The following is a 131423-nucleotide window of genomic DNA, read 5'->3' as shown; positions in this document are numbered from 1 at the left end:
AGCATTTTACTGTATTGGAGGAAAGAGAATATGGATCATCATAAAAAATTCATAGAGAAATACAGAAAAGGGGAAATAGTATTTGCTTCTGTTTTTGTTCAAAAACTGTATTCTGAGCTAAGCTAAATGCCATGGCTGTAGTTTCGTAGGTTCACGTTTGGCATACAGAGGTGAGTGATATCAATCTTTTTTTTTATCTAACTTTTGATCTAAGAAAGTAAATAAGAATCTCCCAAAATATAAATCCTTTCAGAAAAAAAACATACATCATGCTTTCCACTCCAAAAGACATACTAGAACCTTCTTAAAGGATGAGTTCATCCAAAAATGTAAATTCGGTGACTCTCTACTCACCCCCACACTGATGGAAAGTCTTGTGAAGATTAATAGTCCATAAAACATTTCTGGAGCTTTGTTTCAAAAGTTGCATCATTCTCCTAAATAACTGAACTGGCTGGGGACTTGTTTTAAACCATAAAATAATAAACTTGGTTTAATCCTCGTCTCTGGAACAAATTGAATTTGTAAATACATGATTTACACCAGGCATTGATGGGATCCCTCCCAAATTCTATGTTATTTTCTGGGAGCAGTTGGGCCCATTTCTTCTGGATATGATTGTTTTTTCAATTGAAAAAGGCAGATTCTCAAGGGATGTTAAAACGGCCCTCATCTCGATGCTGTTGAAAAAAGATAAGGATCCTACTGACTGCTCTATACCGTCCTCTCAGCCTCCTAAATTCTGACTTAAATTTTTTTGCAAAGCTCCTTGCTCACTGCCTTGAGCAGCACATGCCATCATTAGTCAATCCTGATCAGACAGGTTTCATAAAGTCACGGCTTGCAGCAGATAATGTTAGACGCCTGCTTCACATTGTTGACGCTGCAACAGATAATAAAACACCCATGTCTGTATTTTCACTTGATGCTATGAAAGCCTTTGACCGATTAGAATGGTCGTATTTATGGTCTGTTCTAGAAGCAATGAGTTTCGGTAACACTTTTATCAGTATGATTAAGACACTATACTCAAGCTCCTCTGCACAGGTACTTACTGGTCAAACGTACTCCTCCCTTTTCTCAGTCTCCAGGTCCTCAAGCCAGGGCTGTGCGCTAAGCCCTGCACTATTTGTGCTTTCCTTGGAGCCACTTGCTCAAGCAATTCATCAGTCCGATTTGATCTCCCCCATTTCTGTTTATAACACCTAACACCAGCTGTCGCTATATGCAGACGATGTTTTAGTTTTCTTGGATAATCCAGCTCAGTCCATACCACACCTTTTGACCATCTGTGAGGTGTTTGGTAATATGTCAGGTTTTAAAATTAACTGGACCAAATCTGCTCTCTTACATCTAAATGCAAAACACACTACAAAAACATCTGTCCTACTGGCCAATATTCCCATAGTACAACACTTTAAGTATTTAGGAATTGAAATATTTTCTTCTTTAAATCAGATCATTAAGCATAACTATTCATCCGTCCTGAATAAGATCTTGAGGGATATGGACCGGTGGATTGACCTCCCTATGTCTATTCGAGCCCGTGTCTCTATTGTAAAAATGAATGCCCCGGATCAATTTCGTAAGCTCTATGGTTCCTCTTCCCCTCCATCTTCTTTACCTACCCACCCACTCCAACATTTATTCATTAAACAAAACAGAACTAAGGGTATGGTATCCAAACTGTACCAATTTTTGCAGGTAACAGACCTTGTTTCACTCCCTGTGGAGAGGGTCTGGAGGAGAGATTGCCCAGACCTAGCTCAGGATTTTGATTGGGGCACGATGTGGTCCAGCATTCATGAAGCATCTCATAATCCAGATCATCAGCAAATTCACTCACCCCTGTTAAACTCCATCACATGAAAATTATTTATGAGCCATGCTGTAATCTGTGCTCAGTGAAAGCCCAGGGCACATTTATTCACATGTTCTGGGACTGTCTTCCTGTTGGACAATTTTAGGGCAATGTTACATCCAAATTATCTGATTTGATAGATGATACAGTACCTGTAACTATATGTGTGTTGATTCTAAATAATCTTTCAATCCTCAATATTTCTAAACTCAAAAAGAGAGTCATCTTTGCTGGACTGAGAGCAGCCAAAAAAAAAAATGATTGCAACTCGCTGGAAGCCACCTCATTCTCTGTCTACTCAATCTTGGATTCTCTCTCTTTTGGACGTCATATACATGGAGCTTTCAACAGCTCGGATTATTGGTGCTAATGAGAGCACCCTTAACACCTGGTGTAGCACTGCTGACTCTTTGAAAAACATCATCAATACTTTCACTGTGTTCTTTCCCATGACACATTCTTATGTCTTGGGCTAACTTTCTTCGAGAATCCATCCTAATAATATTGTATCCCCTGAAAAATTTCTGTTGGATTTAATGAAAATGAAAGTGAAAATAAAAATGTGATCACAAAAAAAGTAAATACATGATTTAAACCCCTTATGAGCCCAAATCTTTACAGTTGCCATTGTGCTAAAAGCAAGCAACTTGTCTCAAGTGGGTGCACAAGCTCAACTGCACATCGAGGATGTAAATAAAGTCTTTTCAAACCAATTTCTGATCACAGGGCTTCTGGAGACTTGAATTAAAGTCCCCATCTACTTAAGTTGTTTAGGAGAATGTTGTAATGTTGTTTTGCTGTGAAGTTCCAGTAAAATGTTTGGTAAACTACAAAACCTCCCCAGACTTTCTGTCAACATAGTGTTGAATAGATAATGACTGAATTTTCATTTGTGGTGTCAACTTTTACTCAAACTTGTGATGAGCATTGCATGGTAGTAAATCTATAACTAATTTGCCAAAACAACCACTGAAGTCATGACATGTGACGTTGGTTCAGATCTGTGCCAAAGGTTACAGAAAACTCATAAAGACAATCAATTTTCCTTTTTCTCTGTGCTCCCCTCCCTTTTCCCCTCATCCATCCCCCTGCCACCTCTACTTTCTTTCCTTTGTGGACAACCAGCTGCTGCTCCACACCTCCGTATGAGCGAGGGATGATCCCCAGAGAGGAAAAGAGGGGATGGAGGGAGACAAGAGGTGGATGAAAAAGGGCTGGCAGGATGATGGAAGGAGGGAGGGAGGGAGCGGATGGGTGCGACTAGACGCTCTGGGTCATAGGTCAGGCCTGCATGTGCCAAGATCTTTTGTGTCCAACCCCCCTCCACCTCCACTACCTCTGTTGTTATAGTACACGCTTATCACTTGGTTTGAGCTCTGGTGTCCCACACACACATTTCTGATGGCCTCTGGAGGTCTCTGTCACACATAAACACTCCCCTAACTGCCTTTGGGGGTCCCAGTCCAACAAACCCCCACCCGCACATTTATTAAAGGGTTTAACTAGGGGTGTAGGATATAGGGCTTGGGTTTAACAGCAGAGTCAGGGTCAAAGCTCAGGGGATAGAGCACCTCCTAACCCCGACCAGCCTCCACCAGACACACAAACACTCACATACACACACACATGCAAAGTCAATAGGAAGAAATAAGCCATTATCACTCCATTCTGTCATCCTCTCTTTCTCCAACCACCCTCCACCTGAAATGCTCCGTTGCTCTTAAAGTTTCATGTTTCTGTTTTTTAATATCCAGAAAAGTGCTGCCTCAAACATATTTTCATCCAATTAAAGAAAAAGCAGGTCACACAGCCTCGCTTTGTTTCTATTCGAGCAGCTGCCGTCAGCAAGCAGCAATAATGGAAAAATCTTAAAACACTCGCTCAGAAAATTCCCATAACATCGCACTCTGATGCTGTTTGAGGCATCAAAAAAAAATGGTAAACTTGTACTTTTGGAAGAAGCATAGAAGAGCAAAACAGCAGTTTGGAGCAAAAGTGAAAGTGTGGTGCGGTGAATGCACATAAAGCTCATGATTACACTGAGGAGATCGCAGGAGTTTGATGTCATGCTTGAAGGAACATGAGGACAAATGGCTGTTTCAGGACACATTACAGATATCGAAGCAGTGATATTTGTCAGTCATACTTCTGCTAAGATTGCACTGCCTTTAGTCTAAAAAAACACTGATTAGCTTTCTCACCAAGAGGTCATATTAGGATACAGTCAGCAGATGCTTAGCTTAGCTTAGCAAAATGTCTGGCAATGTAGAAACAGCTCGCCTCGCTCATCCAAGGGTAACAAAATCAGCCTAGCAGAACTTCTTGGCCTCACTAATTAACATAACTCATTTAGTCAGTCTGTTGAAAAAATCAAAAGTGCAAAACACCGACATGGTTTGGCTGCAGACAGACTTCTAGCAGCCACTGACGAGGAGGATATTATGGAAATGCACAGGATTACTAAGAAAGGTGTAGTTCAGCACATTTGATATTAAGCTCACATTTTTCCATTGAAGTGACAGTTGACAGGGGCACGTCACAGCACTTTGTATTTAGCTGTAAATGAAGTTGGTGTTGTCATACTGTGCATGTGTAGATGTTTAAGCTGTATGAAAAAACATTTTAAACCTTATTTCGGCACAAGGTGACCAGACTTTGGAAGCATTTGTTTGTCATCAGATTTGACTGATGATTCTATACATGCAGTTTGTATGTCCACGTGACCATTAAATTCAGTTATGGCTCTCTCCCCAGTCATTTAGAGAGAGGCCCGGTCTTGTTGACATAAGATAAACTGCCCTTGGAAACCATATTGGACCTATATGCTGAAAAAGCCTCCCTGAAATTCTTCCTGCTTCTTTGCCTATAGAGTATGCTCACTACAGTCCTTCCTAAGATTTTCACTGGCCAAGTGAACTGACTTCCACAAAGGAATGGAATAAAATAATCTGCAGCTTTGATAGACGTTTACTGTTACTGGATCAGAAAAATGTTTGTTTGTTTTTTTCTGCTAATTGTTCAGTATTCGTGTGGGGAAAAATTATTTTTTTGTCTTTTTATTTAAGAAAGCGTTCATCACATGATGAAAGTGAAAATTGTAAAACTCCATGCATGTAACCACTATGCTAAAATCGCTTCACAGCCCAGCTCCATTCTTGGGGTCTTGAGCCGGACTTAATGACTTCCTGGAGTCTTCGCCAGTTGCCCAACAACTATACAGTGACCTGAAGATTCCAGAAAGAAAGTGAATGAGGTTATTTCTGAAAATGTCAAACTATTCCTTTAATTTTGTTTTCAGCCTCTTTTCCACCAGACTCTTCCTCCTCCAGGATTTCCTGTCTCTGTACGTATTCCACGGCTCTGCAGATTCACCCCCTTCCAACACTTAATCAGCACACTCATTGCCTGCTCCTCGCCCCCAGCCCCATCCTCCGCCTGCTTCCTCCATGTTTCCTCCGCTCCTCATCCCTGATAATCTGGGACACATGATGCAGAGTGTGTGGCACAAGCCGGTCTGCAGCAGCGTGGAACCCCCCACAGACTCTCAGCTGTGCGCATATGGAGGCACTTCACCAAAACATGAATTATGGATAATATGAAAATGAATAATGAAAGGAAGATAATATACAGAGCTGATGTTGGAAGCTGTGCGATGAGGAATAAGCAGTGGAAGGTTAATCATTCCAGAGAGGTGATGATTAGATTCAACACAATGTTCTTGTGATGTCCAGATGTTTGCCAATGAACACACTGATCAGGTTCAGTAGACTGTATAATAATTTGAATCTCTGTGGTTTTATAATATTCATAATGTTTATGTTTTCTATTGAGCCTGCTACTGATCACAATCTCTGTAACCCTCAGTATAAATTTAAAAAGACTTCTGCTTTGCAGACAGCCAAAACTGAAAGTGTTGCTTCAGCACAGAGAGGACTGCAGCAATTTCACATGAATTTATTTCAGTTCTTCAGAACAATGGTTCTCGATTGGTCTGGCTCCCGGACCCACCATCACCTCTTAATGACAAGTCATGACCCAAACTAAGGAAAATGTTTAACTTTTCAAATGTAATTAACGTTCATAACACTTAAGGAATTGTTTTCAAAGGCGCAGTATTGGAGAAATGAAGCAGTGCGAATGGATAAGCCAGTGGTGCATAGTGAGGACGTGTCGATCTGACAGTCTGATTACTGCACAGGTCCCTCATTCAACAAAATAAAGAGAAATGTCCCACAAAGCAATGTTACATGACCAAACAAAAGTAACGTAGTAACTGTAACTGTCATTGGCAACTTATGTGAGGAATAAAATCAGCAGATATAGGTGGAGAAGTGTCTGTCATCCTGTCTGTCCTAACAACTCCTCATCACATTTCTGTGCAAAAAACAGCATCTGTCACCAGCAAAAAACTTTAACTCAGAGTGTTTGTGTTGAAAAAGTACCACTGCGACAGTAAGCCCTCCAGACCGAGACTTCATTGAACTGTCCCCCAGAAAACAAACTCTCTCCGCGAGTGAGAGAGTCAGAGAGCGCCCTGTCTACTGATGGCGATTATGGAATTAGGGAATTTAGAGTGGAAAAACGTAACTTTGACACTTTCCAGGATGTATGGTGGGTCAGGATCTCAATATATACCATATTATAACAGCATCCAGGTAATCATAAACAGTCAGCGGATACATGTTTAGATTAAGAGGAGGACACCTGGGGAAACACACAGCCCTTCTGATTCTGGTCTGATTGATTAGATCTGAAAAGTGTCTTGGGGGCATTCACACTTGTTATTAGAGCTGTCCATACGATCACTCAGGAGGAAGAAGTTAACATTAGGTCTGGACAGGGCAGTGAGTGAGGGAAGTGGAATCTAGCTGCTCAAACAACCCCAGGCAGGTCCGTCCTTCACTTGCTTCCCCCATGTCACCTGATTGGAAAGGATATGAAGGCATTCATTTAGAGAATTTCTGGTTCTCTTCCCAGGGTGGGTGGATGCCAACACGTGTCTGGCTGTGTTGAAAACTGTGGCTCAGAAGCTTTTTCTAACTCAGTGTTGCTGCATGTACAGCTGTTTTAACATGACATGGCAGTACAATGTAAACATGTGAAACAACACATGCAAGTCTATGTAAGAACTGTTGTGGTGTGTGATTGGGCAGGTTGACTGAACATTTATGGAATATTTAACGTTCTGTATGTCAACAAAACACACAAACATGCCCTGTGGAAGTGTAGTGTCCTCTCAGCCTCCACAGGGTTGTGTTCTGAATGGCTTAACCATTTTTTCCTCTGAACTGGGAAATGTTGCTTGATACTGACCAATTAGGACAGAGGTTTTCCTTAACATTTCAGAATTTGTTTAATTTGTGGTTAACATGTTTCCATGCCTATTTTGCTTATTCCAACAACTCTTTGTTGCTGATTCCACATTACTGCTCAGGGTTTGTACAGATTGAAAATGAACACTGTGACTCTCAAGAGTCTTTAAAATGGCAGCGCAATTTGAACTGATTTAACTATGTACCAAAAAGTGTGAATTTTCATGGAAATCTTGATGTCCTCACAATTGTGAGATTTCATATCTGTTGCTTTGATAATTATTCATCATTTTTAATGACATGTCCTCTTTTTAAAGACCAGACAAAACAACCTTTATCAAGACACACAGGTTATAATGATGTTGACACATAATCCAGTCTGACCTGCTCTTTTATTATTCACAATTTCCTCTCTGTCAGAACTCATTTTCTCACTCTGGTGTTAATGGGTTGTACTTTAGTTTTTCTCAAGGGGTTCGCACCAAACACTTTGGCTGTCATAGCTGCAGAGTCTCTGGTCTCTTAGATAGAGCACACAGGCTGAATGACAGGACCGTTTTAGACAGAGCCAGCTGGTCTACTCTACCTAAGGAGTCCAGAGGCAGTCCCATAGCAAAGAGCTGCTCAGGAGGACGAGTGACACAGAGAGGAGCAGCAGAAGACCAGGACAGAGGCCGAAGGGGTCGCTGTGTTTGCTGGTGCAGCTGTGTAGGCCACCTTATCAGACCACAGAAAAAGCAGACATATGTATTACAGACTGAGCATGGCATAGTCTATGAACTCCAGTCCCAGTCCCTTGCTGTCACATGCAATTGTGCAACCAAACTACACGCCTGATAAAAAAAATGTTGTTCGTGTGTGTTCTGCCCCTGGTCTAGGGGAACCAGAGACATGACATGATGCACTTCTCCCCATTCTTCCCATTCCCAAGAAAGTCAGTGTCACAGGGTATTCATATTTGAGGTAGCATTTCTTTTTTCTTCAGAGGGAGACAAAGCCAACTAAAAAGAATATATTTCCCTATCTTCATTCCATAAATCAAAAATATTAACAAAAAGACAAAATCTTACCTAACTCCTAAATAAGGAAAACAGGAGAAAAAGCATTAAAGAGAAGGCTTCTCTCTGGTTCTGTTGACTGACACATCTGGGATATACTGTCATATACTGTATGTATTAACATGTTCAAAATGTTTCCACTGACACACAACTTTCTAACAGCGCTGGCACACTGTCTTCGTCCGATTCACCACTCTATCTCTCTCCACTGCTGACAGGTTCACTGGGAACCCAAAATCTTCCCACACAGCTGATGAGAAAGAAGCAAGTCTGCTTTCGTTTTCTGTTCAGAGCCAGAAGGTCCTCATATGCCAACAGATAACTGAACTGAGCCTATTTTAAGTTAATTGTTCACAACAAACTATTATACGAGTTGAATGAAATTTTATTATTGTGCTGCTTCTCTAAAGGCACTTCTGTAACCTCATGATCTGATGACTACCCAACATCCCCCCGTTGGTCTGTTGTCTGAAGAGGAAAAATCATCAGAGCCAATTACGTAGAAGGAGTTCTTGTCACGTTTGCCTGAGGCCCTGGGCGATTTCGGCCCCTGAAAAAAACAGACAGAGGTGACATAGGAGAGCACAGTCTTGTAGATTAATTGGTATTAAGTTGATTAGAGCATAGCTGGGAACCCCACTGGGTCGGTAACCTGGTATTGTTTTCACAAGTGATCCATCATGGGAACTGAACCCTTGCTGACACAGAGAGGAAGGCCCACAGCTTTCATGGCATAGACAGAACCAACCCTTTGCTGCCACGGTAACCAACGAACACAACAGAGCTTAAAACTACACCACACGAATACTAACCAGTCTAACCAATCTAACTGAACTCAAGTTTGTGAGGTATCACAGTTATTTAATTTCATCAAGTCACATGATGTCTGAGGACTGAATGTGCAATATGAATTAACCTTTTGAGACCGTAGGGAAGTTATTTATACATTAAGGGGCCAGATTTATACTGTAAACTTGCCATTCTATACCTGAGTACCTGATATAAATACCTAAGTAAAGTAAAGATTGTCTGGTAGTACCAACATTTTCCTGATGTTCCTCATCATTAAATGAGAAACCTGGTTTCCTTAACCAGGATAAAGGTTTAAATGAGACTCTCCAAGACAAATAAACGGACGTTATCGCACCTCCCAAAACCTCTTCTTTAGAAATGTGCTATCAGAAGTGGAACTGAGAGGAGGGAGTGAAAGAAAACAAAAACGAGAACTCTCACTGCTATCCTCACATCAGAGCACAGTGAAGCTCTTTGGGTGAGTGTACATGTGAAAAATGACTTGATAAATATGAGCGTTACTGAGCAGCCCACTGATGAACATGCTATCTAATCTGCAGTTCCAATCTGGAAAGCTGTGCATTAAAACAAAGTTTTATCCTAAAGGAAATTCCTGAGAATGTTTTTCACAGCAAAACCTCAAACAATCCTCTGATGAATGCATTACAGGAAGTAGCCACTTTCTGATATAAAGCATTCCCCGAGGGAACTTACGCCAGGGTGCTTAAAAGAAGACTTGTGCTCACTGAGGGGAGGGTGGGTTATCGCCTTCGTTTCTCTCAGTTGAACTTTCAAAAGACCCCAAAACAATAACAAACCTGAACTGTTGAATGTCTGGCTGCTTAAAGTAGAGATAGTGACTTTATTGAGCAGCAATGCTAATCATTTAGTAGTGGCGGCGTGGCATTGGTGAAACAGTGGGGGTACTGCAGAAATAGTAGGGAGTGCCATGGCTGTTACTATGATCTGTTGCGTCTCTGTACAGCTGGACCGAGAGGTGTGCATTCCTGGCCTTGTCATTGATTCTGTTTTTGATTTTCATGTACAAGATCTCCCAGCAAATCAGAGGCATGGAGAGTGACCAGTATGTTGGACTCAAGGGCTGAAGTGGCAGGGTTGAGTTCGAGTCACTGGTACTCAGAAAGTGAGTTAAGCTTGAGTCACTGCCCCACATGTGGGAATTCAAATGCTACATTTTGAGGTCTTGCACACAAGTGAGCATATAGTGGAGTGTAAATGCCATGATAAAGATGGAGTTGACCTGTAAGGCAAAGCTGCCTGTTCACCAGTCAATGCATCTTTAGACAAAAGGTTAAAGTAATGACTAAAAGAATGCAAAGTATAAGCTGCAAAATGAGTTTCCCTTGTAGGATGGCAGTCCTCACTCTTAATCTGTGTTTAGGCAGAATGTTTCTCAGCAAATAAGTGGCTCAACTGCATACAAAGTACATGAAAAGATGAGATGAGATACAAATTCTCCCAAGGCGGCAGGAATCGACATTTGCATGGACCCTGTGGACTTATATATCTGGATCATAAACAAACAGGGACAAGAAAAAAAGGAAGAGAAACTCGAGGGGGATTAACAGAAGAGTTCAAGTTCCTGCTGAGTTCTGGGTAAAGTCAGAGGCGGAGCTAAGCATGTACAAATGCATATTACCAAATGCACAATCAGTGCAACTTTTGTCAGCTGGTGTACAAGAAACCTCTGTACAGTTGGCATGTTGGCTGTTTGAGGTGATTAAACAAAAATGGTTCACCAGTAGAATGCTCGCAGAGATAGAGAGGCAGATATGAGAGATAGGATTTCAGAAGATAGCCCCTAGTAGAACCTCTGCTCCATTGAGTGAAAGGGAGTCAAGTCGGAATCTGATTAGGATGCCATCTAGATGCACAGCAGGCAGGTCTGGGGTTTAAATCCTGCTGGGGCAAGGCCTTTCTGTGTGAACTTTGCATGTTGTCTCCTTGCATTCCCCACCATCACAACATGCACACTAGGTTAAAACTCCAGTCACTGCCCTTGACCAAGGCATTAGCTCACATCTGGAGTTGGTCCCTGGGCACGACAGTTACCTGCTGCTCCATAGGGATGGGTTAAATGCAGAGCACCAGCTCTAACTATGTTGCATGATAGGTGAACTAAATAAAGATTCTTCTTCTTCTTCTTCTTCTTCTTCTTCTTCTTCTTCTTCTTCTTCTTCTTCTTCTTCTTCTTCTATGGAGGTATTCTGAGCATGTCCAACACCTGGAAATATGTTCAAGGGATTACATAGGAAGGAACCACCTCTGGATCTAGAGTAAGAGTGCATGATGTGGCGAGGAAGATGGATGAATGTGCTACTTTGCAATACTGCTACAACAGCAACCCCAACCTAATTAAACAGCAGAAATTGGTGGATGCTAAATGGAATGAATCATGCTGAAATGATGAGCATTCTGCACGCAAATAAGGAAAATGTAGGCTGTATGTTACTTGGATACTATTATGGATTATGCATGCAGAGCGAGAACCCAATGACGGCCATATCCCAATTCTTTTCATCCTTCGTCATGCATCAGTGTTCTCTTTGAAGGGATGCCAATAAGGGGGCGATGTAGAGGGCCCACCAATACAATGCAGAGCAGTACATGGCACGAACGACTGGGAATAGGAATGATGAGGAAAAGGAGGAGGAGCAACATTGTTAGCATGGAGTATGACCCAGTTACACACAATGCTCCAAGGGGTGAAAGCAGAGGGGACCGACAGTCGTGCAAACTCACGTGCCAACAAACACACACGGTCATATTCCATCAAGGTCCAGACAAGTTCTACAGGAAAGGGTAAGGCCTAATATAATAAGCCTGGACATACTGGGGTTAGGCCGTGTCAGATAGAGCCAGGCACACGTCTGAGGCTTTCACACATACACACACACACACACACCCAGAGCACGAAGCCAAGCAGTGACAGAAAGATCTGAGGCCGCACACCATCACACTGGGTTTTTGCTTTCTGTGACCTACATTCACCATGTTAGAGGAATTAAGGGTTTGTTGCAGACGCATTCTCGTGACTGACAAGCAGACACTCGGTCTTGTCTCCTTCTGTTTCCCTGGCCTGCGGTTTCCCCTCAGCTGAGTAAGCTGTAACACTGTTATGTATGCCCTATATGAAGGGATGAAAGAGAAACTTGATAGAAAAAACTTGCTAAGCAAAGTAATATCACAAGAAACGAGTTAAACTCAGAATCACTTTCCTGCAGGGCAAACTAAAGTGAATTCATTAAAACAATGTGATGAAGCATTCATCTCGACAAACTGAGATGATGAGGATGACAAAGCACTCTCCCGACTCGCTCTCTCCCCTCGATACCAAGAGACATCCTTGTCACAGTCAGCAAGCGGTGGGCTGAATCTGTCTTTTGTCAGGATGTCAGATGGGAAACGTGTTCGGCTAGGCTGCTGTAAGATCTGCCGTAAGGACTGTTTAAAAGAGGCGTATCTGTGTGTGCGTGCAACTTGTTTAAAGTGCCAGATTGACTCCTAACTGACAATCGGAAGGCCAATTCTCTTCCCTCAATCCTCATTTCTGCTGCTTTATTGTTATAAAAAGGGACAAAGGAAGAGTTCAGAACAAATGGGAGAAGAGATGACTGATGACAAACATTTCCTCTGGAGAGATGGACGTCTCCAATTCTAATGGGACAGGAGAGGGCAGCCGGGTCAAAGTGGGGTGACCCCTGCAGGGCATAAAGGACAAAGTGTGCACACAGCAGGGGGGGGAGAAGGTGGTAGATTTGGGGTTATTTGCACACATCACACATCGCACTTCACCTAATTTCCATAAATGAATCAGGGACGCGTGCCCTGCTGTGTTTGTGTTGTACTGGCAGCTGCTGTCTTGTTTCACAAATGTAATATCTTCATGACGCATCAACAAGGGAGTTGCTCCAACACATTTATTTCTGTCTGGGGCAATTAATACATTTTATCAAGCTTGCTTTCAAACATTGAATCATCTGTGAAGTTGCTTTGGATGTATTTCTGGAAAATCTGCTGCACCCTGATCATGTTTGTGCCTCTTTTCTTTGGATGCTTTTCCAGAAATGAAAAGGGAAACTGGTCCGGCAGAATGTGGCTCGTTAATGATATTAACAGACAGCAGCTCGCACAAGAAGCTAGAGTGCATCTGTGTAAACCATTAAAGTTGTGGTTGGTAAGACTGTAGAAACTGGAAAGAGGAAGCTACATTTTTAAAGTATCCCACCCCCTCCATCCAGAGGCAATCTATCAAACCCATGATTACACACTCACTAATACACTCACTGTCCGGTAGCTCTTGCCGGCTAGCTTGGTAATTTGTGTTAAAACTGCCAAGCACATTACCAGGATGGAGCTGTCATCCATGGGGGACCTCTACACGCAGCAACACAGGAAGAGGGCCAATAGGATCATAAGAGGCCACAATCACCTGTGCGGCAGACGGTGCCACAAGATCTACTCCCACACCACCAGGCTTAGGGAGAGCTTCATCCCAGAGGGTACAAGACTTTGGAACTTTTGTGCCCAAAATCTCACTATTTTGTTACTTTAATCATACTTTATTGATACATGGATGTTACTTAACACTTCTACTTTATGCTACTGTTATACACTCACAAAAAACCTAACAGTACCTTTTTATGGAATGTGAATTGTCTATGTAATCTATTAAAGTGCAGAGACACATATCAGTTCTGCTCCTGTATGATTGATGCAGGTTAATATTTGCTTCTTTAAGGATGTATCTCCCCCTATCAGCCCACCTGTTATTGAGCAGAATACACATACAAAAGCAGCAGCACTCCTCCTCAAATAATTATCATTGGATTTTTTCATATGCAGTCGAACAGAGTTGTGGATGCATCAGATGATTGTGAAACAGCAGGGCAGAGGGTCCAGCAGCCGAGGATCACATCCCTTTCCCTCATTGAAGACGAATGATGCTGTTTAATATGGGCTGGTCCTGGTGCACCTGGCTCTTAAAGGGTGTGGGAGACACTCAGATTAGTTTGATTTATATTCGGCCCAAAACACACTCATGACTAAATCAGAGTCTAAATTCTATCTCTTTGAGCTGTGTGCTACACTTTGTGCCCAGATTACTTGGACAAGCCCTACAAGCATTAGTGCTTTAGATCAAGTGCTGTAGACATCTAAATAATAATTAATAATAAAGTTCCCCAAAACATATATGTAATAATTTAAGGAACACATTAGGTTAACATATAAAATGCTTTATTTCATCAAGTCACATTGTCACATTGACTCAACATGATAGAAAACTTTACATTAAATGTGACACATTGAATTTGTGTAATAAAATTAGATACAAAAAGTTTATCTTATTAAGAAACTTAAAGTCAGAGTTTCAGGCATAATCATTTTTACTTTTACTTTGCACTTATACTGGATTGACTTGTACTGAAAAAAAAAAATACAAGTGTTCCTTCCCAGTGAAATATGACCAGGACAAGTTCATCAAGATAAACGGTTGGCTTTTTGTCAACTGTAACTGATAAACGTTTCACTGTGTTGTTTAAATGCTTTCGTTTTTGAATGAGTTGCATCCGAGGAGATTCCATGGCCGCGACTGCCTCTAATGTTTGTGTGGTGCTGCCATCTAGTGGATATATATGCAAAATAAAGTGTCCATTCTAAAGGGTCAGTCCATAGTTTCTCATCAACTTCATCTCGTGTCTGAACACAACCGAGGTAAATCAGTCTTGTGGCATTGAAACAGCACATCTAAAAGTGAACTTAAAAGTTTCTGTCACTCTGGTTAATTCAGAGAACAATATATCAACATAGTATTGATAATGATACCACATTGTAAAATATTCTATGACAAGTCAGTGTACTGCATTCAAAAATGCTGCTATAGTTAATCTTTTAAGAGCAGCTCAAATGGCTATGTGAAATGCAAAAAGGGGTGGTGAAGGCTTCTGTTGTAGAATCCTTGAAGGATTTTAGCCTCTTTCAGCTCATTATTATGGTGTTATGGTCTGCAACATTAATGCTTTGGTTCAATCTAACCACTCGTGTCATTGTTTCCAGCCGAAGCAGGCAGCTTCTAGTTAGCAACTAAAGGTAAAAATATTGAAGCTAAAGTGCCAAATATTTCCTAAAGGACTGGGCAGGTGGAACTCCAAAAACAGGCAACTGTTAGCAACTGTTTGCCAACACACTTGGCATATGAACTTTGAAAGGGGATAACAAGTCAATGTTGTGTTTTCAGTTGTTTCAGCCCCCTGTTGGCACAACAAATCTATTCAGATTTAAGATAAATAACATGAGTAAAAGAGAAAATTACTAAATCATATTAAGTAAAAATACTTTATGAATGACATTGTTGTATGACATTACATCAGCTAGTTGATTGTTCTTGTGCATAGCTTGTCTTGTGCATAGCTTCTCCAGGGCTTAGAAATTAGTGGTTCAGATATATCTTTTTAAACCTTTCAATGGAGCCGTCGTCTGTTGACACTATATCTGTAAAATCTCTATTGCCTAATTCTTCAGCGAAACAAATCCAGTCTCTCCCACACAGTTAGCTGTCTTACTGAAAGCTGTCAGTTGAACATGGAGGGATAGCTAGGGGAGAGGTGGGTCGAGTAGCTAAAACCTGTACTCAAGTATAAGTACCATTTCTTTGCAAAAACATGCAGACCTACTCAAGTAGAAGTAAAAGTCGTAGTCAAAATAACTATTTGAAGTTGAGTAAGAGAGTACAACAAATGACTCAGATCCTATTTTTTTGTGTTGATTGTGTTTTGATTAAAAAAAGAATATGTTCCAGGAACAGAGAGGATGCATTTATGTTTGGGAATGGCTGACCAACAAAACACTGAGAAATATACTATACAGAAACACATAACATCTAATACAAAAAAGATTCATTATAATGTAATACACATTAATCAGTAAAAGGTTATCACATAAACCATCCAACAACTAAACTATGATCGCATAAGCTATGATATGCAAGAAAAACAATATAGGAACAAATATTCTAACTTATTATCATTTAATTATATATTATTTGTCCAAAAATAATATAAACTAGCAATGGGTCTAAAGCAGGTGTTTTTTGGATGTGTAAACTCTGTTTATTTATGACAATAAACCTGAACATTAAATTAATGAAGCATTGTTTTGTCGCAAGGTTGTTACATTACAGTGCATTGAATTGAACTAAGTGTACCTGTCAATGTGTGTGCCCAATGAGCTGGCGACAGAGTTTATGTTCTGTTTGTAAAATCTGATTATGTAAAGTAACTCACAGCTACCTGTTTGATAAATATAGTGGAGAGAAAAGTACATGTGCCTAGTGTACGGTGGACTTGTTTAATTAATGTGTTCATTGTTACTTTCCACAACTTTTTGGACTGTGATACAAGCTGTATCTGCTTCAATGAAAATGACAAAGTATAAAGAGGATAATCAATCATAAGCATGTGCCCGTTGCTGCCACATGACACTGTTACTGTTAGTGTACTTTGGCCTGTGTTGGTGGTGGCATGGCAGGTGAATATGCAGACCTTGGACTCAGACAGTGTTAGTGAGCTATAGCATGCATTCTTAAGAGCTATATAACACATATATAACAGTAAAGTTTAACACTGACACAAAGCTGCCTGACTGACTTCCAACTTCCCCTCTACATATCAAATAATACAAGCTTAAAGGAATAGTTCACCCCAAATGAAAATTCAGTCATTGTCTACTCACCACCCTGCTGATTAAAAATCAGGTGAAGCTTCCATAGTCCCCAAACATTTTTGTTTCTTGCTTCACAGTTAAACAGCATGACAACTTTATCCTAAACAACTGACGTGGCTGGAGACAATTGAATAAAAACATAAAATAGCTCCATTCAGCTCGTCTGGGGTAATCCAAGTATCTAGAAGCTCTGAAATGCCAAACTGATTTGATATGACATCATTGGCACCCTTTTTAAAAGGGCAGACTTAGCTGTAGCTGCCAACCTAAAAGTGTTAGCATGCACCCTGTCTGAAGTGGCTGCATGAGCTCAAACATATATGCACATATTTCCAAATCAAACAATCAAAAATGTCTTTCCATCAGCATGGGGGTGAGTAGATAATGAATCAGTTTTCATTTTTGGTTGAACTGGTCCTTCAATATCACAAACATATTAGTGGAATCAGTTCGCTATTCAGTATCTTTTTAAACTCACAAAAACAATATAATTGAAATAAGACCATAAGCTTGAGCCTTTTTTGAGTTTCCTAAGTTTAGCTAGAGTTGCTGAACTAAGTTACATCAGAGACTTAAGTTCTGTTACAGGTGTTTTTCTCCATAACAAGGTCTGTCTTTCCCTCTACTTCCACCTAAGTTGTGCTGTGGGGAGCTCACACAGCAGCATTGCAGGTCATGAACAAATCTGTCCTCATCCGACCTCCGGGACTCTCCTCCCCTTCACCTCCCGTCTTTGCTGGCGACCGTCGGCTGTGATGTGCTCTGTATACAGGAACCTGGGCTCACCGCCAGAAAACTCTGAGGAAACAGTGGCTTTGTGCCCACCTGCACTTGTGGAGCTAGGGTAAAATCCTGCTACTTATCTCTCAGGGTCCGTCCTACTGGCTCTTATTTCCATAAATTTCCGTCCCACTTTCTCACACACATGCGCACCCTGCCATTTCCTGCCCACTGTAAAATATAGCCCCTCCTGTGTCCTGAGGTAACCCCATGTAATACGACTGTTTACTCTCTGCTCTGTCTGGACAGCAGAGGGAGAACGATGTATGGGAGGGAAATAACCAGAGAGAGAAAGTATTTCTGTGCGGTCCTTGTGATCTGCAGCTAGCCTTTCTGTTTTTCTGACTAGCTCCCCCTTTATCACAAGCTTTACTGGATTGTTTACTCGGACGGGTTTGGTCTCTTTCCTTTCAGAGCTCCCTCCCTCTGCGTCTCTCTCTCTCTCTCTCTCTCTCTCTCTCTCTCTCTCTCTCTCTCTCTCTCTCTCTCTTTCTCATCCAGCCTCTGTCACCCGCCCACCAGTCGGTTCCTGCTTAGTGTTATGTGGCAATAAGAACGCCAACGAAACTAAAGGAAGAAGGCCCTAAACAGCCCAATTCTCTCAAGATTTGCATCTTCTAGTCCTGCAGTTTACCCCCTTCAACTAACGTGAGTATCTGTCTCTGCCGAATCAAATGAACAGACTATAATTGTGTTTGGCAAGGAGCAGAGAGGGGATGACAGAGGGACAGACTCACCCCTCCTCTAACCCTACACGGTTAGGGAGAGTGGCGGACGTGCAGAAAAGACGGTAAACTATGTCACTGATGGAGCTGAAAGATTTCTCGAGCTGCAGCTGTGCTAGTGTAGGAAACTGAAAATGCTCTGGAGACAGACTATAAGTAAGTCAGACCGAATGGTGCTATATTTGTACCAGAATAAAACCATGATATAATGCTTGAAAAAGGATTGCGGCATGCAATTGCATGTGATTTTGATCCTGCAGAGAGAAAAATATTTGGCTTTTCGTCAAAATGCTTAAAAACATACGCAACAGGAAGGCTGACTGATACTCCTTGTTGAGGGCAATCATTGTTCCTTCTAGCACCTTCTCTAGCATGAAAAACACAATTCAGGGCAGTAACTGTATGGCTTTGTGTGATTCACTACATTTACTTTAAAAAGGTGTTAGAAAAAAAGTGAAATATTTCTGTTTACTCCGGTCCCTCTCAGAAGGTCAGCTCGGACTTCTGAATTGACTATCTGCCAGTTTCGCTGCCATTTTAATTCGCCGTGTGTCTGTGTGTGGGAGAGTGCGAAAGTGAGAGAGAGAGAGAGAGAGAGAGAGAGAGAGTATGTGTGTGTGTGGAATAAGCCACAGAACAACAGGTGAAAAGACAAACACAAAAGGAAAACATAATTCTCATAATCCTCAGTTTCATTTGGTACTTTTCACCAAGGACACAATTTTGTTTTAATATCTAGAGGTGCTAAAAGGAATATTTCCCCCCAATAAAATTCAGTCATATGGAAAGTCAGGTGATGTTTTGTAGTCCACAAAAAATCATTTATACCCTCGGCGCACTGTCAAGGTCATTAACCTGCTTTTAGCTTAGCAGCTACAGTGAGCTTCTAGCTTCCAAAAGGGTGTACATAACATAATTTCATATCAATTGGGGTCTCAGGAATTTTCAAAGTCTTGGATTATATTGGACAGGCTGTATGGAGCCATTTCATGTGTTTTTTAATTGTTTTTTTTTTTTTTACGTTGTAAAACAAGTCTCTTGTTGTCTTGTCTCTTGTCAGAGAATCCTGCAAAACCGTCTGACCCCAGAAATGTTTCCTGGACTACGAAAATGAATACTAATTTTTTTACCTTTTGAACTTATCTTTTAATTTTAAAGATCACTGGTACCCAACTGTGATGTGAAGTGTTTTCATTTGAGCATCCATAATGGTGCTGTATCGACTTGTGTTGAATATTTTTTGGGAAGAACTGAAAGATCATATCTTAACTGTCAACAGTCACAATCTTGAATTGTCTTTCAGTGGCTTCAGTGACTGTTGTCAGGTACCACTGCAGTGTATTTAACCGTCAAATCTAATGAGGCGTCCAGACTGGCAAAGAAGGGATTTGGCTTTCTTCCAGACCGCCATTATAAAGACTTTAATTAGATCTTCTGGTTCATAACAAGTTCACAGCACAGATACACACACACGCACACGCACACACACACACACACACACACACACACAGATAAGTATGTCCACTGTTTGCTTTTAAAATAGAATAAATGGCCAATTAAATGTTCAAACTGCGGCAAAATGAAACATAATGGGCAATAGATATTAAGAGAAGAGTCATCACATGTAAATAGAGAGCGTGAATATGTGTGTGTATGAAATAATCAAAAATAACCTTACTGCAATCTCTCTCACCTTAACTGTTGGTCATACTTACTGCTACCTTTAAAGTGCTCCCCTGTGTGTCATAAATACAACTCATGGTGTATTCCAGTGCTTTTGTCCTGTTTACAATACGATCTACCATTTAAGTACATAACATGGAACATGTTTTTGCCATTTACTGTCCAAAATGTCTATTTTTCATTTAAACAAAGTGATTACTCAAAAAAATAGTGAAAGAGAAGTGAAAATACTTAAATCAACTAGAGGGATAAACTAAAGTCATGAATAGATTCAAATCAGCACTACTACCTTCAGTTGGAATGATGATCATGATCGAGCCCTTAAAAGGGTAATTCCACCAATTTTACTTCCTATTAAAGTGTGCTTACAAGTCTTGGGGTGCACTACTGCAAATATGAAAACCTTTTGTGACTCAAGATGAAGCTGTATGTAATCTGATAAATATCCTGCAGTGATGACACTCAGTTTAACCAAATTGCATTGTGGGTAATGTAGGCGCAAGGTTTTGAAAAAGGCAGTCCATTGGTCTACTATAGCACCTCTATACCACTGATGAACCCATTATGGCCAGTTTTTACTAATTTGATCAAAACTGATCAAAACCTGGTGCCTTCAATACCCAAAATGTAACTCAGCCACAGAGTGACATCCCTGGAGGCAATGGATCAGATCATGCAGCTTTCTCTACAGACATATATAAAGTAAAGCAATAGTAATACTTTTGTTAACATACTGCTCAAGACCTGTAAACACACTTCATTGTATAAACTTGGGGGAGTTACCCTTTAAACACAAGCCCCCTGCCATTATACATATTACACAGTTTTCTAAAGTAGTGTTCATGTCAAGTGAGATTGTACACATTTTTGGGAAATTCAGTCAGCCTCATTTAAAAGTAGGTCACCTCTCTTACTACTCCTAAATAGGCGACAGAGGCACTTGACTGTATGCAGCTTTAGTTATTTCATTCCATCCATCATAGATAATCAAAATAAGTTAATTGTATGTAGAGTACTTACATTTTGTCCAGGAGCATTACCTGTCTTGTGTATTAATGCAACATTACGTAACTTTTTATCCTGAAATAACAGCCTCAGAATCATGTTGATGGTACAATGATTTGTAATATGCTGAATGATGTCACTTGTGTCTGCACTGTGTAACATCAGTGAGAGAGAATGATCACAGTTTTAAATACATGTTTGATTCTAATGGAGCCCCAGACATGACATGGTCAAAAAAAATTTAATTGTGGCCACAATATAGCTATAACGTGCGCACAACATACTAATTCATGGCCACAAAATGCTAATTTGTGCCCACGAAGTAGGTATAATTTGAGCACAAAATACGAATTGATAATAATAATATCATTCCTGAACAGCTGGGTAAGCAAATGCTGCAGCCCTGCACACACAAATTTAATTTTTTTTTTATGACTATGTCATGTCTGGGGCTCCATAGATTCAAGAAAGGTTTTCAGCACATCTCACAAAATGCCAACTTCTACGTGATGGTGCATTAAATTTAAATGACAACTGCTGGCAATTACCTTATCTTAAGCTTACACCCAGTTATTTCAAAGGAATGCCTGTGCTGTTAATATACATGTGATAAATGTACTGTCACTGCTCACCTTTTTATAGATGCTTCGCCTGACTGTAGGGCGCGTGGGAAGCCTCCTGGCCAGGCGCGCAGCCATGCCCTTGGCCACCAGCAGTGCAAGGATGGCAAGCCACGGTCATGGTACACCACACCATTGTGTTTTTGTTGAACTTACCAACTCTGAGGTAAAACTGTGGCACATGTGGCTGGGTAGGACAGACAGCTTTCTGAATAAAACGTGAGAGAATGAGAGGTGGTTGTTTAAATGTCTCCATGAGGACAAACTTAGCTAAGCTAATTGCTTGCAAAGGTGTTCCACCAAATTCAGTGTCCAAATGAGGAACTTTAGCAGTATTGCTACTGCTTCCATCTATCACAGTATTACAGTAAGTACTTTTTTTTAAAACAGCAGCTGTTATAAAAATGTTTGAAAAATTATAATAATAAAAAATAAAAACATGGATACAGAGAGGATCACAAATGAAGTGTGGTCAGGCCTGTGACTGTAAAGCACAAGGTCTACACAAGTGAACAACTAGATGACCAATATAGTTCCAAGCTAATGTTTGTTTTCACACAATAACTTCTGCCCATCACACAGAAGCTTACATACAATTTAAACAGAAATTAGAAATACATATTTCAAGGTACATACATCTCATTTGACTTTCACTAATATTAGTTTGGAGACATATTTACCTGCTGGGCCACGGACTGAAGGAAATGATAGCTAGAGTTTATCCACAACTAGCGGTGGTGTCTGAGATGTCGGGTAGTTAATCAGAGATGCTAGCAGGGCAACACAGTAAATGAGACAACAAAACGTCATACCCCGTGTTTGACGACGGACTATATCTTTAAACCTTACAGTTATGGCTGAAAATAACAGCTGTCGTCAGAAATTGGCGTAACACCTGTAGCATACGACAGCAGAGGCTTGAGTTGTCGATTAATAAAGTGATTGTCCCTGTTTTAAGTGCATGTACCTTTCTCCACTACTCACAAGGCCCATGTAGCAGAACAGGCCTCAGTCCAACAGGAGGCGCTGTTGTACCATTATGACCATGACAGCCATATAAACAGACGGCTTTTGTGTTTAAGCAAGTGTGGGACACATGACAGACAATAAGTGACCATTTTCTACAGCAGGTATTTTTTGTTTTGTTTTGTTGTTGTTGTTTGTTTTTTGTTTTTGTTTTTGTTTTGTTTTGTTTTTTTATCTTGAATGTACATTGGCCCTTTCTGTCCATGCAGAGGTGACAACTACGGTGGACATGTCTAAGCCACTGTACTGCGACCGTCAGGACACACCTCTACCTGACAGAGCCTACAAAGACGTCCTGGACGCTGCTGACAAGGGTCTGAAACAGAAGGAGAAAGGACCCTGGGGCCAGCTGAGCAAAGAGGAGAAGATTGCCCGTAGGTTCTTGTTGACACGCAGGCTGAGACAACCCATCATACAGACGAAACCACACACAATTTAAAAAAAAAAAAAAAAACATCTATAATTAGTATAAATTCGAGGCCACGATCCGTTTAAAAAGCACGGGAAACTAGTGATAGAAATACAGTAAATATAACTCTGAGGTGCTCCTACTTGTACTTAAATATTTTAAATGTTATGCTGCGTTTTACCTCTACTGCACTCCATTTCAGAGTAGTGGAGCACTCACTGTCCTCTGCTACGTTTACTGTACCAGAAAGTCATAGTTACAGTTCATTTACAGATTTTAAAAACCTGCAATGAGCATTTGAAATGAGGAGAACAGAAAAGATTATCAACTAGCTAATACACACGTAACTGCATCAGTAACAATAGGCCTAATCCAGTATCTGTAGTATTATAACTCAATAGGCCATTATGTCTGCAGAATGGGTACTAATACTTTTGACACTAAAAGTGCATTTTGCTAAAAATGTTGCTGCACTTTTACTTATTTACTTTGCATTACAGTCAAACATCAGGTGAACTGTCATTGTCAACAAAACATTTCTGTACTTTTTCAAAATTAAAAAGAAAGAGAAACACCCCACACTGTCCCACTTGATTGAAAATTAGGCAAATTGATCAAACCTAGGACACCATTTACATATGCTGTCTCTGTTCCCAGCATCAATTTCAAAATGTGTAAAATAACATAATAAAGTAAGGTACCTCAGCATGGGTTTGTAGTAATCATCACTTTGGTTACAGCAGAAATACCACTTGGTTTTAGCTGCACGTTGGATGTTTTTACAGAGTACAGTGTAAGAATTTTAAATCTGAGGACTTTCAGAAACTGCACCCACATGTTGTGTGGATGCGTTTTTGAAAGCCAGTCCACTTAAAATAAGCAGTTAGTTTTGACCTCATTCTAAAGTTTAATTTTCAGCTCGCCACTTCCTGTGTGGGTGACACCAATTACTTCTGGACCAACAGAATGAAACAACCAAATTGCAGCCCCTGAATGGATTACCTTGTGTTTTACTCCATATTTTCATGATAGTATTTAATTTAATTGAATATTTTTGGAGAAGAAATTCAGAATCATAATATTAACAATATTAATAGGGTAATAATATGAATTCAGAAATATTCTTTTCCGCAAGTGAATAAACAAGCTGTTTTCAGTGGAAAATAAGGTCCCCAGAACACTGTTTAAAGCTAGAAAGATGGCAGTCATCAAAACAAAGAGAGTTTGGTTATGTAGTTTGTTTAGTCAGAAAGAAATCAGTCATCTTCTTCTTCTGATTAAAAGTAATGTCCAAAATCTATATTGTAGCTTTAAGGTAAAAAAAACAAAAAAAAAACGTGGAAATGTACTTACAGGACACACACAACATTGGCAGGGATCAAAGAAAGAAGACAGGGAAGAAGGCAGTACACATGGCTTCTTCTTCTGCCTTAATTTGACAGTGACAAAAAGATTCAGACAGGAAACATGAGAGGAAACACAACAGAGGTCCTTAAAAATGAAGTGGAGACAGTGCAGCTATCCAGGCAGCCTCTAGAACTCCGGACACTATTCAGCCTTCATCACTTTCTCTTGTTTTACTCAATATGTTCAATGTACATCTGCACGCATATCAACCACAGTGACTCAACTTAGAAGAGGAGAGGAGAAAAATGTACACATTGCAGTAACAGCCTAATTTCTCTTCCTGACCTCCATATCTGCCATCCCTCCTGCAGTGTACCGGATAATGTTCTGTCAGACCTACGCAGAGATGAAGCAGCCGTCAGATGAGTGGAAGACCGTCTTGGGGGCTGTCTTCATCCTCCTAGGCATGTCTGGCCTGATCGTGTGGTGGCAGAGCATCTACGGTAAATCTCTGAAAGGACAAACCCATCGCTTTAAAATTTGACAAGGACTATGCAAATGAACAGGCAACAGAAGAGCTTTATTGCCTCCACATCACACACCTGGTGCCACTGTCTCTTACTCGCCGCAGACCTTTTTCACAGCACACAGTCTGACTTATGGCAGGAAAGGCAGAGCTGTAACTAACAACGTTAACAATGGCTGTTCCTTTTAGGTATCGCCATTAGCCAGAAGCCGAGCAGCCAGCATGCATAATCTAAATGGACTTCTGGCTTTAGTAATGAGTCACACCAGTGTTTGACAGGTCATAATGTCTTCTGTGTGAAAGGTTTATTACCAGAATGAAACATCAGGCACAAGTTCTTTATGTCATGAGGGCATGTTTTTGAATATACTGACTTCTCAATGAGTTCATTGACATACTTCACACTGTCTCTACTTCTCCGTTGCTCCAGTCTATCCTGAACGCCCCAGGACCTTCGACGAAGAGTGGAAGGCCAAGCAGCTAAAGAGGATGTTGGACATGAGGATCAACCCCGTCGAGGGCTTCTCAGCCAAGTGGGACTATGAGAAGGGCCAGTGGAAGTAAAGAGCATGCGGCAGAGGTGGCACAGAGCCTGGACCCATCACCTCCATTGCCTTCATGAAGCTGCTGTTGTGAAGTCCATTTCCATTTGAATGTTGCACTGCAGCTGTCAAAACCACTAGAAAGACAGAGAACGTCCATTGTGAATGTTTCTGGAGCCAGTTAACTCTGTGCCACCTGCGGCTCTCTCTGCTTCACCCACCTCAGGCTGCTGTCATGGTGACAACTGTATCCGTCCTGTTGTACACATAATAATAATAATAATAAAGGCTTGCTTGTATCTCTGTCTGACAATTCATTTTTTGGAGAAGGTGCTCAACTGATTATCTGCCTGCATCTGTAGTGCCAAGGCAGCATTTGATTAAATGCAAAGCAGAACACAAAGACATAGCTCACCTAAGTGGTGAAAAGTCAGTCCAAAAAGTTAAAAGTCATTATTTATTAGACGTGACGTCGATAGGATGTCAGGTAAAGTTTTGTAGACAAAACATTTCTGGACCCCAAAAAACAACCTTGAGATGGCTCCATGTATCCCAACTGTGTAACGCAAGTCCCAACATAATTTTGAAAATTTTTATTTGCACCCTCAACATGCAGTAAAGCTCATGCACTGACTTTGGACAGAATGCTTTTAGCTTGCATCTTTTATTAAGACACAATCTTTACTGTAGCTGAAAAACTTAAGTGGATACAAAAGACTTTGATAACAGACAAGCTGTATGGGGTGAGTTGATAGCGAAGGTGAACTTTCTTTAATACATGCACACAAATACTGCATTTATGTTAAATTCTGAGGTACTTTACTTGGATATATTCTTTTTTGGCTACTACACTTAATTCCAGATGGAAATTGAGTGGTTTTTACTCTGCTTTACATATCTGGTTACTTTGTCGTTTGTTTTTTTTCATACAAAAGATTTGCTTCAACAGTACGTGTTGGTCCAGGGTCAAAAAACAAATATATAGCTAAGCTATGTAAGTTAAATCCTTAAAATCTAGAGCAATAATATTTCTACCTGTTTTGATGCAAAAATGCTCAAGTAAAACAAGGTATCAATTCTACGATTCTATGCCATCTGTGTTGTTGCTTTCATGTTTCAAAGTAGACATTCTTCAGTAGGATTCGATACAAGTTGAAACATTTTCACAGATGGTTTTGGGTTTTGCAGATTTAACACTTCATTCTGCATAATAAATACTTTTATTTTAGATTCATTTAACATGCAATAGACACGTTGTCTGCTTATGCATGTCATTGTGAAATCAATGTAATCGATAGAGAATAATGAAATCATCAATGTTTACTCTGGCTCTGTAATAGTGAGGTTATATTTCAGGACCCAGATGCAGAGTCAGAGACAGGAAGTAGTGAAGTGAAGATTTATTTGTACAAACTAGTGCTATCCGGAGGGTGACGGAGGCAAGGGGACCAGGTTTGCAGGCAAGCAGGGTTGAGTGAGCCGGTGTGGAGGAACTCGTGTGAGCAGTATAGTCATTGCCTGGGATGCAAAGATGTGGTGCCAAAGTGGTGGAGAGACCAGATAGATGTAGCCAGTGGGTGATGAGTTGATCTGATTCAGGTGTGCCAGTCTAATGCTGCTGCCACACCCACCCACCCACACACACACACACACACACACACACACACACACACACACACACACACACACACACACACACACACACACACACACACACACACACACACACACAGGGGAGGAGCAGGTGAGGGAGAAAGGAGGGGGAGAAGGCAGAAACACGAACACAACCGGGCTGCCGCAGCAGCACCGTGACAGGCTCCCTATGAACCTCGATATCACTATACAGTTGCGTCTGCCACTGGGGACACGGTCACCTGGGGAAAGGGAGGATGACTGGCAACCCGGTTTTCGGAAGGCACTTCAAAAGCATGGACAGGAACAGGGGACTGAAAGGAGATGAATGCAGAACAAATCAAATCATGACAGTAACTCAGGATTTTAAAAGTAAACATCAAAAGCAAATGGTTTTCAAAATAAGAACAACAGGGTAGTTTTGAATAATCCAGTGGAGGTCATGCATTTAATATTTGACGGTTTATCCAATCAAAAACAGTTTCGCTCTTTCATACAAACTGAGAGAACAGAGAGGCATGATACATGTACACTGCACACAGCTCTGTGTGTAGTGTATTGGGCTTCAAATAAACTTCCTTATTAAAATGAATGTATTAAATATTCATAGGAATTAATGGAATTTTCTTCCGGCATAAAAAGACAATCAATTAAGAGCCTCACTGACTACATATCAAAATCCACGTGAGTTATTGTAAACATGATTTAATGATTAAATATGAAATTGTATTATGACACACAATATCAATAAAATGTGTATGACATAGCATAGCACAGTTTGACTTCACAATAGGTCAAGTGCTACTAAGACTATCAACTCAGTTATTGTCACATCTCTGTAACTAGAACTCTCAGAAAGATGGAAAGTAGTTTTTATTGATACAGTGCAACTTATTACACAGGTGCTTTTCCTGTCAAAAAATATGTCAAAAAGGCCTAAAGTTGTCAGTCATAATATCTTGTATATTTTAGCCATGCAAGTCGAGTGACTCTACAGACAATATTTCCAATTTCTCAGTCTGTTTGCCACCAGGGTCCAGAGTGAAATATCTGTACAACTATTGCCACAAACATTCACAGTCCATAGAGGATGAATCCCTCTGACTTGGACAAGCCCTGACTTTTCTTCTACTAAAACAATGATGTTGACCTTTGTGGATTTGAGTTCAATGTTGTTTTATTCAAAATTTGAATTGAGATTTGGCTCAGACATTACAGTAACATTGAGTAACCTTTTTTTATCCTGAAATAACAGAGTCATGTTGATGGTACAATGTCTTATAATGGGGTGAATGGTGTCCTTGTCTCAGTCACTCCACCCCCCCATCATGTTTCTGCACCGTAATTTTGGTGAGAGGGCAGGATCCCAGCGTTACATACATGTTTACTTCAATATAAATAAATAACATTGTTATGATGTTATGAGGGCGGCTGTAGCTCAGCCGGTAGAGCAGGTCAACTAGTGATCAGAAGGTCATTGGTTCAAATCCCAGCTCTGGGCAGTGCTGAGCTGCATGTCAAAGTGTCCTTGAGCAAGATACTGAACCCCACATTGCTCACTAGTGAGGGCCCTGCGATGAGCTGGCGACTTATCCAGGGAGTACCCTGCCCTCGGCCTGAGACAAGGCTGGGATTGGCTCCAGCAGCAACACCCCGCAACCCCGTGGAAAGGGATAAGCGGTTTGGACAATGACATGACATGACATGATGTTATGAGTTTTCTTTGTAGTTTGCACCTACATTATGTCAACCTGGAATTTCAACTTACAGCAGCGTTGCACTTGGAAACTGTGTGTGTCTGTGGGGGGCAACTCTGACAAACTGCCAATTTCTACATGATGTTTCTTTAAGTCTAATTTGGATATAGAACCAGGCAGAGACACTGCACAGCCTGGTCCACATGAGTGGAGCTGAGGTGGAGCAGGTAAGCGGTCTTAGGTTCCTGAGAATCAACATCACAGAGAGCCAATCACAATCAGTGTACATCATCACCCTGACAAAGAAAGTTCAGAAACGAATGTAACACATAAGGACATTTAAGAAGGCTAAATCCTTGTGCTAAGTTCTCATCGACTCTTACAGAGGAATGTCAAGAACACAATTTTTACAAAACATTGTCAAATGATGTTCTGGGTATTTGTACCTATCTGTCGCTGAACCACTGGACTACAGAGCAGCTTCTTTCCTAAAGCTGTGAGACTCCTGAACACTCCACCATGATTTATGATTTATTTTCTGACTTGATTATTATTTATTCATTAGTCTGTATATTTTTCGTCTCAGGTAATTACAGAAAATATAATTGTGTGTTGCATAATGACAATGAAATTAAATCTTAAATCTTACTTACCAACTGGATACAATTAAAGGGGATTTATTTGAATGTTCTCTGCACAATGGTTAACCATTCTCTACACGCATAGTTCCTATTTCCTCACAGTGAGCTCAGTAGTCATTGTGGGCCATAAAATTAACTTTCCTCTGGCTCATTTCTTCTTCTTGAAATAGGCTACCTTGAATATTTAACAACATGTCTTAATGAGAAACTCATGCATGTTTGAACGCACCCACACACCATCCAAGACACAGACTCAGCACATCTTTCAACATGGGCTTTATTAGGTTTAATGTAATTTATAATTTTACAATGGCATTCTAAGACACATACAGACCATTGGACATGGTTGCGATCTTTACCTCTCTATTCTTTCTGGCCAACATGATGCATCAGAGCACTAACTTTTTCAAAATATCCTCTCACTTTGCATTTTTTGTGTGACGTGGCAGTCCAATAATCCCCCCAAAAAAACACAAGGAATGACAATTCACATCAATGTAGAGATGGAAGTTAAGGCTATTTGAAGGGGCACAATTATGCTTTTTACACCAAATATAAATAATGTTTAAAAGCCATCAGTTCAGTTTTTCTTAAATATGTTACTAAGCTAACGTACTATTCTAATCAGTTTAAATAACTAGCATATATATATAGGATCGTGCCAATGCTGCTGTCACACTTTCTTCATTTGTGCCTCCTTCAATAACATTTTGTCACACAGAAATGCACACACACACACACACACACACACACACACACACACACACACACACACACACACACGCACACACACGCACACACACGTAGAAAGGGAACTTGTTTCAGTTGAGGGCCAGGACAGCAGAGAAAAGCCTGCGAGCAGCTTCTTGTCGGGGCGTACACTAGAAAAATATATTTATACTGTACTGGAATGTATGAGAGCAGACCTTGGCTAATAGCATGCTCAGGACACAAGCATTTGGAGGATGATGCTCATCAATAGTCAGTGATTTTATCTGGTGAAATGTGTGTTGCGTGGATCAGGTCTTTAGAGACAGACAGCCATGTGCAGAAATGTTCGCAAAAGCACATGATTATGTGATGAGAAGGAGAAGAGGTCAACACTGATGAAGAGACACGAGTCCTGCTGTCAAGATGGAGGTGCTGCCGATCGCTGGACACTCACACTGACAATGTGGTGATGGATGTTTTATTTTACACTGCTTTACTGCCTGGTTTCTATGGTGAATCTAGTTCTTTGATGAGAAAACAGCAGAAAATGGCACCTGTCTGTCCTGCACCACACCTGTATTGTGCTTTACTGAGCTGCTATAACACACACGAATAGAAGCCAGGACATGGTGTTGTTTGCTTTCAGCAGTATTCAGAATGCGATCAAGATTAAAGCAGTGGGAACAGGGAGGAGTACACCCCACTTTCCCTCCCGTCCCAGTAAATTATAGAGCTGCCAGTTGTTGGTGCGTGAAACACCAGGCGACAAACACTCCTCAGACTCCAGCTTTGCATTAAAGATGGAAAGATGTTGAGAAACAAAGACAAGGTCTTCCTCCACCCATCTCTCACAGACTACATCTAAGTGGCAGGTGTGTAAGTTACAAATGTGTGCGCGTGCCGAGGTGTGTTTGCGTCGTGCAGCAGGTGGGCCAGCTGTGACTGACACACGTGACTAGACGCAGTGACAGCCAGGGGACCACAGAGGAAGAGGTGCAGCTTGATGGAAAGGGAGAGAGGAGGAGAGACGGATGGAGATTTGACAGATTCGAGGTGTCTGGGGAGGACAGAGGAGGAGGGCTGTTAGGACTGTGAAAGCAATGCATGGATAACTTGGAGTGAGGGAGTGTGTGATGGGATATGAAGGTTTGGGTTTCTGGTTTTATGGTCCTATGAACGCCGACAGCTGCTGATTCGCTTTAGATGGTGAAGAGACACATCGTGATACATTTCTAAACTAACTCAAACGACATCTGTTGCAGAACTGCATTGGACAGCTGCTTTATCAGTTTGCTACACAAATCTTCTAAAGGCTATGATGTTCACTCTGGTGTAACATCAAGCTTTACTGTGTTGTTGCAAAACGGTATCATACTAAAGGTTCAGAAGTAAGGAATGATTACTGAATTAGCACACAAAAAGGTGGAATGATGTAATCTTCTTGAGAACAGCGGCAGGTGATCAGGATTTTATTGCAAAATTATGATGGTAATGACTTCGACAACTTATTTCAACCACCCCTATTGATTAGCAAACAACTATGGCTGCAAAATAAGAGGTGCATGTAATTGTAATATCATTCAACATCTCATTACTCAATGAAGTAGATAAAATGTATCAACATTTCCCACTTTTTAGAGCAAAGTCTTCAAGTGTCTTGTTTTGTCAGACCAACAATCCAAAACTCAAAGGTGTCATTTAAATCAAATAATATTGCATGCCATGGGAGAAAAGCAGCGCATTCTTGGAATCACTAGTGTTTCAAAATAGTTCCCTTCACTGAATTGACTCATCATTTGCAGCTCTAAAAACAGATATCAAAAGCTTATATCACACTGTAATGTAGTTTTGAACTGACTCAAGAATATCACTTATAAATATATTGTTTCAACAGTGCTTAGCTCAACTGGATTGGGCAGCCTGAGAGTGAACATGGCTGGACACTGATCTGGGACAGAGCACAGCCTCTTAGACCGACGGAGGCGATTTACATCAGCTCTGATGAGGACTATTACTTTGGGGGTAATCGACACCATCATCAGTTGATTGTAGCAAGACAAACCAAGATTGTTTTGGCGAGTTTTATTTTGTTCATTGTTGTGTTTTACAGTATGTCAATGAGGCAATTACTCCTCTTAGTTCATTAAAAGACAGAAATTTTAATTTTGACAGTGTACAGATGTATTTTACTATTTGGCAAGGAAAACAGATGTAAGAGTGTTTCCTTTCTTGACATTTTGTAAGTCATTCTCATTCTTTCTCACACTCAAGGCTCAGAGAGCTTGTGAAACGTAGCAAACTTGCCACTGGCCTATATTAACCAGCTGAAACTTGCCTCTCTGAAAAAGGGATTACAAGACAGTATTGATTGGGCTTAGCTGGTCAGCATGCTAACTTCAGTAGACATCTCAGGAAAATAATGGACATCTTTGACACGTCAGCACTGTGTCTTCACATTCCGCTGATATTTAGTTCATTTCTTAAACTAAAATGCTGGCTGTATCTTATAAACCCTTAGAAACATCCTTACACCTGTTCACAACTATTTTACAGTGTGTTATAAACCATTTTTAACTATGTATATACTGCTTAAATATTCTACACAGGGGAGGCTGAAATAAAGTGTTAGCGAAATGAAACCTTTACATCAAAATATCCAACCTGTCAGACATGTTTAGATGCTGAGTGTCCCTGCTCTATCTGTTCTGTGTTGCTACAGTGTTTGCTGCATTCTTCAGCTACTGTGTAGTAAACATGGAGCCATGGTGCCCTGCTTGAATGAACTGCAGTTACACCGATTCTGAGAACTTACCACACACAGTGGTCTGGCACTCAGCAGGCTGACTAAACACAAACAGGATAAAACCAAGGCCAAGTATGACCATGAAGCACAGACAAGCGGGAGCAGTGCAGCTTTAATGGTTCAAAAATCCAAAACCAACAAACATAAACAGGCAGGAGTTACTTTCCCATTAGCTCTTTCAGTTTAAGAGTCCCATGATTTATTTATTAAATCTGTTTACCATTCAAAGAAAAACCAATGAGCATGAAGGAAAATCAATCCGCGTATGTAGCCATGGATTATGATGTTATATTATATGTGGTGGCGATCAGGATTGCTGGCAGGACTAACTACTGAAGCTCTTCAGGGGCAGGTGCTACATCCTCCCCTGCTTTCACTCTCCATATGGCACATACAAAGCTATTGTAGAGCTGTCTGTGGGGACAAGCAACCAAACAAAGCTTCAAGACAAGACATGTAGAGCAGCTCAGGCCCCACAACACAGACTTTTTAATATCAGACAGGTTCGGATTAACTGAAGTGTGGAATCAGTTTCAGCCTCTTTTGAGAGCAAAAATGAGAAATTAAAATTTGTTAAAACTAGTACATACAAACATGAAGACAGAAAAATTATACAGGAACTGGTGGAGAAAGGATTAAAAGGAACAACTGGTTCAGTGGATGAAAGAATAACATGTCTGTCCCTGTATAACCACAGATTTTTCATCAGGGAAGAAGGTGAACAGGTGAATGAGAGTGATTCTTCTCTTTCTTTTTCTCAAAAGTGTGGGTTCTGAGTCCACCATGAGATGTGTGAGGGAAAAAAAAAATAAGAGTAAACATCATCAGCAGTTCTGACGAGACAAACAGGACCTTCATTTTAACTTCCTTATTGTGTAGGTAGAGGGGAATGAAGGAGGCAGGTCGGGGAAGAGTGTTGGGAATGTTGTCGTGGCTCTCCCTTCACAGGCGTTTCTGGGCGATGAGTGAGCCCACCACGACCCCGGTCACCAGGGTCATCCCCGCCAGCAGCCACTTCTTGAAACTCTCCTGAGACCTCCTGCTCTCTGCTGCCGCGTCCTGCCCGAAGATTTCGGCAAAGCGCTCCTGCCATGAAAAGAAAAGAAGGAGAAAACGAGAGAGGATGGGTTAACCACGTGTATTTGAAGCTGACAATGTGAACTGTATTCAAATGTGAAAAACCCACAGGCATTCCCTGAAATTCCCCTTTCAAAAAACAAAACGGTTCAGAGAGTCAGGTAGATTCCCTTCTGTAAAGGTCTCTAGGCCTCAAACAAGCACACCGCTGCTGAGCCACCTACAGCTGGGTGTCCAAATGACTAGCACAACCCACACGGTCACATGTGGAAATTCCCATCCACCACAGAAATCATACAGGTGAGGCACGAATAGCATAAAGTCCCAAAAACCACCTGCATCAACACTGAACGCAGTACAAGATTTCACTTATTAAAAAAGAAAAATCCACACTGTTTCACTTGGCGTCAGGTCTTGGTCACGCTGAATGATCGAGCTCCCCTACCCTCTGCAGCATCCCATCAGTTCTGCAGCCGATCCCTGCAAAACCATTGTTGTTGCTGAAATTCTTTCCCACCGTTGTCCTCAGATTGCCAAGCCTCCATTGCCGCCCACTGAAATCATTTCCTGGAAATCAGCTGCACAGCACGCAGTATTCATCCCTGGCCAAAGGGAGGCGCCAGACAGAGTCAAATCCATACACAAACACAACAGCAGATCAGCTGAGCAGGACACAGCCCACTGAGTCACTATTGATGATGCTCATGTTGTCCACACTTTAAAACTCACAGTGCCCCATCTTGGTAAACACGATCAGTCAGGCTGATGCTCCCTTAACTGCAAGTCATGCTAATTTTGTCTGAACTAATGTGAAAATGACTAATTCAGATGTCTGATGCTTAGTCAGAGGGGGACTCAGCAGGCGAGAAAGGGTCTTTCATAGGAGGGGGGCAGTTACTGGAAACTCTGCTCAGAAAGGAGACAGGATGAACAGAGGGCAAGGTCAGAGAATATATCAGTAAAGGATTGCAAAAGAAGAGGGGAGGGTGTGTTACTCCAAAGAGAGAATAATAATCAATTAGAGGATAATACTGGAGCAGTATTAGAGGACCCGTTAGCTGGTTTAACAATCTGTACCCTGAACTCTGAGTTAACTTGCCCTGTGATGGGAAAATCTGGAGCTGACCAATGGAAAAAAAACAGCTAAAAAATTCACCATGGCAACGGGTAGATAAACGGCAATACTTCCATTTTAATTTAAGGGACCAACAAGTATTAATGCATGAAACGTCTGAAAAACCACACTGAGGCAGCAGCAAAAAGGCTGAGTTTAGGAAAGAATAAGGTTAATAAGTCATCCCTTCATTTGTATTCACCAAAGTTGACTAATTCATCACTGACCACGCATCTTTATAGGTGAAAGAAATTTGAATCATAAACTAACAACATAAAACAAACTCTCTTTGTTTCATGACTTAACACACTGAATAAACAAACAGCCTTTAAAGGACAACAAAGTTTCATGCCACCTCTCTATCTTCAAACAGTGTTCTGGGACCTTAGTTTCCTCTAAGAACAGCTTGTTTTCAGTTATTCTGAGTTCAGTGAGTTGAGTGTAAATATCACAATTCTGAGCTTGAAAGTCTCCTCTCCAAAACTAAATTGTGCCCCTTTAGAGTTGAAATGGTTATGGTTTGGTTTTAACAAATAGCGGGCAGGATATCACCAGAGTAGCTGCTATCTGTTGCCAACTGTAGCTGCTAGTAGCTAGTTAACTTATCCGTCAAGTTGTCCCCAAAGGATAACACAGGACACTTTTCAGATGACCTTCAGCTTGCGGGTAGTGCATGTATTTTATTAAGCTGAGGAGAAATACACACTGTGCAATATTGGAATGTGAGGGAGGAGATCACTGTTCCAAGGCATGAGAAGAATGCATAAAGGCTTTAACGTTAGTAAAGTCAGTCCTCAGGGAATGATCCAATATCCAACCAGGATTTGGATCTTCCTTTCCCAGGGTGAATCTCAGCAAATTAATAATCTTCGATATCAACTGGATCAATGAGCAAATGAAAGAGCACATCTGACAGCTTCTTAAGGTTCTAAGGCAGGGCTGTAGATGAAAAAACAGTTAGAGACATAACAGTAAGGAAGGAACTGAAAAAGCAGAGTTTCACCTAAACTCAAGGTTTAGGAACTCCGGCTTTCTCTAAAGCCACATTCTGGAACAGAATGGATATATGAGAAACAACACTGTGACATAATGGGAGAGAGACAGTCAACAAACAGGTTGCCCACAGAGAGAAAGGGCCTGAGGACTGAGGAGGCGTAGGAGGCGTATCTCATTCCTTAGACATTCCTGGAGATTTACATCATTCTGATTCCTCTTTGATAACACAACCGTGGAGTCCAGTCTCTCCCATGCATGAGTTTTATTGCTGCCTGATGTGGTGACTAAAGCTTGAACAATGAAACTGACCAGTCAATGAGTTCTCAGGAAACATGCCAACAATGAGAGTGCAGGTTACAGGATGACTTCTAAATAATATGGACATAGATGGGCGGTGATGAGAGTTCTGAGGAAACGAATCGTTGTCCTACAGCAAATAATTCTAAGAAAGTGCAGGGAGTTAATGTGCTGGTGGAAGATAAGGGGGTAGATGGTGCAGTGGTGACCTCACTTCTGTGGTGTGTGTGACAACCTCAAGCAGACCTAACTGGAAGCTGATCTTATGTGTCATCACTACAGTAACATATACAATGGTGTACTGGTTATATTAACATGCAACTGTCATGTTTATATTCAAGTTTTTTTAGAGCCCTTTCAAATAAATTGTATTTAAGAGTAAGTCTGGTAATATTCCTTTTTTTCCCCTTGTTTTTATTCGAGTATGTCAATTAAAAGTCAAACCAAAAATAAATGTATTCTTCTAATAAGTATTGTCTAAGTGCTTAAAGACTAACATATCTTACTCCTCTGAGCCACAGAGCTCCATTGTTGTCCAAAGGCTATTAAAAACACATCAATGAGCCACACTGTTGCACTGGATGCCATGTTCCTTTATTGGCATGAGTGTCCCAATATATACCCAAATAGTCCTCAACAAAAACACGCTCATCTCCTGTCTGAGTAACATAACTGAGACTTTTTTAAAGCAGCAACAGACACACTACACATATTGTGTAGATTCATTTGTTTGTCCCTGTGGACAAAAGTGATGTGAGAAACCACTGCATTTGTTTTGGAAGGGAGTTAAAGAAAGCTGCAACATGTTTTTAATATTCTTTTTCTTTTTAAACACAGCTGTTTGCAGGACGCATAGCATTGAGGTAATGCATATTTGGATGGAGTAATGTATATTTGTGGCTATGTAAGTTTATTAGCTATAATATGATGATGACCAAATAAAGTATGATCTTGATTAGGGTTACAAGTTAGCCTACAACGAACAGTTTTGGTTGCTCCGTAATAGTAGTAATTTTGCTGAAAAAGCTAAAAAAAAAAAAAAAGAAATAAACAGTAGTTGTAAATATTCCTAGTAATGTTATGTCTTCATAATAATAAGCCAATGGACAGATACAGCTTGGTAGCGATGCAAAAACAGAATGTTAAATCACAAGCCAGTAGTTCTGCTGCCACCTGGCAATACAGGAGTGAGACTCTTCAATTCAACCTCAGCATTCTGCACCCAAAAATTGTGCTTTTGGAATTTGACCAGGTGGCAGGCATTAAGAAAATCTGTATGGAAATAGGACTTCTTGCCCATCATAGGTGTAAATCACAGGAGGGGGACAGGGAGACGTTACCCACCCATCTTAGGATAAATACACATTTTTCCCCCACAATTTATCAATTTATCAAAAAAGTATGGTGGTAGGGGTTCCATGAACGCAGCCTAAACATCTTCTTGAGAATATCAAAACTTAAAAATGTAAATGAAACAATGGATTGTATATCGTTAACTGTAAACAAGGTCTGACTTCCCAGGATGTAGACTGTTGGTCTAAGCAAGCCAACCGGTGCTTAAGTCCAGCCTCGGAATCCTTGTTGCTAAGGGAGACAACAATAGAAACCTCTGAGTGAGAAACTTACATGCTGAAATGGGCAAGTTTCCCTAATCCTAACCTGGTCGACGACAAAAAAAACCTAAACCGAGTAACAGCTCTGACCTTTCCTTCTGCAGAAATCTAGTCATTTTAATGCCAGGGCTAGCCTCCCAGTGTGCAGAGCATGCCCCTCCTGCACCAGTTGGCAGGGGCAACATTTCTACATCCTACATCCTTGCCACACTGGGCTGAGTCAATGCATTTAGTCAAAGAGTAGGAATAAATATGTAACTCAGTGCAACACAGATGCACATTCTTAAGTTTAACTGAAGGCCCCTCTCTTTCTCATACAAAGTTCACTTGAGGCAATAATTTCACCTTCAACTCAATCATAATTCCTCATCTCTTACTCAGAGGAACACCATGGCCTTACATACAGACTCTCTGACCCACTCAACCAAGGCCTTGTTAATGACTTGGAGAAATCAAAGGGTTTTTTTACAGTCTGCTGCCAAGGAAGGGTAAATATTTGTCTTCTACCTCACCTTGACTTCCTACAGGCCTTGATACAGCACAGGAACATTTTCAGGGAAGATTAACTGGCCTTCTTGCTGGCCATAAAACCATGGCTGTCACTTATGACAACCTGGAAGGATAGACAGGAAGTGAGCCAAAACAGACGACAGAGTGTGTAGCAAATAGCTGAAATACATACTGGAACACTGTTGCTCTTAAACATCATTAAGACTGAGCTGCATGGAGGTAAAACACTTGGAATTTGCCACAATGGATTAATAAAAACTGTACTAAAGTCAATAATAAAGGAGTGTGATTACACCTTACTTTCCATAATGTAATGAGTCAGTGTTTTACTGCAGCCTGTTAGTGTTTCTTAATGCAGAAGCCTACCCCTTCCTGTCAAATACTTGAGAACAATGAGAGCAATGTGGGTGTAGAGGACAAACTACAGCACCTTGTGATGGTGACTGTCACAAGTAAAGCTGACATGTCAAGACTTGTCATATCGATGGCAGGAACTATATGTTGAAACAATGTGTATTGATTATGTGGTAGTGCCAAGGTGTGTTCCTTCAAATGCTGTACAAAGTTCAACATTACTTGTTCAAGCTTGTGTATATACAGTATTTATATCTTTTTGGTCATCTGGTTTGTAGTTCTATTTTTTTTGTTGACAAGAGCTGTGGTTCTCATCTCTTCTCATCCTTGCAGTCAGTAGTGCAAAATGTGGGGTATAAGGAAAAAGTATACAATTTGAAACACTGCTCCAAATAGATGTCAATATGACAGATCTTTCATTACACAGTGGATTGTGTGTCAGGTCAGAAAAGCTGGATACTGGTATTTTTACCAAACTGCTTTTGACAAATTATGTATTGGGACAAACCAAATCTTTTCCTTGAATACAAAAAAGTATGGTGGTAGGGGTTCCATGAACGCAGCCTAAACATCTTCTTGAGAATATCAAAACTTGAAAATGTAAATGAAACAATGGATTGTATATCGTTAAGGAACCTCAGACTGCATTTCTATAAATTTGTCCACCAGGGTGGCACAGTGGCTAACAATGTTGCTTTAAACTAAGTAGGTTGATATAGAGTTTTTTCTATACCAAAGGGCCATGAAGAAAATGGCCCTATTTCTCACAGTGCTTGCATGGGTTTCCCCTACCATCAAGATATGTATACTATTTAAGTCTCTAGTCAGTGCCCTAGTCCAAGACACTGGCTGCCCACTTCCTCCTGGAGGAATTAAATAAAGAGAATCAGTTTCACTATGTTGTATGTATGTCATAAAGATTCTTCTTCTTCTTCTAGTTATGCATCATTTGAAATAAGTATTTATAGGTTCTTAGAATGTTAAGTTACTTGTATGTCTTCTTCTTCTTCTTCTTCTTCTTCTTCTTCTTCTTCTTCTTCTTCTTCTTCGTATTCGTATTCGTATTCGTATTCGTATTCGTATTCGCTTATAAATCACTTGGGCTTAGTTTGGGTGGCAGTTGTTGTTTTTGTAGTAGCCAGGTTCATTTTATGTGATTAATTTGTTGGGAACTATTTTCAGATACATGTGTTGCTATAGTGAGTAATCCAGGCAACAGGGTGGTATTTATGGGACTAGGGCTTCATTTCCACATAGCCCTGTGGGCATATGTGATGCAACACTGAGTCCTTTAATTTCTAAGGAAGCCTCCACGACCTCCATCATGTTCATCAATCTCCTTCTTCAGTTTTTTTTTTGTCTGCACATGCCTGAAATAGTCACACAAGAAATGTAGCGTGACAATAAGCTAACTGATGAATGTAATAAAGCTGTGTTTTAGGACATATATAGCTAACACTGGTGGCATGCCAGCTTTGTAAGATTTAGAGTGCACACATTATGTTAGAGGGTCATACGTCTGTTAACAAAATATTTGAGGAAAAAAAAAAATCACTTCTCTTTCATGTTAGCAGTGGCGTTTCTGTAAATTTGTAAAGAAATACATTTTCTTGCATTAAAAAATAATCAATTACAGACACAACAAAACACCTGTGCACAAAGTACTGCCTGGTTCCACTGCAGATATTCAATGTCATGCAGCCCTATTTCAAATCAATATATAAATCAGATGATTGATATTTGAACTTTAACAATAGCGCCTGCAGCTAGCTACTGCAGCTCCTGTTCTCCAACTTTACCCTCTATATCAGCAGTTCCCCTTGTGATTAATGTTTCCATTTTTGAGTATTTGTACAGAAAATTTGAAATAAAATATCAATAGTCACTTTTCTGCAAGTTATTTAATTAAGTCTCTGCCTGTAAACTAAAGTTTCAACATCTACAGAATAGCCCTGGTACAACCAGAGGGGCCCCTGGATTATTTCTTTCGAGCATTACCAGTAATCTCACTACGTACACGTTAAGGCAGCGCTGTTGGTTTTATATGTTCAGTCTCCACTAGTCCCACCTGGCAGGTAAAGCCATTCTACTCTCTCCTTTCACTTTCACACGGTCACGCCTTTATTTCTTTATCTCTCTTTCATTCCCAGAGGAAATCAGGTGCTAGGCAGCAGCCTGCAGAGTGCTTTCAGGCCTTGTCTCTTTTTTTTTTCTCCTGCTTTACAATGTCTTTAACGTTGTCTTTCTTCGTTAGCTGGGGAGAAAAAAAAAGGATGACTGAAGGATTAGCTCATGAAAGCAAAAGGTTGGATATAAGAGAGAGAGAGAGGGAGTGAAATGGTGAAGGGGCACAGGGAAGGAGATTCTGCAGTTGGTTGCCACGGCTACTGGAAAGCAACTGATTAGTGTGTGTGATGTGTGCAAGTGTGTCTCGGCCTGTAGGACCATCCTGTGGCTGACAAATGGCCCAATACTACATGTGGAGAAAGGAGCGTTTTAACGATCATTAGCAGCAGCTTCCCATTAATCAGCTTTGACTTGTCGGTTGCTCCAGTGTTGCACCATAACAAGCTGCAACAGTCAAATCCCCTGATTATGAAAACCCCTGACCACAACACACACACACACACACCTCGGATTAACAACTCATATCCTTTTCCTTTAAGGCCAAATGGGGCTAGGAATGAACTGAAATTCAATAACTTGGGGACACCTTGAAAAAAAGCATGTTGCTTTAATATTAGTAATCGTGTGTGCAATCATGACTTCAATCTGAATACTAAGCACATCAGGCTGCGTGAGCAGACGCTGGAATATATTCAAATAAAATGACAATAACACATCACATCACAAACTGATGATGATAATGAGCGCTAGTATTTATAAATGCTTCAACAACTGGTCAATTTTTTGACAAAATTTGCAATTAATCTTTTTTTTTCTTTTTTTTACTGAATTTACATTATTTATTTGCTGATGCCAGATTCTCAAATGTAAGGATTTTCAATTGGTTGGGAATATTTATGTACACAGTAAATATGTTTTAGACCATTTACTAGATAGAAAAGGAAATCTTAAGACTAGAGCCTGAGCTACAAATCAGATAGTATTAGCCAATCAAGTTTGTCAGATCAGTGCAGGCCAGAAACGCTAAGAAATGTTTGAGGTAATTCAGAAACAGCAGCTGGAGGAGCTTTAATAGACACTATACTGAAAGATGTGTGAGGCAATGGACAGAGAATCTTCATAATGGCTGTGGTTTAGACGTTTGGGAATGTATTCAGGCCTCCTATTCTCCTTTTCTTAATAAACGAAAGAAACATCACAGCTCATGTTATAAACAAAACTGATCTTAGCATAGTGTATAGTAATAGTGATCGTTTAGGTATTTATATGGGAGAATGTATGAAGTACTACTCTGTAGCCAGTGTACCACCTGCAGTAGATGACAATCCACTCTCTCCCTGTGTGGAGAAGCAGGGAGGGAGCAGCGACAGAGAAGCAGAGCATTGTACAGTTAATGGTACCAACAGCAAGACGTAGAAGCTTACGTCATCCCCACAATCAAAAGACCCCGACTATCACTTTAAGAGTAAAATGACAGATGAAGCTTTCACACATTGACTTTATTTGTTTCAACACAGGTGAGTTCTGGCCATGTATAGCCAAAGATATTACTACAATTTTGAAGTGCAGACTTTGTAATGATCTGGGCCAGTTTTGGCTGACGTGGATCAAAGCTATTTTCAACAGAAGATGCATGACATAGTCAGCCAGTTTTTTCCAATGGAAAACCTCAGTGTCAAAAGATTTATCGAGAGAGAGGCTCTCTTCATGACAGTTTCTGATGTTTCTGTGTGTGTTATTAATAGACGAGGATTTCTGTCTACACAATAGCTGTGTATGCAAGGTGTGTGCTTTCTAAGATCTTTACTGTGTACAGGATCAATTGTCTTCATCCCCCATTCACCACCGCTCATTCTACAGTTTCCCTCGTCTCTCTCTGTTAGCACTTAAGTTTATTGTGACTGATATGCTGATAATTGTATTGTACTGGTGATTGGCATTTTTCACTATTATCTATTTAATAAGAAACAAGTATCAATTTGTGATATTTGTCATTGGGTAAGCACTCCATATGAGAGCGCAGCTGCACATGTAAACACAACTCTCAACAACAGGCCTGCAACTAAGAATAACTTTCATTGTCAATTTATTTGTCAATTTGTTTCTTGAGTAATCAATCTGTTGTGTAAAATGTCAGAAAATGGTGAAAAATGTTGATCTGTGTTTCACAAAGCTCAATATGACATCCTCAAATGTCTTATTTTGTCCACAACCCAAAGATTTTCAGTGTACTGAAATAATATTAACATTTAAGAGGCTGGAATACTCAAACTGATTAACTGATTACCAAAACAGTTGGCACTTAATTTAATAGCTGACATCTGGCAAATTATTCATTGTAGCTATTCTCAATACAGCAGATGAACAGGTTGGGTTTTTTAAAAAAGGTCAGTGTCTCTGTGGGCAACATCTGATCCAGACAGCTCTCTTTCAACAGGCAAGGACTGCTTTCTAGCAACCCACAGAGCACATGATGTTCAGGCCGGCCACACTGGCCACAAGCAGTGGCAGGAAACTGATTGAATGACGCAGAGATAAAGGCTCTGACAAAACTGTGCTGACGTTAGAAAGGAAACTCATGGTCACATTCACACGATTCCAGAGGGTTCACTGTCAGTCGCTGGAAAGTGCTCTACTGTGATAGAAAGCTGACAAAGGCTCACCCCCTTAGACACACACATGTGCTCTCACACATGAGGGCCACTTTGAGTGTGTGTGTGTGATTGTGTGTGTGTCTGTGTGTGTGCGTGCAACACACCTTCTGAATAGCAATGACTTGACAAAGCAATCTAGATCAACCTGCTTTGAACCAGTCCCATCCAGAGCAAAGGGAAAATGAGTAAAAGTGGACAGTTGCTGGAGCTGTAGAGGGTCATGCTCGGTAAAGTTTTTTTTTTTCTTTTTTTTTTTCAACATTTCATTCACACAGTGTGTGTGTGTGTGTGTGTGTGTGTGTGTGTGTGTGTGTGTGTGTGTGTGTGTGTGTGTGTAACTGAGCAGAGTGTGCTGAGGGAGAAAAAAGGCCACATGCACCCACTCAGCCAGTGAACAACCAGAAAGGAATATAAAGAAATTCTAACTAGCATCAACTAACAACTTTAGTCAGACACTCACACATGGGGGTCATGAGTTCAAAAGAAATCAGTGAAAGACCCAAAGTCTCAAAGGTTCCCTACAGTCACAAAGAGAAGAAGCTAACTCTTGATACACTTCAAAATGTCATCTGTCCCAGCTGTAGCTGAGCAACACTTCCTGCAAGTTGCAACACTTGGGATGTTTACACGTGAACACTGCATGGTCATGGTACTCGTGCGCGCATACACACACACACACACACACACACACACACACACACACACACACACACACACACACCCACACCCACCCACACACACACACACACACACAGCTATGTCACTGGGCCCAGAGCACAGAACACAACACATCTCGTGCTTTTGTTTATCGAGTCAGTGTCACTGGCGTAATACAGTTTACAGGCAGCTATGGGGAGATGACACGATGTTCTGACTGGTGAAACAGAATGATGTCATGCATAAGAGGACAGTGTGTATAAACTACAAGTGATCACCACAATTTGATGTGTGAGCTGTGACCTCTGCCTTACACTGTGACAAACAGTCCATGAGTGGATCACAGGATCACAGTGAATAGGTCAGATCAAAGCAAGCAGATTAATGTCTGCAGTTCAGATAAGCCACCTGATGAAATACAGGAACACTGTAAAAACTTATGTCATGCTGGGTGACATACTGTATTTGAGAAGATAAATCCAACACATCATCCACATTTTAACTTGATTAAGAATCACATGTCAGATATGGGGCATGTCATTTACAATAACAAAAAAAAAACATTTTTAATATTAAGTTTTGTGATTAAGCTTGATATATCTGAAATGTATTTCAAAATACTCATTCTTATGTACTAGACCTTTGTTATATATTTCTTTGAGTTGTCTACTTACATTATTCTAAATGTCTCTAACAATATGCTTTTTTTCAAGATAACTGCATGTTTTCATTTGGTAGCCTGTCGCTACAACTTCCGCCACAGACTCAGAAGGACTGAAGAGGGTAATTGGCGAACGAGATAAAGGAGATACTAAATATTAAATGAATACAACTTCACTTTACTTTATACAACAAAACATTACTTCTTCCACGAACATTTGGGCCTGAGTCACGTCAGATAGATTTACATCAGTGATTGTGGTTGTTAAGAAAGTGATTTTTTTTTTTTTTGTTCGTGCTACTCTTGCAAGTCTTTACAGAGCATATATAGATCCCCTTTTTTGATCCCCGAAATTAAAAAGACACCTTGTGGCACTCCTACGATCAGCACATGACTTGTACACAATTCAGTGTAACTCTGGGTGTTTTTTCCTCCAGAAGGTCTGGCTCTGCACCTGATTCTTTCCTACATGTCTACATTAGAGCATTTAATGATCTTTCTAGAGAATGAATAATGTTGTAACGCATGCCTTTTAACAGCAGTACTACTCTTTGCTGTTTTTATTAAGGGTGTAACAATTTCGATTTTAAATTGAAATCGACCGAAATTAAGTTACAATCTCGAACTTCGAATTAAAAAATGAATTGATGCTGCCACGCCCCCATGTCATGTCCGGTCGGCTTGACAAGCGGAAAAAAACACACACGTGTTGAAGTGCTGCGAGTCAAACTCCTCTAACTTAACTACTAGCTAAGCCAGTAGCTATTAGCTACAACCAGTCAAACAATAGCATGGTGTTACACCATTCCTATTCAGCTCCCGGACTGTGATCGGGAAGGACAGGAGAGATGATTTCCTCCAGGGCCAAAGTTTGTGTTTACCGTTGGGGTGAACCCCTTTCACGTGTTAAGCTGGTCGGGAAATAACACCAGGCAGCTTTGCTGTATCTGGATTCACAGCTAAACTGCAGCCTATGTTACACACTTTATTGCTGTCACTACTACTGCTATTCCTTTCACTTCTCCCTCCTCTCCCATTCATTAACTGTCCACACATACGCAAGCGCCCTCACTCTTGCTCGCCCACTCACATCTTACACACACACACACCTCACGCACCGCCCTATTCTTGAAAGGGGCTACACCACTCTTACAACAATGGCAACTGCAGATGCAGGAGACCCATAGACAGAACCTGAACCCCCTCCTCTTTCACTGAAGTTGCAGGTGTTTGTAAGTTTGTAAGCTCTGCAGAAACTAGATGGCAGGTTAATTTGTTTAAGTTTCCAATTGACTGAAGATAAAAGTTATTACATGATGTTGTTAATAAATGTTTTAAATATGACAATGTAGTGTGGTATATTGTGAACAAAGATCAGATACTATATTGCATAAAAGTGTAGTCTAAAAATGGCATAGCAACCTGTGATTTAAAAAAAATAAATGTAAAACTCAAGAATCGAATCGAACTGTGACCTTAAAATCAAAAATGTAATTGAATCGATGATTTGGAGAATCGTGACACCCGTCGTGATTTTTTGGCATTAAAGGTAGAATTCATATAAATATACAGTATTAAGTGTATACATATAATAAAAATATCAATCTTAGTTAAAGTGCAGCATAAACTCATTACCCATCATCATGTGATGACAATTACTGTATTCATTATCACCACAAGTACTTTTATCGTTCTAGTGGCCTTGATGTCAGATGATGTCACTTTTTGAGCTTTTTAACATCAAATCTTTGTTAAGAAGACAGGAAACAATGTGAGTGTCTGTTCCTCCTTCCTTATCAATGTCCTTATCATCACCACGAGTTCCATGTCTTCCTGCTCCTCCTCGAGGACTTCCGTCCCTTTCATCCTCACCACAATTGCCAAGACATTTTCAGAAGCAAGGAAGTCAGGCCAGCTGCCAAAGATCCCATATGACCGGGATAGGTCAGGAGAGCTTAGCACTGAGCAGAGAAACCCTTGGCACACTCAGATTCTACAACTAAGGCATTAGGCTGGTGCTCTTTTATGAACAAACAGGTTAACTCATGGTTACAGATTCTACTTCAAGTGACAGGAGCAGATGCTGGAAACTATTTTAAAAGAACATATTTGAAGCAAAACACAAGGATAAAGGGACTCAAGTACAATTCACAAAGACAGACTGCTCAAGCTAACAGCCAAAAAGATGATAATACACCGCCTATCAGAGAAAAACATGAAAAATACATATTACACTTGCTGATGCCTGAAGAGGAGTGCAACCATTTGAAACGTGCTCACTTAAAATGTGCATGTTTCATATGTAGCTATTTCATATTTAAGCCTTCACTTCAATAAATACACTTTTTTACTGGCTGTGGTTCCCCTCTACTTATTCTTCTGACACACTGCCAGGAATAAGGAAACATGACATTTAATCAACAAGCTGACAGGCAGCAGTTCTACGCACACAAGGACACACAGCTTTCAAACAAGTTTAGCATTAAGAGGGAGAGTCTGAGACAAAGTGGTGTGATAATAACAAGTCAACTTTTCTTTAATCTTCTTCTACATGCCACAAAACTCTAACTCAGCCAGAAAACACAACCTTCAAAAAGTTCTTAGTCCCATGACCAAGGATGAGCAGCTTCACAGCACAACAGTAACTTGCATGAGATGTTATCGCCCATCAGTCAGTCAGCTGTTTAACACCCTTCACTGCCACCATTAGTATGAGATCAATGCTAGCAATGAGGGGTGTAGTGGGTGGGGGTGACCAAACCGGTTTGAATTGGGGTGGATAATTTCCAAGCAGTAGAAGGGAAGCAGGAAAAATGAGGAAATTGAATCATTAAACTTCCCCTCAGAGGTGACACTTGCTGGTATTTGTGCCAGCATCAATGTGTCTGCATGTACTTTTTTTGGACCTTGGAGCAGGCTCTGTGTGTGTGTGTGTGTGCGTGTGTGTGCGTGTGTGTGTGTGTGTGTGCGTGCGTGCGTGCGTGCGTGCGTGCGTGTGTGTGTGTGTGTGTGTGTTGAGCCAGCAGTGAGACCATGAATTAAAGAGGAGATTAATGAGTCAGGACATGGAGGCTCAGACTCCAATCTGTTCCCTGCCCGACTCTGGGGGCTGTGTCTCTCCACAAAACCCCATTCTGTCAGCAAACACACAAACACATACACACACACATATGTATACACCACTGAGGCACAGCAGGAAGGCCAAAGACTCAGGACTGTGTGTGCACGTCTGGCAGAGAGAGCACATGTTTAGGAAAGTGTCAAGACTGAAGGAGAACAGAGAGAGGCAAGGAAAAAAGACATTTGCAGTATAAACCACCCTGTAGACCAACGACCTGCCCAGACATCTCACCATGACCCCAAGGCCTGCAATCTGTCTGGAAGACAGAGAAAACGGAATTAAGAGAGGAAACAGTGAGAATGAGACGGGGGCAAGACAAAAATGGAGGCAGGAACTGAAACACAATAAGAAAGAAAAATGAAGGGAAAGTAGAACAAAAGAAGAAGGGTGAAGCAGGCTGCAGGGGGAAAAGAGGGCTGACGAAAGCGACTTGAAACTCAAAAGCGGGAAACCCATGTGAAGTCTCAAGGAAATGTGTCAGTGAGGATCCTCTCTCCATGTGAAGAAAAGCACATGGAGAGAGGATCCTCACTGACACATTTCCTTGAGACTACACTACCCATGGCTTCCTGTTCATTTTTCAAGTTTGACAACTTGAGAGAAAGTGATTCTCCAGATGAATATCTATAGGCCGTGCTCAAGTCCCTTTTTTGTTCTCGCTTTCTATTATCTCTTCTCTCTTATTGCAGGGCGACACAGGATATCTTTTGTGGTTACTGCTCTACCCCCTCGGCCATTCAAACAAGCCTGTGATAAATATAACGATGATGGCCTTGATGCTCTTTATCATCATTTAGAGCTTGGGCTATATGAGAGTAGGAGCCACATTACCATGAAATACTCATCAACTCCTCTCTATCCATCCCTCAGCTTTCCTACTTTAATACATGGCATGAGACTCACTAATCCCATGATATGCCTCATAATCTGATCACAGATATGAGCATAGAGAGAGAAACAGAGAGCTGAGAGATGGATAGAGAGAGGAGGATAAAATGCAATCAGAGAGGAGAGGGTTTGCGCTCAGCTGCATAATGACAGAAGAAGGAGAAAATAAAAAACAATATGTGGCAGGAGGAAGTGTAGGGATGTAGGCTGGAGCAGCAGAGAGATAAAAGAAGAAGGGGCAAGCAGTCAGAAGGAGAGGGGCAAAAGGAGAGGAAGACGGAAGGAGGGGGGAGAGATGTGCTTGTGACCTGATTTCACCGCTAAGCCTTGGAGAAGTGGAGCAGCACGTAGGCAACAGTGTCTTCGTTCTGCCCCAAAAACACTAAGCTGTGCTGTTTGTGCAACATATAGTAATATACACCGCACACAAATCGCACCACACATGCAGCGCAACCTATTAACCCACATTCTGCAACCTCATCTAGCTGAGTCACTAGCCTTGGCTTTCTCTCCGTTCGCCTTCCTGGCCATCTACATCTCTCTGCCCTCGTCTTCGTCACTCTCCACAGCCACACATTGCCAGACACTTCAAAGGAGGGGGGGTGGCACATAATGGTGCGCTACAGTGAAAGTCTGATGTCTACCAGTCTGGCTCTAATAGCTGCACGCTCTGCAGTGTGCTGGCAGTATAGACACACACACGCTCATCTATTACACAGCTGGATATCTGTCCTGTATACATAAACAGCGTCTGGATATGGAGCATATGGACACCACGCTGCTTTGACTCCAGTGTGTGTGATTCTAAATGAGGGCGAGAAGACACAGAGAGATTCTGATGCAGTCTAAACACAGCAAATGTAATCGTTAGAGACCATATTGATGTCTCACTGCTGTGTGTGCTTCACACTGTGTGTGTGTCTGATGCTCCTGGACTACAGGTCTTTCACTTGACCAACTGTGATGTACTGACAGAAACTTTAAACACACACACAGACACGCGCACACACACACACACACACACACACACGGGAGTTGTTGTCCTAAGGCTTGCTCTACTCGCAGTTATTTCATGTTTTTTTTTTCCTTGCAAAATTTCACAACAAAGTGTTTACACATTTTCACTCCAATCTATCCACATCTGAAGTTTTGTTGTGTGCTTATCTGTGTCACCCTGGTCCTAATGTCCTTTGCACCAGTTGTTTCATTTCCAAAACAGAGCTAAATGCAGATTGGGTGATCCTGCAAGAATGGTTCAGCCTAATTTCCCTTAAATGTGAGAGTGTAGCTGCCCCCTGCAACCAAACACAAATGGTTTGGCCAAGTCGATGTTCTCAAAGGCAAACAAGAGTCTCTATACAAACATGTAGGATGCATGTTTTCACATAAACAAGACTAACACACACCTACAATCATGTGACATGATGTTCTTCTCACAGAGCTGGAAGCTACTGAATTCAACAATCTGTTTGCTGCCATTTTCAAGCTGTGACCCTGACACACCATTGACTGCAAACACAGAAGTATGTGCACATGTCGGATCTCAGAGATCATGAAGTAATGCGCAAGCTTAAGCAGATGCATACAAAAACAATAGAGACACATCCATGGCTGAGCAGCCACATTCATATGAACATATTCAGAGATCAATCTGCATAGAGCTACCCACCGCAGAGAGACGTTTATTGACAGCGCCTGGACCAAAATGTCTGCCATTGATCCCATGCAAAAAGGGTTTGTTTTTTGCAAGAGAACTGTGTCTTTGAGTGTCACAAGTTAAAGAATGAGACACAAAGTCACTTTCAGATCAGTAGGTCCCATTCGTGGGCGGCAAATCCACAACACACCTGTGGGCACAACTAGAGAGCCAGTAAAGCAAATTCCTGTGTGTGTGTGTATGTGGCCACAGGTCCTTTGTTTGAGAAGTCACATGACCAGTCTGACTTGGCGCCATCCCCTCCCCTCTGCAGCGCGCCACCATACAATAAAACGCTCGAATGTAGGAGACGACAACAACAACCCACGACACGCGTGCGATTACAAACACACAATCAGTTCATGGAAACTTTACTTTCTGAGCAAACCACCATCCTTAAAATTTAAAGGTAAAGGGAAAAAAACATCTCTACTAATTAGCCACATAACGATAAAGGGAAGAGCAGGAGGATGGGATAGAGGGAGTAAAGGAGGGATGAAGGGAAAAATGAAGAGACTGAGGCAGCTGCACAGGTGGGGGATGAGATGCAGGGATAGTGAGCCTGGATCAAGTCAGAAGGAATCAATAGTGCTGATGACGATGTTACGGGCAATGTGTGTGTGTGTGTGTGTGTGTGTGTGTGTGTGTGTGTGTGTGTGTGTGTGTGTGTGTTTGATAAACAAACATGGGAGAAAGCAGTGGAACATGGGTACACAGGGTTAACAGCAAGATTGACGGGGCGTGTTGTAGCATGTCTGTTCTGTAATATGTCTAAGGACAAGGAAAGATGGATGGGTGTAGAGATGGTAGGAAAGAGATGAAAAGGAGGAGAGGAAGGGCAGACAAGAGTCGGAAAGAAAGGAGATCAAAAATGATGAATAGCAGAGAAGGGGGGAGGAGATGCAGATAGAAAATAAGGGACAAAAATCAATGGGTGGCAGGGGGAGGAGTGCTTGTGGAGGAGATGGCAGGACACAGGAGAGAAATAGAGGGAGATAGGTATAGAAGATGAAGGGTGGTGGGGAGGTGGGGTTAGAGAGAGAGAGAGAGAGAGAGAGAGAGAGAGAGAGAGAGAGAGAGAGAGAGAGAGAGAGAGAGAGAGAGAGAGAGATTTGCTAGATGAGTCCCAAGGGTGACATTTCCTGCTTTTTTCTGGTAGGGTAGTCTGACAGACGACACAGTGGATCTTAACTGCCTATCCTATGTGCATGTTAATTACAGAGAAAGAAAAAGAGAGAGAGAGAGAGAGAGAGAGAGAGAGAGAGAGAGAGAGAGAGAGAGAGAGAGAGAGAGAGAGAGAAATTTGCACAAAGGAAGCTCAGGTGTTTCTTCTGTCAAAACAAATCAATGGACTTACCCTCCATTGACTTTAAATTACAGCCTCAGAGTGTAATACAGAACAGCCAGGCTTACTTTTATAATCACACTTATACATAAACATACAGTTTATATTACAATAATTTATGTTGTGCCGTAAGCCAAAACAAAGGGTATGTTTGTCCATCTCTCAATACATTCCGACTCATTCTGAATGTATTTGTACATATTGTTTGAGCCTAATAATTTAAATTAGAGTAAGTAAGTAAGTTATATTTGTCGAGGTCTATTTATAACTACAGAAATTAGGAGTGTGGGGGGAGAGAAGGAGTCTGACGAAAGAAGATGCTTCAAATTCTGGTTGTACCACAGTAGACACTTCTGTATCTTTTGCCAGCAGGGTGAACTGACTGTGGCTGGGGTAGTCGTGATGTTCTTAGCTCTATTAATCACTTGCTGTAGAGCCTTCCTGTTCTGGGCTGTACATGATCCATGACAGTTTGCCATTCCCAACGCTATGTCTGCAACAATTTTGTAAGCCTTGGTATGCATGTTCCGTAAGGCTGGACCATTTGGATGGAGAAATGTAACAAATGTAAACATGTGCATCACATATGCATTCTATGCTAGGCAACTCATTGGGTGAGGATAGCTGAGTATGAGCAAAGATGCAAGCAAGTTCATCTATTTATTAAAGTATTATCATTATTATCATACTAAAAAAAAAATGCTACGTTTAAAAATAAGCAAGTTGTCACACAGTGAGAAAAAAAATGTATAGAAACCAACTATTTTGATGCATAAAAATGCATTGATAATCATTTTAACTTGTCATGTAAGTAATTTTTCAAGCAAAAATGTAAAACATTAGCTGGTTCCAACTTCATAAATATGAAGATTTGCTGTATTTCTTTTGTAAATTATGACATGAATTATGCAATTTTATCTCATGACAGTATTCTGGATTGTTGGAATTTACCAACCTCAATTTGAGCTCAGGGAAACTGTGGTGAACATGGTGAGTATGTTCATGGTAATGTAGAAAAAACATGTTCTGTATACATCTATAAGTGGCAGCGGTGATAAAAGAAACAAGGCAATATAGACACACAGGAAGCTTTTCCTGTAGTTAACATTTTCTTGACCTTACCGAGACAGTGAAAAGAACAAAGCAGGATAACTGGGATAATGGTCTCTTTTCTGCTTGTTTCTCAACTGAAGCACCCTCCCACACCCCACAACCCCGTCCAGCTCCAGCCAAGCTTCCCTAGACCATGGCAGCGTGCTTCTTCTAAATGAGTTTAGCCTTTATTAGTCTGTCAGGGAGAGAGAAAAAAAACATTGTTTCCTCCAGTAGCAGGTCGAGATATTATTCATCTATAATTGGTAATAACCCCGTACCCCCACCCCGAGGCGGCTCAATCTCCACTGAGTAATCACTGCCATCGCCTGCTCTGCTGGAAACAGCATTATTAGGTCGATGGCACTGTCTCTACCTCTGCTGTCTGCCAGGGTCTATTATCTGACAATATATGGCTTTACTCCTGCACTTCTTTAAATACCACAGACTGTGGAGGAAGAATGCGGCCAAGCGTATTTATCTCACATCCCGAGCTACTAGCAAATATCTCAGGGCAGTGGTGGTTCCAAAATAAGCTCCGGTGGGATAATTTAGGCTGAGGTGTTATCAGTTTTTGTGACAGCAAGTTTTGCTCCGTTGTGCAAAACACCTTTCACTTCTCAATATCTAACTGTCACCTCAAGTATTTCACCAATTTGGAGGACTGCCTCGCTTTTTAGCACATTAAAAATATATGACATCACTGTTTGATGTTGAATTTTTTGCTTTGGTTAAGAAATTCAAACTCAGAAGGGGTGAGGAAAAAAATATTCTTAGATTCATTGAGACTCTCTGAAGATTGTGTCTTACTGCAAAAGAGACAATAATTTCACATTTAAAACCAAATTCACAATATTATGATCACCTGTAATAATTCTTTAAGACTGGGCTGTGTGTTTGTTACAGCTGGAGTCTGAGAATGTTTCGCATTGTGCTTGAAAAATGACATAATTGTCAATAGGTTATTTGTTAATCAAATATCAATTTGAATTTGTTTTCTCAACCCGTAACAGAATGGTGCATTCATGTTCAGTAGTATTGACAAATTACTGCTTATCAAATGAGGATTTATCTTATAAATGCTATTTCAAGTCTCAGATTGTGGAGCAGATTGTGAAACTTTTCCCAAATTTTGGGAAATACCCTTGAGCTAGGACTCTAGCTGGGCCTTAAAATCATTTTTTGAATTTCGCTTCACAATACTATTTCTGCCTCGATATTCTGAGGTCTCCTCAAATGCTAGGACTTGGTGACATCAAAAAATATCACAATACTTTTGAACAAATGCTTTGGTATTGTGATATTGTAGGGATGATTAGTGGTACTTTAACAACATATTATCACAACTATTAGTAGGCCTGATGTGATATAATGACTAAGACAAGTATTAGAATATGTAGAACAGTCTGGTAATTATAGAAAATGACATCACTGTATCGTAATGCAACCTTAAAAACAGGAAAAGGAAAGACTTACCCTAATGCTATAACGATTTTTAAAATTTAAGACAATATACAGTTTCATATCAAGGTAACCATGTAATATTAATATACTGACCAGCCCTACCATGAGCTCATATCAGCAAATTATGCCATTTCAATCAGATTTTCTATTGGTACAGTATCCAAAAGACAAACTTCCCATTTTCTCTCTTTCTTTCTTCATCACAATCCTTCCTAACAGATAATTAAAAATCTGGGAAGTGAGAATAGGAGACGGAGTGATCGATAACCAGAGTGAGAGTGAGAGAGAGGGGGAAAGTGACCTTGCTGCTTCTCAGAGCAGACTAATATTTCATCAGCTAACACTAAGGGCACACCTGCCTCACAGCTTCACTCAGGTTCCCACATCTGCCAGCGGCTCTGCTCTTCATCCCTGTGAAGAGAAGGCATCGGGGGAGGGAGGGAAGGCAGAAAGAGGGAGAGAAAAGATAGAAAGAAAGAGACACAACAAAGTCTCGTGTGGGTTTACTGAGAGAGACTCTGGTGCATTTCAGGGAAACTGTAGGTGGCTTTGAGCACACAAACCACTGAAAAGAGAACGTAATGACATTGGGACAAAGAGGGGAAAAGCAAGAGATTGATGTGAAGACAGGATAAGAAACTAGCGGTAAACCATTCTGAATTGTGTATTTTAGTTTGGCACTGCAGTTAGGGATTACCCCTGTGGCAGGTGTGTCAACCGACGAATTACAAACACAGTACAAACCACTGCTCTGTCCCCAGCAACATGTGTCTGGATCAAGAACAGAATAAAAGTGAATGATAAAAAACTTAGAGGGGAAGGAAAGGCCATCATGTGCTTAAGACAAAGTTGTCCAGCAGCAGAAGTGAAACCATAACCTCAACATGCTGATCCATTCAACATTTCAAATGAAGTCATTCACTTCTTCAGGTCTGGGCTACGTTGACATGCAAGCCCCAAACCACAAGCAGCTATGGCAGGCAACTGCCAATATTGCTTAGCCTGTTGTACGAATGTGTGTGTGCGGGGGTGTGTGTGTGTTGGTGTTTGAGGGAGTGTTTACATGCGCCTTGATAACTTTGGCTATGTGAGATCATTGGCCATCACCCACACATGACAGAAGTGTTGATTACACTGTGTTGATGACAGTGATGGTAAAAATATGTATTAGTAGTGAGGAGGAAGAATTAGATTAACCATCAGATCTTCATTGCTTTGTCTATTATTTGTTGAATTTGCCTTATGTATATGAGCAAGAGCTTACTGGATCTCCGAAAAAAGTGATTTGGGTATCAGGACCAAAATGCTGATGTCATGTTCACCATCTTAGGTTAGCATGTTAATAGGGATAATAATTGGTCAGATTTCATTTATATCAATGCCTTTATCGATTTTGTCATGTCAGTCTGATTCTTCATCAGTTTCTTTATTGATGCCTGATCAATTTTAGTCAAGCTTGTTGAAGATTGAGACCCAGCTATCATCTAAATTTGATGAACAAGAAGAGATAACAACAGTAATGTTTTTTTTAGTCCCAGAAAAAACATGCTGTGTGGTGCAAACTTTACTAGATCATATGTTAGCGATATCGTGATTAGATCATGAAATAAAGCCACACTTTCAGTTTTTTTCCCTCTCTCTGCCATGACTTCTTCTTTGCGCGAGCTTCCAGAAGCAGAGACATGCGAGTTTGTTTTGCATCTGTCAAAAACCATGCTGGCATTGAAAAAAAAAAAAAAAAAAAAAAGAACTGATGAACTCTGAGGCATATGATTAATCTTAGTTTGGATTGGTTCTCAACAGTTTCAGTTCTCAATTCCCCTTACCACATATTGACATGCAAAGTTTGTTATTAGCACTAAAAACAATGTAGATCAGAGGCTCTAGGAGATTGGAATGTGATTAGTTTTGCATGAATTTGGACATATTGGACAACTGGAAATTTTGACAAAATGGTGGAGCTAGACGAAAAGTTAGAGGATTCCCAAAGCTATCATGATTCATCCTGCAGGAAATATAAATATGTGTACAAATCATCCAATAACTGTCAAGAAATTTCAGTCTAAACAAGCAACCTTGTGCAAACCTACAAAATTTGAATAGCAATCCATTCAGGGGTTGTTGGGATATTTTAGTCTGATTGAAGATTAGTGGAAATTATCATTTTTCCATCACAGTTTTCATTTTCCATTTTGATGGGGTTCGTATCAAACAAACGTTTTTTCTTACATCTGGAACAAGATTTGTAGGTCAGGGCGTCTCTGCAGCACTACAGAACTACAGAACTTCATTGTAATGCTGTTTTGTTAAACATTTTAACTTAATCAAAAAAAGTGCAGCCCATACATTTTGGATATTGCACTTGGCCTTATTGCAATTTGGATAATATTTTGTTTGATTGTGTATACCAACAAGTACTGATTCTAACATGAAAAATAAAACCTGTGTAGTATTGTGTTTATGTAAGCAGATCCCCACCCCCACGCCCGCTCTCCTACATACCATCAAACGGCTGCCACAAAGGAACACAGCTGACCTTAACTGTCCTGGAAGTGCTCACAAAGCTCACGTGCACACACACAAACACACGGTAGGATTTTCAGTACCAGGGTAACCCACTCTCCAGCTACCCCTGAAAAAAAATAAGTAACAGAGCTTTCATCTGCAGGCAGCTGCTTTGGTGATGAACAGAACAGAAGAGAGGACAGGGCAGGGGAGAGAAAATGGACAGATAGTGGAAGAAGAAAAAAAAAAGGGCACAGAGCCAATCAACTGACCGGAGTAAAACAAAGGGCTATCTGTAAAAGCTCTGGACTTCATCCCACCCTGTGATGAGAGAACTTCGATCCCCAGGCAGACGGGCTGCAGAGAGCTACAAAGCCCTGATGAAGCCTGTTAAGCTCCCACTTCGATTCAGCTCATTGAGCGCCATGCTGCTGATCAATTAGAGAACAGCTGAACCAGCTGCTGACCACACAAACATTCTGTTTTCAACGCATTTAAGCAAAACACAGCTTTTTGAGAACGTGTGTGCTGCCTCTTATCCAGGTCTTCTCTGTTATATCTAATCTGAATTATTTTCTCCTCTGCCGGTTGCAGAAGCCAACCCAGCCCCTGTGCCATGTCACAATCTCATGAATGCTGCTACAGTTCAAATGTTCATATGCTGGTTTATCTTGGCCAATCTGCATATGATAAATCCCAACATGTATGGTGGAATAACATATACACCCTGGATCTTTTTCCCAAGTAAAACGCAACACCCCACAAATGATAAAGTATGTGTTCAAGCAGAAACACAGCTGACCAATAGGCATATGATGCATAAAACCTACCAAAACATTTGAGCAAATCTGAGAACCACATCTGAAACAAACCCAATCACCAGAATAATAGCTGGCAATGACGATCGCTGCAAACCAAGGATATGTTAAAACATTTCAATGTCTTTATTCTTTTTTTTAATTTTCATTTCTTTATGTTAAATTTTTTATTTTGCTGTGACAATGCTGTGCTTTTGGTCCAGTTAAGTTTAGCCAAAGAAACAATATCCACAGGGTTAGGAAAAGGATTGTTTAGGCTGAAAACACCACACATCTAGAGGTGTCCTCAAGTCTCATTACACATACCCGGTTGAGTTACCACAAACACAGCTGCAGATGACCCAAAATTATCCAGTGGATTCTAGGGCTGTAATGATCCATCTATCCAGACCATATCGATATATCAAGTCATTGATTCATCATCTTTAAGATTAACCTTTATTTCTAACTTCTAATTTCTGATCTGTGTCAACTCGTCATTCCAAGCACACCTCCATCCAAAATATTCAAGCAATGCTAGTGCCAGGCAGGTGATGGCAAGCAGCCAAGAAAAAACGTTAAAGATATTTACTGCTCTCTTGGGAATAAATCAGCAGAGACCTAAATGGCTACTGTTCTGTGCTACTGCCAGCTATGGAGTGTAGGAAAAGGAGTAAATGTGGAAATTTTCCATACAGGTGACTTCAGCTTATCCAACTTATGCAAGGGGCCGCACAAGCATCATACTGAAAGTGCTTACAAAGTTCACTTCTCTGTGCATGTTTGTGTGTTTTTGTGTATTTATTAGACTCACCCATCCTCCTTGGCTCTGGATCCAGGGCTGAATGTGGTTGTCCAGGTAGACCGTCATCCACTCTATGATCCTGCCCACCAGCGGACTCATCTCCTTCTCCATGCACTCGACGCACAGCGCCCCACCAAAAGCAAAAAGCCCTACTACACGACCCCAGTTGACTCCGTCCCGAAACACCTCGTCCATCACGTTTTCGAAGCTTTGGTAGGCTGTGGCCGGTGTGATGTGCAGCTGGTTGTGCAGGTCGCTGAAGGCGCGCGCATACCGCAGCTCAAACTCGTTGGCAGAGTCCCGTAGGGCTTCTTTCACCGCGTCCAGACTCACTGTTGACGGCAATTGTTGCTGCCGAAGAGGGGATGCTGGGGGTGTGCCAGGACTCATGCCATTAAAAGTCCCGTTGGCGTGCGTCGCTACCCGTTGTTCCTCACCCGACTCTGCCGCCCCTCCATCAGTCCTGTTTGGTGACTCTATGAGTCCCATGTGGTTGAGAGGATAGTTTCTCTGAGAGAGTTTATAGTTTATGTAGAAAACCACCAGTTCTCTGTTTTGTGACATTTCTTCTTTAAATGTGTTTCCTCTTTGCTCTGGTCTGTCGCTGCTCCCCTCTTGTTCAGCCTTGCTGTGTTAGAGTGAACACACTGTGCCAGGCTTAAAGCTCAGACCACCATGGTCAGCTGATATCCAGAGGACACTCAGGGGTGAAAACCAAACCTACACAAGGCTGACAAATCAGCTCAGGTCCTGTAGAGAGATGACAATGAAAGGTCAAAGTCTGATTATATGTGTGTCTATGTGTGTGTTTGAGAGGAAAGAGGAGTGTGTGGAGATGGCTGTAGACTTTCAAATTAAATTTGGACAGGTAGGGTCAAAGTGCATCTCTCTAATTGGGCTGTTACATATGGAGCAGATGGCAAAGATATTAATGAGACAATAGTAGAGCCAGTGTGTGTGTATGTGAGAGAGAGAGAGAGAGAGAGAGAGAGAGAGAGAGAGAGAGAGAGAGAGAGAGAGAGAGAGAGAGAGAGGATAGAAGACAGTGAGAGATACAAAGGGAGGGGTGGTGTGAGGAGAGATCACAGGGACAGTCTGGACAGTCACCATCTCCTCATCAGTGACCTCTGACCTTCAGTGTGACCTTTGGAACACCTTGTTTGTCTCAGTTGTCTCTGTTACTAACATGCTGATCTGCACCAGCACATCATCACACACCGCATACAAAACTGCCTTTTAAACTGATGAGTTTTTCTCTGATTATCTGCGTTGGTGGTGGGTTTGAATGCATTATCACACATTATCCATGGCTGCTCCATTCTAGTCTGACATTACTCTGCTTAGATGAAGGTGTGTGTCACACAGGCATCTTAAAGACAAAATAAAGGTTTCTGTAACCTCAAATATAGATGTTGGCTGCCGTCTCAACTATACATTTTACTCTTCATTTTCCCAACCTTAGAACGAGTTGTTGCATTTCATTTCCATAAGACGAAATTCAATAAAGTTGAACTGGCTTGCTTGAAATATCAGTGACTTTCCAGTGTTCATAATGCAGTGAACTTTTAATGAACTCAAAGTGGGAAACTCTACTTGCAAACACATTACAGGATACCTTGAGAAATTCTGTGGTTTCACATTGATGTATAATATTGCAGTCTGCATACAGGGATTAACCCCTTGACAGCACTCGGGTATAAAAGGGTTGTTGCAAATGTGTTTGAAACAATCATGGACATCAGAACTCCCCCACTAACAATGTAAATCAAATTGATGTTAATCTTATACTGTTTGAAAATAAAAGCATAACAGAGAATGCAGCTGCTGAAAAATAAAAGAGTTGTAAGGTTATAAAGCTTAATATCTTAATCTACAAATAAAGTCATATTAGAGGTGCAACGATTATCATTTAGTAACAGACAGAAATCGAAATCAGCAATTATTGTGATGACTAATGAACTGTTTCAGTCATTTTTTTAAATAGATAAGAAATGTTTATTGCCACGGGTCTCCAGAAGGTTGGAGAGAAAATGCCAAAATAAGATGATTTAGTCTTAGAATGTTTTTTAGATGACACAGCCTGTACCAGTGATGGCATTTGTCTCAAAATAGATTTTATTGAGTGTGTTTTTGAAAGTCAACATGTGTGTTCACATGAGTTCTGATTATATATACAAACTGAAAAGGGTTGAGAATCAGTGTCATCAGCAATCAGAATACATTTCCTTGGGGTGTACAACATTATTCAGTACTTAATGACATTTTCAACTTACTCAACACTAAATATTCTAAAATTGAATTCAATAAAGAACTGTTTGTTGCAGCTCTTATTCATGAATTGAAACAGCAACAAATCACAAATAATTGATGGATCAACATATAGTGAGTAACAAACAAGTGAGGCAGTAATTTTGCTTTCAGTTAATTAACATTATGGGGAAAACAACTATTTTTCTCATCAAACATGTTTTTAATCTGACCTTACAGTTAAAGATGTACTTCATTAAAGATTGACATCAATACCCTGCAACCAGTAATTGAGTTTAAGTGAGCCTGGCTCCCTGAAACAAAAGAAAACCTAACAAAGCCTTTCACTCATCGTCTGCTGTCACTCATGTCACAATTTCGTCATTAACATTATATGCAGGTATACAGAGACATGCGGGAGGAACATGACCTCCCGAACTATCTGCTGATCATCATCTGGGAACGCCACGTTTCCGACAACTGTACTGACATTTAAGCTAAGTGGTTGTCGCAACTAATGATTGGTATTTGAGGCGGACGGAGGGAGTTCTCCATGCAAATACCGCTTTAATGACACAATACATGACTACTCTCTCAGTGGAGGCACGATATAGTCTCTTCTGGCTCCCGGCCAAACAGACGCTTCCAACCAACTTTCGCCAAGCCTACAAACTTCCAGTTCTTTCTAACAGAGGTACACGAACGAGCTTTTGAGAGAAGAGATAGCGAGCACAGGGCAGCAGTGTTTACAATGGCCACATGGTCCCCAGCTACCAGCACGTGGCTCGGCTTTAAACAGCACAGTGCTGATGTAAACACCACATAGCTCCTATATAAATACCAATTACTCACAGCAAAATGTAGGCCCTGAATGCAACATATGTGATGCGATGCTCAAACATTAACTCAAATGAAGCAAAGTGAGAGCTGTATTCGTGTTTATTGCTGTGGAATCTGGACTGCCACTTATAGATAAAGCAACCAGAGCACGTTAGCGATACTGTCCTGCCTCTGAATGTGCTGGCTGTGCGAGATCTGTCTCGATATAAACCCCTAGATTAAACATTTATTCACGTTTACATCTTGATCGCCATCTCTGACATAAAAAAAAAATATGTAAGACATATGAGCATTAGCGCCTTACCAGGAGTGGTGAACACAATCTCGTGCAGTAATCCTCAGTTCGCTTACCGTCTCCCTTCTGACAAAATGTCCCAAATCTGTCAGTCAGTCAGTCTGTCGCTTTGTGTTTACAAAAGCTGTCAAAAATCCAAGAATGCAATATGACCACTTCGTGTGCGATGTGTATGCTTGCACGTCTCCTCCCACGTCTCTCCCCTGCTCTCTGTACATGCCCAGCCCTCCTATTGCGTAACAGCACAACGACTTCAGAGATCTAATGCTCGTGTCGACAATACTCGCTTTAGCTTGCCTTTAAACTCAGAGCTACACCTGTAATAAAACTCGATCTAGACAAAATTAATCAGTGTTCTGGCCTGCACTGATATATAACAAACGGTGTCAATAATAGTTAGACTCCGCCGTACACAGAAATACATTTCATTTTTCCGATTGGTGTCAAATTGATAATTGTATTAGCTACAAATAAAGAGCACGACCTCTCTATCCTTTGAGTGAAATTCAAATGTGCTGCGCGCAAACATTTTGATATTTCCAATCAAAAGCACACGTCACAAATTGAATTTACTAACGGGTGAATGGGCTCAGTGGGAGCCCCTGAAGGCAGCACAGGCCATTCCACTCTGCTGTTACAGACACTGCGCTGAAGCCCTTTAATCACACCACGCATGAAAACGCAGATTTGCGACACCACCCTCTGTTCCAGCTCTGAACAGACTCCCCCACCCAAGAAATCCCCATTTCAAAACATATTTTAAGCAAAGCAGTCCAGCCAGACACATCTCCGCCTGCACTAACGTTACTGTAGGCAGCTACTGAAGGTGTAGGCTGCTGAAGATGGCTGTCACTGTCACATACAGTGTAGGTGTAGTCGTATATTCGTAAAATGTAAACCTCGAGGGGTGTATTAACAATGGCAACATCGTTTACTGCAATCTGCAAGTATACTTTGCATCACACAAAGTAACATTTGACGTTAAAAACGAGTAGAAAACCAAATAATGGCAATGCATTCTTCCTCTAAATCCGACGACCTCTTTCCCAAAGTAGCTGGATTCAGAGAGGAAAATCCAACCTCTGTGCCATCATTCCTTCATTATATCGCAAACACAATGACCGCAGTCATTAGATAACATGTGTAGTATGACCAGAAACTCTTACTTGTAGGGTGGTCTCCATAAAATCATGTCTGCTGGCTCACAATCCAGACCCCGGCAGGAATAATCCTATCCGTCATTGCTAGCCTTTCTGGCTAACGCCGACCGAGATCACTCAGTACTGGCTGCCACAGATCCGCCCACAGCTACGTTCTCTACGTAACTTCACGCTAGAAAGATGACAGCTTTCATCCTGCGTGAATAGTCTGCGACAAATGCAATAGAGATGAAAATGTACGTTAATCTTCTTACTGGAGACTGATATTTCCGAGTCAATCCCGGTCACTCCCCCGACTTTATATGAGAGCTAGCTGAACCGGCTAGCAGCGCGGAAGTCTGAGTTAAGTAAGCGTTAGCTGTCTCTGGCTACTATTAGCGCTAACTGGTGAGCCAGTTTCCTGGCCCCCTGCATGAATTATGAAAATTGATAGTTAAGTGTCACGTTCTTCATTGTTACCCTGTGTAGTCGCTGTTTATAGATTAATAACATGGCGTTTTCCTTAAAAGGCTCCACGTAGCGGCTGTTTCACTTTATAGGCCAAAACAAAGGATGTGACAGGTCTCCATGGTAACCTTTGTTAACCTAAAATCTAGCGCGGTGCAGGCCGACGACCAGTTTGAGCACAGCGCCATCCTGTGGACATCCGTAGAGACACTGAAAATCCCTGCTCCAAACATTCACTCTCACAGCTGCGTCAACCCAACTAAACCACTGTTGTATACACAAACATGCGGCTCAGTGAGGCAGACCTACGGTTAGGGATAGCGTGACGTATCAAAACACATGCAGGGCTGATACTGGGAACAGTAGATACATTAGAAAATTACATTTTGCATCGATATGGGTAGGAAAGGCACAGGTGTAATAAACAACATGCATTGCTACATTCAGTTTTCCCCTCAGCTATACCTATGAACACCTTTAAGGGGAAAAAGGAAGTTTTATCTGAAAAGAAAGATCTTCATAAACAGACACAATTTCATACTGTATTACTTTGTTTATATTTTGGCGGACCCTGCCACCTTTCTAGCTTCAGTGTTCTGAGACATTTTTTTTAACTCTAAGAACAGCTTGTTTATTCACTCACTGACACATTTTTCTAAGTCTGTATTATTACCTCATTAATATTATATTATATTATATACCAAAATCTGAATGTTGTGCCCCTTCAATTCAAACAGTTACCAATGATATCAGTATGGCTTTGACAAGTCAAAATATTCAGTATGAGAAAGCTTTTAATTGCTTTAAAATCTAATGAACAGTCACTGGATTGGATCAGAATTCAGGTTTATTGATACTTCACCAAATGCTCGGAAGATTACATCACAGTATTATGTATAGAACCATATAGCACTTTCATTTCTATGTATCTTACATTGAAAACTTTACAGTCTGGATTTTTTCATTTACTGTATATATATATATATATTTATATATTCCCTAGCTTTTAGGGAAGAAAAGTAGACATCCATAGTTGCGAGGGAAGGAATGCTTCTCAAAAAATATTTAAATGCACTTTAAATAATTACATACATCCTTCTTTTCAAAAAAGGCATGGAATAAACTCGGGAGGATCCAGGACACAGAGATTCCAGTATCTCTGTTGAAGAGTGTTTTGGTTATGCTTCGTTCCTGAACCGTTCTGTGGTTGAACTTGACTCTTGAATGTGACAAAACACTGACAGGCATTCTAACCATCTGGGGCAGGTTGGTATACTGGGAGGTGTTAATACATGAGCCATGAGATGTACAAAAGAGTGTGGAAAATGGAATAAACAACCATCTCTTCACCACAGAGTGCCAACTGATGGATTAGTGGAAGGTTGAGTTGTGATACAGAAGCCAGGAGGAGTTGACTCCATGTTAAGTCCTTCAGTGTAAGGCTCACTGAGTCAACACACAGGAATGCAAGACAGAGTTAAGAAACCAGTCTATCAACCAACCTTTCAATGTAAACCAACAATAATCCTGAAAAAGAAAAAAAAAATCATAACACAAGTTAAAGCAAACGAGTTAAATAAATCAGTAAAATCTCATTGGACAGGCAAAGACAACAGGATGGTCGCGTCACAGCGAGCAGAGACGTCCCAAAAAAAAACTGCTTTAGATCTTTGATAGTGTTGTAGGAGATGCAGCTTGTGTTCACCTGCAGCTGAGAGGCTCAGTCTCTTTAACAATTGCTACCGAATAACACAGACATAAGAGAGAACATAAACATTAAAGTGACAAGCAATGCTTTGGGATGGACATCGATGCATGAGGGTTCAGATATTACAACATGTTTTGATTAGATCAGCAAACTCACAATAAGGGCAACACTGACAGATGTCATCATTTTCTTACAGGCACAGGTGGCCAAAAGAGATTTTCACAAAGGGAAAATGTAAGGTTCATCAATTCTGCAGTATCATTCATTTGCTCTCAGCATGTAGATATGCCGTATCTTTTAGGTATTTAAAAAAACAAAAAGAAGAAACAGAAAAACAAAGCATCAAATTTGCAACAATGTCAATAAATTATTTGTTTACAGTTTCATTTCTAGTCATTACACTTTGAGATGAGAGTCAGGGGGATGATGAATGACTACAGTCAGCACAGAGTGCTGGTCACAGTGCTGTTCATCCCAGAGAGAAAGAAGAGAGGGAGGAAAGACAGGGCAAACACTTGAGTGCTTTCAGAGTCCTGAACCGAGACAGAAAAGCTACAGTCTTTGTTGTCTTCCTCCACACATTACAGCCCCTCTTTAATCTGTTCCAGTCCAAAAGAGGGGGAAAGTCTATTATGTGTCCACTTGTGACACTCATTTCAGTTTCTCCATTCCTCCCTACACCTGACCACGCACCCACATATTCTATGATGCAAGGGTCCGGGCAGGCACCACCTCGGGAGCAGCGATGTGGAAGACAGAGCCGATGCGCAGGAAGAAGCGCCTGAGGACGGCCCGCAGCTCAGGGATAAGGTCAAACTGCATCATTTCACAGAGGTGGGGGTAGTAGCAGGAGGCATGGGGTTTGAACTGGAAAAGAGTCAGACAGTGAAAAAACTTAAATGAGCATGCTGTATGAAATTTGATCCCTTTATTTGCCAACGGTGTAACCAGTGTATTTGGAAATATTAGGAACATAAATGAGAGAGAAAGGAAGTGCGATTATGTGGGTGCTCCTGGGAGGCCAAAGAGTTCACAACAGGGTGTTAAATTTATGGGTTTAGGGCCATTTCTGTCCTCACAGATGTATGTTTTTGCTGTATTTTGCTGCTTTTAAAACGCAATTTCCTTGAATTATGATTTGTTGTTACGACAACCCAAATTTGACATCAAGCATTGCACAAGAGAATGGTGCCGACCGGTCGACTTGCTGTTATAATTTTGGTTGATGCAGTGGTTTGTGTGGTATTGGTGTTTTCCACTAAAACTGGCTGCATGGCACCGACACTTTCTACTGCTTTAAGCTGTTTGCTGAGTTGTTTTCGATCTCGAAACTGCTACAATTGTGGCCTAAAATGCCCTGAAAAGAAAACCTGAGTCATGGGTTGCGATGAATCATCGGTGAATCACGCACTCACACTGAAAGTGCGTGATTCATAGGTGATAGCTCACTACAGTGTTTATAATGACATTTTTCAGAAATTCAAAAAGACACAGAAGTAACAAGGGTCAAAGACATTTTTGTTTGTAATTTTAAGTAAGGTATACTTTATCAACTTTCCCTGGTATTTTTGCCTTTCTGTAACTTCTGATACTAGTTCAATTTCCTCACAGTTTAAAAAGATTATGATCCAGAGTTCCATAATGTTTTCAAATAGGGTTTGAGTCCTGAAGCAGTGTGTTCTTGCCTTGTCATCAGGCAGCCGTAGCGTTCTGGTGAGCAGCAGCATCAGCAGGCTATTCCAAGCCTCTCTGTGGCTCTCTGAGGTCAGACTGATGAAGTAAGCCAGAGCTTCACTGCACACCCTGAGACACACACATACACACCAGTTTTATTATCATCATTATTATTACCATCATCATCATGCATCACTAACGAGACGCCAGTCATGTAATGATTAACACCACACATAGGTATTGTTGATGTAACACATGAGTCAACTGCTCTAGTGCCGCTGCTGAATGGCAAACACAGCAAAGTAATCTGTAGCAGCTTCCAGCATACCAGTGCACACTGTGTATGTTTCATAAATAAATGAGATATGAGCCATGTGTTAAACAGCTCACTCAACACCAGTCCTGCACGTTATACCAGAACATCACACACGGACGAGCTTCTATGGTAATGAGGATAAGCAACTGCTATTGAGATCAATTGAAGTCTAAAAACTATAAAAATGCACATTCACATGTTGCGCTGGATGAAATGTTCCATCATCACCATAACACGCACATTCTAGTGTATTTCAAGGAGATCCCACATACACCCTCCTGCTGCTAGAAATAATCCTGCATCGAATCTGTGACTGAAAAACACAATTTTGGGTCCTGTCTGAGGAACCTGTCTCATTTTCCGATGAAACGTCAGCCATCTTATTAAGCCTGCATCAAATATTAATGATCATGAACTCACAGCAGAAGGCGTGTCTGGATATCAGGCCATGAGTCCTGCAGCTGAACATCAGAGTACATCCTGAACAAGATCCTCAGGCTGCAGGCTAGACTGCTGGTCTCCTGCTTCAACAAGTTGGGCTTGGACTTCCCTTTAAAGCCTGCACCAAAAGAGAAAGACAATCATTAGTTAAAAACAATTACGACAACAATAGGATTACACGGTAGTAAAATACAATTGTACAATGGATAATTGCCACCTGATTTGCCTTCCTTATGTCCAGTCTACTCCACATCTTACTAAGGTTACATTTAAGGCGACCGTCAATTGCAGTCTCTAGCAGTTGTCCACTCGCCATCCCCACAGCTGCAGTTCAGCCACTGTATCAGCCAACTTGGAGACAGCAGTCCATCTCCCTACATGTAGCTTCCTTTTTCTTGGCAGTCATAGGGTCTTCTTGTCTCATCATTGGGCCATCTCCTTTTTCCTTTGCAAAGAAGCTCTCTGAAGACATTTGTTTTCCACTCATTTTAGCTAGCTTGAAGGCTTTTTTTGGGGTACAACGTGACTGAAACAGGTACATGTCAAGCGCGTCAATAGGAACAGACGGATTTTATTAAGAGAATCCATTTTTTTTAAATATAAGAGCTTACCAAGTGTGATGGTCAATATAATGGAAATAAAATAACTTATTTATTCTTTCTCTGCAGCCCAGTACCAGTCCGCAGCCTGGTGGTTGGGGACCACTGTTCTAGCCCTTTTTAAATGGCCTGTTCAAGGCAAGTCGGTTGCAGCTTTAATCTGCCTGTCCACACGGTATAAAAGATACAAAGTCATAATATGGGGTCATCATTGTTGCCCACAAGGCAGCAGGTTGAGAAAGAGGTGTGACGTTTTGATGATTTGTTTGTGTGTGACCCAGAACCAGGAGATTTAAAGACAGCTGGCAGTAGCAGTTAGCAGCTAACTGAAGAAGAACAGCAACCTAAAATGTCTGTCCAGGAGGTCCAGAAGCTCCTTATCCTTCAAACAGAGGATGACATCAACAGCCATATAACAGCGATGGTAAATGATTGTTATTGCTATATTATGCCATTGCATTGTTTAAGAAAGTACTGTCCAGCATGTCTGTTATATGCCACACAAGACACTCCACACAAGACACTCAGTACGTTTAAATGCACAGCTTAGTCGGATTACAACCATAGTTCAACTATGCTGCTCAATCAGACAACTGCAATTGTCCAAGTATACATGCCGGTGAGAAAATCAAATTACTGGCAAAAACATGTCATCCCCCGGTACGCTAGGTGGCACTGTACCCATTTCAACTAGTGGTAACAGACCCACCTCCAGCTGACCTCTTTACGTCACCAGCTGCCTCGGCATTCAAGAAAGATGCCGTACGAAGAGCGCAGAGAAGCTACATCTGTGTTTATTTCGTATATGGTGTATATGATAATTACACAAACTTGATGCACAATGGCGCTCTTGCTTGCGGTTATTTCAGAGGAAAGCCGCCACCCCTGTTCCTCTACTTCCGGCTCACGGCCCCAGGAAAAAAAAAAGTCTCGAGCCTGCGCAGAATGCAAAATCCGATCCGATCCAACAGAACGTATACATGCAGGAGTAATGCAACTATCAACTGAATAATTTAGGCGTTTTAATCCGACTATGAAAAATTTGATCCGGTCCGATTTTAGTCAGACTAAAGTGTATACATGTATCTTAAAAATCCGATCATAGTCGGACTAACCCAGTAATTCAGTTTTCATGTAAACGCACTGTCTGATGCTACTGTGTTGCATGTCATGCCTCTTTTGTATGAAAGGGTTTCTGTCTCTGCCCTTATTCTATGTCATCCCTGCACTGTCAATTCTCTAACCAGAAAATGCGAAAAAAAAACCAACAAAAAACGAAAACAGAAACAAGAGAAAAGGTCCTAACATGCAAAGTAAACCATTTACAAGTTGTCTGTAAGCTTTTTAGTTTACATTACATGCTACCGAATCTAACAAGAACAAGAGCAAACAATAGGGATACAATGTTGCGAGCTGAAATATCAAAAATCTTTTCTATGTACCTGCCCTCCAGAGCGCTGTTCTCTGTTCATTGTTGGAGTTGAAGTCCTTGGCGAAAGTGTGCGACTCCAGCAGACAGTCCAGCAGCTTGAAAAGGTGTGCAGAAGTCATGTGTCTGTACATCCCCTGATCCAGCCCCGCCTCGCCTCCCTCAGCCTCCGACTCTTCTAGAGCATCTCTCTGACAGGAGGACAGTTTAAGACAAGTTGAACATAGTATAAGTACATATGACAATTTAGGAATCATTAAGGCTGTTTTTTTAAAGATGTTCTTTGTGTGCCTCCCCCTGATCTGATCTTTAATCTTTTCCCCATAGTTGAGATTAATGAGCAACATTTCAGTGAAGTTTAAGAGCATTTAGCGGCTTTCATACCCCTTTTCTTATTCTTTTCTTTCACTGTTTCAACTGTGACACATTTTCCTCAAATGTACATAAAAAGGTGATCATAAAATAAGGTTGAGGCCAATGTTGAGATAGCAATGAACCCATACAATAGCTGTTATAACCTACCTGTGCAGCAGCCATGTTCTCAGCATCCTCCTTCTTGCTGGTTGCTGGGTAGAAGACAATGTTGTCTATGGTCTGGATGAGTTCAAGCTGTACCACACATTTAATCAGCAACCCTGCAAACAGCTTCTGATCTGACACTCCTGTTGCGAAGAGAAACCCAACACGTGGAGATATTAAGGGCAAAACTGACTTGATAAAAGGACATAAAGTAACAATGCAGATCAATTTTACAGCAGCAATAGAGTGACAAATTGGACCTACAACAATTAATCAGTTAGTTTTCAACTATTAAGCTGATCACTAACTATTTGGATAGTATTTTTTTCCATATTCAAATAGATTTTCAAGTAGAATTTGAGTTAGAAGTGTGTATGAGAGTTTACGCATGTGTGTGTGCTGAAGAATGCTGTGTACTCACTTGCATTGGACTTGCCCTTCCAGGTGTCATCGCTGGACATCTGGCTGTGTCCTCTCTCAGACAGAGCCCTGTCATAGCTGCTCTGAGACTGGCTGTCAAAATCTGCATCCTGGAGACACACAGCAACACATAACATGGACATTCACAGGTTAGTGTCATTCTTCTAAAGTGGTGATTAGTAGGTAATATAGCAGTCATTTGATTGGCTAAAAGCAGCCAATCAAAGAACAAGTATCTGATGATAATTGTTAAGTTAATGAGGTATGTGTTAATGTTCTTACAAAATGTTTGCTATCTGCAGTTTCCTCTTCCTGTCCAGCTGGTCGCCAAGTCAACAACCTGAGGTGAAAAGCAAATAGAAGGGCAGATCTGAAGTCAGATATGGTGATAACTTCCATCCTGTTGCATCACTTAAGCACAATAACTTACTTATATTAGCCAACATCCATACCTTTCCCATCAATTTCCCAACGACAAAACAGTGTGTTTTGTCTTCCAAACAGTTCCAGCGAATTAGCCAGCAGACTCAATGAAAGCTTTCACATGCAGTTTCATTCACGTTTTCAGATTTTAAAAGTACAGAGACTCACGCATGAGGGCTGGTATTTTGGAAGATCTCCAGCATACAGGAGCAGGTGATCTGCCAGACCTCAGGGCTGAACTTCTCCCCGTTCAGAATCACCAGGTTCTCCAGACAGTTTGTCCCAGACCGAGCCAGCTGCTCGTTGTCTGTAAAGGAAAGGTTACCACTTCAAAACATGTCGGACATATATATAAATATTGCAAACATGTCAGAGACTGAGCCCTTTAGACAACAGAACCCTGTTACAACAGCTGAATGTTTGGATTTTGATACTGTAATGCACGGCTTCATTGTTCATCTGCACTGAAGGAGAAATTCTGCTAAAAGGTACTATTAAGGCATTATTAAGGGCATTACAGGGTCATCTGGGATTTCAGCTTAGTTGCATGACCTTTTTCCTTTTTCTCTGCACCCTTGTTACTGTGACCTCTTTCACTTACTAATGAAAAAGGCAATACGTTTCCCAAAACACTGAAGAGGTTGGTTTGTGAGAGATTTATTTTGTAGAGGTTCAAAATGGGATAAGAGCTATGTACTTTTTCTCTTTACAGAGGGGAGGGTAGTCTGCACATTTTTTTTTCTCATTTGAAATCAAAAATGTATTCATTTTAATGTCATACATACCATGCCGTAACATCATCTCTTCTAACTTTATTATTTGGGATGTGGACTGAGGCAAAAAAGTTACAGCTCCTCAGTCCCCTCAGCAACCTTAAATACCAGTGATAATATCAGTTGAAGGTGGAGTGTTATTATGTAAAGGATGTCCAGTTCCACTTGCAACGTGCCATTTGGTGGCTATGTAAAAAGTTTTGTTCCATTCACATATACGGTTTAAGTATATGCTTGAGCTAAGATAAAGGAAATAAATATATCTGTTTATCTGCATCATCGCCCTCGGATTTTGAATCAAATTGAATTGTGAGGTGCCTACAGAGTGTACAAGAAAATATGAAGAACATCCGGTTAGTGTGTTTCAGCTCCTCCACCTCACTGCAATATTTTTTATACAGTCCCTTACTAATGTCCCCAGCTACTGTCGACATAAATTTGTCACCCACCTTGCCTGACACACCACTGTAACTGTGTGAAAATGTCAGCCAGCAGGATTTCACTGAGAGGCTCATAAAACTGGGTGAACACATCACAGATGGCGTACAGAGCGTGGTTACATGTTGTTGTCATCCATTCGGTTTTCTGCAAGCAAACAAGAACGGAAGGTTTTTAAAATCACCCTGCTCTCATTATGTACGTGTAGACAAATCTTTGGCAGTTTTTAAGGTCTTGTGCTTCTCCAAACCACACAACAGGAAATACTTCAAATACTTAGGTGGCCTGTCAAAAAATAAAACAGCCATGGGAGTGGACAGCCTCTGACCTCTGTCTGCTGCTCAGGGAGTTTCATGTTGTCAAAGATTCGGAAGACGATTCTGAAGAGGTCGTGCCACCAGTGCTTCTCGAACGTGTGACCGTAACTCTTCATGATTTCAAACATGACTGTGAGACCTCTGTCAGAAGCAAACACAAACGTAAGACACATACGTGTGGTTACTCCACAGCTCTGCAGCCAGTTTCGGATCAACAGCACTGCAATATGAATCAGAGGCTTTTTCAAATGTACTGATGTCATCTTTTCAACCAATGTCTTGATATTTTTTATTTAGTCCTCATGCTTGGTCGTTAAAAGGGTTAACATAAACATCAAGTCATGTATATACAGTAAGTGCCTAAACAGTGTAGTTATAATAGGAGGCACAGTCAGAAATTTCTAGACATGGTTCTTATGGATTTAAATACTTTCAGTGTGCTGGGTCAAAGAAGCTCATTTGATGATAATCCATACTTAGACTGCATAACAGGTAAAAACAGATATTAAAACGTTTCATAACATGAAAGTTGAGTAGTGGATACTACTTTCATTGACAATTATTTTTTCAAAATGAACATTGAGCATTTTATATTTTACATGTAACCCTTTGCATTAAATAGGGCAGGTAAAATATTAGGGGAAACCAAGTTTTAAAAGACACTGACGTCAGTGTAGCTAAAACTGTTAAAAAAAAAAAATAAAATCATCACCACAGTGAAGTGACAGTTTAAGCTGTTTCCTACCTGGTGCGGACATCCAGCTTGCAGCGGTTGATGATACAAGAAAGTTCAAACAGGATCGGAAACCAGCCACGAACCCACACCCGATCACCAGGGGCAACATTCATGTCATCACTGGTGTATTCCCTCAGGGTCTGGACAGGGACGCAGGAGAAGATAAATTCAGAAAGTTTAATATCACAGAATTATACTAAATCATTTGCAAATTATACATTTGCAGTGAACCATTACAGTAAAACACAGTTGCTCTTACCTGCGGCCTTTCTGAGACATATTTAGCACAGTGGCGTATGAGTCGGATAGCCTCCATGCTGGTGTCAGGGAAAGCTGCGTTGCACACAAACTCTGACAGGCACTTCACTGCATCCTGGAACGAATCAATAGCAGCTGCAAAGTGCTCCTGGAAAGTGTTCACTGAGGGGAGAGTGATGGAGAGGAGGAAAGACAGTAAGAAAACAAGAAGGAACTGGATGCTGATTCAATTTGTTGCTTGGTTGGTTTATAAATCTTAGAAAATCTCACAGCCTTATCAAAGCTAATGTAGGACTGAGGAACTTTCTCACTTTCAGCTGAGCAGTTTTGACAAAAGACAACATCTGCCACTTGTCATTTATCACCTAAAGAAAAAGCTATAGTCATACTTACTGACGATGTGCCCGGTGGTCTGGAAGGCCAGCTCCACTATCGTCTCATCGTGGTCGGAAGCTGCCTGGTGAAACACTGAGAAGATGTTCTTCCAACCAGAACGGATATTAGCTGCCTGGGAGTTTACCATCTGAGCAACACACCTGATCACCATGTCTCTGATGGTGGGGGACCTAAAGGGATGTAAACATGGTGTAATGCTGTGTTTTTTAGGGTTATTATAACTACAGTATATGATGGAATTAATATTTTACTGAAAAAACACTTTTCTTTTGTTCATATCTACTGTATATAACCAATGTGTGCCCAACCTTTGTTACTCCTAAATATCCATAACTCAGTTACGTACCTGTTTTTTTTCATGATGTGCTCAAAAGGCCTCAAGAAGTCTTTCTGGAAGCGGAAGTTGGCCAGCTCTCCTTTCTCCAAGAACTTCATGGAAAGCTGCCTCAGTGAGTCTACGGCAAAGATGGCTACATCCTCATTGGGATTACAGCCCACCTACAGGAAGACATTTGTAAGTGGAGCTCAGGTGTTCATCCCAAATACTCTGGGTAACTCAAAGTAATCACAATGAATTGTTTACTTTCAAGACAGTTTGATTAGTATGACTGATTGAACCTGCATTTATTTATTTTTGGCCACTCAGGGGCAGCGCAACAAGCTATAAACACAACACCTTGAACAGATGATAACAGACGTGATATTATAGCTGATGCTTCTGCCTGGTTAAGAGTTTTCGGGTTTTTAAATGCTCCACCAACCTTATTGAAGTGGTCTCCTATGACCTGCCAAATTCGAGACCACTGTAGCCTAATGCGGTTCATGTTGTAGTAGGAGATTTCCACAATCTTCTGTAAGCTAAACATCCGCGGCTGGTGTGCTGAGGCCAGCTCATCCATGGACACCGCACACAGCCAGCGCACAAAGTCCACTGTAATCAGTTAAAAAACGACACACCATGAATATCTTCCTCTTCTTTGTAACATACGCAACCAGTGTTACGGTGTGTTATGGTGAAGACACACTCACCGATTGCATTGCCATCTAGTCTGGTGGAGCCGGTGAAGATCCTGCAGATTTAAAAGTAGTTTATCACTTGCAGTGGACAGAACTTTCATTCATCGTGAAGAATAGATACAGATGCATTCATTAGGTTATTAATGTCCTGTATGTGAGCCCTTTGTCTTACCTGTCAACAGCTACTACCACACTCTGAGAGCTGGTCTCTCCTACTGACTCCTGGATGTGAGCCATCTGTCTCTTGTCCTGGCTTCCCACCAGATTACCTGTAACACCAAATATATTCAAAACAAGCCAATGTATTCAGTCAGACACATACAACAAGTGTATGTGACCTTTAAAAAGACAGTGAGAAAGGGACAGTGCAGTGTGTAGGAATGTGCACGTCTGTTGTAATTAATCAAAACTTTTGTCAAGCCATTGTTTCTGCATTAAAAATGGCTGTTTTTGAGTTAATATAGGCTATTCAGTGGCTTCAATTAAGTTTAACTAACGCTACTGTAGAAGCACCACTTGTAGTTTCAATGGGAATCCGTAAGATAGAGACAATTATGCTGTGTGTGTAATGTAATCATGTCTAACCCAGTCCAAGGGGCATGAACTCCTCCGTGCCGGAGGGTAAGCCCCTGATGCCGACGTCCTTGTCCCGGACCACCCCTGAGATGTAGTGCGTCTTTACCCCGGTGCCGATCAACTGGGCGAGCTCCAGCTGACTGATACACCTCAAGATCTAAAACACACACAATTAAAACAACAAATTACTTACAGGAGCTGTATGTTTTATTTATTTATTTAAACATCTTTGATGAGTTTAAATTCTAAATGATCATTGCAACCTTAACAAAGCTAGGATTTACTGACAGGTTGTTGCAGGAGCCAAATTGAGCTTTATTCTTATATTTTCTTTCCTCTTAATAATGAGTGAGAGTTAGTGTGTGTGTCTGCATGTCTGCTTTTGCATATGAGGCTGAGTGAGTGATTGTGTATGGCCACAGTTCTGTCCCCATTTAGAGGTTGCTTGGGAGGCTGCTGAAGGTGGAGCCCAAGGGAGAAGCCCTAAACAACTTGCAGCCACAGTTTTTTGACCATGCGTCCATGCATGACCGTGTGTGTGATACTGTGTGGCCTATGGACTGTGATACTGAAAGCCTGTCTCATTATTTTTTTTACAACAAATTTTCTGTAAAACAAACCTGTGACAATAAATGGTCATAGGGACCAACCTGGAACACTCCTCTACTCATCTTTCATCTGCACACGTCAAAATCCAACTCAGTCACAAAGTGGTAAATTTCAGGGAACAAAAGGGATCAGAAGACGCTAATACAGCTGTTGTATTAGGGACACCAAGATAAAACTGAAGCACCATAATAAATTGACAACTAGGGCGGTTCCAAATGTAATTTCTTTCCCAGTCAGTAGAGAAAAACATTTTTTGATAGCAATATATATATTGAAAGGCTAAACAGCAAAAAATATGAGAATATTACTTTTGAGAATATTTATCTGTGCAACTAATGTTCATCAGCCCTATCAGCAGGAAGTCACCTCATGCCAGGAGTTGCCCAGGTAGTTTCCGTCAGTGTGGGCCACAGTGATCAGGGTCTTGATGGTGTCAATGTTCTTCTGCTTCATCTCTGTGATGCTGGAACTGGCTGTCAGCAAGGTGAATCTGGCCAGGGCCTGAACATAGGCATCTCGCTCCAGCTACAGACAGGTAGGCTGGTTACTACACAGTCACAGTTTCATTCGGCCTTCATTACTGAGCCAGTTTGAATATGAAACATTACTGATGCTGACTTGTTAATAAAGGAAGGTTATGATCAACACCATAAGCAGCTGCTTACAGTTATAAATATAAGGCTTAATTTGTATATTAAACATAAGCTGACCTGCATGCTGAAAATGCAGGCGATCCTGATGGCACATCGAATGCCCTCCAGACACAGTGAGGCCACCTCTGGGTCGTCACAGTCCTGCAGCCCCACACTGAACGCTGCCAGCAAGGGAGTCCACGCCAGCTGCAACACACAGAGATACATTTACAGTACGTCCAGATCTGATATTTTACTGGGACACAATATGGATACCACAGTAAAAGATTTGGTTCAATCAGGAACGTAAAGTAAATAAAACAAGAGCAAAGTAACACCTTGAACATGGGCCTGACATGCTCCAAGTGCGTAGCGCTGAAGAAGGGGGCCTGAGCATGGCTGACTGCCTCCATCAGAGCCTTTGCGGTCTTGGCCATCTGCTCCATCTCCATGTTGTACAACAGGCGACGCTGCTTCTCACTCGCTACACCTGGAGAGAGGAGAACATGGTTTGGAATGTTTTCATGTTTTTCCACCAAACAGAGATGCTGAGCCTGGACGAAACCACAGTGGCAGATCACTAGTTTGCTGGCCTTCTCTTCTTACCAGCCTGAGGGTGATATTCTGTTCAAAAAGCAAACTTTGGAGAAAATTCTTATTTACAGTGAGTTATCCTGAATCCTGAATGTGTATGAAAGCATACTTGTACTCACTCTGCTTGGTGGACTTTGGGGTGATTGAGAACTCTTTGCTCTCCTTCATGGCAATCTTCTTGCCAGCAATCTCATCATATATGGCAGATAGATACTCTTCAGGCAGGTCTTTACTGTCGTTAATACCACGATTCATCTTGATATACTGTTCCTTTGTCATCTTGTTCTTCACCTACACAAATGAAAAGGATCAACTAAGGTAGTTGGAGTGATTGATTGAAGGGGAGGACATGGGAGTGTGAGGATGGGACACAGCGGGAAACATTTCTGTCCAGCTTTTCAAGCACTGAGTATGCATGAAACAAAATGCCCAAAATCTTGCCAACATTCGGTGTTAGCATCCATCATAGATCAGAGATGCAGAATTATTTGTCACTGCACCTTTTCAGTTTAGCTTGGTTTTTATGAAACTACACAAAAAAATGAACCCAACCAGTTTGTTTATGTACATACTGTTAGCAAGCAGGTTCATGCAGAAACTGCCGTTTTCAGCATGTAGGCTGCTAGCTCAGAAGTTGTTGTTACTCTATTATGTAGTGAGTGAGAAAAATACAGATAATGGAAGGGGAGGAGAACGTGGAATGAAAAGGTTGGCCACGGTCTTCATGCAGTGAGTCAGATTATTAAAAGTCAGGAAAAGAAACAAGCAGAACACCACTGAGGGAAACGTTAAACAGAATGCCGCTGTCTTGTTTTGTCCAATGTGGTGTTATTTGTAGTGTGATGCATCTTGTCATTTACTTTTCCTTACCTCCATCAAGAAAATGTTTTTTCACTCAGTCTCATGATGTCTCTTTGTTACTCTCTCACTTTTTATCCCTTGCATTATTCTAGCTCTCTGTCATATATTCGACCTGCTGTTCCCAGTCTTTAAATTTCACATGCAATTTCCTCTGTCATAGTGGTCTGTCAGCAGTGATAAATCTGAGGCAGCTGCTATTTTTAGAGGGCTGCATTGAGACAGAAAAAAACCTGCGCTGGCTTCCTCATTCATGTGAATGGTCCAGTGGTCAATGTAGCCATACCAGAGCACTTATAACATACTTTTGTCAGATAGTTTATATTTTAGATATGTATACTCTGTGATACTGTTGTTCTGTTCCATACATGCAGCATCTATTGCATGTCTGCCTATCCTGGGAGAGGGATTCCTCCTCTGTGGCTCTTCCTGAGGTTTCTTTTTTCCTCTGTTTTTTAGGAGGAGGGTTTTTTTGCCACTTTTGCCGCAATGTAACATGTCATCCTCTAAACCGGCATCCTTTTGGCTGTGACCATCCAAACATGTGCAAGCACTGCTAGATTATTTTGTGCTTTGGCTATACCATTTATTTAGCAGTTAGCATACCAAAAACACAAATCAATTGTCACCATAGACACCATCAGCCATCAGTATTTCTTTCATTGTAGCTGCACAAAACTTTGCTGTGACATTTTAGTAAATAATGACAAAGGCTCACAGATGCTGATCACGGTGTTGACAGTGGTAGGACTTAAAAGAATCTACAGTTCTCACCTGAGGACTGTGCAAGTCTGTGGTGAGCATGATGATGGAGTATGCCAGCACATAGGCAGTGTCTGCACTGGCAAACAGAGTCTGTCTGTAAAAGAGGAAACATATCAGGCAAAAGTTAGCTGCAGCAACGGTCTTGTCAGTTTTTGGCTTGTTCTTAATAAAATGAAAACTCATGAAGACTAAAAGAAAACAAAAAACCCCACCTCATTTGTGCAAAAAAATGTCTCGAAGCCCCTGTCTTATAATAACAGATCTGATGTTAGGCCTTACCCCTGGTTGCACTCAAGGTATCGAGCAGCAAACTTCTCCATCAGTCTGTCAATCTTCTGGGCCTCACCAGGCAGCCTGAAGCCTTCCAGGAATGCTCTGAGAGCCGACACAAAGTCCCGCCCACAGAAATCCAGCTGGTCTACGTAACAGTACATCACTTCTTTATTGAACTTGATGTTCTCTCCCAGGTACTCTCCCACCTGGGTCTGTGCACAGAGGTAAAGAGGTTGGGGAGTGTTATTACGTCATTTAATTTCAAATGGATGCCTTCAGATATGAAATACTTGGGTATCAAATTAAATCCAAATCTGGTTGAAATAATGTCGTCAAGTATGGAACCACTCCTCCAAAAGATAAAACTGAATCTGGACAAATGGGAAAAATTGAAACTCACTTTATAGGGAAAAAATTGATGTGATTTATAAGATTGGTTGCCCCGCAATTCAATTATGTTTCCATGATGTTACCTGTTTGTATAACACCGCAGCATTTTAAGCGATTTGACAGAAGACTTTTATATTATACATTATATTACAAATTAGAGACAGTATAACAAAGGGCCAATTCACTCAAGACAAGAATCCAGTGACGGAATTTTTGGAAGTACTTGGTATAGCACGCAGGGCAGCCGTGTTTTACAAAATCTTTAATGGGTTACAGAAAAATATATGTAAAAATCTGAGACTCGTTTGGCAGAAAGACCTAGGATATGAGCTGAATGATGAAATCTGGCTAAGAATATTAGTAAATACCGGTAAATATATAAAGGAGGCTAAGTGGAAATTTACTCAGTACAGATTAATACACAGGTTTTATTTTACCCCATCTAAGCTCCATATAATGGGCTTGTTGGCTAATAACCTATGCTGGAAATGTCAGGAGGAGACAGGAACATTCTTACATGCTATTTGGGAATGTAAATGTATTAAATGTAAATGTATTAACCCATTTTAGGAAAAAGCAATAGAATATATAGGGAAGTGGGTGGGGTTAACGATACCTGTATCACCAAGACTATGCCTGCTGAGGGACCAAACAGAATTGCCCAATATATCAAAGTATGATTCCGCAGTGAAGTTAGGGGCTGTTACAGCTGCCCGAATAATTCTCAGGGTGTGGAAAAACCCAGCCCTTCCAGATTTAAAAAAATGGATGGAATTAATGTTGGATGCTGTATTGCATAAACACATGTTAGCCAGAATCAAAGATGATATGGATAACTTCAAGAGGTCATGTTATGTTGTTATGACACTGTAAGGATGTAACTGACTGCATTGATATCAACATAACTGTGGAATGTTTATAGTGGTTGTTTTAAATATGAGCATTGACCATGGACCTAGATAAAAAGGAACACTGTCTGTTTATATGTTTAAACAAGTGAACAAATAAAAACTTCAAAAAGAAAAAAAAAAAGAGGTTGGGGGATTACTAAATTGAATTAAGGTTATTATTGCTCGAGAACACAGTGTTATTTATTTAAACAGCTTGTGCAATCCCTCACAGTGTCCAGTCTGTCTTCCTGGTGTAGGAACTGAGCGATGTCCTCGGCTGTGGCACCCAGCATGCCCTGGTCCTGCAGGTACTGGATACCTCGCTTCGGCTTCTTGTTGAAGCTGTCGAAAGATGAGAGGAAAACATCAGTGCTAGTCATCTCTAAACATAAAGTATAAAAGGTAAAAAATGTTCATACTAATCTATTGTTGAAGGCTGATCCTAATGTAAATCCTATCCAGGCAGAGAAAAAAAGAGCTCACAGTTCAATGCCGTGCTCGATGATGTCTTTCTGCTGCTTGATGACCTCATACTGCTCCGGATGGTCAGCTTGGGAAATTGGGACACTGGAGGAGACGGTGGAGTCTAGCGAGCTGACGCTGTCCCGACGTCCCGTCAGCTGCTCTGGGAGCTTCAACTCTCCCCCCTCGCTATCAGATGGATGCTCCTGACCTGGAAACAAATCACGCACACACAATAATTATATATATATAGACTTCCAATTTCTCCTGAGCATTGTTACCATATTTACTGTACACTACACACTTACCCAAGTTAGCTTGAAGGTTTGGATTGACATACATGTCTTTGCTCCACTCCACCATACATTTGAGGATGGAAACCAGACACTCCAAACCCTTTTTACGAAGACTCAACTCCTGCGGATATATAGCACAACACATAAGTAAATGCTGACCACTTTATAACTAAATTTATAATTATAACCATGTAAGTAGGGAACAGCTTAATAACTAATATCAACTAGTGACTGCAAGGTCACCAGACTCTTAAAAATCGTGTAATTCTGAGAGCTGTTTAGTGAGGACAGACTTAAATAACTTGGAAAATGGAAAGCAAATTCTAAATCATTTCAGACTTCTTGTAAAATCTGCACTAAATGCAGCACATTACGTTTTTTTTTTTCCTTGTTGATTGCTGTGCCAGCCTGTCTTAACACATTATTCATGAATGCAGACAACATTTTACTGACGGCAAACATGTCAAAATTTAGAAATACAGAAAACAGTGACGAATACAGTCTACTATTTTGTCGCTTAAGGAGAAAGTCCCCAGACTTCAACAAAAAAAACGTACAATTCAATAAGTTGTTAAGCTAGGATAAATTTGGTAAACTTTGTGTGTAACGCTGCCTATGACATTTTTTCATAATTTGTGCCCTTTTTTAAAGGTGCACTATGTTAGATTCTAAGTTGAAAACAGCTAAAATTCAAAATGATCAAAGTTAAGATGTCTATGTATTGTGTTGTGAGACTATCTACTGAAGTGAGCATGCTAAACAGTACAGCAAAACTCCTGTTGTATCAGTCTAAACACCAACACTCCTCTGGTGGTGCTCCGAGATCCCAGTTCAGCTAGATTAAAGGCTAGGTGGCCAATTCCTACATATAAAAACTTTAATTCTGCAAATTATATAGATGACCTGTTTAATCAAAACTCATGCTCCTGTGGTGATAAGCCTTACAATATACAACAACGTACCTGCAGAGGGGTCATCCCAAGCTCCTGACCACTCCTGCCCTGAGCAATCTTCGACAGGTCGTTGACAAGGCGCTCAAAGATGTTGGCGGCATTTAAGTCACAGTCGTAGTTAACGTAGATGTCAACCACGCACTGGGCATCTGGGGGGGGCGGGGAGATATGTGGTTAAAATAATGACTGGATTTGCAGCAATACAAAAAATCTCTGCGTAGGGTTTTCCTGCAGAAAGAATTTAAAGGCTCTAATGGTAGACTTCACCAAAACCTGACCATGGTGTCAGATGCATCACTGCCAAGTGAAATAACAGCAGTAGAATCACTCCAAACTGCACCAAAATAAAATACAACATGACAGGGCAATCCACTTGCTAATACATTTCAGTATCAACTTACACTGGCAAAGCCTTTTTTCGAATGCTGTGAGACATTAATTTATCAGCCATGCCACCAGCTGTTTCTGCCCACTGCAGTCAGCAGTAGCTCATACTTACAGAGCACAAAATAACTCAGTATTTGAACAGTGCCAGCAATGGTGACAACTATAGCAGAGTCATAAGAAGTCGCTACAACTGCAAGAGCAAAGTCCCTTCCCTTTTCAGTCATGCACCTTGGAATGTACATATTACGGCAATTTAATATTCTGAACATTACAGTTCTGACCTGTAACATTTCTGTGACACACATCTTAACATAAAGGCTGAGGCAGCACATGTTTGCACAGAGACATTAAAATACACGTCTTGCTCTGCCTTATACAATATAATTCTCAGATAAGTATCATGTCCTTTACTTAAAGCAAGTAAAATCAGTTTAAATCGGCTATTAAAACACAAGACTCTGACTCGGAGTTGTTGTGGAGATTCCTTTCATGTCACATCAGTGTATCAAAAGAATCTTTTACTCTCACTGTGCATGGCTATAAATAACAGTCGTACAACCTCATAATCAGACCAGCTGTCTCCCTCCTCATACTTTATTCATCCATACCAACTGCAAGGATGAATAAATGAGTCCCAATGCCTTGAGGCTATTTGCAGAGTAGTTATACCACCTGGGGACCTCTTGTAATTTCTAATAATTATGGAGTTTGTCTGTGATCTCAATTTCATGCATTTTACCTGCCGCACTTCATGAAACACAGAGGCTATGTGATAACGTGATAAATATCTTGTTTCTGTTGTCAGCCTACTGGACAAGTAAGAAATTGATTGCAGCTCATAGTGCTGAAGAGCACTAAGGCTATAGTGATATTTTGATAGAAAGTGACCACTGCAGATCAGGAACACCCGACAAGAGCTGCAGTTTTGGAGATGCTCTGACTCAGTCTTCTAGCTATCACAAATTGTCCCTTCAAACTCACTCCAATCCTGACACTTGCCTATTTGTCCTACTTCTAACATATCAACATAGAGGACAACATGTTCACTTGCTACCTGATATATCCCATCCCCTAACAGGTGCCATGATGAAGAGACAATCAGTATTATTCACTTTACCTGTCAGTGGTCATAATGTTATGCCTGAACAAGGCATTATTGCAATATACAAAACCTAATGACTGACTAAGTTTTCTATGTCAGTATTTTGTACTCATTCATTTCCTAATACAGAGGCAAATTCTATAGCCTAAAAATTCCTTTAAATCTCAGGTGTATCTTGAGGTTTTGGCTTGCCCTTTGGTGTGCCTTAGGCACAAAAAGGTTGCTTTTACAACTTGAAATACTTCATGTCAGAAAAGGACTTTAGTTTGGCTGTATTTTTATCCTCTTAGCTTTATTTTGAGGAAAGATTGTATCAGCGGTACCTGCACAGATGCGTGTTAGTGTCTGAATAACCATCCACTTGTGCTCAAAGGAGCTGGTCGATGTCTCCAGAATGGTCAGAAAAATCTCACGGAAAAACACCTAAGGATTGTGGACAAAAGGAGATAAAATGTCAGAGTCATTACAACAACATAAATGTTTAACTAAAAGTTTTAAAAAGCTGTTACTTTTCATCTGCGTCCTGTACCTCAATTTGCATCTTCAGGTGGACCTTGAAGTGTGACAGTAAGGTGAGGAAGATGGCCAGTGACAACTCAAAGACCTCAGGCACAGACGAGACACCATTTTTGGACAGTGCCACACACAGATACTGTTTGATGGCATTGACGAACATCTCATGAGTGCGAAAAACAGGCCCAGCACCCTGCAGCACAGAGAGCAGCAGCTGCAGGGAGACAATCTTGGATCGCAACTCATGGGACCTGCAGGGTCAGAGAAGTTGTACAGTATGTGCATCAGTTACACCATTCAATCTATTACAAAGACTGTGCCACCAAAATTGATTTGAAGCAAATATTTCAAGGAAAAAAGTTACCTAATGTTGCTTTAAGGTTTAAAGATTAAAAAATAGACATCCATAGAGGCATATTCTTAGGCATTCTGTGTGGAAATTGTCCCAACAATCGAAAGTGTTCTAGTTTACTCTGATTTTAGAAACCAAGACACTTAGGTATAATGGTGTTTCATCACGGTAATTATTTAATGTAGGTCACACTGACTTCTTTGTGAGCTTCTTCCGGGCTCAGTTTACTCTGGCCTATTCACAATGACTGGTTCAAGGTCTAATGTTACAGTAACTAGAGACAACAGAGCCACAGCAGAATGGAATAGAGCAAGTTAACCTCTGGAGACTGAGATGAAGCACTATGAAAGAAGCCAAAACTTTTTTTTGGAAAACTGTGCACAGCACAAGTGCTGATGATTTAGGCTGCATGTTCTGTATTACCGTAAAGACAACAATCATACATGATGATTCCAGATAAGGATGCCAGGATGTTACAGGTCATGTTCTAAAAATATCTTCATGTTTTGATGTAACCAACCAAAAACGCCAACTGAGATATGGTCATACTTTTAAGGAGTCGTTATAAAAGTTATATGTATTTAGAGGGATTGTCACAAAAAAAAGGAAAAAAAAACCAAAACACCACGCACTTTGGGTCTGGGGGTCCATCAGCGAGGGGTTTCATGGATAGTTTGCACAGAGAACGGAACACCAGAAAGGCATCTTTCTGAAGGATGTGAGAGAAACGGGCAGCACTGTGGGGTCCTTGCAGGGCCTCAGCATCCTGAGACAGAAGAAGAAAGGCACTCAAATCAAAAAAAGGCAAAGCTACAGCTCTCATTTGTCCTTTCTGTTTTGAGAGGGTCCATATTGACTGAGGTTGTGGCAGAACTCCAGATGTCTACTAAATACCATAGGCTGAAGTTTAGAATCGTCCTTTCTTACGATGTTCTCATTAAAATACTTACTTACTTACTCCTTCTGCATCATGTTTAAAACTGGTGCCAGCATTCGTTTTAACCGCTACAAATCTTCAATTTGCCTTGGCTGTGCAAAAGTGTGACTGACGAGAGGAACTAACAGTGCTGATGATCCGTTTGTCATGGTAAGAATCAAATACTTTGAATTCTTCTACCCAATATAATTAGTTAAATGGTGTGTGTATGTGTGTCTTTTTTAGCAGTTCAAGAGTTATTTCCACCATTTCACTCAGCCAAGCAGGAGAGGCTGCAGTCACCACTGCACATGACCAGGCATGGGATGATTCATGTCACCATTATTCTGGCCAAAATAACTGCCATCAACAACATTATCCAAATAATCATCTGAAATGCTCAAATCTGTTAAAAAGGCACTGGAAAAAAAAAACAAAAAAAACAGGAATCACTTTACCTTGCATATTATTATTATTATTATTATTATTATCATGATATGAAAATTGTAATAATACTATCTATGCTACTGCTACTACTACTACTACTACTACTACTACTACTACTACTACTACTACTACTACTACTACTACTAATAATAATAATAATAATAAGTATTGTTATTATCATCATTATCTATATTATTGTTACTATTAGAAGAAGAGCAAGAACAAGACAGTGATTAACACTGCTCACCAGCATATCAGTTGAGGAAACAGAAGAGCGGTCCTCTATGATGCCGTTCATCTGCTGACCCTCTGTTCTGACTCTAGATGGGGGCACCTCTGTCTGTTCAGTGACATGCTGAGCTGGGTGCTCTCCCACTGGAGGAGAAGCCAGATACAGATTTTCAGGTCACAACCGAGAGAGAAAAACACTGTCACCAACGAGTATACTGATATGTATCAGAACAAAAATTATAAAGATATGAAGAAAATCAGGTGCTGACCTGTTCCACTGTGCATCTGTGTTGGCTGATGCTCTCCCTCCTCTACATCAGTCGCCTCTGACTCTGCTGAATTTGGACTGCTCATTGCTTTGTTCCCTATCTCAGCTGGCTGAGCTGTGGTAGGAGGTGTTTCTACACCTTCGTCTTCAAAGACTGAATCTAATGTAAACAAATACAGTTTGAAAAGTCATAAAGATCCAAAGAAGCTTCATAATCCAGTTCAGACTTTCCCAAAACAGTTGAAATTTTAAAATTAAGTTAAATTCAGGCACAAAAATGTTTTGAAAATCATCAGTTCTTCCTCTGTGGGTTTACCTCTTGATGGTGTAACAGGTTCTGCACCTCCATTCACTGGAGCATTGTCACTCTCAGGTTCACCATTAATTGATGTTGTGTTTTCTGCTTGGTCTGGCAGTTGAGGCATGGAGCTGGTGGTATTGGTTGTGGTGAGATCCGGTGAGCTGGCTGCTGGGGACGGGGAACTCTGGGGCTCCGGAGTGGGCGTGCGGTCAGAGCGGGGAGAGCCGGACCTCCGATTACCTGGGACTGGGGACGGGTTCTGCTGGGGAAGACGCAGCCGATCCTTCTCCTGCTCTTGAGCCTCGAGAGCCTAAGGAGAAGAGGAGTCTTTGTTATACAAAGTTATGTGGCTGTTTTGAAAGAAAACTGGAAATAAACTGTTCTTAAATTGCAGATTATTCATATCTTAAATTCTGACTCAAAAAACAGTGATGATGTTTTGACTGGCTAATTGTTGCGACAGGCTGCTGCTGCTGTCTCAAATGAGACAGGCTGTGACTTCAGCTGTGATCAGGTGGACATGACGTGGCTTTGCTCTGATTATGACGACAGTTGGAGCTATGGCTACATGCAGGGGCATATTAGCCAACCATCCCGATTTTCCTGGTAGACTTAAGAACTCTCCTGTATTTCACCTGATTTTCTCCCCTTGTCACTTTTAGTCATGGCAGTCTGTTTCTAGTACTGTAGTGTGTAATCTACTGCTGCGCGGAGACAAACAGAGAAATCATGAGGAGGAAGAATTACTCAAATTACACAAATTTGAGTAATTCAAATTTCATTTCTTACTAAAAGTTTTAAAGAAAAGGGGGGTGCATTTTGTAAAATCTGTGTCGGTTACACCAACATTAATCACCATCAATGAACTGGTGAGTTAAAGTTCATTGAGCATCGTTCATATCCCAAAGAGCATCAGACTAAAGTCCTTTCCTGGCTATTAAACTTTTTTAAAGCTTTCCTATTTTAGGTGCTGAAGTGAGAAACCAGTCAGAAACAATCCCATTCACTGCCACAGTCAGTGCTCGGCCTTACTGTTCTTGCATTTGTGCAGCTAAAAAATCTCTTTGTTTTGCTTTTATTCATGAAAAAACACTACTTAAATTTAAAGAGAGCAGAGGAGAGGGCTGCAAATGATCAATGTTTTGCCAAAAGTTGATGTCAAATAGATGTAACAATATCAAAGTGAACTAACGGCCTGGTTCTCCATGCGTGTGAAGATAACGTTGAGCATCTGTGTGAGTGTGGCCTTCGCAGTGGTCTGGTTGATGAGGTTGCGGCTGGCCAGGTAGATGTTGTAGCAGGTCCTGACTGTAAGGAGCACCGTGCCCTCATGGATCTCTATGTGCGGGGAGGTGACAGTCGTCAGCAGGGCCTGGACAGAGAAAGAGAGGAGGAAGTCAAGCGTTATCACACAACACATGTTCAGAAGATGCTTCTGCTGCACCTGCTGAATCACCACTCCACTTCCCTTCTTATGTTGCACGTTAAAGCCACAAACGTTTGGTTCTCATCTTTCTCTACAGTGAGCAATTCAGCTGTTTGGGGTCTATGTTAATGTTACTTTAAAGTAAATCCTTCTATAAATGTCCACATGACTGATTCATTTACATATTACTTTGTATTCTGATGGGCCACTAACATTCAGGTCTCCTTCAGTGGTAAATGCAATGCAAACAGTCATTAATCTGTCCTGTAAATATTTTGTCAACAGTGATAAAAGTCGTCCTCTTACAGCAGAGACTCTGGCCTTCCTAACAACCAGGATGTGTATTTCATTCACTGAGACGGAACCTCAGTTAGCTGCAGTCATGAGTCATACCTACTGTACAAACACAAGGCAACTTAACAAGCCAAGAGAAGTGACCAGGAAATGTGAGAGAATGTCATAGAAAGCTTACATGAAGTTCATTTCTGAAGATCAAATGTAATGGATTTCAGTTTCTACAAGAAAGTAATTGGTTGGACCAATCAGCCACAATCAAAGAACTGGTTAGTGAACAAAAGTGGCTTTTGTAACAAAATGTTATTTTAAGCTGTTTGCATAAACAGAGAGATCAAATATTAAATGATGAGCAGAAGTGGCTGATAGTGTGATGAAGATTTAGAGAAAGGCATATCAGGCATGTAATTGTATTTAGATGTTCCTTTATAACCTCTTCACTCAAGAACAGATCTATCATGCAGAAACTGATTTCTTCCACTACTCTTAACTGTGACTGAAAGTCAAACAGTGTTTCAGTCCTCAGTGTTTGGCCTGATTGGTGGATCTGAAGGTTGCCAGACGTATGGAGAGGTTCTGGGTGTACCTTAATGATCTGTAGCTGCACTCCCTCGTCAGTCTGTGGGCCTTGGAAGCAGTTGCAGATGGTTTCCACCAGCCGGTCGATCAGCCTCTTGCCAGGGGTTCTACTGTCTGGGGCGTTGCCTGTGATGTGGCCATACGCGATCAGTTTCTGTCAGGGAGAAACAGTAAACTGGTTATAGCAACACAGGTTAGAGCAGTGTAGACAGAGTAGTTTTGGGTCTTTATGTTGTTCATGAGCCATGTTGTGCACTGAAATGCACAAAATTCACTGCAAATGAGTTTCAGCATTTGTATGTGTGTCTAAGTTTAGGGTTTATTTCAATGGCATTTGTTTGTTTGTTTTGCTAAATTATGACAATGTGTGAATGTGACACAGAAATTCAAGATTAATTTTTGTGTGTACACAGGTGTTATTAAGGGTTTATGTGATCAAAATTGAGCATTTTGCAAAAAAGCAAAGAGGCACTTCAACAATTTAGTAGTGCTCTTCTCTAAAGCTGAGGACTTACAAGACATTCATTAATAAAAGAATTGGCAAAAAGTGAAGGTGCAGACTCTGAGATATACTGACTTTTAAACTGGGTCCTGCAGCTCAATAGCAACCTTATTTAAACCGAGGCCCTGTACTACGCCAAGGATATGCTTCCACTATCTGATTTTGGGTTTATAATATCACTTCCCCATCAACGTTCAGTGGACTACAAAACTTTACCTGACCTGACCTTTCCTTTAATGTATAACAATCAATGTGACTACATATGGGTGGGTTTGAAGAATGGAGTGTGTGCCTCTGTATACATGGCAAGGAATGTAGGGCCATTGTTCTAGGTGCACATGAGACTTGCGAAACAAGTGAAGCAAGATTTATCACCCCTCCACCACCATCAGTGGCTAATACAAGAACATTAATACCTGCTGTTAAAAGTCCAAAGTCATAAAGAAGAAAGCCTGTGTGTGTGTGTGTGTGTGTGTGTGTGTGTGTGTGTGTGTGTGTGTGTGTGTGTGTGTGTGTGTATTAACCTGCAGGCAGTCCAAAGAGGTGCTAACTATCCGGGGGGACTTTGACTGACAGGCCAACTCGAAGGGCAGCACATATTTGTCTGCCTCGATGTAGTTGGCTCTGGGTGGGACCACTGTACCATCCCTGGAGGGTGAGAGCAGAGCAAACAGCTGTGTGAATTGGAAACGCCTCAATTACATCAGCCAACAAAACACACACTGTTGGCTCATACATGAAAAAAACCCCACTAAAGGTCCCATTGGAGCTTAATGGTACCTCCTGTAGATGATGTGAATAGATGAAAGTGCAGTGTAAAATATTTTACTGTACATTTATATCTCATAGAGCAGGATTTTATAAAATATTTAAGCTTTACACTTAAACATAATGGCACATGTCAGGACAACGGCTTGCCTATAGCCACAGACATTATACCTGAAGCCTCTCTGAGGGGCTGCTGATATACTCCAAAGCAGTTATAAAAGTGGCAGATCGCTCTGGTCACACATCACAGTGAGCAGCAGGGGTGTACTGCAGACTGCTTCAGGGCACACTTTACCTCAGCTTCTTGCTTAGCATCAAAGAGAAAAGGAAATCCACCACTGTGGAGAGAAGCTATGTGCATAAAAATACTTACTTTTGTTTTTCAAGCTCTGCCTTGATTTCATCTGTGGAAGGAGACACAGGAGATTAAATGTTACTGAGGTCTGAACTTTGATTGTGTCAGCTCACAGCAGTGTGTCATCTGACTCTAGATCTGAAGGTTACTGGGCCAGTCACAAAAATCTGCAGTACAACCTGCTGTTTGTTACTTTGCATCCTTGAACAAGATTTCATCTGACACTACTCCTTTTACTGTTAATCATATTCAGCTGAACAGCCTCTTCCAAATCATTGGTCTCTGTTTTAAACACTGTATAAACATTCCCCTCCACTCTGCTCCCTACACTCTCCCCTAAAATCAATTTCCATTTCTTATTTATTTTCTTTTTTAAAATCACACATTGATCTGTCCAAAGTGGTACACATACTACACACAGCACAGCTACCCAGCTTTGCGGACTTGGCTACACTGAGTGTAATGGTGTGCATTCCACCAGATGCGACCAAACAAATTGATTAGATTCACACACAGTGTGGTTGTGAATACTACTAAACTCAGCGCTCACAAACTCAGGGCGACACAGAGGAAATAAGCTTGTGCAATATTCACTCGAAATGTCACAATCAGTCTTACACCAAATAGATTTTCCATAACTAGGCCTGTGTGACATGTCATTTTATATAATAAACATGTGAGATTGTGACATTGTGTATAAATTAGTGCTGGACCAAAATGTATACACGTATAAATAATACTAGTTTATTTTTCTATTCGCCAAGCTGATGTTTCACTTCGAAACAGCCATAAACAACTCGTGTTTCTTTCCACTGCAAGTCTAATTAATCATGGATGCAACAGATGAGAAGGGCTGCAGTCCACTGCATGACAGAACAGACAAACATGGAATTTGTGGCATTGGGAAAGAGGAGATTTTAATGAATCTTAAAAACATGGCATGATAATGGGAACACATACACACAATAGCCTACATTAGAAGACTGAGAATTCAGTAAAGAGTGTTGTATTCTAATTGCTTTCATGAATAATGACAGAGCGTCACTGGCTGTCGGGGACAGAGGAGCAGACAAAGTGGCTCAAACACACCAACCTGTTTGTCAACCTCTAACTCTGACATTTAGTTCTTGGTATTCAATCCTGTGCCCTAAAAACTACCCTATAGATGACACAACTTCTTGTTTGCCCATTTCTCAAATCACCTGTATTAAAGTTTCACTATGGTATATACCAATCCCCAGACTGGCATACAGATTCTTGGAGTGGTATATACCGATCCCTAGACTGGCATACAGATTCTCGGAGTGGTATGCTGCTATTATGCCGCTGTTATTCCACGTCACATGACAGTATGTGCCGCTTGGGATTGTGAAGGCACTGAGAGACTGTTGGATGGGTACCGCCCCCTGATGAATCTGCAAATATAATGGCACTGGGCTGGTTTGATGGCAAGTACTGCCGTAAATGTTTACATTTGTTTTTTGGTCTTTATTGACAATGTTAACTTAACACATTACCGTAAGTATGTTATTGGGATGTAAGCATATAAACAGTAGTCACACGTGGATCTCTTGCAATATGGTAGTAAAGTAATATGTCTACATTTCTGCCTATAATAGCCATGTTAGCTCTTAAGGCCAGCTCTTTCATTAGCTTGAAGTAGTTTACAGGCAGAAAGGTAGACATATTACTTTACTATCATATAGCAAGAGTTCCATGTGTAATTACTGTCTATTGCTTACATCCCAACAACATACTTACAGTAATGTGTTAAGTTGGCATTGTTAACAAAGACCAAAAACAAATATAAACATTTATGGCAGTACTTGCCATCAAACCATTATTTGCATATTCATCATGGGGCAGTAGCCATCCAACAGTCTCCCAGTGCCTTAACAATCTCAAACGGCACATACCGTCATGTGTCGGTGGAATAACAGCAGTATAATAGCAGCATACCACTCCGAGAGTCTGTATGCCAGTTTAGGGATCGGTATATACCACTCCAAGAATCTGTATGTCAGTCTAGGGATCGGTATATACCACACCAAGAATCTGTATGCCAGTCTGGGGATCGTTATATACCGCTCCAAGAATCTGTATGTCAGTCTGGGGATCGGTATATACCACTCCAAGAATATGTATGCCAGTCTGGGGATCGGTATATGCCGCTGAGCAGCAATCGACATACCTTCAGCCACTTTTGGATCTCAGCTTCACTCTGATTATAACTTAATACACAAACCGACCTTAACAGACGACACAATTTCACACAGTTTGTTTACATTTGGCAGACCCTGCCAATTTCCTATCTTCAAACAGTGTTTTGGGGACCTTATTTTCCTTCAGAGAACAGCTTCTTTATTCAGTTATTAAACGACAAATACTTGAGTTTGTACTGTAACTTAATTTGTATTGTTTCTGAATTTGGATTTATTCTCCAAAACTGCATATACTGCCCCTTTAAGACTGAGAGGCACGATGCAAGTAAAACAGCCTCAAGCACTTGTGTATGGTTAATACCAGTACACTGTCATAAAAATCCCAATCCTCTAAAGACTTTGTTTCAACAACGTATTGTGCATATATCAGATGTCACAACAATGTGAAAGTAGGTGCACACACATGGACAGGGCCGCCAGAGCTAAAATATAAACAGCAATGCCACAATCAAGTGGACAGCCTGGTGTGTGTGTGTGTATGTGTGTGTGTGTGTGTGTGTGTGTGTAACACTATCCGTGATTGTGTTGAATGGAAAAAGCACGGGCGTCAGAGTATCCTGGAGTTAGAGAGCCTGTGTGTCTGGGTGCAAAGCAGGACTGGGCTGTCTGGCTGAGTGACAGTGCTACGTACAACACGGGGATTGGTCTGTTTAGCTAGCTAACCTAGCCATAACTAGCTACATATTAGCTTGTTTGACTGCCGGCGTTGACAGTGGTGGTGTGGTCGAGACAAGACGTTAGCATTGTAGAATATGAAGAAGGTGTGAAAGTGACGCCCGCACACATTAGCTAGCGCAACCTGTTTACGTCAACGGACAGCGGAACAGACGAAGGCCATTAAGATGCTAACGCTAACGTTAGCTAACTGGGTTGCTCCCTCTGTCTCGCTGACCAGCCAGGCACGACCGATATGTTTCACTAAGCACGACATGAAGACAGGGCTCGGCAAACCAGTGTACAAAACAAACCGACTCACCAAGCGCCACCTGACAGGCTTTGCGCAGCTGACTGTGCTGGCTCCTCTTCACCTCCTTATCCGACAGGATTTTCTCCAGCGCCCGAGACAGAAACATGCTCTTCGTTTTACTGTTTTCTGCCTTTGAAAGCGAGTGCTGCTGCTGTGGAGGCCGCTGTTGTTGTTGCTGCATCTCTCGGTCTTGTTGACGCTCCTCTCTCAGGCCGTCATCGTCGGCCTGGTCCTGCGAATGAGCAGGTGACGAGGAAAGCTAACGTAAGCCAGGCTATCGGTGTCAGTCCAGTTGAGTTGCTACCTCAGCTCAGCGCCGCCATGCTGCTTACACGTCACGTCACGTGATTCTCAGCTGTCTGGGTTTTGACTACGGCACCCTGAGGAGCAGGTAACCTCCCACACGAAGTTCAATAGTGGCAGCAGTCTATCCATCGTCTATAGTAGACAGGTCCGTTATAACCATGCTCATGTTACGCGACTCGAGCAACAGTTCTGCGTTTTCACCGCTGTGACAAATCAAGCGCTCCCAAAGAAATAAGAAATTCCCCAAACTTCCTGCAGATGGCGCTAAAACAACAATCATATGCACCTGTTCAGTTTATGTTCATGTATGAACCACACTTTTTAACGTTTACAGTCACAGCTGCTTTTACACATTGACAGACATCCAGAAAGTGAAGGTTGCTACATATTAGTTTATTTTATCCAGCTCCTCCAATCAGCAATTACAGGGGTACATTAATGTATTCATACATCTCCAGTTGAATCTTAAAACATTTTTCATAAAATGTGATAAAAATGTACATCATATATAGCATTGATATGAAAATACTGACAATCTTCATTACAAATCTATACCTTAGAATTTATCTGGCAAGAAAAAATCATTGCTCGATCACTTAAAAACAGACACAAAGCAAAACATGTAGCCTGGGGTTGTGCTAATACAACTGTTTATCTCCCGCAAAATATTGATAATTCACAGTATGGAAAAAAAATAATAGTGTCATGTCCTGCACATGCATTCTCCTGTTGCAGTAAAATCATCATCTCAATTCATCTCCTAGTGGGTAATAACATCTAACATGAAATTTATAAACAAAACAACGATCAGGAATAAACAAAAACGTATCAGTTATAAAAAATAAAGTCATAAAATGTGTACAAAGAAAGAAAATATGCATTTGCATGATTAGAGAATAAAATAACAATGTCGCTGTGGTTACAATCCCAGTGTCCTGTGGTAAAGGTAGAAACAAAGAAAATAAATTAACATTGATTTTTCAGTCTTCCATTCAGAGTACCATTCATTACTGTTTGATGTCAGGAATGAGAGAAGACAGAATCCCACCAGCAGTGTACCATAAAAGGCCAAAAAGACAGTACCTTAAACAAACAGCTTGACATATAACAATGGGCGCCGATATATGACCTGTGTGCTGGTTTCCAGTCACAGTTATTCACTTTGTGATAGGCTCTTCACAATGAACAAATGATGGACATTAGAGTGATGGTGATCTGAATAATGCACTGTGGTCCATTACAATAAACATTACTGGGTGAGTGCGTGTGAACCATGTTTTTGTGAGTGAGATAAAAAACAATCCATGCAAAAGTCAACTGATCACTTTTCAAAGAAGAACTAATGCTGAAATTCAATAAGAAAAATAATAAAGTGTCTGCTCTCATGTCGCGGAGGCAGTTAGCAGCAGCATTGAATGTTAAGGAAACTAAAACTGTGTGATAATGACTTCTGTCTGTGGGGAACCTTTCATTAAATGTGATCTGGAAAACACATTTCTAAGTGATTTTCACCACCAGATAAATAGGTGTTCAAGGAACAGTTCACTTAAATAATAAAAATTCATTATCTAGTCACCTGTCAAGTAAAGGTTGAGGGACATTTCATAGGCCAATAAAACATCTCTGGAGCTTCACAGCAAATGAGTTTCGCAGTAAACTCTTGAACAAACTGAAGTAGAGGGGGACTTCTTTTTCTCTAAGTACAAAACAACCAAAATTCAGCTCCTCCCTAACCCTCACCCACCCACTCCAGACAGAGTGAATGCTAACACTTAGCAGCTATGTATTACTGTGACGGTCCATAAATGTTTTGGACTATGAAAACTCCATCCCACACACAGACTGAATTTTCATTTTTGGATACATGTTTCCTTGAAGTCTGAAAATCCCACAGTACAATTTATAACTCCACTCCCAAAAAACCCTCTAATTAATTAAGGTCAAGTGTATTTATCCAGCCTTGATTACATAATGTTTCCTAGATATTTGCCCCAGAGGGCTCTGGACTTGAAAATGTTTCTGATGACAACTGTGAGGGAGGGTGTTTTTTAACTTGGCCCTAATCTGTCAATCAAGTCTCTTTTTGAGAGTAAATTAATTGTAGGTATGTTAACAACAGTTCAAAGGAAAGCAATAGCTTCAGTGGAAATACCAGATACAGAGCAGAGTCAGGACCTCGCCTTTATCAAATACAGAAAGTATTATGCCGGGTGTACCTGCATGTGTGTTTGTTTAAATATGACTCAATCCAACCTGTACATATTTTGAGATAATGGCAGTTTCTCTGATATCACTGCATGTATCACTCATTTCAACTCACATCTGTGGTTGCTGATAATGTTACAGTCCAGCTATTTGATCAGTCATTTAGATCAATTCTGCTGTCTTAACATTGTCTCATAATGAACCAAAAATTGAGTTCATTTACATTTAAGATTTTTAAAAGAATTGGCAGAAGAACTGGAGAGGCTGCTTTTCATATGTGAAGATCTCAGGACACATCAGAGTGCTGACACTCAGGTCCTGGCTAAAAACATGAGATGAATAAACTGTACAGCACTGAGATTAGATATGTTGAGCTAAGGTACAGACAGGATGGAGAGGGAGAAAACAAAGAAACACAACTAATTAAATGACATTCACATTTTGACATCTGTACACACGCAGCAGGGGAAATAGCCCTTGTCATGAAAGGATGGAGTGCAATATGATGGAAAGACGAGAAGGAAATTAATTCTGAGATGTCTCATTCCCAGGTAGGAGAGTGTTTCTGGAGTGACTCACACTTTCCAGTAAGTCAGATGGAAACTGGTCATACAGTCTCATACTTGTGAGATACGAAAAAAAGAAACAGAAAAAAACATATTTAACAAGCCTTATAGTCAAGTTTGCTCCAGATGAAGAAAATCAACCTTTCATTATCAGTCAGTCATTAACACAGCAGGTGGAGAAAAACAGCTAACGACAGTGGTTAAAAGCATCTAAGCCAACACAAAGAACCCAGGATCATTTTTAGGTGGTTTCACCTACATAAAAACTACAGTATTATTGCAGATCTCAGCACTTGGTCAATTGTTGTGGAAAGTACCTTAACTATGTACCAATTGCGTGCTGTGGTCACCTGGGGGAAGGGAGGAGGTCATCACTCCGTGCAGAGGGTGGGGTGTCAAATGACAAGGCAGAAAACAACCACGGATTGTCAACAAATGTTTGAATAAGAATCCTGCTTCACTGTGTTTTTGTAATGGAATGAACTGGATCACAGGATCTATTCAAGAGACTGATGAGAAGATATGATGAGGATGGGGCATCTCATATGTGCCCTCTAGTGGAAACTCACTGTAACAACAGTCTCTGGGGTGAAAACAAGTGCTTCAAGTGATTTAGAAATATACTGGAGTATGGGGGCCAACAAATATTCTACACTTCTTTTTCTGACATGTTTGCGCTAGCAGAGCCAGGGAGGGTGTCATCACTATGGCACACATGCATGGTCATTGGCATTATAAAGGAGCAAGTACGGGGTGCACTCTCTGATGTGTAGTGGTTAGGATGTACAAACATTTATGCCTCTGTCATGTTGAGATTTAATATGTACACATTTCATTGTGCTTCTCCGGTACAGCCACTGAATGATGCAACAGGATGTTTGATATTTTGACCCATGACTCCCACAGGTATTTGAGCATCTCTGGTTTCCAGTGTTTAGAGTGTGAGTGCGCAGTCTACAGAGTTATAACTGTGCCATCCTCCTCTAGGCTCCGCCTCTCCATTGCTCTGTCTGGCGACGGTGTGGTTGAAGTGGCATTGGCATTGCCTAGTGATCCACTGCTGCCACTGGCTGGCAGGGTCCCATTGGCGTTGATGGAGAGGGCGGATGTGGAGGTGGTGGCAGGGCGGAGGTTGAGATGCGGTTCATAGCGAGGCAATGTGGGCATGCTATAGTTGGAGGGGGCGCGTCTGATGGGTTCGGTCTCACCTCCCACCTCAATCACCAGGTCCTCATCGTCCTCATCGCTCTCCAGCTCTCCCACAGGGAAGTTCTGGATGATGTGTGATGGCATGGACACTGCGGCGGCGACCCCACCCTGCGATGAGTAGCCATAGTAGCTGGCTCCACTGTCTGATGAGCGTCCTGAGCTGCCAGAGGCCCCGCCACCACCACCTGCACCTCCTCCACTGCCTCCTCCGCCTCCACTGCGTACAACATTGTTCCGCTGGTTGGCAGGCTTGACGGTGATGATAAGGTTGTGGCTGTTGGCGATCATCATGTCTGTCACCTGGTCCAGAGACTTTCCTGCTACCTCGATACCATTCACCTCCAGCACCTCATCATTGACGGCCAGCAGGCCTGTGCTCTCTGCCAGCCCACCGGGCACCATACGAGAGATAAATATCCCAGGGACTTTCTCAAGGCCCTGCGGAGTGACCCGTACACTGGAGCCATCACGGATGTAAAAGCCCAGAGGCTTTTCCTGGCCATGCTTGTACAGGCGAACACGTCGGTGCGTCTCAGGGAGGATGTCCACGTCTATGATGGAAGAGACGGGGCGGAAGTCCCTCGGGAGGCTGATGATCACAGGTGTTTTTTTCCTGTTGGTGTCAGGCCGCAGAAGAACTGCCGAAAGCACTGTGTTTTTCTTCCTGGTCAGTGAGTCAGTACCAAATGTCGTGTAATCGGCTTCTTCTGCAAAATAGAAGATAGGGGAAGTAGAGAAGAGAAGTACAGAAGAGGAAGAGTGATGGGAGGGGAAAAGGTTGGCAGAGAGGAAGGGAAGTGAGAAACAAAATACACACGTTAACAAAAGCTGCTTAATTTTCCTTTCAAATCTTTCACATCAAGTCATTATTCAGGCTGACTTTCTGTTGCATCATGTAGTTTCAGCAGAATGAATAATGTTTTGCAGTGGAGCAGCTCTTAGCCCGAGGCATCCCTGCAGGGCGTCGGTGCTGAACACACACAGCTCCTCTCAGGCTGTACTGATGCAAAATAACACACCAGCCAACCAGGCACTCAGTCCAACTCACAGAGCAGCTTTCATCAACAGTCTTCGACACGCTGCCACCCGCCTTTGTGTGTGGCAGCAGGTACATATGGTGAGCAGAGATGCTGTATTACAGATTTAATGAGTATATGGGTGGTGTCACCGAATTGTCCTTGTGAATCCTGGCATACAAAGTCAGGAAATACATTAAGGCCCGATGCAATCATTACTACTTTACAAAGGGGGGGGGAGTAGGGATGCTGGGTATGGATTTTTTCAGCTAATACAGATAATTTCACATTTTTATATTTTGAAAGTTCCTAACCTGTAATCTATACTGAGAGTAAGAAAGGCTAGGGTGTAGTGAGCAAAAAGGATGATTTTAAAATTCATTGCTATAAAAAGATTTGATGTGTTACAACTCTTAGACTTCTTCCCTCATCTCTGAACCCTTATGGAATACCTATTGTAAACTGCAATTGCTACAGTGCATGGTTGTGAGGGTTATACTTGCTAAGTCAATGAAAACAATTTGTTTTTATATTCTCAGTTGTATTTCTCGGTTAGAATTTCACAGACACCGAAATAGGCAACAATATACATTTACCAATGGTGGGCCAATAATTTATCTGTCTAATACATCTTGTACAGTCTACCTTCAAGCAAAGTAAAGCACAGTGACTTCCTGGAATCTCGAGGAACTTTGTCTTTTTTAGACTTGGGCACATAATGCAAATCTGAGCTACCTGACTACTGCAAAGAACTTTTATTTTTGTTGATTATAGCAGCCTCCTGTGGACAAAAGCAGACAATGGTGAAACAAAATAACTTGTTTTGTGCTGTGCCTCCAGATTATATATAGAGCAGCTTCTTTCCTCAGGCTGTGAGACTCCTAAAGCCATCCTCAGCACTCTGCCATGAAACACTGTTTGTTTCCCATGAATCAGAATTCGACACAGAGACTGGCAAGGCAAGAATAACTACTTATACAGAAACAGCCAATCGTCTCATTGATGGCCATGTTTGCCAATTTGGGTCACATCGAGGGATTACTACTGAACTGAAACTGTTTCATAACCTGTTAAAAGTTAATTGCATGTTTGATGGACATCTCCCCCAAATGTCAAACCACTTCCATAAAGTGTTTTTGGCATCTCTGTTTCAGATAAGAGACTGTGGAAGGTAGGATCACATCTTAACAGAGAATATTAAGGCCACATTTTAACCACATGAGTCACAGAATGCCATGAAACTCTGCCCTTTTTTTTGTACATTTTGAGGAGGAAGTGTGTACAGTGTCATGCTACTATAGACTTTAACCCGACAATGCTAACACAAACACTAGACAAAAGGGCTAGCCAGGTTAGGGAGGGGAAAACTGGACCTTGGCTCTCCAATGGTTAACCAGCACCATCCAAGAAGCTAAAGATTAACATCTTTGTGACTTACATCATCCTTTTTTTCCTGATAATGTCAAGTTTTTGTCTATTTCTGGTGTTATTTTTAACATCTTTCTCGTTCAATTTTTTCACCTTTTTACAGCACTTTGTTGTGAACTGTTTTTAGATGAAAGTGCTCTATAAATAAAGCTCTGGCATCGTACACTCGATACTTCTCTCCTTGCTGTTTGTATTTCCCTCCGAGTGTGTGTGTGTGACTATTCTGGTAAAATATCCATTTAGGTAGCTGATAAAGATTCGGGCTCTCAGGTTCAGGTAGGCACCCCACCACTCCCCTCTCCATCTCAAAAACCAAAACAAAGGATCAACTGTCTCGAGAAAGAGCGACAGTCTCCTGTTTCAGTTCCCATGGGGCACAAGTCCAGTACATACACACTTACTATATCTTTGCCAGTCACTGACCTTATGGGCCAACTCCACATGACACAAAACTATAGCTATAATGGCTTCATAAGAGTGTGAAACGCACAGCTTTTTTCCTGTTCAGGCTGTTCCTACATGCCATCACCTCAGTTACCATGCATGTCAACAGTGCCATAAAGAGAAGCGTTATGCAAAAAAGGCGTACAGGTGGATGTTAAAAGCACTTCCCCACATACACACCTCTCCCTCCACCGCTGACACAAGGGTTGTTTTTCAAAGCCCAGTCATGCAGAGGAGGAGGCGAATCTCCACATCTCATTTCACTCTTTCTAGACTTCTTTTCATATAAACCATCCCTCTATCTCCAGCATATGAATGGCCAGACCTGACAATAGAGTTATAGTTGAGGGGAATGGGACGGTCCCTCAGGGCCACTCACAGACACACACAAATAGAGTTCTGGTTGCAAATGTTATTTGCATGCAACTTCCTGACAACAGCTTGTGTTAGTGTGCATGCATTAAGTTAACATATGCAGGCAGACAGGCGTAGATTCAAACACACATACAGTACACATGTGTCTGTAAGGTCTATCTGCTTCATGGTAATGCCTCAGCTCTGATGAACAGAAGCACTGAGAAACCAAACACCCTAAACAACCATAGCTACATTAAAGCTCATTAGAGCACAGAAGTAGAGCTCTCAGTCTAATTGGCTACAAAGGCCTTGAGGCACAGCACAATATAAACACACAATGTTCCTTGTTTGTTGAAGTACAAATGATCTTCTTTTGTTTCCATGATGGAACAAAATGTTTAAAGTCCCCCTCATTTTAAAAAACGTTTTTCTTCTTGTTTCCTCAGTTGAATGTGAGAGCTTCACTGTGTAGCGTGATGTTTGTGTGAGTGTGACAATAGAAGGCTGTTTTCACATCAACCTTTTCAAGGTGTAATTTTTCTCTGTGCTCACTGGCAATCTAATTTTAAGAGGCAGGCTACACACATGACCATTAATAGTTTGGAAAGTGGTCTCTGTTGCACATATTGATAATGGGCTTACAGTGACGTTGGATACGTCTTCTGTCCAGCAGTTAAACCTTGGGCATATTCACATAATTTAGAACTTTGTAATGTAATTTTTTATTGTGCTAATTATACTTTACTTCTTTTTTTTGCATGACATGTACATAAATGGTTTACTCTACAACATATGGGGGTGGCTGAGGTAAATGAATGGCATCAAGGAAGCACAAGTTAAACTAATTGTTCAGGGTGGTCTTCAGTTTCTTCTCACAAATAATAATATGGACATTATAGATGTAGGAAACTCAGAGAATACAGTAGACGTGGAACACCTTTGTATTACAAAATGAACGTATTTGGCTTTGCAATGTGACACTCATGCTATTCACTGTGAATGGGTACATTTCCATATGAGTCTTCCAAAGATCATGTATTATATACAACATAACAAATCATCATATAGTGTAAAAAGGTATTCTATATGTTTGCTGAAATGCATTTACAAAAAATGTAAATCATTCAAAAATCTACTAGAGTCCTACAATCCATTACATTTTGCAAGCTGGGGGAAATGATATCTATCATTGTGCTATTGATGGATTCACACCAAATATTTGGCATTATGAGAATATCAGAGCACCCTCAGTGGTCTATCAATTAAAGCAATAATGCAACAATCGCAGCTCACAAGCACAGTCTGGGTGCTGTGGTCAATAATGGCGAAAGGGCAACAATTCACCACAAGGCTTTGGAACAATGAGAGTTGATCATTATTTCATACCTTTTAGGTTATCGCTTTCAATTAGATAGCTGAGTTTATTTTGTGTCTGCCGTTATAACTTCACTGTTTCCCTTTATGGTCTGTAAATACATAAGGGTATGCTTCAGCCACAGAATGTGTGCAGGTATGCAGCTGGTCTGGCTAATGATTAATTGAAAAAGATCTAAGGTCAAGTATGAGGGCAAGGAAAGATAGGAAAGTTCTAGTGTGCAAAGGTTTGAGAGGATATCTAACACAGCGCTGTGGTTTAAACTTTTTTTTTTTTTTTTAACAAATTAATGCAGACATGAAGAGCTCATTTCAGCACAGTCTTCCACCACATTTTCTCAACTCATTCAAATCTTTCTTAAGTTCCCTCCAAATGATTTTATTACTCACATGCCAAGTAAAGGGATATTCCACTGATTTTATCTGCTTAGCCCCAAACCCTTAGTTACTGTTGCTATACCTGTCATCTGTGACACTTGCACATCATATGCAGTTTAAATAAAACAGTGGCTTATGCTATTTGTTTACTTCTAAGAGGTTCTAAGTAGTTTACTTACTGCTTTTGTTTACGTTTGCCTGCAATCAAGTCAGAAGTAAACAAATCAGGCATCTCATTACTCTAATTACAACAAGAGGTTTTACCAGTAGAGGCTAGCTAGCTACTATGCTCCCTGAGTTGGCTTGTAACAAATCCCCAGCTTACTATTTAATGTTCAGTGGACTTAAAAACAGACACACTGCAAAGGGAGTCTTGTACATGCACTTGATGGCCACAAGCACATTGTGATAAAAGACGTAAGGTAGACAAACATGTGCCAGGCAAAGGTGAGCATCCCCACTCCTTACCAACTGATGATGCAAGAAGAGAACACAGACATGAGGAAGCATTGTTTTTGTTTTCTGTGGAGTGTAAACTTTCCCAAATCTAATAGCAGTATAGGACCGCTAACATCATCTTACACTACGGCAGTATCTTGGAATCAACACAGTGTTAAAAAATAAATAAATTTAAAAAAATATATATCGGGATGTGCTATTGTGAAGGGATTTTTTATAGCGTAGCCTGTATGAAATGCTACTGTAAATGCTGAAACACTAGGTTCCAACTGTACAGTAAGTAATAAGCTAGTTAGCCGGATACACTAAAGTATTCACCTAACCAAGGCAGACTAACACACTGTTTAATCCATTCCTTGGTTTTGAAAAGGACGAAGAATAAGACAGCACTATCCTACTGCTTTATATACAGGCCAACACTCTTGAGACATCCCCATGCACACACCTAAGCCTGTGGAGCAATCTAAGGCTCCTAAGTCCGACTCATGAGTGGTCATTTGGACAATCACTGATAATAGGGGTTTAGCCAACGGTCAATTTACTTGCCATGGATAGTACTACGCAGCCTGTGAAAACAGCGGTGTAATGTCTGTAATGTCTAATGTCTGTGGCTCTAGAGAAGGTCTGTCAGGTCTGAGAAAATAACTCAAGGACGTCACTGTAACATAATCAGTGTTGAAGTCACACCGGGCTTGGAGACTACAGTTGAAATTTGAAAGGTGCATGTGTTTACCAAAAAGGGTTGAATGAAAAGATGCAGTTTGTTGCATTAGGGGAAAGGCAAGTTCTAGAGCTTAACTCAAAGTATAGAGTCAGATATATGAGCCTCTGCTGCTTTGATTTTGGCATCTTTGTTTTTCTCTGTCTTGTAAAATTGACCCTTTAACAACTGCAGTTTACCTCTGTCACCAACGTATGTGCCTGGGAGTAGCTCTTCCGGTTACCTTCCCATCTCCTCACAGAAAAAGAAACACCTGCAGTGTATTGGTATCATAGTAAAGGCATCATTTGTAAACCCTAAGCCCAGCACTGGCCATGGCTCTGTGCATGTTAGAGATTCAACTATGCAGTGGCTGCTTTGATTTCCCACACTTTGAATGGAGTCAGTGAGGAGCAAAGGAAGCGAAGCAATGGAGGAGAAAATGTCAACCAAACACACATCACAAGCAAGAACACACGCAGTGATGCTTAGTCATCCCTCGCTGTAGTATGTAACTAACACACAAGCACATGCACACAAGGACACAAGGAGTGACCAACTAATGCATATCTATTCTGACACTGTAGGGAGTAAGATGACTCTGCCTAAGGAGAGGAAACTACTTGTGCAAACTGGCATGCAATGGCTGAACACGTCATCGTCCTCAATGCTTTATTCTTTACACACTCTGGATGCATCACGCTCCGACTCTGGACTCTGGCTTTAAAAGAGCCAGTGTAAATGGCTCAGAATAAGTGGGATATGCGGGCATTAAGAACACGCCACAGCTGTTGACAGCAAGTTTGCCGTCTCTGACACAAATTCATCTCCACCAAGGAATATTACTCACAGGATCATTATTTTCTTATGGGCTAACATCGTGCTTTAAAAAAAAAAGGGGGATATCGTTGTTTCAAATTAATTTGGGATCTTGGGACTTTGGGTGACTTGAATTAGTTCAGAAGGGCTGTATGGAGCCATTTAAGGGGATTCTTTAGGGTTTTTTTTAATGTTATATAACAAGTCTCCATCTACTTGAGTTGTTAAAAAGAATGCTGCAACACTGCTTTGCTGTGAAGATCCAGAAATTACTGAATTTAGCGCACTTGTTTCGCTAGTATCACTCACGCTTTTATCAGTATCAGCTACTTCCCCATTTACACACCAATACAATGATAATGATGATCCCTGATGACAAAAATGACAGCAAAAATCCATTACTTCCTGGTACTTGTCGTACTTGGCTCTGCGTCAGGGAAATATGATACTGTGTCCAGGTGGCAAAACACAACCAGGAAGGAGCTACATGAGAGTCACAGGCACCGCCACTATCATTACTACTACTGACTCTATATTCACAGGATCATTCTAGATACTCATATAGCAGCTGTCAAAGTTATACAATTCATGTAAAAGTAGAACAACCTTTCATTGCACAGCATAGTAACTCACCACTACTGTAGCTACAATTAGACCCAGTTAATTACAACTACAGTCACTGCAGGAATGGAGCATTATTAACAAGGTCACAGCACACAGGTATATTATACTGTACAGAGACAGACATAAGTAGTGCTCTAGCTAAAAGCAAATGGCCAGTCTGTATTGCTTTATAATGAATGATAACTGTCACCAAACTTTAGTATCCAACATTAAAAGGGAACAGTTCATCTGAAAAATGAAAATTCAGTCATCATCTAATCACACTCATTCCAGTGGAAAGTCACTTAAGTTTCATAGTCCACATAACATTTCTGGAGCTTCACAGCAAACCAGAGTTGTGGCATTCTCCTAAACAACTGACGTAGATGGGGAATTGTACAAAACAGTACAATACAACAATACAGATCGCCCAGTGTCATACAGCTTGTCCAGTTTCTCTTTATCTGAAAAGACATTATTTACACTCCTTTTAAGATAAAATAATCATTTTAGTTGCAAGCTAAATGGGCATCAAGGGTGAGAATAATGTGTTTTTGGTGCTTTGATTATTGCGTGCAAGCTGTTGGGAGCCATTTCATGTTTTCTTTTCTTTTTGGTCTTTTGTTGTTCTTTCATGTTTTAAAACAAGTCCCTTTCTACTTCAGTTTTTTGAGAGAATGCCACAACTCTGATTTGCTGTGAAGCTCCAGAAAGTAGACTTCGAAACTTAATGGGTGTGTAGACATCGACTTAATTTAAATTTGTGCATGAACAGTTCCTTTCACATGTCTCAAGGATCTAAGTGAGAAAAACACAAAGAGAAAGACAAGCAGCTGAAAGTTGCGATGTTCTGGAAACAGTCAGTTTTGTTGATGACAAGCCTAGACGTTCACCACACTGCCGGTGCCACGGTGTTCCTGACACAGAGCGATACAAGAGGCAGAGGAGGGGGAGAAACACGGGTGTCAATGTGAACTTGTGTTGATGAGAAAAAACAGGGGTGGGCGTCAAAGAAAAAGACGTGAAACAGGCTGGAGAGACAGAAATATGGTAAATAGACACAGCAGAGAGAGAGAGAAAAAGGAAGAGAGAGGAGGAGGTGATAAAACATTTTCAAAGGAGTAAATTCCCGGAGGGTTACTATTCCTGGTGTGGTGAGCATACCTCCCTGGCACAGCCAAGATAAAAGTGCCTTAATGCTGCTGATAAGACAGGGAGAAAGAAATGGAAGGAGGGAGGTCAAAGGGAGAGTGCTGAGAGGGAAAGACACAATAAGGACAGCAAGAAAACAGAGAAGCAGCTAGCACATTGTGCTTATATGAGTTAGGCGTTCAGGAGAGGAAGATGTTTTCGAGACCTGCAGAGGTGGGAGAGCAAAGACAAAACCTTGGTGTGTAATGGAGCTGACAATCTGACAAATGACTTATTAAATCCATATTTAAAAGACTCCAGTCAAGAACATTAGTCTGCTTCTAAGTCTCCTCATATAACCTCACTCGTTTCTCCATTACACTCATCAGTCAGGCTTTATTACTCTGTCTTGGCAAGAGTTATTCATCATAAGTACTGGAACTAAAATCTACACTCAGGGATCAGCTGTGATGTAGCAGTATGTAGTGTACAATTATCACAGCATGAGGCTTGACGCAGAATTAACACATAAACACCTCTCTCCTTCCTGCAATACCTCTACTCATCATCACCCGCCCATTTTCTCCCCTACGTTCTTCACTCAATCTGTCCTTCAGTCACTCTGATCTATCTCTCAGCAGGATCCACTTTTTCTTTTGAGTCTCTACTTCTGTCTGTCCCTCTTGGTCTTGCAGATTCTCCTCTTTTTGCCTCCAACACGCTCGTCTTTCCCTGTAGCACTCTTGCTGAACTGCTTCCTAGCTGCTGTTGCTAATGCAACTAAACCAACCACAGGACTTAATGGCGTGGAAACTAGAAGTGTGGATCTGATGAGGGCATGCAGACTGGACTGGTAGTGGAGGGACTACAGTTGGTGCTTGGATTTGGCTCAGTGTTGTTAGGAGCAGGGATGTGCCTGGGGCTGAGGCTGAGGCTGGATTTGAGCTTGAGACAGGGTGGGGTAAGAGACAGAGACAGGTCACTCGGGGATGTAGGTGTCAGTAGTGGGTAACAAGAATGAGTCTGGCTTCTACTACTGTAAATATATAGCCTCCAGGAGGAGAGGGGAGAGGAGTGACTAGACATTTGCAAAGATGGTGGAGAAGAATGGAGGGAGAAGCAGCCTTATGGACTGGAGGAACCCAAGTCTAGCCTCAAAATCCCTTGCTGATTTGTCTGAACAGGGACTTTACTGGGGGGTTCTCTGGCCTGCTTTCAGCATTTGGCTCTGGAAGACAACACAGCCAACCAGCATTTAGATCTAATCACTATGGCAAATTTCTCATCGACAGCATGAACTTTAAGCAGGCAGTACAATAGCTCAAGCAATTAAACAATACTTATTTGCCTACACTGTATGTGCATTAAACAGATTACTGGTCCATGCAATTGCTCCTGTTCATACTGGCCACAAGAGATCTCTTCCGAACACAATTCCAACCGACCAGTATGGTTTATTCTAGTGGTGTACCGATTATTAGTCTGGTCGATTATCAGGGCTGATATTCAGTATTTTCATGATTATTGGTATTGATGGTTTTTGTGTCTGATTACCAATAAAATTAAAATAAAGCACTTTGGCTCTGATACAGCAAATAAATTATAGCTATCAATTATCAAATAAATAAAGTGGAATACATGAATTAAGTAGCAGAACATGGAGTATTTCCATTTTCTACTACTTTTTACTTCCACTCCCCTATATCTATTTGATAACTTTAGGTACTAGCTACTTTACAGATTCAGATTATTCAGTGGTGATGAATCTGCATTAGATTCAAAGCAGAACATTTTTGTTAATTGTAATCAGACAAAAAACTCAAACAAAACAATAAGAATGATCAGAAAAATTATGAATATCTGCAATGATTATCAGCCAGTCCAATAATAAGTCTATCCTTACTTTGTAGTGAGGGAATTACACATAACAGCAACCAATAATATTCTCAATGTACATATACATGGGCAAATACACATTGTGCTACGATAGACTTAAAAGGACAATGTGAACCTATCCTTTACTTTAAACAGTTTTATATAGTTTCTTTAAAGTGTAAAGACTGTTAAATAAATAAATAAACAAAGGATAAGGAGCAAATAAAGTGCAAACAGTGACAGTAGTTAGGCAACAGTAGAGCTGCATGTCAGAGCCTGCTGACTATGGTGCAGAGCTAGCCAGGGTAAATATGCTGGAATGGCATGCTGGAAGAAATTCACAGATAAGAGTATCAGCTATCATGCTTCACATCAATATCACTGCAACACCAATCCCTGGGGATGAAAAGGAATGCTTTTTAATAAAAAATAGGAAAGAATTACATCTGTCTGCCCTAAAGTCAAAATAAAAACATTCCACATATCTTTGGTGATATTTCCTTGTTAGTTTACATCCATGAGGCCACAAAGATTTCTCAGACAACAGCAATATATCAGCTGGCATTTATGACATGTTTTGAGGTCCCAAGCTGACAAAGTCCAAAAATCTGTATCAAAGCACATCAAGCATTCACCTGACACAATTACTATAAATACACTCCTCCCTGGTCCTAACCGTAGCTGCATTTGTGCAAAGTACAGCTCACTCACTATCTTTCCCTCTTGCCATCTTTCTTGTTTATACATTTCCCCCTCATGGTTTGCAGTGGTCAATAGTCCACTTTCTTTCTCCCTTTCACTTTGCAAGTTTGCCCACTGCCAAACCCTCACCCTCTCCTTCTCTCTTTCGCATTGGTTCAAAGTTTCTCCCTCCATATTTACAATCTAGTCTATGTTTCTTTTCAGAGCTCCCCCTGTTTCCTTCCCTCCCTTGAACCATTCATCTTCTCAAACCAACTCTGAGCTGAGAAATTCTTTGAGTTTCTATAACGGAGAGCCTGGACCCCCCACTGTCTCCCTGTACTCTTCCTCCATCTAACCCATCCTCCCTTTATGTTCTTGCAGTCGGCAGAATGTGTCATCCAGCCAGGTTTCAAAGGGTAGACAGCAAGGTTGAAGGCTGCCAGGCTGTGTGCTCTCCCTTGTTTTAAATGTTCCCTGGCTATCTGCTTTCTTAAATGTTTTTGTCCCTGGCTTTCTTCGCTCTTTTCTGTCTATCTATATACCCTTTGTTGATGGAGCGGGGCTCTGGAGCCGAGGGTCAGCACTGCCCTGCTGTCCTGTCTAATCTAGCCAGCAGACGTGATCAGAGGCTGGCCACATTCCACCCAAAATGCCCTCTCTCTCTCTCCCTCCCTCCCTCCCTCCCTCCTTCATCCATCTATCCCTCTCTTTATTTCTTTCTTTCTCTCTCTCCCATCCTCCCCAGCTTGGGCCTCACTCTGCATTCCTCCTGCACTAATACCATTCCCTCTTTTCTCTCACTCTCTCTCTTTTTCTCTCTCTCTCTCCCCCCATTACATTCCTATCACACTTACACTACTCCCTCTCCCTTCCCCACATCTCTAATTACACGCCTTGCCTAAACAATGCCTTATACATTACTCCCTCTTTAATAGTGTTTACTCTCTCTCCCTTTCATCTTTCCATCTTCTTATTAAGCCTAAAATATGTTCCTCCTCCACACATTCCTCTAGCAGTGCATGAATCCATCATTCCTTCACTCATTACACACAGCATCCCAGGGAATAATTCATGCTCTGTGGAAAATTTAAGATTCAAAGCAGGGGTAGAAATGTTACTTTACAGATCATGCTCCTAAACTTCTCTCCTGTATGCTCCTTTGGGAAAATTACATTCATTACACTTGCCAGCAATTTGTCTTGCTTTAATCCAATCCATTGCAAGCTCATGGTAAAATCTCTCCTTCCTTGTTTTGTTCCCACTCATTCTGACTTTTTATGCTTCGTCTCATCCATCTTAGTCTTTTTCTCCACCATGTCGTCCTGGTTTCATCCGGCTCTCTGCAACTGTCATATTCTCACCCCATCTTTGTCAATCTGAACCTACAGCATATCTCCCTTACCTTACACACTCAGTACAACGCTTATCACACTAAGAGCTGCTGCTATTATCCCACTCTAATGCTTGCTTTGTAGGTTAGGTAGACTTTGTCTGTGTTGTACTTTCACACTGTACGTTTCCTTTTCTTGGACTAGATGACTCATGCATTGGTTACTAATTACTAAGCCAGTCCTGCAGAGATACACAAATATAAGCATTCCTTTTGCTCTCCATACCTTTCCCCTCTACCTTACTGCTGATAAGTAACAAGCCATTTAGGACTGAAACTGTGCAAGATATGAGCAATGTCACTAAACAAACCCACGCCCTAAAAGAGACTGCTTGAAAGTTGCTACAATGTACCCAGAAACACGACATCAGAAACTAAACCCGTAATACAACATTCAACACTTCTTTTGAATCATATTCCACAGGCTAAAGACTTAAACGTGTTTGCCATCCAATAGAATGATTAATTTACCTATGTACAAAATGACAGTGATGAATGACATAATAATGATACTAATAATAATAATAATGATTATAATAACAACAACAACAACAGTAATAATATCAATATTGGAATACTGAAAACTGCAACTACAGTTAGACAGACAAATCCACCAGGGTATCTGACCAGTAGTAGGTAGTAGTAATATTTTTTTAAATTGTCTATATCTATTTTTGGGAATTTATTAATTAGTTGATTCATCAATAAAATGGTAAAAAAAATTAAAAAGTAAATCCCTGTTTCTCAAAGTACAACATGGCATCCTCAATTGTTTTGTTCAAGGTAGGTATTCAGTTTACTGACATAGAGGAAAAAAGAGAGCAAAATATATTCACCTTTAAGAAGCTGGAATTAGAGCCTCCAAAATCCAGCATCATTTGGGCCATAATGCGAACAAACAGACTTCAATGACTAACTAGATTTTATTTTTTTTTACATTATCATACTACTGATTTCCTCCAATCCAAGCTAAGTAGAAAAATAGGCATTATGACAAGCAAAATCTGACACACTGACTGGGGGCTGGATGTGAAACAACCATGTCTGGTAAAAGCTGCTCTTTGTGAGCATCTAAAGCAGCAATCACTGGTATGACAACATGACAGAAGCTAGCATCAACATTATTCAGTGAAGTGTTTTGTCTTCTACAGACATACAGTCGTCCTCAAAATTATTCATACCCTTGTTAATTTTGTGATTTTTTTATTTTTGCGATGAAACTAATGCATTTTTGTCACGTTTGTTTATGAATTATATGTGACCAACAAGTGAAAGAACGACAACAATACACAATTCAAGAAACTCTTAAATTCATGGGTATTTTATTGTCGGATTACCAAAAAATGCCATGTTCAAAATTATTCATACCCCTGGCAATATCTCAACAAAAATGTCCCAAATGTGTTCATCTTTGTCCCAAAGTTATTTCATGATGCCTCATTGGAATGAATACCTTTTTTGTTGACCAAATGTTAAACAAGGTTAAAAAAATAGCATCTTTCCAGAAGAGTATAAATAGTGGGAAAGTGTTCAGGTCATTGTTAATCTCTGGTCATCATGGTAAAGAAGAAGGAGCTCAGTGAGGACCTGCGTCAGCATCTTGTGCAGGCCCACAGTGAAGGAAAGGGTTACAAGGCCATTTCCAAGCAGTATGGTGTCCCTGTCTCAACCGTCCAGAGCATCATCAACAAGCACAAGAGGTTCAACACTGTCAAAAACCTCAGTGGGCGTGGCCGAAAGTGTAAGGTGGCCCCCAAACTTGCCAGGAGAATCTGCCGAGAGGTCAACACCAACCCACGGACCACAACCAAGGCCCTAATTCAAACCCTTGAGCAGACAGTGACAAAGGTGTCACGGTCCACCATTGAGCGAGTTTTGCACAGAGGAGGTCTCCATGGACGTAAACCTCGGAAGACGCCGCTGCTCAGGAAAAAACATCTGGTAGCTCGCCTGGCCTTTTGTAGAGGTCATCTGAAGCAAGATCCCAGCTTTTGTTCAACCATCCTGTGGTCTGATGAGACAAAACTGGAGTTATTTGGCCATATGGATACCCAGTATGTCTGGAGGAAGAAAGGAGAAGCCTATAGACCAAAGAACACTGTGCCCACTGTCAAGTATGGTGGTGGAAGCATAATGCTGTGGGGATGTTTCTCTTCCAGTGGCACAGGCAATCTCGTCAAGGTCCAAGGTATCATGAAAAAGGAGGATTATATCAGGATACTTGATGAAAATGTCAAGGAATCTGCTGAAAAACTCAAGCTTGGCCAAAACTGGATGTACCAGCAAGACAATGATCCTAAACACACCGCCAAGGTAGTCAAGAAATGGTTCAAGGACAATGACATCAGTGTCCTGGAATGGCCAAGTCAAAGTCCTGACCTCAATCCAATTGAGAATTTGTGGCATCACTTGAAGACCAGAGTGATGGCGAGGAAACCAACCAACCTGACCCAGCTTGAGGCATTCGCCAAGGAAGAGTGGGCCAACATCCCACAGGAGACGTGCAAGAAGCTTGTGGACACGTACAAGAATCGTCTGGAAGCAGTCATAAAGAATAAAGGCTATGCCATTGACTATTAAATAAAGACGATGGACTAGGGTATGAATAATTTTGAACATGGCATTTTTTTTGGACTCCGTTAATAAAATACCCCAGAAATGATTTTTTAAAATTATTTTATATTGTTGTCATTCTTTCAATTGTTGGTCACATGAAGCTAAAACACAAATTTGAAAACAAGCATTTATTTCATCACTAAATGAAAAAATCACAAGAATCAGCAAGGGTATGAATAATTTTGAGGACGACTGTATGTCCACAGCACTCTCCATTTACACAGAGCTTAGCAGAAACTGTGTGGACCAGGAAATAGCTCTTAATAACTCTTCTCTATCAATGAATTATGATGTGCTGAGTGGACTGTTCATCATTTAGATTCTATTGATTCTGATTCAGACAGATCGGACAAACATATATAGTTGTGTTAAAATACTGCTCCCAGCATGCTTTGCAGCCCCCATCAGCCTTAAAAAGACTTCAGCACTGTTAATCTACCTATGAGTGGGCCTTTTCACTGCTGCCATGACAACCAGTAAACAGTGGACACCTCACTGTCAGCTCAGAAGTCATCACCACATGGTTCACATATGGGGGTGAGATGTAGGGGATATCCGCTGCTACTGCTAAGTTGTATTGGTGTTTTGAAGCAATTTTAAAAATGCCTGGCATAGACAGAGTCCAGAAGTCAAAACATGGGCAAATAAACACTTGGTCCATTTTTCAGCAGTGAACAATACGACACTAATTGCTGGTCAGTGATGTAGCGTCGATGCAGAAACAACAACAATGTGGGCATTCTTGGAGAACCAGACCCCAACAATGCAAAAACAGACACTCACTGACTAACATCCATCGGACCATCGACACCCCAATGAATGAACAAAGCCCACAGTGCATCTAGCATAGGATATATGTAGCCTGGGTTTAGTCTTTCAGACAAATAAGATCGGAACTAAAAATAGCCTCAAATGGCTCACACGTATTGAGCTGAGACCCCAGACACCTTTTTTTTTTTCTTTTTTTTTTTTAACATAGTCACTCACAGACACACACACTCACACAAATTTCATGTCAACTGAAAGTGTCTGTTAGAAACATGTTTACAATCGCTGTGACTGGAAATTGGGTGTTACTTTGATTAAGTCCAAACACATCCCCAGATATCTGTTTCATATGTGTGTGTAACAGGATTTCACAGCACTATTCAATGAATGCCAAGTCGTAACAAACTTTGGTCTACACTGCCGCCTTGACTGGAGCCCTGCTCTTATGCAGTAATGACCAATCACATCACATCTGACCACTGACCATCTAATACATTTACATAATGGTTCAGTTGCTGTCTCAAAAGACATAATAGTGGTCTGATGACATTGTAAGCCAGCCTCCAATTAAAAGAAACTCTGGACTGATCCGCAACTGATATATTCAGTCAAATTACTCAGCGCTCAACTGTGGTTGCACAGGTGTGACCCACTCATTATGACCCTCCACTATGAACTTTCTCCTATGCTACTAACATCAGAGAGTTTGCGTTGACTCACGTGACTAAATCAGGATTTTAAAAATGGGCCATCGCCAATTGGTGGAGGGTAATTTATGCAGATACCATGATAACAACGAACACAGTCATGAAGGTCACATCATCATTAAAACTATTTTCTCCAAAATAAAATCATCTGTCAATTTGACATAGAGTTGCCAGAGCAAATTTTAGTTTAGTTTCCACATAAACAAACCGTGCTTAGCGTTCAGTGTTTTGACACAATTACTTGGCCCTGACACAGATAAGCCATTAACTCACTATAGAGCCATCAAGAGAGATAATAACTAGGGTCTGTAGATGTATAATAAATTATCTATAAGCTGCCAAATTGCTGCATATGCACACTGCAGAGCCTTTTACGCTGGAACCAACTGGTGCTTAGCAAAGAGGTAAAGAGGAACAGACAAATCATGAGAGAAACCAGGGTCTCAGGGCAATGGGGTCTGCAGGGGGTTGCGGCTGCATTACTGTGTGCGTCTTCGTCTTTGTTCAATCTTTTCTAAAAGGCAGTGTGTGTGTGAGTGCATGACTGACGTGCCTGCTTGCCTGCGTTCTTATGTGTTTTTCTGTGAGTGTGTTTGAGCAGCAGTGAGCCCAGCGTGGGGCTAGTGTCTGAAGCGTGTAATTGAAACACGGTCCCATGCAGCGCTACACAGTGACCCCACTAATCTCCTCCTGACAAAGTGGCTTAGCTTGTATAGGGTCATATGGCACAGCGAGACAGCTTAAACACAGAGTGTGCAGATCGACCTGCCCCGGCAGGCAGACCCTGGTGTCTCCCCTGCATTCAACAGGTCACACTCAGCAAGTCATTAGCTAGGGATACACTTAAAAAAATCAACTCAATCAGGATCACATATATTTACAGTATAAATTCAGTCAGACTGGTTTATGCTAATCCAGTAACACATTACAATCATATGCAAAAATGAGAGCAACCAAAACTTCTGGATGCAGCAACTAACTTCTCATAGCAACTGAAAAGATATGGGCATTGTCTGTGACGCCATATACTGTATTAGCGGAGCATAGTTATGATATCCATTGGTAATGATTGTATTAGAGCCAGAGAGGAAGTAAGAAACAACAGTCCATGGTGAACTGTATAACACAAGACACACTGCCCCATGACTTCTGTACTCACAGACATAGTCGCTACCAAAGGCGGTTCGATAAATGCTGATAACAGATACATGGAAAAAAAAACAGCAAAATATTAATCTTCTACTCGTTGCGCTTCATGCTGCCTTTCTATTCTTTTGTCCGGCCCTTGCAGGGAGACTGTTTTTGGAAACAAACACTGCTTCTCAGCAAGGTTGCCGACCTTTACCTATGTGGGTCAGAAAAGGACACCAAAGGATACGGCTCAAGGCCAGGCGTGCTGAGCAGTTTGTTTGAAATGACAGCTCAATGAAGACAAAACACCTGGGCAACATGCAGTCCGAAAAACTGAAAATATAAGACGATACTGTGGTCTTCTAAAATGTTATCTTTTTATCTTTTTGATTATCTAGACAATATACACAAAGCTTGATTACATACATTCCTGTTCAACAGCATTCGCATATTTCTGTGCTGTACTATTCAAAGCTAACACGAGATCTTTGTTTGTATTTCCATTTCAAAACCGATCTGTCGTCACAAACAGGTGGAGACTGGTGCTCTCTGCAAACACTTCCATTGTGCTTACCTTTCCTCTGCAGGAATAGCCTGAGTAGAGGGCTGGCGGTGGAGATGGCTTTGTGGTAGTTGTCGTCATTGTTGATGGGCAGCAAGTCGCCGTGCACGTCGGCGTACCCCACCAGCAGCTCCACATTGGGGATGCGATGAACATGCTGCAAGAGGCCGTAGAACTCATCAAAGCGACCTGGCTTCGACCGATCCAGCGAGAACCGACGAAACTCTGCACCAAACTGGGATGGACGAGGCAGGCACACACACAAGCACAACTGTAAAAACACACTAGGGGCACAAGGAAGTAACTGTTCTTTAGGGACTGCTAGTAGTACACAACATTTGCTTGCAATGCATGCAGGAAATATCAAGTAACATTACTTCAACGGGTCTTGAAAAGATTTGGGGCTTTGAGTGGTAGCCTAACGAGTTTCAAAACCACTGTCAGCTGTATTGCAAGAGTCTGTTATCCAGTGAACATGGTAACACACCACATGTGATGAATTATTAATGAAGACTTTGTGATGTGTCTCTGTGTTTATGGATATACTATGTTCACGACTGAAAAACACAGTGTAATAAAGCTACCTGAGATTGGTGAGAAAGACATCATTTTTTCAGCATACACGCATTCTGAAAAACATGTTGATACGTTGATAGTGCTTGAAAAACAAAGTCGTTATTGTCGTCTGACTGGATCAATGGCTGAAGATGCCTAATCTTTAGGCAGCCACTTTGCTGAGACAGACAGATCACAATGTCCCATTGGCGGTGTTGATGAGAAGTACGAAGTGTTGTGGTTACTGTTGCCCAGCACTGACAAAAGATGATCTACATTTCACTGCCAATCTGGACGCTCATCATCTTATTCATTATTCTAGAGCAGAATTGTTTTATCATAGATTGAGAACCAACGCAAGATCAACTATATTAAGTACAACGCATTTCAAATGACTCCGGACTGTTGGGTTCTGGAAATAAAAATAACTGCTACTGTTTTGTGTAAAGTGGCTGGAGAGACGCTTTCATTGTTAACTAAAGAGGTAGTGGCGCCAATACAAAAGGTTTGTGTCAATATACGTAGCTATGAAAACTAGTTTTGAGCAGAAAAATCGTCCGGAGGCCTCTTTCTTCAGTGTGTGTTTTTAAACATGCCACAGGCTGGGGGCAGGCAGCCTGTCGCGGAAGGAGCCATGACAGGCAGGCCATATGGGACACCTGTACGCACATAAAAATAACATGACAAGCGGTTATTAACGCGACATTCCGGGCTAATTTGGAATGGGTAACCGTGTTGTAACTTACGCTGACTCCCCTTACGGTTATGCTGACATGAAAACTTGACTCGAACTTCTGTAAATGAGCAGGGGGGAGCGGCGGAGGAGGCTGTGACAGGTGATACTGGCTCATTGCGGCGTCAGCTGACAATAACCTCCGCCTTCAAACTTACTAGCTAGCTATCAAACTTATCAGATGAATCAAAATACAACACGTTTAAAACCAGAGTTGTACATATGGCGAGCCACCATTGAGCTAGTCAGAGTAAGTAAACCTCTGTTGGCTGGTTTAGCTCCAGTCTGTATCTGTCTAATTTGTGTGACATCATAACTTGCTATCAAGCCACTTAGCAGGCTAAATTAGCCAGAGTAATCATCACGAGGAGAGTTCAGACTGTGAATACAGAGTATAAATGGACAAAGCAGTCTCCGTATGAAGCGTTACCTTGCTCTTCACCTCCACGGCACTCAGTGAACGGTTGCTCGGCACTCGGTGGTTTTTATTCATGTTTCGCTAGCAGCGGGACCGCCGCCAAACACTCACTGGCGCTGCTCCTGCTGCTGCTGCCGCCGTCGCTTGTGTGTATCCAAAGACCGTGTGAGTCCACAGTTATTCCTCCAGTAAAACGAGCTGTCCCACGACTTCTCGACGTCCAACGGTTTGCCTTGTCTCTCCAAGAATGCGACAGCGGCTGCCAACCAGCCTAGCTCACCCAGTAAACTTATCTGCTGTCATACTCGCCACTGCCAATGTAGCTACACCACTACTGAGCATTTTCTCGGTCTACCTCTGACCATGACACCCTACCTCCCTCCCTCCCTCTCTGTGTGCCTGGAGAGCAGGCGATATAACATTTCAAAATAAAAGGCTCAGCTTCTGTTTTTCGACTACCCTCGATTTCAAATTAAGAGCCCTCTCCACCTTCCAGCACCAGAGAGACTGTCCTGGCAGGGCCCCCCAACCTTGCTCCAAATGATAAAAACTGCACCAGGAAAATCTTTTTATATGATTTGTAGGTTTCTTTTATCCATCTAATCCCATATAAGTGGATTATTGTCATGGTTTCGTTAATAATTGCCCAATTAGCCTACCACCATTTGTGACTGAAGTACCAGCGGTCACACATATCTCACTGTGTTAAATGTTACTACAATGATTATGACACGATATAAATTTGACAATCTAAATTTCATCGGAGACCCATTTTAATGTCCCCTTTAGAAATGATTCCATAAACAGTTCAAATGTATAGTTTTTAGCCTATAATTGACTAAAGGTAGTGAGTAATTTCTCTATTAGGGATATTAATAATCCTAAGAGTCTACTCTCATTCCTTTACTACTGCCTGCCAAAGATTGCATAAAATATATCTGGTATCATAAAATACCATGTGTGGTATGATTTATATATTGTTATATAACAATATATCAATATATATAATATATAATTATATATATCATTTTATTTTTTGACATTTTATTAATCATCATGATGTCAAATATATGTAGATATAACACTGGTAAATGTTATTGATGGTAGCATCTAGTTTCTTATGATATAGTGACATCTTCTGGCCAAAAGCCATATACGCCTACTGCTGCTGGTTACACTGTTTGCACGCACATATTGTATATCAGCCTATGTATTCACTGTAAGATATTAGTACAGTATGTCCAAAAATAATATGCAGTAATAAAATGGTAAAATCAAATATCAGTGAAAACCAGTTCAATGTATAATTTCATATTTTCCTTCAACAAAATACCAATCAGGGATTCATCTAACCCTAACCCTCATTTTAAAAGTAGGTTTAGATAATGGGTTAAACTGGGGAGGTTTTACTTATTATAAGTATTGGCAGGCAAGTATTGTGTGCCATAATAGAGTACAGAAACATATGACTGAAAGTAATTCTTCTGACATTAGATAACAGTCTAGGGAAAATGTGACTGTAAAGCCAACCTACACAGGTGTTGTTTTCTCGCGATAACAAATTGATTTATTTCGTTATAATAACAAAGATTGTTGCTGCCACGAACGGCTTCTGTAGCTGGCCGTAGCTGTAGCCTACCGGTAAGTTACACCTTTCGTTAGTTTGTTTGACTGGGTTTGTTTAGGGGCTACCACTTAGCAGATGAGAGGTTGACAAACGCACATCTATCCGGTTGTTTCAGCTAAGATAACGTAAATGTAGGCTAACGTTAATTTAGCAATGTAATGTGAAACGTAATTAAACGTTTATTAATTCATTTAATTAATTCGTTATCACAAGAGACCAGTCTTTGTTATATGGAGATAAAGAAATAAATTCATTTATAATCACGAGAAAACAACCTTTGTTATATCGAGTTAACCAGATAATAAGTCGTTGTCATGAGATAACAGTTCATAAAAAAAGAAAATCCATGGCCGTTCTCGGCTTCTGTACAGGTGTTTTCACTCACGTGCCCAATTAGACCTCAAACTGTGCTTGATTGACATCAGTTTTGTTGCACAAATTACCTTTACCTTAAATGGAGATAAATAAGGAAGGACTGAGAGCACATTAGAAACAGTACATAACCTCAGTGATACCACATGCAAAACATGAATATTAAGAAGGCTATCAGTGTCCACATGATCCATAGCATGGTCTAAACAGGCATATTTTTTTTCTTTTACCAGTTTTGTCATCTATATCAACATCTGAATATGTAATTTATTTAGTAAAAATCAGATTTTTTAATTCTGTGTGCCACTTAGTTTTGGTTCCAGTACAACTTTTTCCAACACAAGTGTTTCAATGCCAACTCAAACAGGGTTCTCAATGCACCATCCAGTAAACTACAGCTGAGTTAGATGCTTCTCAGCTCGAGGATGGCAAACTTCCAGTGAACAAAAGGAACTAGGGCACACTGATTAATTCACTGCCTTTTTTTTTTTTTTTAATTGTGCAAAAAGATTAACGTTTGATTCGGATGAAGACACCGTGGTGTTGAAATGTTAGCCTGTTTCTACAATTAAACGCTGTGAATTACTCCTCAAATCCCTTTTTTCCTCTATGTTTCAATGCCTGTTTTTCCATTTTGGGTTCAATTTTCATTTTCAAAGCCAAGTTTTATTCTAGGTGTCAAAATGTACACTGTCCTGGCTCTCTAACACAATTGATGTTTCAATTAGCTTCTTCTGGGCTACTAAATGCTCCACTATGTTCATCACTAAGTTTGTCTGTCTTGCTGCTTGGTGATGATAATAAGAAGAAGTGTACATGGCAGCAGCCTTCTGCAGACAGAAATGACAATATGAGAACAGTGAGATTGAACTAAAGCAGTAAAGTGACAGGACTGTAAACCAGCAGCAACAGTTAGGTCGTGAAATGAGTAAGGGTGCATTTCATTCCTCATGAAATCAACTTTTCATGAGTAAGCAGAAGATTGTGCTGTTTCTTCCTCTTCAGAAGTCACCTGGTCTCATTAACTTCACCAATCAATAATCTTTTGACCCCTAACCACCAAAGTATATTCAAACATGATAGCTTTACTTTTACTCAAGTATGACATTTGGGTACTTTTTTACAACACTCATACAACATGTGGATTAAAGTGATTACAACAAATGCTGCATGAATGTAGTGTATCCTTGTGATGTATAAAAGCACTAACCAAGTACAGGCTGTACAGGAGCTGGAGGATGTGATGTGGAACATGTGTCCATTTGACTAAAAGATGACATATCCATAGCAGCAGGGTCATATGATGATAGGTCATAAAATAATGTCCTTCAGCTGGACAGAACAGGTTCAGGTGCTGGCAAACATCTGTCCACCTGAAATGATTTCGAATGAGATTCAATACTATAGCTGCTGTTTTGTATCAAAATGTGAGCTCTGACCTATGGCACTCTTATTTTTTACATTTATAACAAAACTAATAGTTCATACACACTTTTATCAATTAAAGAATTAATGATAATTACCTGAAAAAAATGCACATCACTCCACAGTAGTGGGTCACCCCATTCATCACTCCACTTATTTTCTCCCTGTCCACACCCTGCTGTGTATATAGCTCTGTAGATAAAGTGTCTGAACTCCCAGCAGACTTCCTCTCTCCCCATTACCCCACCACCTCCTCCTCCTCCCACCAACCCCTCTGTAATATGTGCAATGTGATGAAACAGACATCCTCTTTCAGTGTGCCTCAATGTGACCATGCAAAGCCATTTTTCTGCTCCTTGTCCTTCCATGGAAATATTACTGGAGGTCCCAACCTGACACAAGCACCTATGTACTCCCTTTCTTCCTCCTGCCATCATCACACACCCTCTTGCAGAGGAGGTCCTCAGTCTGCTGGGTCACTCTTGCTCTTTCTATCTGCCTCCACTGAGAAGATGATTATGTCACCTGCTGAGTTTCTGCAGCTCTATTCATGCAACATCCTGGAAAGTTTGATTCACATGCGGACAGGCATATTGGAGGCTATTTGCGATATGTGTTGGCTGCTGGTTTAAGGGAAACTTTGCTGCTTTTCAACTGGCTTTGTATTATTGTGTGAATAAACAATGTTTAACTAAACAATGTAGATCTTTTTGGTCTCCTTGTTTTCCACACTGAGTGAAAAGGAGTAACCTTTTTGGCAAAGTTTTTCAATGAACTGTAGACTGGTTTCATCTTAAAAAAATGACTTTTATGTGGTTTAACACTGGTTCCCAAACTCGGATATCATGTAGGGGCCATCACATTTTTTTTTCTTATCACAAATATCCCCACCTTCTTTTACATCTTCATGCCTTGAAAAATCCATAAAATGAGTAGTGGACTTGTTTTTTTCTTTTCTGAACTCTAGACGCAAAGACTTACTCCAGTCTCATGTCTGGATGCCAAGATTAGAGCTACAGGTAGCCTAGATTAGCACAAAGACTGGAAGCAGGGGTAAACAGTTAGCCTAGCTTTGTCTGAAGTCAACATCACTGCTTGAATCACTGAAATCGGTGCTTCCATTTAAGAAACAGTGCAATAAATTCCCTCACACAAAACCACAACTTGTTGTTTTTACACTTATATGACAGTAGCCACCTTGGGCTGCATCCACTTTGACTTTCAGGCAAGGAACCTAAAAGAGAAAGTGGAGGATTGCATTAAAACCCAACATATCTATGTTGTATGACATCTGATAAGACCACACTTATGAGAGAGTAGGTTAATCACTGCTTCCTTTCCCCAGGGCTAATAATACTGTGACCAAACAGGGCCAGTCCATCCAAATGAGGCTGATGAGGCAGGGTTGTGAATTGCTTCAGGGACTTGGACTTTCAGCAGGAAAAGAAAAGGCATACATGCAGCATGACCAAACGTATTTTAACCAGCCTCAGCTCTTTTAGATTAAACTTTTATTTCCTGAATTGTGATTTTTATCAGTTCTTGATAACGATTGATAGTAATTGAGATAAGTTTGAGCTGTATGCTTTGTCCTTGCTAAAACTTTGCAATAAACCTTCAACTAGTTAAAGTAGAAGTTGTGGACATTGATTTATATGTCTCTTTGATGGAAGTAAAAAAATAGGTTGTAAGTGTGCAAAATATCTTAAAGGTTTTTAAAGGTTACTCTAGCCTAACAAATTGTAACAGTCCCTTAGGGTTTACCAAAAGCCCCTAAAATTCAACCTAGCACCCTCCCAAGTGCACAGATCATTTAGAGGAGAGCTGTCGGTAACAGGCGTGGCTGGTGACTGTATCTGACTCAGGGGCTCTTCATGTCAGGCGCCAAACCAGCTAAAGCAGGGCAGACGTTCAGACGTAGGCAATGAGGAGCTATGTGAGTCTCCTTGTTACCAGCTTAAGCAGTTCCTATCTAAATCCAATTTTAAAGTAACAACTTGTAGGTTTAGTGACCTAACCCTTTATAAATTAGAGCTGGTCCAGTGCCTCCTGGACAGGCGTATACTCAGGATCTAACAGGCTGCAATTACACTGTAAACAGGAACCCTTCCCAAACAAAATCAAGGGACAAATAATGTGGCGATATACAAATCAACGATTAACCTGCTCTCTGAAGTGTGTCCTTGCATTTTTCCCTCCCTGATTGGCTGGCTCCTCCTACTTTGTTGAGCCGATGGCTGCACCTGCACAGGAGTCTGCCTTTTCTTCAAAGACAGCTTTCTCTCTTTGAGCTCCTGGTAGTCCTGTTTTCGTATCTTTTTGTTTTCTTTCTCTAAGTAGGTTTAGTAGTTTTGATTAGGCAGCTTTAGTTGGGAGGATTCCCCAGATGCGACGGTCATGGCTGGTCTGGGGTCTCTTCTCTCTTTTTTTTTCAGTTTGGCCAGGAACTCTTGCCCCTTTTCTTTTGTTAAATAAAAACATTTAAACTTGACTGTGCTGAGTCGGCGTCCTTTATATGTTACTGGCCTCTTTTTGTTCGAGTCTTTGGTTGTGTTCAGTTTGGGGCCGTAACAATGTGCCTCAGCAAACACGCGCTGAGCGTATAGGTACTTTTTAAAATTAATTTGGGAGCTTTTGGAGACTCGGACTAGGACACAGAACAAGCTGTCCCCATCTACATCAATTGTTTAGGAGGATATTCCTGTGCTGTTCTGCCATGAGCATCCATAAATGTTGTGTGGACTTCCACATTTGCTCATTGATATAAGGGTGAGAAAATGACAGTATTTACTTTTTATATATATATATATATATATATATATGTATGTATATATATATATATATATATATATATATATATATATATATATATATATATATATATATATATATATATATAAAAAGTAAATACTGTTATTAATATTTAATTTGAGGCCATGAGCAGTTTCACTAATGCCTCCAATTATTTCAATGTCAACACAGCAGCAACGGCAGGAAGGGATTATCTAGTCTGGGATAATAAACAATGTTTGCTGGCAAAAACTTATGTTTTAATAGTGTTATATATCTAACCATTTAATCTGTTTAAAGCTGCTCTGCTCTCTTTAGAGATTAGATCAGGTGGATAGCAGCAACCAGTGTGGTATGGTACGGGCTGTTAGAAGGACTAAAGGTAGTCCTGAGCTAGAGGCAATTTACAACCCGCCACCCTTAAGTTACAGAACACTGATAATGCTGGGCCAGGGAGGCAACAGCTCGCTGTCTGAATGTACAAAAAAAAAAAAAAAAACTTTTTCATACTCCTTTTTCAACCTGTACTTTTACACTTAACTTGAGCATATTTTTGGGCGTGTAGCCTACTTTTTACTTCACTACATTTTCCATTTATACCTTTGTTCTAACTTAATTGCTCTATATGTAGAGATTACATTTTGGGGGGGAAAACGTTTTATATCACCATTTTATATCAAAATCTTCAAAAGACAACAGTCATGTGATGAAAAATGCCAAGATCTCAGCTTTTAGAAACTGCTCTTCCAACCTCCTCAGGTACATTGAAGTAAGTTGCATAAAATGTAGATACTTCTGTAGCTAGCTAGACAACGTTAGCGATGTTTTTCATGTTTACCATTAATCTTTGATATCATGAAAATTAAATTATCTAGTAGTTAGTGGTCTGTTGGTTGTGTTTTAAGTTGTGTTTTTAAAAAACAGTTAACCATGCATAATGCCAACTTCACTGTTAATGTTACTTTTAAATTAAGATATCACTAGGGAATGTAACATACTTTTTTATTAACCAAGTAGGCCTAGTTGTTTTAGTTTGTTTTATTTTTGGAACAATTGTACTTTTACTTGCATGAAGATTTACAGTTCTCTTCACACTTTTGAGATGCTATTTGACTTTGTTACTTTTAAACAGAGCCAGGCTAGCTAGTGTCTTAGTGCTAAGCTCTCTGCATTGCGAGAGACCCCACCCACCCGTCACACAGTCTCTTCACCCTGCTGCCATCAGGGAGGAGGCTGCGGAGCCTGCAGGCCAGGACCAGCAGACTGAGGGACAGCTTTATCCACCAGGCTGTCAGGATGCTGAACTCTCTCCCTGCTCTGCCCCCCTTCCACACACACACCCTCCCTGGACTCTGACTCTCCACCTGCTGCCCCCCTCCCCCCAATCCACACGGACTCTGAATGCCCCCCCCCTGCTGTGCACACACACACACACACCCCGCCCCTGGAAAACAACAATCAGACCTTCAGACACTTTATCACTTTATCATCACCAGATAAATAAGCTCTCTTTATATATATATATATATATATATATAAAAAAAACCTATTCTCTCTTTTTGCACTACTGTTTACATTCACGTTTACATTTGCACTACTGTTACTTGCCTTGTCTATTTATGTCATTTATAATGTCAAATTGTACAGTTGTCTATTTACTTTTCTATTTTTCTATATATTTATACATGTTTATTCTTTTTATATGTTAAGTCACTAGAGGTTGAGAGTAACGAAATTTCGATTCTCTGCTTGTCCTGTACATGCTGCAGAATTGACAATAAAGTTGACTTTGACTTTGAAGATAAAGTGGCCATTGCCTCATTTTCAGGGTTCAAAGGCCAACAAGGTTAAAGATTGGCCGTCTACTTTGTTTCAGTGTCTTGACTACAAACCTTACCGAAATATCTTTCATCAGTTCATCTGTCTCTCCAGTTTCAGAGGGAACTCCAGCTCTGACCCTGTGCAGGTCTATCATAACTGAATGTTTCCGCCCGGACTCAATCCACCCCATTAGCTGTAACTGCTCATCCTGTGGCTGATCTGACAAAACATGCCAGTTCATCACAGGGCTGACATATAGAGACATACACTGCCTGGCCCCCCCAAAAAAGTTACCACCTGGATTTAACAAAGCAAAAAGGTGAGAGCCTTCCATTGGATAATTACTGCAGGGATTAATATGTTTTAGACACAGTTATTTAACCCCTAATGCAATGAGTAGCTTCTCATTTTTTAAACAAGCATGTCAGACATGAGTAGATGTTACTCTGTTTCAGAATTATTGGCATGCATCAAGCAAAGAAAACAACTAAGGAGATTACTATAACTACAAACATTGGGTAAATAACTATCCAACGCATTATTAAAGGATTATAAAGGAGGAAATGTGGTTGGAAAAAATCGTAAACAATTGTGATCGGATATTACTTAAATGTTCAAATCGTTACAGATCAACAGTAGAACCCACAGCTGTTTAATAGTGAAAGTTTTTCCATGCACAATGCAAAGAGAACTCAAGAGATTGGGACTAAACAGTTGTGTAAGTAGAAAACTACTTATCAGTGAAACTAATCGGAAAAAAATGCCTCAGTTTGCTAGGGAGTGTAAAGATTGGACTCTGGAGCAATGGAAGAAGGTCATGTGGTCTGATGAGTCCAGATTGACCCTGTTCAGGCATGATGGACCCATCATGCCTAGTGCCTATTGTACAAGCCTGTGGGGGCAGTGTTATGATCTGGGGTTGCTGCAGTTGGTCAGGTCTAGGTTCAGCAACATTATGTGCCCAAAGAATGAGGTCAGCTACCAGAATATACTGAATGACCAGGTTACTCCATCAATGGATTTTTTTCTTCCCTGATGGCATGGACATATTCCAAGATGACAATGCCAGGATTCATCAGGCTCAGATTGTGAAAGAGTGGTTCAGGAAGCATGAGAGATAATTTTCACACATGGATTGGAATCCACAGAATCCTGACCTTAACCCCATTGGGATGTTGTGATTGCATAAATTTATCAATGATGCCACAACGAAATCATGTCGTGATAAAGGCGATCCGACGAAATATTAGAGTTTTTTGGCTGGGCAGTTTACAGTCATTCACATGTACGGGTGATTCAATAAACCATATTCACACAGCGGCCATTTTCCTCTGAAGTGAAGCTCAGGGTGGACAAGGAGACTCAAATACTGGGATAAGATTATGCTGCCATGTCCCTGTTTGCAAACAGAATACATGCAGTATGTAATAAGACAAATGTTAATTTCACCGCTTAGATACGGAAGATCTGGAGGGACATCGGGGCATATTTCAAGGTAAAACAACATATTTGAAAACCCACTGGCTTTTATATTTTAGAATTTATCTATTAATTGAATATCATATTGTATTATGTATGTTTTATTAAATGCTAATGTTAGTTAGGAAGTGGTTAAATGTTAACCTTGTGTAACCCAGAAGCGCTGTAATTCACCTGTGACATGTTTGTATAAAGGAGAATGAGATTGACAATAAAGTTCCAGTCAAAGCAGCCCACAGTGTTATTTCTCCATCATGCCCCAATGTCGGTCTAGCACAGGGTATTCATGTTAGGAACGCTGTGCTAATCGCGCCCTGGAAACTCCCTAGCTGTTCTTTAAGGTAGGTAATAAGTTAACAAACATATCTAGTAAAATGCCCGACATCCCTCCAAATTTTCACTCTCCCTTGTCTTTTCACTTGCTGATCCATCAGGGAGCTGTGATATGATAACAATTTGCCAGATTCTCTACGTTGGTATGGCTTGCAACCTGAAAGACAGCAGTGCCACATGATACCCAGAGCATGATATTGGAGGAAAATGGTCATCCGGCAAATAATCTAACCTGTCTGTCCTTCTGTGGGATGGAGTCAAAGTAGCCACAGGAAATCACACTGGCCCAGGGATAACAGCAAACCCCTGCACCTGCCAGGAATCAAACCCAGGACCTGCTTGCTGTGAGGAATTAACCACTGCATACCTATTCCGCCCCCACACTGATTTATGTAGGCGACGGCAAAGTGCTGGATTACACGTCTCAAGAAGAAAACACTTCCCATCACAAATGATTTCTCGCTCTTACAGGTCTTCCTGTCGTACTGTTTTCCCTTTTTGTTTTTCATTTATCTTGCTTTTCTCTGATTCAACTGCACCATATACCTTCCCTGAATCATTTGCTGTGTGTGTAACAAGGGTGCTCTAACTGCAGGAGGCGCTAGCAGTGGAATAGGTCAGTAACCATCTCTCTCTCCAGTCCCCCCTTCAGCCACCCACTTGCACCCCCTCCCCATCATCCACCAGCACTGCAGAAGAGGCCTCTTGTCTCCCCGTGGTCTGAAAGGCTTTTCTTTAGCCCCCCCCCCCCCCACCCCCCCCCCCCACCCCCCCCACACACACACACACACACCGAATCTTTCTCTACTCTCTCTCTGTCTCTCTGCTGGTGTTAGTGTCCTGGTTTGGGTGGCACTCCGATCTAGATGACCTCTAGCGACATGCAGTGTTCAGAAGTGTTCAGTACATGATGAAATTCCATACCCAGGACATGACGAGCCCCACTTCCCTTGGCACAAATTTGTTGTTATTTATCTTTTCCATTCTTTGTAAACAGGGAATCTCACGCTTCCTGATCCCACCGCTTTCCTACAGGGGGCGCCATCAGCAGTTCCACCACAGCTGCTGTTGCATTATAACCTGCTCACAGCCCCCTCCTCGTGTCCCTTCTCCTCACTTTCCTCACTTCCCCTACCGTCGTCTGTCTCCCCCTCTATCCTCTCTGTCGCCCTGATTATAATTTGCCCACCGTGCACTCAGGTGAATGCAGGCTGTGGGTCAGTTGGGGTCAAATGCTAAACTGACCTGTGGCCAGCTCAAACAATTAGCCTCCCTCTTGTTAAGTACAAGGCCTGTTTTGTCTTGCTGGCTGCACCTCTTTGTGTCTGACAGCACACACACACACACACACCAGGGTCTGTCTGTCGCTCCTCCAGCTACAGGGGGCGCCAGTCTCTACACCACCACCACTGCCGCTGCCATCACCTCCCCTCCTCATACTCCTCCTCTCTCTACCCCTTCCCCCTTACATCCCCTCCTCCATCTGCCCCTACCCCATCCTCCCCTCTGTCTCCCATCTCCTCCTCTCCGCTTCTCCTCCTGTCCCTCTCTGACTCCCCCTTTCCTCTCCTCGCCCCCAGCTCCTTTCTCCACCCCTTCCCTACGTCTCCCTTGCTCTTGCCTCCCCTCCCTTCCCCTTCCCCTCCCCCTTTGAAAGGCTGTTAAGCGCTCCTTCTACACACAGCACTGCAGATGAGGCCTCCGCCTCCCCCACAGTCTGCCAGGCCTCTCTCTCTCTCTCTCTCTCCTTCAGCCTCCTTCCCTCCCTCCCTCCCTCCTTTCCTTCCTCCCCCTCTCTCTCGCTCACTCCTTACAACAGCATAGCAACACTGACTAGCCAGCCAAGGAGAGTCTTGCCTCTCCCTCCCTCTTGCACTGGGGTAATTTCCCTCCATTTTAGATTCCTCATCCCAGGGCGGCAAAGGATGGGAATTTAATTAAATACTTGGAGGTAAAAATATATACAGCGAACACACGCATCTGATGTCACTCATTTTACCTGGTTTGGTAGAACAGTGTGACTCACTAGATGCATCTCAGTCAGATCTGATTGATTCCTACTCTGGGAGAGTACCTTTCATCCAATGATGCACCTCAGCAAAGGGTTAATAATGTAGTGTTCTATTTCTAACCAAGGCTTTTTAACATCTCTTTATTGGTAACATGCAGACTGGATCCATTTGGTGTAGCTGTATAACCTGAACACAGGAGGACATGTTGTAGCTCTCTGACAAACACGTCGCAAATTCTATTTCATGTTTTCTTGAAACACCTCATTGTGTGAGGAAAGGAGGCTGTTCAGACAAGGTCCAATTAAAATGCGTTGCTTATCACTGGTTTTAGGCAACCAACTGGTTATGGAAGCTAGACAGCAGATGTGTAAAATCTGTAATTTGAGGATGGCCACATTAGAGGCAAAATTCATCAGCCATCAGCAGCCGAAATACAGAAGTAGAATCTTTTCAATTGCACCACAGATATAACACTCTGCTCTTGTGAGGCTCAATTGCTGGGCAACTTCGTTTTGGTTACTAAGCAGTGGTTGATATTCCTGGAACTATTTTTGGCTTCTCATCAAGGTGTGCATCCTTTATGCAGGGAATGAAGGAACATATGAATATTTCTTTAAGAAATGTAAGAACTTAGAAGAAAATCCTGTTGATGTACCCCACTATACTCTCAAATTGCAAGGCAATGTAAAATCTCATTAGGATGCCCTGATGGATATGGATATGTCAAGGCACTTCACACCTGATTGTTAAATGAAATATTCAATTGGCTAATTTTAACTGTTCCTCAAAAAACATTTTATCAACTTAAGGAAGATTCTCATTTTCATATCTGGAGACTGACGGTCAATAAATGGATAAACTACAGTCATTTAATTAAAAAGTTGCAGAAAAACCAAAAACAAGTTGACATGTATCATTTGTGACCACTGTATATTGACATATATGACCTACATTTTCATGCTGCAATTTGGTGTCTTAATGGTTTATATAAATTAAGACCAAAAAATGATGTCTGTAGGAAACCTCATATTGTGCTGAAAATAGCCTGTACACCAAACATATC

General features: G+C 41.1%; 4 protein-coding genes across 5 annotated transcripts; 1 reads left to right on the top strand and 3 right to left on the bottom strand.

The window, feature by feature from the left end:
* The first annotated feature begins 18045 nt into the window (after positions 1-18045).
* Positions 18046-25728, top strand: LOC119023071. The gene is made up of 5 exons (XM_037104703.1): positions 18046-18194; positions 21602-21701; positions 22815-22979; positions 24733-24864; positions 25318-25728. Exons 2-5 carry the CDS (start codon positions 21602-21604, stop codon positions 25449-25451), a joined length of 531 nt encoding a protein of 176 aa, XP_036960598.1. The 5' UTR covers positions 18046-18194; the 3' UTR covers positions 25452-25728.
* A 3931-nt stretch (positions 25729-29659) lies between these two features.
* On the bottom strand, positions 29660-63843 carry bcl2l1 (BCL2 like 1). Of its 2 annotated transcripts, none has more exons than XM_037103795.1 (4): positions 63688-63842; positions 63235-63436; positions 58696-59436; positions 29660-33999 (listed from the first exon to the last, which is right to left on the bottom strand). In XM_037103795.1, exons 3-4 carry the CDS (start codon positions 59248-59250, stop codon positions 33856-33858), a joined length of 699 nt encoding a protein of 232 aa, XP_036959690.1. In that variant the 5' UTR covers positions 59251-59436; positions 63235-63436; positions 63688-63842; the 3' UTR covers positions 29660-33855. The 2 variants fall into 2 exon arrangements, with proteins under 2 accessions (XP_036959690.1, XP_036959691.1); XM_037103796.1 differs by lacking the exon at positions 29660-33999 and adding an exon at positions 54970-54990 and having other exon boundaries at positions 63688-63843.
* Positions 63844-64504: 661 nt separating this feature from the next.
* On the bottom strand, positions 64505-94248 carry arfgef2 (ADP-ribosylation factor guanine nucleotide-exchange factor 2 (brefeldin A-inhibited)). Its single transcript, XM_037103026.1, has 39 exons — positions 94077-94248; positions 90897-90927; positions 90280-90403; positions 89261-89407; positions 88147-88326; positions 86970-87264; positions 86655-86813; positions 86402-86529; positions 85424-85557; positions 84456-84690; positions 84250-84349; positions 82447-82586; positions 81497-81605; positions 81210-81399; positions 80957-81068; positions 79453-79658; positions 79183-79267; positions 77670-77841; positions 77295-77446; positions 77035-77163; positions 76691-76849; positions 75725-75872; positions 75312-75408; positions 75152-75192; positions 74884-75053; positions 74469-74620; positions 74120-74292; positions 73728-73888; positions 73478-73608; positions 72744-72873; positions 72427-72562; positions 71373-71511; positions 71064-71121; positions 70783-70891; positions 70365-70504; positions 69856-70033; positions 67794-67932; positions 67069-67186; positions 64505-66250 (listed from the first exon to the last, which is right to left on the bottom strand). The coding sequence occupies exons 1-39, from the start codon at positions 94246-94248 to the stop codon at positions 66086-66088; spliced, it is 5544 nt and encodes a 1847-aa protein (XP_036958921.1). The 3' UTR covers positions 64505-66085.
* A 497-nt stretch (positions 94249-94745) lies between these two features.
* Positions 94746-118915, bottom strand: pard6b (par-6 partitioning defective 6 homolog beta (C. elegans)). Its single transcript, XM_037103027.1, has 3 exons — positions 118514-118915; positions 116808-117030; positions 94746-99060 (listed from the first exon to the last, which is right to left on the bottom strand). Exons 1-3 carry the CDS (start codon positions 118574-118576, stop codon positions 98099-98101), a joined length of 1248 nt encoding a protein of 415 aa, XP_036958922.1. The 5' UTR covers positions 118577-118915; the 3' UTR covers positions 94746-98098.
* Positions 118916-131423: the final 12508 nt, after the last annotated feature.

The sequence above is a fragment of the Acanthopagrus latus genome, chromosome 7 (assembly GCF_904848185.1).
Source record: "Acanthopagrus latus isolate v.2019 chromosome 7, fAcaLat1.1, whole genome shotgun sequence".
Taxonomy (NCBI): domain Eukaryota; kingdom Metazoa; phylum Chordata; class Actinopteri; order Spariformes; family Sparidae; genus Acanthopagrus; species Acanthopagrus latus.
Note: the sequence above shows the minus strand (reverse complement) of the source record. Positions and strands in the feature narration are given on the sequence as shown.

Excerpts from the sequence above, each read along its gene's own strand:
- pard6b (XM_037103027.1), bottom strand. The coding sequence starts at position 118,576 with ATGAATAAAAACCACCGAGTGCCGAGCAACCGTTCACTGAGTGCCGTG. Across the intron at positions 117,031-118,513 it reads CCGTGGAGGTGAAGAGCAAG|TTTGGTGCAGAGTTTCGTCG; the intron begins GTAACGCTTCAT and ends CGTCCATCCCAG. Across the intron at positions 99,061-116,807 it reads GCTATTCCTGCAGAGGAAAG|AAGAAGCCGATTACACGACA; the intron begins GTAAGCACAATG and ends TCTATTTTGCAG.
- arfgef2 (XM_037103026.1), bottom strand. The coding sequence starts at position 94,248 with ATGCAGCAACAACAACAGCGGCCTCCACAGCAGCAGCACTCGCTTTCA. Across the intron at positions 77,447-77,669 it reads CCCAAAGTCCACCAAGCAGA|GTGTAGCGAGTGAGAAGCAG; the intron begins GTGAGTACAAGT and ends TCCTCTCTCCAG. Across the intron at positions 75,054-75,151 it reads ACTAGATGGCAATGCAATCG|TGGACTTTGTGCGCTGGCTG; the intron begins GTGAGTGTGTCT and ends AACTGATTACAG.
- LOC119023071 (XM_037104703.1), top strand. The coding sequence starts at position 21,602 with ATGCTTCGCCTGACTGTAGGGCGCGTGGGAAGCCTCCTGGCCAGGCGC. Across the intron at positions 22,980-24,732 it reads CAAAGAGGAGAAGATTGCCC|TGTACCGGATAATGTTCTGT; the intron begins GTAGGTTCTTGT and ends TCCCTCCTGCAG. Across the intron at positions 24,865-25,317 it reads GTGGTGGCAGAGCATCTACG|TCTATCCTGAACGCCCCAGG; the intron begins GTAAATCTCTGA and ends CCGTTGCTCCAG.
- bcl2l1 (XM_037103795.1), bottom strand. The coding sequence starts at position 59,250 with ATGTCACAAAACAGAGAACTGGTGGTTTTCTACATAAACTATAAACTC. Across the intron at positions 34,000-58,695 it reads TCCAGAGCCAAGGAGGATGG|GAGCGCTTTGCCGAAATCTT; the intron begins GTGAGTCTAATA and ends TTTTCATGGCAG.